The sequence below is a fragment of the Castor canadensis genome, chromosome 14 (assembly GCF_047511655.1).
Source record: "Castor canadensis chromosome 14, mCasCan1.hap1v2, whole genome shotgun sequence".
NCBI lineage: Eukaryota > Metazoa > Chordata > Mammalia > Rodentia > Castoridae > Castor > Castor canadensis.
Window position 1 is genome coordinate 55,166,748 of NC_133399.1, and position 107,545 is coordinate 55,274,292.

The 107,545-nt window shown below is 37.6% G+C and overlaps 1 protein-coding gene and 1 pseudogene across 3 annotated transcripts; both read left to right on the forward strand.

Annotated features, from left to right (window-relative positions):
• Positions 1–213: 213 nt before the first annotated feature.
• Positions 214–105,449, forward strand: Kat6a (lysine acetyltransferase 6A). Of its 3 annotated transcripts, none has more exons than XM_074054592.1 (18): positions 214–359; positions 2,267–2,353; positions 2,671–3,589; positions 51,812–51,920; positions 57,337–57,452; positions 58,045–58,126; positions 60,831–60,966; positions 62,143–62,462; positions 65,159–65,277; positions 78,064–78,179; positions 85,129–85,270; positions 86,864–87,025; positions 88,081–88,174; positions 90,260–90,491; positions 91,334–91,541; positions 92,806–93,411; positions 96,526–96,838; positions 100,074–105,449. In XM_074054592.1, the coding sequence occupies exons 3-18, from the start codon at positions 2,990–2,992 to the stop codon at positions 102,746–102,748; spliced, it is 6,030 nt and encodes a 2,009-aa protein (XP_073910693.1). In that variant the 5' UTR covers positions 214–359; positions 2,267–2,353; positions 2,671–2,989; the 3' UTR covers positions 102,749–105,449. The 3 variants fall into 3 exon arrangements, with proteins under 3 accessions (XP_073910693.1, XP_073910694.1, XP_020009445.2); XM_074054593.1 differs by having other exon boundaries at positions 60,831–60,945; XM_020153856.2 differs by lacking the exon at positions 2,267–2,353 and having other exon boundaries at positions 232–359.
• LOC109678225 (uncharacterized) lies at positions 65,284–78,057 on the forward strand (annotated as a pseudogene).
• Positions 105,450–107,545: the final 2,096 nt, after the last annotated feature.

Here is a 107,545-nt window from a genome sequence, read left to right on the forward strand (position 1 = left end):
CTCCCAGTTTGGCTTTGGCCTTTTGTACCCACCCCACGTGACCCACACAGCCGGCTCTTCCCTCCTGCCCCGCCCCGCCCTCCGGCCTTTCCCGGCGCTCGGCCCCGCTCTTCCTGCTCTCGACCGCCACCCTCCCGCACTCCTCCTTCTCCTGGCGTCGCCTCCTGCCCTGGCTGTTCCTGCTTCCTCCCCCAGCAGCCGTTCCCTCGCGACGTTCCCCTCCCCCCGCGGCTGTTCCGCCGCCTCGCCTCCCCTCCCCCCGGCCGGAGCTCACTGTCTCCAAGATGGCGGCCGTGTCAGTTTGGGGCATCTCCGCGGTCCGACCGGGGGCCCCGGGATCCCGGCTGTCTCCCCACCCGGTAAGTGCCCTAGGGGCCACCCCCGGCCATCCCCAGCCGCCGAGCCCGAGGCTGAGCCGCTCCTGGGCCCACTCTGCCGCCTCGCGGGGTCGGCGGGCCGCTGCAGGCCCCGCCGCGGCCTGCGCCGCCTCCTGCTGCTCTGCGCCAGGCCTCGGGCTGGGCGCCGCGGCCGCCCCCTCGCGCCCGGCCGGCGCCCGGTTCTCCCGCCCCGGGCCCGCGCCGCCGCCCGCCCGCGCTCGCCGCCCGCCGCCATCGCCCCTGCCGGCCGGCCGGCTGGCTCCACTCCGGGAGCCGGCGGTGGCGGGCGGCGAGCGCCAGGCCGCGGAGCCTCGGGCTGGCTGTGTGGCGAGCCCGCTCTCCCTCGGGGGCGCGCCCACCGCCGGCCCCACCTGCGCCCGCCGCCCGGCCCGCTCCCCGCGCGCACTCTCGGGCTCCAGTCGAGGGCGCCGAGCCCCTAGCCGGGCTGCGCGGCAAGTGGGTGACAGGCTGGCGGGTGTTGTGGTGCGGAGGAGGCAGCACGTGTGGTGTGGTGTCTGTCGGGCTGTCAGCCCCGGCGCTGCGCTGCCTGTCACCGGGCCGCCGCGGACCCGGCGGCCGGTGCTGTCAGGCTCCCCGCCGCCGGCCTGCCGCTCGCGCCTCGGGGGAGCCGGCCCCTTGGAGGGAAGCGGGGACCCCCAGCTCTGACTCCACGTGATTTCATTGTTAACTTACTCTTCGGGAAGCAGCGAAGCAACCTCGATTGTGCCGTTTCAAGTTTGTAAAGTTTCTAGCTCTTTAAAAAGAGAGCGCGAAGACGCGTTTGGGGGTGGGGAACGGGGACGGGGAAGCCTGTCGCGAGCCAGTCGCGCCTTCTCGCCGCTGCTGTACTTTCTGAGAGTTAGGGTTCAAGTCCGCAGACCTGCGGAGTGATGGAAAGCCCAGCGGACGGACCAGGAGCGGCTGTCATTCATTCTTGTACCTGAGAACTTAGCCGAGCAGGATGTTCTTAGCTCCGTAAACTCGGGTCGTAGCTTCTCATTTAGTTTACCCATCTGTCCTGTCTGTGTAATGAACTTTGTTGGAGTAATACTACTCTGATTTCTATCCTCTTGTGACCCTCATCAAAATGCAGCATAGCTCTCTCAGGGGGCTTCATTTTAATCAGCTAATAAAAATAAATATGGGCTCAGGTTTTTGCTGAGTGTTTTGCTTCAGTCTTTGCTTTTCTGACAAAGTTAATAACATTATTTCTTTTCTAATACCTATTGGTTTTCTTTTTGCTTTTAATGTCACTAGTAAGAATAGTTGCTCCTTACGGAATAGAGCAGAAGTTCTAAAAAACACCTCAGTAAAGTTAAACTTAGTTTTGGAGGCAAAGGAGTTACTGAGGTTCCACACCCATTGTTTTAGTGATTGAAAATGTGCATCTGCCAGATTAATTGCATGAAAGAACATTGACCCGGGGCAATGTATTTGTATGCTTTTGTTTTACTCATTAATGTTCAACTTTGAGACAGCAGTCTTGAACTTCATTTCTCTTTAGATCCATAAGTTTGACATGTACATTTGACATGTACATTTATTTGATCCCAAGGATTCTAGGCCTTCTCATTTTTACTTCAGGGCATTGCTTGTAATCAGTTTTGGTAGTTCATCCAATGTATGGATATTAGTAAAAATTTGAATGAAATTGGAACATTTTAAAACTCTTAAGTGCTTTCACGCGAGGCTGTTTTCAATGTTTTTGTTTCCATTAAGGTAATATTGTATTTAAATTATGAATTTGGTCTGTGAAACTTGTATTTCTTCTTTATTATATGAAGTAGCTTAAATATTCTCAATGATTTTCTCCCTATCTTACTGTTTTTATCCACTCCGAACATCTGGAGCTTTGAAAGATGAAAGATTCACTCTAACTTTCATTACAGGATTCTTTCCACTAATCCAGATGCTTGGTGAAGTGCTGAATAGTTTCTTGGGGAAAGATGTGGAGAAGAGTTGAAAGTCATAGACTGGTGAGCAAAGAATTCAAAGTACAGAATAGCAAGCACTCCTTTGGTTAGTCTAAGCTTAAGGCCATTCATAGAATGTCTCAGTTTGTTTCCTCTTTGTATCCTAATTACTCTTCTCTTTTTTTTTCCCCTTTTCTTTTTATTCTATGATATACATACATGATTATTTTGAAATGTTAATAGAAGTGTTTTAAAACTCAGGAGTGCTCAATAAATACTTTGTTATTTGATTGCTTTGAAAGCTTAGGATGTTTCAGTTTATAGCTTATTTGAAGAATGGGCCTTAATAGAAAACTGACATTGTTTTAATTGTTTTTCAGGCATAAGATGTACATTTTCTGCTTCTGGAGTTGGGAATGAGATGTATGGATGTATGGAGTTCTTACAACTTCAAGAAGAGACTTATGCAGTGCTGTTGACAAGTTTGAAGACATTTCAAATAACCACTTGTTTCTTGTTTCAAAAGTAAAAGTAGGAAGGCAGTCTATTTTGTGAAAGGAGAAAGGACTCAGGCCAGAAAACTTGTATGCTATGGTTAACTGGTTCCCAGCCTCCGAGAATCTTGTTTTCTATGGTGTAAAATTTACTCAGCATCAGGATAAGGGATAACGACTCTATGGATATACAGAATTCTTCACCATGGTAAAACTCGCTAACCCGCTGTATACGGAGTGGATTTTGGAGGCCATCAAAAAAGTGAAGAAGCAGAAACAACGTCCTTCAGAAGAAAGGATTTGCAATGCAGTGTCTTCATCTCATGGCTTGGATCGTAAAACTGTTTTAGAACAATTGGAGTTGAGTGTTAAAGATGGAACAATTTTAAAAGTCTCAAACAAAGGACTCAATTCCTATAAAGATCCTGATAATCCTGGGCGAATAGCACTTCCTAAACCTCGAAACCATGGAAAATTGGATAATAAACAAAATGTGGATTGGAGTAAACTGATTAAACGGGCATTTGATGGCTTGGCAGAGTCTGGTGGCTCAACTTTGAAAAGTATTGAACGCTTTTTGAAGGGTCAGAAGGATGTGTCAGCATTATTTGGGGGCAGTGCTGCCTCTGGCTTTCACCAGCAGTTACGATTGGCTATCAAACGTGCCGTTGGCCATGGCAGACTCCTTAAAGATGGACCTCTTTATAGGCTCAACACTAAAGCAACCAATGCTGATGGGAAAGAGAGTTGTGAGTCTCTTTCCTGTTTACCTCCAGTGTCACTGCTTCCACACGAAAAGGATAAGGTAAGGAAGGTATAGGCATCAGTGTTCACAGCTGGTGAGAGTAGAATGCTACAAAATCATGTTTTGGGAAGTTATGTAGAAGTTATTCAAGTTTGTGCAAGTTTGTGTTTGGGTGCTTTTGTGAAATGATCCCTTTGGGTTTTTTATTGGTGAGGACTTAATAGATGCTAATTGTTCTGGTAATTTAAAATATTTGAAGGCTGAGCTTCAAGGTATAGAACATTGATCTATCCACAAGAACATGTTTAGATTAAGAACCTTTTGATTAAACTTCCTAGATTACCTTACTGCTGGAAGTTGGTGAGCTTCCAAATGCTGGGACTTGAATTTGAAAAAAGCAGATGACTCTAAGAACCTTTTTTTTTTTTTTTTTTCATTTTGTTTCAGGTTATCATTAGACAGGAATTGTGACAGTCTCAGGACTCTTAAGAAGAAATTCTTATTTCTGCTGTTTATATTATATCATGGACTAAGGCTTTGAGTATGATGAAATTCAAAATAGTATTTATGACAGCTATAGTTACATGGGCCAGGAATACAATATTATAAACGTTCCGGACAGTTTGGAGTTCTGATGCACAGACCTGGGTACCTTAACTCTGTTATATGTTATGCTGCTTTCTTGTGCAGCTGAAGGTATGCCTTCTTAACAGTAATTTTGACCTTTAAGTAAATATTTGAGATTGAGGAGAATTTTGTTAGTAGCTATTTTTTACATTAACATAGTATCTTACCTATAAATTTATTTCAAGTGCTTTGAATTATTCTTTGCATGGTAGTAATATTGCTTTAAGTTGTACTCTTTAGTACATAATAGCAAAATCGTCTTTATTTTGTCTCAGATCATGGAGGCTACTTCTGGGATCAGAGGATTGTAAAGTTAACATTTAATTTATTTAAAAATACTTTGAAATTTATGAAAATTTATTGTAGTAATTAATGTCCCACTGAATAAGTACCTGTTGATTTTTATAAGTAATAATTTGTTTAAGTAACAGTATTTTTCATTGGTGAAATTTTTAGAGATCTATTTCAGAGTTCAGTTTTCCCTGTGATCTTTGAGGCATAGTCTTACAGGTTGAGTGTCCCTAACCCGAAAATCCAAAATGCTTCCAAATCAGACTCTGAGCCCCAGGTCAGTTCTCTGAAGCATAATGAATGGCTCAGAATGCTCTGTAGTTTTGGATTTTGGAGAATTTTGGATTTTCAGATTAGGGATGCTAAACTACTAAAGTGTATGCAAAAATCTCCCAAATCTGAAAAACTCTGAAATACTTCTAATCCTAGAAGTATTGGATAAGGAATACGCAGCCTGTATTATATACTCTCTAAATTGATTTCTCATGAAGTCATAATGATAGAGAATCCTATTCATAAAATAGTTCTGTACCATTTGGGCATTTTAAAAGAGTATATGTTAAATAAGGTAGACAAGGACTAAAATGATAAAAGAACACTGTAATAGTCTTGATCACATGGCTGAAGTTAACTAAAGTATAATGATTAGATTCTTATGAGTACTATCAAGTGATCTAATATGTTAGCTGCATGGGAACAGGAAAGAGTTTATAGTTAGATGAATTCATCCAACTGTGAGTTGTTCATTTTAAATTCTTGTTAGAACACCTGGGTATTTGCCTTTGCAAATTCCCTTGCTTAAATTAGATGATGATGATGATGGCGGTGATTCTGTTTGGTGCCAAGAAGTGAATCCAGGGTCCTGCACACACTGAGCATAAGGTCTATCACTGAGCTACACCCCCAGAGCCCCAGATATTTTAATTAAAAAAATTAGTTATATATAAAATGTCAGTTGTACGTATTTTAAAAACTGTAATCAGTTATCCCATAAGTTCAAGGCATAGAACCCTGGACTTTACTTTGGTAAGGGCCTTGAAGACCGTTTAACAATCCTTATTTTGCAGCTGAGCTGAGGACTTTTGCTGAGGCCATTGCATATAACCTTTGCATTAAAAAAGTTTAATTCAGCTGGGCATCATTGGCTCCTGCCTGTAATCCTACCTACTCAGGAGGCTGAGATCTGAAGGGTCGAGGTTTCAAGCCAGCCCTAGCAAATAGTTCTCAGGACCCTATTTCCAAAACACCTAATACAGAACAGGGCTGGTAGAGTGGCTCAAGTCATAGCGTGCCTGCTTTGCAAGCGGGAGGCTGAGTTGGAACCCCAGCACCACCAAAAAAAAAAAAAAGTAGAGTTGGAGTGTACATTGGGAAGATTGAGTTTGGGTAGACTTCTGTTTGTACTGATTTTGTTGGAAAACTGATTTCATAATAATGTATATGAAATTAGAGCTCTGTTCAGTATTTTTAAATAGAGTCTTAATGTCAATAGTAAATTTCCTGAGTCTTTCCCCACCTATGTAAGATGCCTACATTCAGAATCATAATATAGTGAACTGTAAAGTTCAGACTGTGTGTCTACTCCTTTTATTGTATTTTAACTACTTTCCTCCTTCTCCTTGAAACTACCCAGTCAATCCCTATACAAAAATGATTGTCTTGCTGTTACAAACCTAGATGTTCTTTTAAAAATTTTTTTAAAATTATGGTATATTTGATGGTGATGAAAAAAGAAGGTGTAGGTCAGAAGTAGTTCTACTTTTAAGCATAATCAATTCGGCAAATAGTTACTGAGCACCTACTGTGGGCCAGGAACTTTTTGACTTGGAACTGGATAGGGCTTTATTTTCTTTACAGTGCTAATGTGTCTGTGGCCTGGTCAGCTGTGGGATAGGGATGAAATTCTAGGACTATCTGGAGTGACCTGAACAACTTCCTCTTTACTTTTTCCTGAGTCAGTTCTGTTTATTTTGTGTACTAACTTTCGGAAGCAACTGTAGAATTATATGTTAGATTTTAAGTAGCCAAATTTTTTTTGTTCTTTGGGGGAGATTAACTGTGTAGAAATATTCTTAAGAGATGTTATGAAGTCACTTGAAGTTTAGTGTGTTAGTTATTGTCACAAATTAAAATAGTGAGTATCCATGGGATGCTGTGATTTGAAAGTTTTATCTATGTCATAAGGGAAATTTCTGAACTAGTTTTAGGGTAGGTAGTTTATGATGAGTTTATTTAACTTATTAACAAGTGTTTACAAGTGCAAAGCATTACTTTTTTTTTTTTTTATATTGAGTTTGAATTCAGGTGCTATACCACTTGAGCCCTTTTTGCTTTGGTTATTTTAGAGATAGGGTCTTACTTTTTGCCCAGGCCAACCTGGACTGTGATCCTACTTTTTATACTTTCCAGTGTTGCTGGGATGATAGGTGCTCATCACCATGTTGAAATGGGGTCTCACAAACTTTTTTTGCCAGGGCTGGCCTAGAACCATGGCTCTCTTAATCTCAATCTCCCTTGTACCTTGGGATGACAGGTGCACACTACTACACACAACTCTTGGTTGAAATAGGGTCTGGCAAACTTTTTGCCTGGGCTGGCCTCAAACAATAATCCTCTAGTGCCTGGCTTGTGAGGCATTTCTTCAGTGCTATACAACAGTTTCTCCTTATCCAGGGGCCATATATGTGGAGGATGATACTGAGCCCTATACAGATGGTCCCTTACCATAGTTTGACTTGAAAGATTTTTTTTTTCTACTTCTACAATGTCATCAAAACAATGCACATTCAGTAGAGAGTGTACTTTGAATTTTGATCTTTTCTTGGGCTCTTGTGATACTGGGTAGTGGCAGTGAGCTCCAGCTTCCATTTAGTCAAGTGCTCACGCAGGGAATAACAATGCAGTGTTGCTAAGCTATGATTTTTGATAGGTTGCGTATTAAGTGCTCTTTCAATTTATGGTATTTAGATTTACCATGGGCTTATTGGGAAGTTATCCATTGTGAGTGGAGGAGCATCTGTATGTACTGTTTTTGCCTATAATACCTGTGATAATGTTTGATTTATGAATTAGGCATAGTAAGATAATTAACAATAGTTAATAATAAACCAGAACAAATATAACAATATACTGTAGTAAAAGTTGTCTAAAACTTATGAATTATTTATTTCTGGAATTTTCCATTTAATATTTTTTGGATCCTGGTTGAAACTGCGTAAGTAAAACAGTGTATGGGGAGACTACTGTGCATATAGTAATCAACTTAATACTCATGTAACTAACATTGATATGTTCTAACAATGAAGTGGATACCATTGTCTTACAGATGAAATGGAGGTATAAAAGAGATTCAGTAACTCACCCACATCACACTAACATTGGAGCAGAGCTGGGATTTAAACCCAGACTCACTCTGGCTCCAGAGTCTTTGTAACAGCTACATGGACCACCTTTTGGTAGTTGTAATGTAATGTGTGCTTATCACCACACCTAATTCAGAGTTGTAAATGTCCTTGGTACTCGATTCATAATATATTCCCTGATTTTATATAAAAGGATGACATTTTCCCCTTTCTTTTGCTGTTTGTGTCCCTTACTTTCTTTTTCTATAGTGAATCAAATTTCAGAGCTGACTTTGCACCATTAATAAGAATGTATCTGAAACCAAAGGTAACAAATAAGATAGTTTTGTATATTTTGGGATCCATTAAAAAATAGTTTCATCTATACACCTTTTTTTTTTTTTTTTTTTTTGGTGATACTGGGGATCTATCTCAAGACCTCATGCTTGCTAAGCAGGTATTCTACCACTTAAGCCATGCCCCAGTTCTGTCTTTATTTTTTAAGATAATTTCTGTATTTATTAATTTTCATCTTAGATGTTGTCATTAAAGTTTTCCCATTTTCATTCTGGGAACTGGTTGCATGGCTATAATAGAGTACTTTAATTTGGGGCAAAATGTTACTTTCCTTGAATTGTGGGATATAGGTGAAGAAGATACTGTGTAACTGGTTTAATAGCAGTTTGTTCCTTATGATTTTCCTTCTTTTTAAAATTTATTTTTTATTATATTATTGTTGTACTGGGGGTACATTATGATGTTTACAAAAGTGCTTACAATATGTCTTAGTTAAATTCATCCCCTCCATCATTCTCTTTTATCTCCTTCCCTCATACTTAGAATAGTTTCAGCGGGTCTCATTTTTTCATTTTTTCCTTTGGTTTTTTAATTTTGTTTTATTTTTTTTCTTTGCTTTTTGAAACAGGTTTTACTGTAAGATATTTGCTCATTTACTTCACTTATTATTTATTCAGCAAATACTTGAATGCTTACCATAAATAGTGCATTTAGGAACTAGGTCCTGTGGGGAATAAGGCTGACAAAATAGAAATAGGAAATGCATTTTTTTGGGAACCCCATTTTTAGATTATGAAATATAATAAGGAATTCACATTTTTCAAACAATTAGTCATAATTAGTCTTTGGGAAGTAATTATCTATTTCTTGGGCAAAGCTTAATATTAATTGAGATTGTGATAGGCCCCTTAAAAATTATCTTTAAATACTGGCCTTGGAAGTATTTGTGTTTCAGGAATAATTTTCACCTTGCTTTCAAACTTCTGGGTTTATTTTACACGCTCAGAATATTTTACTTGAATACATATAATTTATGTTCCATGTCACTAGATCAGAAAAATACAATCTTTATGGTAACTATCCAAATCATTAAAATATTTGCAGCATCAGACTATATTTGAATGATTTTTTTCATAATAAAGAAATACCAGAAAAAAAATATTTGGAGTTGTATTTTAGAACAGAATTATAACTTGCTGAAACATTTTGTTGGAAAAAGAAGAGGAGGTATCGTCAGCTAATGTTATTGATCAGGTTATTACCCAGCTAGGTAACCTGGAGCAGAGAGATTAACTGATAATCTCTGTCATCTACTGTAGGTTATATCTCAGTACAGTAAACTATATGTAAAGTTGAGATTATTTAGTTTAACTGGAATTTATGTTTTAAGTTCCTAGAGTTAAATGGGGTTTTGACAGGAACTTAGATTTTTTTAAGGTGGAGATATTGATCAGAATGGAATATGTTTTCAAGTTACTGAAAGTAAAGAATGATTATGTTTTGATTTAGCTATTCGGAAATGGCTCTATAGCAAAATTGCTTCACATGTTAGAACAGTGGCATTGTGTAAGTTGATAATTTCAATTTCAGGTTTCTTTTTATACTTTATTAGAAAGGCAGTGAATAGTAATTGTCTATGCTATTCAGATATGTGTGGACTGCTGACAGAATGATTGTTTACTTAAAAAATTTTTCTGAAAGCAAAAGGTATTACAAAAAAGGTGAGGATACAGGGACATGGATAATGTAGATTTTGCATTGTTACCAAGTTTGAAATGGATTTATCTCAGTTTTTTTATATGCAGCATGGTAAATCATTGTTGACACTTTTTTGAGATTCCATAACAGTGCTTCACAGTCATTGAAATAGATTAATTGTAATTGTGGTTAGGAATTGACTTTGTTGCACCAAACTTGTTCTTTTAAAAATCTCAGAAATTTGGGCTGGCAGAGTGGCTCAGGTGGTAGAGTGCCTGCCTAGCAGGTGTGAGGCCCTGAGTTCAAACCTCAGTACGACCACCAAAAAACAAAACAAAACAACCTCAGAAATTTGAAGCCTGGCATGGTGGTGCATATCCATAATCCAAGCATATAGAAGGTTGAGGCATGAGGACTGCAACCTCAAGACCAGTCTGGACTACATATCAAGATCCTGTCTGAAAAACAAACACAACAACAAAAAACCCTTAGATGTCTGAAAATAACTCAGGTGGAGATATGTTTGTAATACAGTATTTGTCTAAATATTTGTCATATTGAAACAAACTATATTTAAATGTAATCAAGTGTATGGAATTTGTTGGTCTTCTAGTTAGCCTATGAGTGTAATCATTTTGGTTAATTTTTAGCTCATGACACCCTGAACGAAAACTTGAGATAGTAAAGCTTAGGTTATTAATCATTATTAATCAAAATTTCTATACCCCACAAAAGTGCTTAACATAGCCACTTTTCTTATGTTTACAGTAACTAGTACTTACTCTTCCTTGGCTACCTTTTTATAACTTGATGAAATAAAGGGAAGAAATTAGGGGAGACATGAAATCCCACAAATTGCTTCAGAATAGAGATGTAAGGGATGTAACCATCTTGGCTTCTTTTGATTTGTTTTTCTTTGCTCTTATCTGTAGACTGAGGGAATGTAAACAGTTGCTTATAGAAACCTGTTACTAACTAACATTTGTTAAGGACTAATGATGTGTTGGGTAAATGCTTTAACATGTACTTTCTTATTAAAGTCACAAAGTAACTCTACATGGTCAAATTTTATAGGTATAATATATAATAGCTATTTAATGGTGTTTAATAATACAAGTTTTCATTTATGGCTTCTCACTAAAACCAAATGAAAGTGAATGTAAAGAAATGCAATATTCATTCAATTTCCTCTTATCCTTGCTTCCTTGCTGCCTGTTTTTTTAATTGAGTTTATCTTGGACCTATGGGCTAGTACTTTTTTTTTTTTTCCATTATCCTTACCTTGAATACTATGAGAGTAAACATGTAACAGGAGCTGTTTGAGGAATTTTGGGGAAAAATTAAGTTAGTCCTGGCCAACTGAGGTTGCAAGAATTTCCTTCACGTCTTTTAGATATTTTTCCCTTTACAATTTGGAGAAAATATATTTTTCTACACTGACATGGTTCTTAGTGAACCATGAAAAGACTGAATCTGAGTGTCAAGTTTGCTGGTTAAAGTAGGATTAAAAATTTTTTTTTCTACTGAACTGGAAAATAGTTCTTAAAATTACAATAATAAATACTTTTCATGCTCTGATGTAAACCCTTTAAAATATATGTTCTTTACAGAAATTATTAAGAGCTTTACTTGTTTACCAGTTGGGTACTCAGGGGTGGAGTCATTTCACAAAAGATCTAAGCAGATGAATTAGACCAGTAGCAACTTCACCCTTCTGCTAGTCCCAGCTGGAGCAGGATTAGGATTCATTCAGCTGCAGCTGGTTTCCGGGAAAATGAAGGCTGTTCCTTCTGATTTTTTCCTTTGACAGAAAAGTCATAGTTCCAACAGATGGCTTTCATCAGTCTTGTACATAACTCTGTAAATTCATGGCCAAAGAATTATATTCACCTTCATTAGGGAACAATTTGTAATGTGGTACAATTTTGTTAAGGGTCGAAATTAAGCATAAAGATCATAGTAATGTAGCACTTAGATCTATAAAATAATGTTGGGGGATAGAGAACTGCAAAGAAAAAACTGTTTAAGGTATTAATTGAAGCATATTTCATAGTTGAATTATACTAAGCTTTCAAAGATTATAGCTAAATCTTTGGGGGGTGTTTGGGGGGAGGTTTTTTGTCTTTGGTGGGGCTGGGGTTTGAACTCAGGGCTTCATGAGTATAAAGCTGGCATTCCACCACTTGAGCCACACCTCCAGTCCATTTTGCTCTAGTTATTTTAGAACTGGGGGTCTTGCAAATTGTTTGTTCTGGCTGGCCTCAACTGAACTGTGAACCTCCCTGTATCAGCTTTTCAAGTAGATAGGATTATAGGTGTGAGCTGGCGCCAGTCTTGTAGAAGTTTTGAGCCACTAGTAATATTGGATCGGGGTTTCTAATCTTATTTCACAAATAGGGAAACTGAGAGCCAAGGAGATCTAAGTGTCTTTTTCAGTCTCATGCAGCAAGTTGATAAGATTTGGAAGTATTGGTCATGCCTTTCTCAGTTCTATGCTTTTTTCATTGTGCTGTAGTATTGTTGTATAGTATTAGAGAGCAATGGGTATAAAACAATGTAGGTAGATCTCTCCTTTAATGGAAAACATAGAATAAATCTGGACTAGGGAATCTGGTGGTTTTGTAAACCACAGTTAAAAAAATCTGCTTATTTCAGTGTTTCAAAATATCTATACACGATTGTTAGAGAGCTGAAACAACTTTTTCTGGAAGAATTGCTCTCTTAGGTTCAAAGTAGAATTAGAAAGGTTTCTTATGTTTTTAGCTAAATGTTAGAGCATTTGTATTCTTCACCCATTTCTTACTGTTTCTGCTTTCCTGAGTTCTCTGTAGATTGCTCTTCTCTGTACCGATGACTAATTTTGTATCTTAATTCCAGACCTCTCTTCTGAGCTCTGGACTTGTATATCCCACTGGGATTTACAGGGTTTTATCTCTGTCACATCAACTTCATAATGACCCAGATGGAATTTGTCACTTTTCGCTCGCTTCTTCTGACTTACTGTAGTAAGAAGTATTGCCACTGACTAATGCTTAAAACAGAAACCTTGGCATCATTTTCCAAACCTTACCTGTATGTCTTTTGGATTCAGTTCTAGTCTATCCCCAGTCTTCTCTTATTCTTTTTAAATGTCTTTGTTAACATCATGTTCATTCCAGCTAGTATTCTCTTGGAATAGGTCCTCAGCATTTTTCTACTTACTTACTTCAGCAGCTTCCTCATTGGTTTTCCTGCTTTCAGTATCATCTCCCTCCAATCCACACTATTGTCTAGAATTGTCTTTTTAGAAGTGATTCAACAGTAGAGTGCTTGCTTGGTAAGCATGAAGCTCTGAGTTCAAACCCCAGTTCCACCAAAAAAGAAAGTGATTCAGAACATAGGCTCACCATTGGGTGGGGCTCATCTGTAATTCCAGCACATGGGAGGCTGAGGCAGGAGGATTGTGAGTTTGAGACCAGCTTGGGCTAGATAGTGAATTCCAGAATAGCCTTAGCTACATGCAAAGTTCAAGGCCAGCCTGAGATAGTTCCTGAGCTCTGTCTCAAGAAAAAAAGAAAAAAACATAGGCTCAAGGACCAGACCATCTAGATGTGCATCTCATATTAGCACTAAGACTTCAGGTAATTAACTTCATCTTTCTTTGTCACATTGTCTTCTATGATATGGGGATAATGTGTTTATCTTGTAGTGAAATTGTGAGGATTTAATGAGTTAATACACATCTAATACAACTGTGTAGTGATAGAAATATTTTGTATCTCTATGCCTTTCTCAGGGGTAGCCATAGTCAGAATGTAGCTATTGAGCTTTTGAAAGTATGACTAGTTGACTGAAGAACTGAAGATTTAGTTTTATTTAATTGTAATTCAATTGAAAATAGCCATGTATATTGGCTAATAGCTACTGTACTGGACAGTGCAGAGTGTACTTAGAATAGTGAAAAAAGTAGTCTATAAATGTTTATTATTATTACCAGCTTTCTAAAATTAAAGTTACTCCTGCTTAAACTCTTTTACTGCAGTATTCTGTGGTATAGTTGTGTATGACTTGTAACCCTCTCCTCTGAGCTGCTCCAAACCATCTACTGCTACTTCTTAATGTGCTATCTATGTTCCAATATAGGAGAGATTCTCCAAGTATGGTTCTTGGACCAGCACCAGAAGTAGTGCCCCCTGAAAACTTGTTTGAAATGTAAATTCTTGAGCCATGTTCCAGGCCTACCAAATGAGAATGGGGGTTGGGACCTTGCAGCCTGTATATAAGTAAGCCTTCAGATGATTTTGATGCAATCTGAAGTTGAGAATTGCTGCACTATCCTTTCTCTCTTTGTCCATTAGTTCTTATTTAATCTTGTAGAGTTAGTTTGGGCACGTCTCCCCCACCCCACCCTTTTCACCTTTTTTTTTTTTTTTTTGGCAGTTTGAATTCAGGGCCTCACACTTGCTAGTTGGGCAGTCTATTACTTGAGCTCCTCCCTCTACCAGCCTTTTTTGCTTTAGCTATTTTTTCAGGTAGGGGCTCATGTTTTTGCCCTGGGCCAGCCTCAGACTTCGAGCCTTCTACCTTTGGTCTTCTGCACAGATGGAATTACAGTATATGCCACCACACCTGGCTGATTGATTAATAATGGGGGTCTTTAGCCTCAAACTGTGATTCTCCTGGTCTCCACCTCCTTAATAGATGGGATTATAGGTATGTTTCTTTCTCTTTCTTTCCTCCTTACTCACTGTGTCAGGCTGACTTAGTGCTCTTTCTGCCTCTAATATCCTGTACACACCTCTGTCATAGACCTTTTTAAATTGTATTGTTTTAGCTTATGTCCTATTTGTGAACTTAGGACCTTGCTTTTTATCTTGGTATTCCTGTCTGTCTAGCATAATGTCTGGTTGCTCAAGTGAGTATTTATTGGGCATCTTTCAGGTTCCAGCATGAGGATTAGTTCCTGGGTGAAGGAGATAAAGTCTATTATTTTTACCAGTGATAAATAGCTGGGATTTAACAGAATGCTATGGAAGCAGAGGTGGGGTGGGGAAGGCTAGGGAGGTCTCCTCAGAGGAGGTTGCATATGAGAAGTTAGTGAATGGGAAACTGGAGGGTAGGGTGGGAAGGAGTGGTCTGCAGAGGCCTAGAAGCACAACTCTGTGGGCACTGCATAAATGTTTAATGGGGTATGAATTTTTAAAAATGCCATGTCTGACTTTTAAGTCCTGATTGAGTGTTACCATCCTTCCCAGCAAACATTGCATTTTATATGCTTATTTATGTAGGTATGTAAGTATGAATGTTTTGCTTGTTTTCTGAGATAAGATCTTGCCATGTGGATCAAGCTGGTCTTGAACTCTTGATATTCCTGCCTGGGATTACCTTGATGTGTGCCATCACACCAGCTCTATGCTTTGTATTTTTAAAGCAGCTTTTATACATGATATTGCACTTTCTTTGAGCTGATGGTTATGATGTGATAGGCTAACCTCCAAGCTAGCAGAATATTTACTGCTTGTCTGTCTATCTATCTATCTGTCTTTTAAAACAGAAGAAAAGATTAGTTTTATCTGAAAATTGTTTCTGTGGGGTGAAGAACACATCAGTGGTAGCAAAGGTAAACACATTCCTCTCACTGTATAAGAATAGACCAAGATTTTAAACAAACAACTTTAAATTTAGAACACTGAGAAAGCATATCATTTAAGAAGGCTGAAAGACAGCCAGCTTGCCAACCACAACTGTTGTCACTTTTGTAGTTCCACTCTGTATTTGGTTCTTTTGGCCCTTGTTGCTGCCACCTAGGCTTCCTGTGGCTCTCATTAACCCTCCATTGTAAGAGGGTTAATGCATTGGTTAATGTGCTGTGTGAGTGCTAATTATTAGTTTGCTATTAAATACCTGCTTTTGGTGTTTGGGACTCTCTCTATATATCTATATCTATGTCTATATATCTATATATATATAATTTTTAGTAAAAGTTTGCAGTTTTAATATTTCTAAGTTTCTCTTTACAGAGATTCATCAGCAGTATGTGAGAGTAACTCCCTACAACCTTACCCACACAGTATAAACCTTTTGATCTTTCGCAGTCTGATAAGTGAAAAATCATTACTCAGTTTTGACTGCCTGTTTCTTTCTCTCTTCCTTCTCCCTCTCTTTCTTCTTGGGCCAAGCCCCAGTTTTTGACTTTTTCTTTTTGGTGGTACTGGGGCTTGAACTCAGGGCCTACACCTTGAGCCACTCCACCAGCCCTTTTTTCTTCTGTGATGAGTTTTTTTGGGATAGGGTATCATGGACTATTTGCCTGGGCTGGCTTCAAACCATGATCTTCCTGATCTCTGCCTCCTGAGGATTACAGCCATGAGTCACCAACACCTGTCCTTCCTTTATTTTTTTGTTCTCGTTGGACTTTGTTCTTCCATCATAGTTACTAGAAGCAACATTTGATCTGTATTTCTACTACTGGGCTGTTTTAAATCTGATTAATTAAAAATGTACAGTTCTTACATGTAATCAGAAATTTGTTGTTTTTTTTTTTTTAAAGTAGTCATGTTGCTATAGAAATATCTAAGTCTGTTTGGCTTAGTTTTGTGTAAGCATTGATCTATACTGACAGAGTTTTTTTCTATTGACTGAGCCCCTGCTTTGTCTAAAAGTCTTGGCCTGCTTTTTTACTGATGGCAGGAAACTCCTTTAGTATGTTGTGGCTGTTCACTCTTTTTTTTGAGTGCACATTATATAGTATTTGTGTTTGAAAACCTTTATAATTTTCAGTAGATACTATTTTAGTTCACAATAGCCCTTAAGGAAGGTTGTCTATTTTTGAGAAGTCAAGTATGTAGAATGTAGGACTAGTGGTTCCTTTTGACCACTGGTTGTAGTCAGAAGGGAAAAAATGACAACTTCCGTTTTGATAAACCGAAATTCTGTTACTGTAGTGCAGTGGTATAAAGAACTTCAGGAATGATAGCACTGATTTTTAGTTGAGGCATTTATATAAGAGTATTAAAGAGCACAGATCACAGTCTCACCATTTAGTCAGTATTTGATCTTCAAGTAAACTTTACTGTCCACGAGTTTCGGTTAACTTTTTTGTAAAGGAGGAATAGTAATACAACTGAATTACCAAATTCATAAAGCAGCTACCTTCTTTTTACAATCGTTATTTTTTGTTAGTTCATGTTAATTGTACAAAGGAGTTTCATTGAGCTATTTCTATACATGCATATATTTTCATCAAATTTACCTTCCCTATCCCCCCCACCTTAAAATTTTTTTAATGGTTTTCATTATTCCATTTCCATACATGTGTATGGAAAGTACTTTGACCATATTCAGTCCCCGTTTACCCTGTCCTTTCACCTTACACCCTCTCGGTTGTCCCAACCCAAAACACTGCCCGTTATACTCATGTCATTCTTTTTTTTTTTTTTTTTTTTTTAAGTCCAAAGGAGAGCATGAGATATTTGTCTTTCTTAGCTGGGCTTGTTTCACTTAACTTGAAGGTTTCCAGTTCCATCCATTTTCCTGCCAACAACATAATTTCTTTATGCCTGAATAATACTCCATGTGCATGCATGCGTGCAGGTACCTTTTTAAAGGTTGTTTTTAGCCTGAGCAGGTCATATCCCTCATGACTAAATAGCAGAAATAGTATTGACTTCCTTCTCCTTTTCTCTAATAAAATAAAACAAAAATCAGGTTATGAACTCACGAAATATTGTGATCATATTTTGAAATATTTATGAGCATATATAAATTTTAGCAAGGTATAGATATAATTCTTTAAGCATTTGTCACATGTTTTGTAGTTACTTAAGTTGGGATGGATGTACTTTGGTCATATTCCTGTGGAGCTTGTGACAATGCACTTTCAGGTCTCTGGTGAGGTCTTAGATCTTGCAATTCTAACTAGCTCTCGAGTATTCTACCACTGCACAAAACACACTGAGTAGTAAGTTTCTAATGGACTTAATCTCTTTCCTCTTTTTTTAAATTACTGTCTTATTGGGGGTACATTGTAACATTTATAAAATTTCTTAATTATATCATAGTTGAATTCACCCCCTCCATCTTTATTCTTGACCGATTATCTTAAATCATATGCTCATTTTTCAGGCATTCATAAAATCATATATGTATTTTCAGATATTTATTCAACAGATCTATTGAATGTCTGTGTCCCAAGCACTATGCTTATGTACTAGGGGTTAACTTTCAGTTAAGTGTTATCCCTTGAAACTTACATAAACCAAGGAATAAAAGTAAAATGTATATAAGTATGGTAGGGAAGTCCAGGGAACTCTTTTTTCAGGTTTGTAGAGATATCTTAGTTTGTCTGATATTGTCATTTAAATTTCTAATAAGCTTGTAGAATGAAGCTTTGTGGTTTTTTGTTTTCTTTTTTTGGTAAATAAAGGATCAATAGTACATATTTTAGGCTTGTCAGGCCATACAGTCTCTGACCTAACTATGTTTTGCAGAGCAGCCAAAGGCAATATGTAAATGATTGTTATTTTCCAGTGAGATTTACAAAACAGGTAGTGAGCTGAATTTATCCTGTATGCTGTAGTTTGCAGACCTCTGCTCCAGTGTATTATGTTCAGTTATGCAATATGTTCGCTGTAATTTAAAATCAAGTAAGGAATGTTTTACTTTAAAAGTTAAGGTGGTTACCTCCATAATAATATCACTGATTTCATTTACATTCAAATATGCTATCATGGAACTTGAATTTTTATTTATTTGAGACCCCTGAGAATATGTCATGCATGTGATTATCATTTTTCTTACATATCACCAGGATTTAAAGGATTAAGGCTTACTGCTTTAGAATTTCAGTTAGCACACCTAAAAGCTGTGCTAATGTACTGTTTTCCCCTGTTACTGTATGGGAGTAAGAAGCCACAATAGGTTGGCATGAAAGAATCTCAAATAAGTATGCAATGAAGCATTTCTGCAAATATGCTTTTTCTAGACAATAGTAAAAAGTATGTACTTCCGCGGCCAGAGGAGGACACATAATTACCATCAGTAGGTTGGGAGTAGAATTTGGACTTAGTTTATCTTCTGTTTTCACCTCTTAATTCATTATGTGAATTTTGGCAAAGTATTTTACCTTTGTGCCCTCAGTTTCTTCATAGTTTTGGAGATGAGAAGAAGCATTATATTGGATAATACCTATCATATTTATTATTTACCACAAATAAATATTAAGCCCTGTGTAGATTGCATTTTTCTCTTCAGATCTGCCTGCAGCAGTTTATTAATATACTGGAGAAAACTTAGGAAACAAACATTTCTGGCACATAGAATCTTAAAATTTTCTTGGAGATACAAAAAAAAGTAAAAGAGGAACACTATCAAAATAACATACAAACAAAGGTAAGGCTTCTCAACAGAGAAGTTATCACAAATTAAAAAATCACGTAATTGTAGAACTAAAAGTCTTAGGACTTCTTAGAATTCATGTCCTTATTTTTGCAAACAAGAAGGAATTAAATACCTTCTGAATATTTGCATATTGTCTTTATTTGTAGAGAAGGGGATGTTACCTCCTATTTTGGTGGTACTGGGGTTTGAATTCAGAGCCTTGGGCTTGCCAGGCATATGCTCTACTGCTTGAGCCGTACTTCCAGCTCTGTAATTACCTTTCAAGATGGTTTCCCTTCATTCAAAAAATACTAATGATAACCTGCCCTTGTTAGAGCCATTCTAAGGGTTAAAGGTTTTGGCAGTAAGCCAAATGATTAAATACTGTCCTCTGTTTTTAGAGCTTATCCTGTGCTTTTGTTTTAGTGCTTGCTAAAATATCATGTCCTCTCCTTGTTTATAATCTTCAGATCCAGTAGATTTCAATTGCCTTCTGGACAAAGTTCAGGCTTCTTACTAAGGCTTTTTTTTTTTTGGTGCTGGGATCAAACCCAGGGCCTCGCACATGCTAGGCAAGCACTGTGCCACCGAGCTACATCCCAACCCCTTTACTAAGCCTTATTGCAAGTTCATCTCTTGCCATGGTCTTCTTAACGCATATTTATATGGGTTCTCTTTCAGCTCTGTACACTTAACTTTGTGTTGTTAAACATATATCTGCCTGAGATCTTATTCTTTAGTCCCTACCAGTACAAACAAAAAGAGGTAATATAAGTCATCCTTCCACATCCTCAGTATCCACATCTGTAGATTCAATCTGCATATTAAAATATTTTGAAAATTATATCTGTACTGAACACAGATTTTTTTTTGTCATTATTATCCAAATAATACAGTGTAACTATTTATATTGCATTTGTTTTAGGTATTATAAATATGTAGAGCTTATTTAGAGTATATTGGGAGGATGTGCACAGGTTAATGGCAATACTGTGCCATTTTTCTGTGAGACTTTTTTGAGCATCTTTGGAGTTTGACTATCTGTAAGGGGTCTGGAATCAATCTCTTATGGATACTAAGGGACTGCTGTACTCATCTTTTAAGCTTTCTCAATTTACCTACTATCTTTTCTCTGTATTGGTAAGAAGATGGCGTGTGTGTGTGTGTGTGTGTGTGTGTGTCAGGAGTGCTGGGAGTATGGCATGCACCGCTGTGCCTAACTCTTCTTTTATAAAGAAATAAACATATTTTCATGGTACATTAGGCATGCTAATGCTATAACATTTTTTCCCTGTATTATGATAGTTTGTTTTTATATTATTTTAAAAGAGACAAGATTCTCACTACATTGCTCAGCCTGGCCTCTACCTCATGATCCTCCTGCCTCATCTCCCTTTTTTTAAACAGTACTGGGATTGGATTCAGGGCCTTGCTCTTGGCAAGCACTCCACCATTTGAGCCACGCACCCAGTCATTTTGCTTTCAGTTTGTTTTTTTGATATGGTCTCCTGATATTGTTCAGGCTGGGTTTGGACTGTGATCTTCCTGTCTCTGCCTCCTGAGTAACTGGGATTACAGGCATGAGCCCCACTTCACCTGGACCTTCTCTTTTTTCTTTGGTTGAACTGGAGTTTGAACTCAGGGCTTCATGCTTGCAAAGCAGGCCTCTACTGCTTGAGCTACACCTCCAGTCCTCCTCTTTTTTTTTTTTTTTTTTTGGGCGGGGTGGGGTGGGGTAAGTAGGGTCTCACTATGTAGCTCAGGTTGGCCTGGAACTGCTGTGTAGCCCAGGCTGGTCTCAATCTTGTGATCCTCTTGCCCCAGCCTCCTAAATGCAGAGATTATAGGTGCACCACCATGCCCAGCTTTATTAACCTTTGAGTTTAATTTTTGCTTTTAATTTTTATATTATCCACCTTTAATACTAATTTTAAGAAAGTAGAGGAGAGGTGTGTTCTCAAATTGCTTCCTTAGCCTAGTTCTTGAATATGTGTTCAGAGAACAGAGAATTTTAAGGCACAATAAGCTTAGCAAACAGTATCTATTCAGAGTTCACATAAATACTATGTTGAAGGTGTGTGCAATTCCTACCTCTGTCTCCTTGACTTTTGCTAACTGAGCTTTTTTTGTATGCAGGGGAAGACAACCTCTCTTTTCCCCATCTTTTACTGCCATTAAGACTTGCTTAGGAAGCACTGCTCTGATTTTTCTAGGGCTCTTAAGTCTTTTTGGAACTTGACCTTTTTGAAGTTTAAAGGGAGTTAGAGTCTTTGCACTTGTCTGAATTTGCAGCACAGTATTTGTGGGAGTTACTTCAAGAGGAAAAAAAAGCCAGTCTATTTCAATTGGATATGCCTGTCTAGGGTCTTTGTATATCCTTGAAGAAACTTCTTTGCTATTTTCAAGTTCCTATGTGAGCATCAGACTTGGCTGTTTTAGATATTATAGAAGAGAGAGTACCACTCTTCACTGACATGAGAAAAATGTGCCTTGTAATAGGTAAATTGATGTTCAGCTCAATTGTTTGTGCATTGGGAGGGACAAAAAAGGTGGTCAATAAAATCTCTGGTTTATTTTGCTGTGATTATTTTAGAGATGGGGTCTTACAAACTATTTACCTGGGCTTGGCTCAAACCACAATCTTCTTGATCTCAGCTACCCAAGCAAAGTGCTTTAAAAAAACTTTCAAATGTATAGAAAATACCGTAGAAAACATTTATTAGGCTTGACCTTTAAAAATTAGCTGTCTCTGGCCAGGAACCAGTGGCTCACACCTGTCCTGTTACTTGGGAGGCAGAGATCAGGAGGACAGTGGTCTGAGGCCAGCCCAGGCAAATAGTTTGAGAGACCCCATCTTGAAAATACCCAATAGAAAAACAGGATGGGGATGTGGCTCAAGTGGTTGAGTGCCTGCCTAGCAAGTGTGAGGCCCTGAGTTCAAGCCTCAGGGCCCCCAAAAAATATAACCTGTTTTTCTGTAGAAAAAGCAGAATATTACATATACCAACAGTTGAAATGTACCTCTGAATCTGTAGAGAGATTGTGATTTGGCAGTGAAACCTACGCATTTGTAAGCTCCTTAAAAGGAGAAGTGTTCTGTGTCTTTTACATATTTTTATTGCTCACAGGCATTTTTTTTTCATAGTACTGGAGTTTGAACTCAGGGTCTACACTTTGAGTCACTTTGCCACTCTTTTTTGTGTAGGGTTTTTTCAAGATAGGGTCTCGGGAATTATTTGCCCCAGTTGGATTCGAACCAAGATCCTCCTGATCTCTGCCTCTTGGGTAGCTAGGATTATAGGTGTGAGCCACTGGTGCCCAGCAAGGCACATTGTTTTATAGTAATTTGTGTTCTGAATTTATTCATTTACAGAATTCTTCCTCTATGTGTCTGACATGTAATCATCTTGGATCTATTATTAAATGCTGCTTGTAAGATCAGGAAAGTTGTTTGTTTAGTTACCTCTGATTTATCTGCTGTCTTGGCTTTATATTTTTGCTTTCTCCCAGTTTATATATGCTGAAAAAGTCTGGCTGTAGATTGCAGTCCTATTTACTGTAGCATAGTCAGTTTGGGAGTCGGAATTCTTTTTAGTGCAGAAGGGATGAGGCCCTGGCCCTGGCCGTTTTGGATAGCTAATAATGATTACTGGCTTTTAATGTCTTTGTGGATAGCATTGGTAGAGCACTCTCACTCTTTTTTCTTCACTGCCTTAGTCTCTCCCTTTTTGTGCATGGTTATCCCATTTATAGTTTCTGGAGGTTTAAGGATGAAGACCAGTTGAAGAATTAACAGTGATTTCTCAGCTGATCAGACCTGAATTTATAATCTCACTTAAACCTGAACCTGTAAGTAAATAACTGCATGTACCAAAGTATTTTATTGGATCACACACTACGCCAGATCCTGCTTCAGTCCCTATTTCCCTTTTATATGAGGTTGCTCTTTGTAACTCTGTAACACCTCTAGATTTTTTTCTTTTAAAAAAACCTGGTGGTCTCTTGTCCTCCCTGCCCTATTTTATCCTTTTTCTGTTTTCTTACATCTTTTGCTTTTCTTTTGCTTCCCCAATCTGGCCTTGTCTTATTGTGATTATTTCCTACCCCTAATTGATTATGTAATATATTAAAGGTGTGTTTGCTGTTTAATTATTATATACACCCATACATATATTTAAAAACTGGTAGCTTGAGACATTTCTCTTTGTGTGTTTTAAGAAAGAGCATAGTCCCTAATCTTAAGCCAAAAATGTGATTCATTTCATTGATATTTTGTCTTTATTTTTTTGTGTAATTGTGAATGCCTGACAATAGCTGTTTACAGAATTATGGTACAGAAATTCTGTTTTGTATATGGGACAATTCTAGAAAATTAAGCGTAGGAAAGAGAATGTAGTAGTACATCTGACATTTCTTTTTTTCTACACATCACATCTACTGTAGTAGAAAATCCTTTTGATTCTGCTGCTAGCTCAGGGTTTATAGCCTCTGACCAAATCTGGCTTCCACCTCTTTTTGTACAGTCCATGAACTAAAATTGTTTTTTACATGGTTGGAAAAAAATCAAAATATTTCATACACATGAAAGTCATAGGTAATTCACATTTCACTGTTCATTAAAGTTTTATTGTGGGACTGCCGTATTTGTTTATTTCTATATTGTCCATAGCTGCTTTCATGCTACAACAGCAGAATTGAGCAAGCAGAGACACTATGACCTGCAGAATTTAAAGTATTTACTCTCTGGTCCCTTACAGAAAATGTTTGCCAAACCCTGCTCTAGAGTATATCCCAACTCCCTCTACTTTTTGCATCATTCAAACTTCTTGACTAAGCCATTGCTATTGCTTCCTAATTGAGCTCCTTGCTTTTGCCCTTATCCCCTTACATCTTTGTAAAAGTCCCCGCCCCCATCTTGTCACTGCTTTGCTTTCAACCATTTAAAACCATTGCCTATCTTGCTCAGAGTTAAGTGTAGAAAGTAAAGTCTGAGGTCTCTTAAATGGTCTACAGGCATTAGCAGTTTTTTTTCCATTACATTTCTCTATTGTAACTATTCATTTTTGTTGTTGTAGAGTGAAAGCAAATGGATGTGGCTATGTTCCAATAAAACTTGATTTATACATCAGGTGACAGGCTAGATTAGGTCTTCAGGTTGTAGTTTGCTAACTCTTGCTGTCTACGATGAAATTCTCCCTAGCCCTTCCCCTCATAGTACACACAGTTCTTGGTTTTATCTCTTGCTATTCTTCCCTTCCTCTACTGTCCCTACTAGGCATATAGACCTCTTTGTTTTTCTTAGGCACATTTTTGCCTCTGCATTATGTGTTTAGTTTTTTTCCTGTAGTGGGAACACTTTTCCCTCATTCAGTCACTATTTCTCTCCCTCTTTTTTTTGTTTTGGTGGTACTGGGGTTTGAACTCAGGGCCTCACACTTACTAGGCAGGGGCTCTACCACTTGAGCTACCTCTCTCCTCCAACATGAATTTTATTTATTTTTGTTTGTCTCCTCACTGCTCTGTAATCTCCAAGAAGGCTCTTTTTCCTTTGGATATAGTGTCTCTCTATGTAGGCCAGGGTAGCCTGGAACTTGCAGTCTTCCAGAATGTTACAGGTGTACACCATCACACCTGGCTAAGAGGACTTTTTTTTAGATTCCTTGTTTTTTCCTCAGTGTTGAGCACATAGTAGGTGTTGAGTATTTGAGATAAGATCAATCTAGGTGAGTTGCTATTCCCCAGGCTTATTCTTTACCAGTGGTATTTATATCATACTTATCCCTGTATATATTTAGTGCTTCTTAACAAGAAATACGTTAGCTTATTGGGTGATAAATTTAGAAGCAAAAGAGGAAGCTCAGTATCACTTATCACTAAGTACTCTTGAAGATGATTTGTTTCTGTTTAGACCAGATGGTACTTATCTATAGTTAGGAAGGAGTCATGAAGAAAACATGGAAGTGATTGAATTGGAAAGAGAATAGAAGAACCTTAGGCCATACTCAGTGAACATCCTGAAGGAGTAGTCAGGCACAGGGGTGTTCAACTTCTAAATTTAATGGCCATAAGGAAGCTCACCCCAGAATTCCTCAGCTGGCACCTGCTCTTTCCTTTCCTTTTTCTTAAATGTATTTTGTTTATTTAAGAATGTTACCCAAGCAAAAACAAAAAACAATGGAAAACCTGAATAAAGTTTTGTTACGCTTCATGGTTGATCACTTTTACAAGAAAAAACCTTGCTAAATGCAACTAACATGTTTATTGCATGAGATGGATTTTTAAATTTGTGTATCAAAGTGTCAGAAACACTTGATTCTGGCCACTTGGTACCATGTTCCCCAGGCTGAAGGTAACAGTGCAGCATCATGAGAACAGTGAGTACCCTTCATGCAGACAGACACTTCTGAACAGAGCAGCAATATAACTAGGGAGACTGAAGAAGAAAATAAAAGCAGTCCAAGCGTTCACATCCATCTTTGTTTCAAATGATCTTTGGATTCCATCACATGTTATCTCAGGATGCACCATGTCACATTATCTATGCCTACATATAAAATATCCTTTGCTCAAGGAGGTAGAACCTGTCAAAAGTTTATTGCAGAGAAAACAGCATATTCCTTTCCTACATCTCAAGGATGATGGTAAATACAAGTGGTTATTGAAAAGTATTATCCATAGTTTGCAAAATCAGTATAAATCATGAGTCACCTGCTCTTTCCTAATTAAAAATATCCCTAGAATGATTAAGAGCATGGTTTGGTAAACTAGACTCAGCCTTTGGGCAAAATCCTGTCAAATATCTGGTTTTATATGGCTGTGAAGCTTGTTTCATGTGTTTAAAAGGTTACAAAAAAATACAAAGAATGCTGTGAGTGATATGAATCCTGTGTGGTCTGCAAATTGTAAAACATTTAATTTCTGTCCCTCTACAAAACAAAAGTTTGCCAAACTCTGACTGAGAGATGCTTTTCTTGCTTCATGGTGGAAAATGTCCCCCCTCTTTCACTGTCTGTGATGGTCTTCATAAATAATAGAACTTTAGAAATAAACGTGCCAGCCATCCACTTATTTTATAGGTCGAATTAAGAACTAGAGAGATGTATTAATTTTTTATGGTCACGTGGCTTTTTAGGTATAGATTCTGAGTTTCTTGTTCTTTTTTACTAGTCTTCAACTTACAGACTCAAGTGATTTCCTACCACAGTCTCCTAAAGTAGGCAGAACTATAGGCGTGCATCACCATGGCTAGCTGCTTATTGTTTTTTTTTTTATTACTTCTTTTTTTTTCCATGTCAGTAAAGAGTGATGTTCTCTTTTGTGATATCTTAGGTAAGTTCTCTTCTCCAAGTTGTTTTCTCATGTGTAATACTGAGAAATTGATAGTACAGAGGTTTTATAATCATTAAATGAAATTATGCCTCCAAGCTACTAACATAGTTTAATGCTCTACAGATCACACACATTTAATCTGTCACTGAACAGATCTCTGGTGCTTTGGAGTTTCTCCTCTCACGTTTTTTAGGGGGTGAGGTTTGTAAGGGAATGTGTCTCTGCTATCTACAGCTGTATGTAATTCAGACTTCTTTTGTGTCTTACAAAGGATCTCTTAGCAATTAGAGATCTCACTATTTCAATAACATTGCACTTCATTATGTTTTTGGGCTTAGTCAACTTTTAGAACATTTTACAGTGGGCTACGTTGTTTTAAGTTGTGAACAACTGGTTTACAAACAGACTTTTGAACAAAATTGGGTTGTAACTTGAGAATCACTTCTGTAAAAAGATTTTTGGTCATTTTGTTCTGTACATTTTTAGTAACTTTAAGAATTTGTGGAGGATGTGAAAGAAAAAGATTGAGAGATGAGAAAGAAGGAGATGGAGAATTTATGTGTGCAGTATTACAAGTCTTTTTTTTTTTTGTGGTGTTAGGGTTTGAACTCAAGGCCTTGTGCTTGCTAGGCAGGTGCTTTACCACTTGAGCCAGGCCACTAGTCCTTTTTTGCCTTGTTTTTTTGATAGGGTCTTCCTGTGGGGGATGGCTGGCCTTGAATCACAATGCTCCTAATCTTTACTTCCCACATAGCCAGGATTATAGAGCTGAGGCACTGCACCTGGCTCATTTTTTAGTGCTTATTGACAAAATGCTGGAAGGTTACTGAATTGCTCAGAATGTCATTTATGCATGGATTAATATTAATTCAGAGTTTACCTAGTCTGTGGCAGATAGGAAGCATATTAAGAGTTTGGGGCTAGGAGTGGAGGCTGACACAGAAGCAAGAAGATTGAAAGTTCTAGGCCATCCTGAATAAGCAAGATCATGTCTCCTAGAGAGAGGAAAGGAGGGAGAGGGAAGGAGATACTGGAAACGCCATCATACTTTTCAAAAACTCCCCTCCCACCTACTGTTTAGATAAAGTAGGGCTATTAAATAAATATCATGGGTAGTTTTGGATGAAAGAAAGTTATAAAAGGACGAATAACTTTGGTGAAAATAGAAGCAAAGAATTACATATCTGGTGTATTAAAGGAGTGATTATATATGTGTACATGAATAATTTTTTAAATATTGTTAAGTGGCAGAGCCAATTCCCTCTGTAATGTGATATATATTAGTTTATTTATTTCCTTATTAGTTTATAAGTATACATATAGTAACACTGTATTCTGTGTATACGTTTATGAGGCTCGACAAGTGCATAGGTTTGGATCACTACCAAACCATTACTACCATAATCAAGAGAAAAGTTCCATATGCACTCCGAAAAACTTCCCACACCCTCTTCTTTTGTAATGGAACCTCTCTTTCCATTCCACCACTGGGAAACCACTGAGCTGTTATCCTCCCTATGCATTCTCCATACTGTCTTAGGAATGGCATCATATATAGTCTTTTTCAAAATATATAACCTTTTGAGTCTAGTTTCTTTCATTTAACATAATGAATTTGCGGTTCATTCATGTTGTTCTATGTGTCAATAGATGGTTCTTTTCTGTTGCTGAGTAGTAGTTCTTTGTAAGAATGTACCACAGTTTATTTTCTCATTGAGCAATATTTTGTATCAGTTTTGGCTTTTCCAAATAAGGCTGCTATAAACATGCATATGCAGGTTTTTGTATGAACATAGGTATATTAGTTTCCTCTGACTGCTGTAACAAATTGCCAAACTGGATGGCAATTTTGTTCTCTCACTGTTCAGGAAGTAGAACTCTACAATCAGTAATACTGGATTGAAATCAAGGTGTTCGTAGAGGCACACTCTTTCCACAGACTTTTCCAGCTTCTCCTGGCTCCTGACATTCCTTGCATGACTGTGACCAGCATCACTCTTTTTTCTATGGGGAGAGGGTAGTATTGGGGTTGGAACTCAGGACCTCATGCTTGCTAGGCAGGTGTTCTACCACTTGATATAGCCTCAGTGTCTCTCTAATCACTGCCTGTGTCTTCACATAACTTTGTGTATATGGTATATCTTTGCCTAAGGACACTTCAGTGGCATTTAAGACCCACCTAGATAGCCTGGGATAATCTCTCAATCCCAAACCCTTTTCCAAATAAACTTAACATTTATAGGTTCCAAAGACTAGAACCTGATGTCCTCGGGGGAGGGGCACTATTCAGCCTACCACAATATGCTTTCATTTCACTCAAGTAAATACCTAGGGGAGGGTATTGCAGAATGGTAAGGTTAAAAGTATGTTTGACTTGTATGAGAAACCACCAAATTGTTTGCAATAGTAACTACTGTTTTTCATTCTCACAGCAAGAGATTAATGTGCTCTGTTTCCCAGTACACTTAGTATAGGCTAAAATCTCTAATCTGGAAATCCAAAATCTGAAATCTGAAACATTTTGTATACTAACATGACACCATGAGTAGAAAGTTTCACACCAGACCCACCTCCTGTGAGAGGTAGCATTTAAAATGCAGGTACTAAAGATACTGTATCACATTATCTTTAGGTTATGTGTATAGGGTGTATATGACACATGAATTAACTTTCTGTTTATACTTCAGGCTTCTCTCCATGATATCTGATAATGTATAGACAAATAGCCCCAAATCCCAAAAATCTGAAATTGGAAAACACTTCTGTTCCTAAGCATTTTGTTTTCTCTCTTCTTATTTTTTGGGTGGCACTGGAATTCAAACTCAGGACCTTAGGCTTGCTAGGCAGGCTTTGTTCCTAAGTATTTTGGATAAGTATTTAAAAAGCTGTTCTAAGGGGCCAAGCATAGTAGTATATGCTTGTAATCTCTGTTATTCTGGAGGGTAAAGATTCCAAGGCTCATGATTAGAGGCCATCCTCAGGCAAAAAGTTAACCAAGACCCCATTTCAACAAACTGGGTACTGTGGTGCACACTGTAATCTTCAGCTTCGTGGGAGGCATAGGTAAAAGGATCTCAGTCCAACCTGGGCAAAAACCATGATAACCAATCTGAAAAATAAGGCAAAAGAGTCCCTGCCTAACAAGTGCCAAGTCCTGAGTTCAAAACAAAAACCCAGGACCAGTCTAATAAGAATGTAATAATATTTCATTGTGATTTTTTTCCCCTGATGATTAATTGTATGGAACATCTTTCCATATGCTTATTTGTTTTTTGTTTTCTTTTTGTGAAGTATCTGTTCCAATACGTTGCCAATTTTTAAAAATTGAGTTATTTTGTCTTTGTTTAGTTTGTTCATTTTATATTTTTCTTTCACACCTCTGTTCTGCCCAAAGTTTCCTCTGGGCCCTAAAGAAGATGTTTGTTTTTGTAATATTTGCTAGTTCTCACATTTCCTTGCTACAAACTTGTTTCCTTTTTCTGTTTTAAAATGAGAAATATCAGACCTCAGATCTTTCTGGCTCCTCATATATTTCCTCAGTGAAGGAAATTAAAATCTGAATTACCATGTAGTAAGTTGTGTTAGTCAGGTCTACAGTTGCAAGTGACTGAAAGCTTTGAGTAAAAAGGGTTATCTGGCATTGTTTTTGACCAACCTGTAAGGAGTGGTAGGGATAGAACTGGCTTTCGGGGACAGCTGATCTGGGGATTAAATTACAACAGTCCCTTCTACTCACCTTTTTCCAAGCCCCTGGTGGATTCCTGAAACCTTGGATAGTACATGTATATACATATATACTTGTGATAAAGTTTAATTTATAAACTAGATGCAATAAGAGATCAATAGCAATAATAACAAAATAAAGCAGTTAAAACAATAGACTGTAATAAAAGTTATTTAAAACATGTAGTTTATTTCTGTAATTTCCCATGTAGTATTTGTAGGCAGCAGTTGTCTGTGGGAAACAGGAGAACCTCAGGTAAGAGGGAGGACTACTGTATTACCTGTATTCTCTTATTTCTCTCTTTGAGTTGGTTACATTGTCTCCATCTCAGATAGATTTGCTCCAAATGATTGGGATCACAGCTGGAGGTGTCATTCTGCCTTCTCTTTGCAAACATTTCAGAAAACTCCTGGGAAATGAGTTTTTTTGGCTTAAGATGCAGTTACATGCAGATCCCTAGAGTAGTTGCTCTGGCCTATTAGAACATCTCAACTCTTAAGTTAACATCCTAACTTAGTGTGGATAAAACAAGCTCTGTCTCTTACAGTTTTCTTCATTTCAGTAAATCAGAAACCCTCTTGGATTTCCTGTAAGACATAGACATTTTTTTCCATGCCCTATTACCCTTCCTTACTATTTTGTAACCACACAAACTGTTTTTCTTGAGACTTTTGCAACTGCTGTTCCTAGTGCATTTCAGTATTTACTGCTCTAGACTTTGCAAGACCAGCCTCATCCATCCATTAGGTCTCTGCTTAAATGTCACCCCTCTTTTTAAAACGTAGCTCCTAACCCCAGCAGCACAGCAACTAAGAGATAGCATAGATAAATGGGACTTCATAAAACTAAAAGGCTTCTGCTCAACAAAAGAAATAGTTTCTAAACTGAAGAGAACACCCACAGAGTGGGAGAAAATATTTGCCAGCTACACATCAGACAAAGGACTGATAACCAGAATATATAGGGAACTTAAAAAACTAAATTCTCCCAAAACTAATGAACCAATAAAGAAATGGGCAAGTGAACTAAACAGAACTTTCTCAAAAGAAGAAATTCAAATGGCCAAAAAAACACATGAAAAAATGCTCACCATCTTTAGCAATAAAGGAAATGCAAATTAAAACCACACTAAGATTCCACCTCACCCCTGTTAGAATAGCCAGCATTAGCAACACCACCACCAACAGGTGTTGGCGAGGATGCGGAGGGGAAAAAGGAACCCTCTTACACTGCTGGTAGGAATGTAAACTAGTACAACCACTCTGGAAAAAAATTTGGAGGCTATTTAAAAAGCTAAACATTGATCTACCATATGATCCAGCAATACCACTCTTGGGGATATACCCAAAAGACTGTGACACAGGTTACTCCAGAGGCACCTGCACACCCATGTTTATTGCAGCACTATTCACAATGGCCAAGTTATGGAAACAGCCAAGATGCCCCACTACTGACGAATGGCTCAAGAAAATGTATTTATACACAATGGAATTTTATGCAGCCACGAAGAAGAACGAAATGTTATCATTTGCTGGTAAATGGATGGAATTGGAGAACATCATTCTGAGTGAGGTTAGCCTGGCCCAAAAGACCAAAAATAGTATGTTCTCCCTCATATGCGGACATTAGATCAAGGGCAAACACAACAAGGGGACTGGACTTTGATCACATGATAAAGCAAGAGCACACAGGGAGTTATGAGGATAGGTAAGACACCTAAAAAACTAGATAGCATTTGTTGCCCTCAACACAGAGAAACTAATGCAGATACTTTAAAGTGACAGAGGCCAGTAGGAGAAGGGGACCAGGAACTACAGAAAACGTTAGATCAAGAAGAATTAACCTAGAAGGTAACACACATGCACAGGAAATCAATGCATGTCAACTCCCTGTATAGCTATCCTTATCTCAACTAGCAGAAACCCTTAGTCCTTCCTATTATTGCGTATACTCTCTCTTCAACAAAATTAGAGATAAGGGCAAAATAGTTTCTGCCGGGTGGCGAGGGGGTAAGGGGGAGAGGGAGCGGGTGGGGGGGAGGGAGGGGGGTGGAGGAAGGTGGGAGAAACGACCCAAATATCGTATGCACATGTGAATAAAAATAAAAAAAAAAATGTAGCTCCTATTTAACTCTTTGTTTAACATCTTTTTTTACCTCACAGTACTACTTACTACAACTGAATATCATTTTATCTGTTTTTGTTATTTTTCATCTTTTTCTTTATAGACTGTAAACTATATGAATTTAGGGTCACTGTCTGGTTTACTGCTGTATACTTGTTCTTCAAACAGTATGGGGCATAGGGTTGGTGCATAAGTGGTTTTGAATGAATGAATTGTGAGAATGCATTTTTATCACTGGCCCCCAGCCTGGCTTAAGTACCAGGTTGTGGTTGTGGGATACAGGTTGGTGGATAGACAAAAACACAATAGCCACTCTAATAGCCTCCAAGTGAGCATACATGAAGATGCTACATGTAATGCTTTTTTAGTTTTTTTAAAATAATAGTGATTAATTCTAGTGTTAATTACTATACTTCTTTATATATATATATATATATATTTTGTGGTAGTGGGGCTTGAACTGAGGGCCTTCACCCTGAGCCACTTCACCAGCCCTATTTTTGTGAAGGGTTTTTCGAAATAGGGTTTCACGGACTACTTGCCCTGGCTGGCTTCGAACTGCAATCTTCCTAAGTAGCTAGGATTACAGGTGTGAGCCACCGACACCCAGCTATTTTTGTTTGAATAGCAATAATCTCCAAGAGATATCCGTAGGCATGGATCTGAATTAATAATTTAAAATCCTTAGTTAAAACAATAGCAAGTAGAGTCTGATTAGTGCACTTTTCTCTAGCTTTTTAGTGAGATAGAGTGAGTGACATGTTAGTATGCCAACCAGCTGTTTTAAAGCATTAATAGTGACATTATTTTCATATTGCTCTATTATGTTTACCTTTAGGGATTTGTTTAGCTTCTTCTGTTATTCCTTTCTAACACTTTCCTTTTGACCTTTTCATTTATTTGTCTCTCTCTTAACCAGCCATGAGAAATTTAAGGTAAAGAGAAACCTGGTGTCAAGAATGGTTGGGCACTTTGTTGAGCACAAATGGTGTATAAACCTGGCTGGTATGACTGTGGAGTTAGTGAAAGTTAGGGTTATTACATAATTTGTCATACAAAAATAAAAAAATAAATAAAATCATAAAAAATGATTATAAATTCTGTGAAGGACAGAAACATACAGACACATGTTATTCCTCTTAGAATTTCTCCCTCATAGGTCACCTTTTCCTTGATGACACTGTTGTTCTGGCTTTTCAGATGTTGCTACTCCCCTACTTCCTGCCTGTACCTAGCATAGCATGTATGTAGCTGTTCAGCTGGAATCCAGTTACTGTGAAGTGTCCTTAAATAGCTGTATTAAAAATACTTAAAAGCTTTATTCTTATATAAAGTAATAGCAATGCCTTTTTATATTTTAGTTCAAATTACCTTATCGTTTCCATTTTATTTCATTTAAATCCAGTCAAACAGACCTAGCTCCTGTTATCTCTATTTTATGGACAAGGAAAGAGACTCAGTGTAGCTAACTGGCTAATTTTCTCAGTTTTGTAGCTATTTATATTCAGTGCTCTCATTAATATATTTTCAGTAATTGATTTAACTAAAATCAAAGACCATTATATATAATAAAGGATGAAGGATTAAATGTATCGTGAGGCTCTTGGTTTAAAAGAAGTCAGCTTTATGTGGGTGCTGTGCATATACTATAGAGTTTAGATTAAAAATTCACTGTCAGCTGGGTGTGGTGGTATACTTAGGCAGGAGGATCTTGAATTCAAGTCAGCCTGGGCTGTATTGAAGGATCCTGTTTCAAAAACACTAAAGATAAATAAAATTTCACTGTTAACGTAAAAAATATGTAAGCATTGTATACATTTTTTGTATTGCTTTATTCTTCAACTTTAAAATTTCAGTTCTTAGATGTCTTCCATCCATGCAGACTTTCTAGACCTGTGCCAATCAGTTGCCATTAGCTACATACATCCATGTGGCTATTTATTTTTAAATAATTAAGGATGAAATAAGTTAACATACCCACTAGCAACATTTCAAGTAGCCACTAACGGGCATGTGGTGGGTTACTATATTGGATGTGTGCTACATTTCATTATTTCAGAAAGTTCTATTAGACAGCACTGTCTTAAAACAGTATTAAAGAAAATACTACTTGAGGACAGGGTTTTGTTTTTTATTTAGGCTTTAGGATTTTATTCATTTACTTATTTTGATGGTACTCAGGTTTGAACTTAGGGCCTTGGTCTTGCTAGGCAAGTACTCTACCATTTGAGCTATTCCCCTAGCCCTTTTTGTTTAGTTATTTTTCAAATAGGGTCTCCAGTGTACGCCCAGACTGGCCTGGACTGTAAACCTATTTTTTGCATTTCCTGTGTAGCAGGGATGATAGGCATGGTTGCTGCCCAGCTTTTGTTGCTTGAGATGGGTCTTGTGAGGTTTTTGCCCAGACTACCCTCAAACTGCAATCCTCTCAATCTTCACTGAGTAGCTAGAATTACAGGCATGAGCTTCTGCTCCTGAGACTAGCTGTTTTGAGTTGAAAATACTGTCTTTAGATGATCCTAAATAAGGGGAGCTTTGTAATTTACTGTCTTTGGATCAAGCCTGCATGCTCACACTCTTGCCTAATCTATTAGTCTCTCTGGCTCTGTATAAATCTTACCAGGCTGAGGGGGTTTTGTACTAAACAGTACAGAATTTGCAAATGTGTATTTCATGTAAAGCTTTAAAGCTTAATATCTTTTTCCTTGTGTATATGAGATACTGACTACATGGAATTTAAATTAATTGATTGGGGTAATGAAGTTAACAGTTTAAATCCGTATGAGTCTGCTGGTCTCAAGAGTTTTCTGTTTTGAAGATATTTCAACTTCAGCTCTCCTCCAGGTTATAAACTCTGAAAACACAATTTAGTATCTCATATAATCTGGTCCACACACTTATTAAGTAACTACTCTACACCAGTCACTGGCTTTCATTATTTTGTAATTCTTTATGATGACTCTTTTTGATTATCCATTATGATTACCTTTAACTAGTTTTATAAGTCCTTGAAAGTAGGAAACCTTATATATTTTAAATGTTTACAATTTTAGAAATTCATTTTATAAGTGAAAAGCCCCAACAGATTAAGTTATTATAATAACTAGGATTAGAGCATTTACTCAGGCCCATTGTTAGTTAAATTCATCCAAAGGAAGTGTTGAGGCTACTATGACATACACATAAACTATGCCAGTATAAAGTAAAAGTTATTTTAACTCTTGATTTTAACACGCAGTATTTCTGTCTTATTTCATATACACATTCTTAGGGGCAGATTGTAAGCTACTTTTGGAAATAACAGTATTATCATCATAAAGCATTTTTAGTTTTAGAGTAGAATAAATTGGTTTCTTAGTAAAATAAATACTGTAGGTTTACTTTTCATATGAGGTTTTTGGTAGTAGTAACTTTTATGTGTTATGGGGTTGGAATATTCATTTATAGAAACTAATAAACTTGACTTTTTATGAGCTGTGAATTCTGATCTCTAATTTTATTTTTCAGTTACACTTTTGGTTTCAGTAGTATCATAGATACACACAGGAATGCTATAGCAGCAGACATTCCTAGATAAAAGAAAATACTATGGCTTATACCTGTAACTCTCCCTACTCTGGAAACAGAGGTAGGGAGGATCAGGATCTGGAGGATCAAGGTTCCAGGCCAGCTCAGGCAAAGTTAGCAAGACCCGGTTTCAACCAATAAAAAGCTGGGTGTGGTGGTGTATGCCTGTCATCACAGCTATGTGGGAAGTGTAAATAGGAGGATCCCGGTTCAGACCTGCCTGAACATAACTGTGAGACCTTATCTCAAAAATAACCAAAGCAAAAAGGGCAGGTTGTATGGCTCAGGTGGTTGAGTGCCTACCTAGCAAAAGCAAGGTTCAGTAATAGTTTATTTCTGTAGTAGCAACATGCTTATAGTTGGCATGACAGACTAGGCCAGACATTTTTGCAGAAGTTAAGATATTGTTCCTTAGGGGTTAGAATTCTCCCTCCCTCCAAGAACTGAAAACAATTTTGAAAGGAGTCTTTGCTTGTGAATCAAGGTTTTAACTATAGGCTTTTCTTTCTGCAGTTGTTCTTTGGTGGAGCATGTGATTGCACACACACTTGTGCTTGTAGCATTTGAATCTGTGTGGCACATTGGCTTTCTAAACATCTTTGTATAGTGACAGCATGTGCAGAGGGGCTGGCAGCCTGTGAAACAGTTTTTTTTCCTCCTTTCAACCTCATTCCCTCCCTAGATCGGTGACATTACATAGATAAACATTCTGGTTAGGAAAACAGCAGAAAGAATTGAACATCTGCCAGAAATTTGCAACATGAAACCAAGCTGACTGCTTGTGCTTCACTTCCCTGATCTCTTGTGTGTGTGTGTGCAGCTTGCACTTGTCAGGCGTTCCTTGTTGAGCATTACGTCACTCTGTTTTCCATCCTTATCTCACTGGCTTTTCTCTTGAAAGCTACTGTCCTCAGACTTCAAACTCATTAATCACTTCAGGCTTTATTTGTAGTTATGGAGGGAGTGTAGAAAACAAAATATATTTAAGTCTGAAAGCGAAATTTTAATTTGATTCAATATTGACAAGGGTTTGCGTGTGTGTGTGTTGGAAGATAAAGTACTAGTAACTACCTGAGATTATTAGATTTTTTTCCTAATCTTTCTGATCTTTAGGAAGAGAGATATCGTCTCAAAGGACTTTGAATACAGTCTGGAAAAGTAGATTTTAGTGTGAGTGTTTATAGTGGCTTGATTTATAAGAATAAAAATCTGGAAGCAGCTCAGACATTCCTCAGCTAGGGAATGGATAAGTGGATGTTGCTCATCCATACAACAGAATGTTACTAGCAGCAAAAAGGAACAGCCTGATATAGCCATCACCATGAATGAACTTCAGCTATATTATGCTGAGTGGAAGAAGCTAGACTTAAAAAGGTTGCCTATTGTAAGATTCCATTTATATGTAGAAGTACCAAGATACTCTGTGTGTGTGTGTGTGTGTGTGTGTGTGTGTGTGGTACTGAGCACAAGCACTACTGAGCTATACCCCCAGCCCTGGAGTACTGATTTTTTTTTTTTTTTTTTGGTGGGACTGGGGTTTGAACTAAGGGCTTTGTGCTTGCAAAGAGCTCTACAGTTTCAGCCACACCTCCAGCCAAAGTACTGATTTTTTTTTATCTGTTGATCAGATTGTGAATAGTCACTTCTAGAACAGAATTCTAGAACAGAAGTGACTTCATTTATTTACTGTCTGTTGCATTAAAGAAGGCAATGTGGGATTTTGAACTTTGGAACTCTGATTTTCAAGATTGTTAATAAGGGTGAGTATCTAGACTGCAGAATACCAGTGATAGCAGAGAAAATGAGCTTCTTATTTTTGTGAAGTTTGGTGACACAACTTGAATCTTAAGTCTAACGAAGAGTTTGTCTATTAGTGAAAGCTTTACATAGTCCTTTAAAAAATGAGATACTATCTTTTTTTTTTTTTTTCTTTTCCTTATGAATCCTTTGGGCTTACTGCATTTTAGGAAAGCATTATTTTGAATAGCTTCACTTGGGCGTCTTTAACTATACTAAGTTTTTGCTCCTTAGCATGTTTTATAATACAGTTAGCACATGTCCTATTTTTACAACTAGATCCCAGCAGCAGAGATCGAATTTTATTATATCTTTATTTCTCAGCACTTTAACTGCGTGTCCTTGTACATAATAAGTAGTATTGATAATGGTATTGAGACTGGTATGAGATGAGTTCACAGCTTATTGTGGTTAATCTTTTAGGGCTACATAACAGAGTACCATGGACTAGGTGACTTAAGCAACAGAGATTTGTTTTCTCTCAGCTCTGGAAGCTGGAATTCCAAACGAGGGTACCTAGAAGATTTGTTTCTGGTGAGGCCGCTCATCTTGCAGATGGCTTCTTTCTTGCTATGACTTCTCTCTGCCTGTACACTTCTGGTTTTCCTTCCTCTTCTTATAAGGATACCAGGTCTGATGGGTTAGGACCATACTCTTCTGACTTTAACTTTAATTACCTTCTTGAAGGCCCCATCCCTAAATACAGTGATATTGGGGGATAGGGCTTCAGCATGTGCACATGTAGGGGAAGGCGCAATTAAGTTCATAACGCTGATCTTCTGCCAAGTTACTAAGATGCTGGACAGAGTACCAGTCAAGATCCAGCCAGGTAAAGAGACGCCACTCTAGGTATTGTTTCAATAGAGACAATGTGGTATAGGGAGTTGATAAAGCCAGTGCTGGAGATCTGAAATGCAAAGTAGGAACACTGAAATAGCACAAACACAGTAACTTCCTTAAGCAGCTACTACCACTTTGGCGAGGGAAGAAAGAAAGAAGTTTGGGGTTTTTTCAAGGTTGGAGAAAGTACCCTACAGAGCTGTGTTTCAGCCCTATGAGGAGGATCCACTGCCTGGTTGTTTTCAAAGGCTTGGACAAGGAGCCCCACAGAGCTGGGACTCAGACTCCTCAAGAGAATACATTGCCCTGCTGCTAGCAGTATTTCTGAGGGAGCATGATGAGTCTAGTCCTAAGAGAGGACTCTGTCCTGATAGAAGCTGAGACTGTAAACAACTGTTTCTGATAGGAAAAGGGCCAATGCTAGGATGACACTAGTAGGAACAGGAGACAGACTAGAAGGAGTAAATTTCTTCTTATTCATCTTTACTTTCTCTAGTCTTCTCTCATGCTCCCTGTTGGTGGAGCCTAATGGAAAGCCGACCAACAGAGGAGAAATACTGTGCACAGAGTCTGAGTCACGCATCATAAAGCAGCATTTAGAAGCTTGGAACTGAGGAGCTTAGTAACCCGCACAGATATTACTGGCCTGAGTAGCCTCTCTTAAAGACTGTTTGGTGGTATATACTAAACATCTTAGAATTGCACACATCTTTTGACCCAGTAATTGCTAAGCTGGATGCAGTGGTTCACACCTCTAATCTTAGCTACTTGGGGAGTCTGAGATGGGGAGGTTCCTTGGTTCAAGGGCAACCTGGACAAATAGTTCATGAGACCTCGTCTCCAAATAATAACCAGAGCAAAATGGACTGGAGGTGTGGCTTAAGTGATAGAGCACTTGCTTTGTGTGAAACCCTGAGTTCATATCCCTGTCCCTCCCCCACAAAAGGCTGTTTGATTATAATAGTGTATGTAATTAAAAATAGAAATAATTTAAATGGTCATCAATATAGTACTATCTACATAATCTTACAGTACACATGAAATAGATAGGCTCTAGAAAGATGATGTTGATTTGGATTTATTATGTAAATTTTTTTTTGGTAGTGCTGAAGATTTAACCCAGGGTCTCACACATGCTAGATAAGCATGCTACCACTGAGCCGTTCCCTCAGCCCTGTATGGACTTTTTTATGTTTCTTGTTTTTTTCTTAAATCTGAGAATCTTAAAGCTGAGAACAGTATACAAGAAAAGAAACAGTACAATGTCATGTTGAAGAGTGAAAGCTCCAGAGCAGACTGCCTGGGTTTTTATCTGGGCTTTGCCACTTATTCTCTTCAGGACTTGAGAAATATTAATTTTTCCCATCTGGAAAGTACTCATCCACAGGATGGTTGTGGGGCCTAAAGGTGTTAGTATCTGTAAAGCATTTAGAACAGGGCTTGTATTAAGTGCTCAGTAAATGTTAGCTACTCAAGAGGAAGAGAAAGATTGGGGGAGAATCTTCCTTTCTTTCTTTATTATCTAAAAATTTTAATACTTCTAAAACTAAAAACAATGAAGCAGACAAAGATGTAGCAAGTGTTCTTTGCTTACTTCAAGCAGACCTAGAATTCCAGGACTCTCTTTTTGAGGTAGAAAAATATAACCACCACAGCTAAATGCAGCTGAAAACTGACCACAGCTCTTTTTTGCTGTTTTTTTTTTTTTTAATTTTTTTTTTGGTGGGACTGTGGTTTGAACTCAGGGCTTCAAGCTTGCAAAGCAGTTGCTTTGCCTCTTAAACCACACCTCCAGTCCATTTTGCTCTGGTTATTTTGGACATGGGCGTCTAGTGAACTATCTGGCCTCAAACTGCTATCCTCCTGATCTCAGCCTCCCAAGTAGCTAGGATTACAAGTGTGAGCCACCAGTGCCTAACTGAGGCAGCTCTCTTGACAAGCCTCCATTCTTTGTAAGGCAATTTCAGTCTTCTCAAGACCTGCATGGGTGTTCAGGGACTTGCATTATTGTGGTTGCTTCTGGCAAGGTTCCCAGTGCCTCCATCTTTTGCCTTAGCATCTTGGGCGGTTAGAGAGCCATCCTCTGCTATGCACAGAACCAAACATAGGTCCACTTGCCTTTTTTTTTTTTAAGCTGCTATATTTTTCATGTAAACTGCATGTTTCAAGATTTTTATTGTAACATAAAAAATTTAGAAGTTGAGTTACAGTTTTTAAAAGTCTTTGGACTCTTAGAATCTGTATCTAACCATCTCTTTTTCCGTGTTCCAACTCTTCCACATTTCTTGACCCTCTCAAAAATCCTTACTCTTAGTTTCTTGAGGCAGAACAGTTTTCTCATTATTCCCTTACACAGATGCTAATGTGCAATGAAAAATAATAGGTCTTGTTACTTTTTTAAATTACACTTAGGAACGAACCTGTTATAGCTTCCATTTTTGTCTTTTTCTTCCCCCTTTTTTAATACTTCTGAGGGTAGAAAAAAAGGGGGTAAAAGATTAATTTGTTATTGCTATAACTAATATTACTCTTTAAAGAAGGCAGGAGAATGAGTGGTCAGTTTTAGCTTTAAACATCTAAGCTTAAATCCTTCCACACCATATTATTTTAGTACCAATATTGCAGTGGAAACCTAACATTTCCCACCTGTAAGTCCTTTCTTTTATTTTTTTATTTTGGTGGGATTGGGGTTTGAACTCAGGGTTTTGCTCTTGCAAAGCAGGAATACTACCACTTGAGCCACACCTTCAGTACATTTTGCTCTGGTTATTTTGGAGATGGAGTGTTTGCAAACTATTTGCCCAGGCTGGCCCTGAAACAAAATCCTCCTGATCTCAGCTACCCAAGTAGCTAGAATTATAGGTGTAAGCCACTGGTGCCTAGCCACCTATAAGTCCTTCCTACCTTTCTCTCTCTCTCTCTCTCTCTCTCTCTCTCTCTCTCTCTCTCTCTCTCTCTCTCTCTCTCTCCCCCCTCTCCCTCCCTCCCTCCCTCCCTCCCTCCCTCCCTCTCCCTTCCTCCTCCTCTCCCTCCCTATAAGTCCTTCCTACCTTTCTTCCCCCCCACCCCCAATCTTGAAAAGAATTATTTTAGGGCAAGAGGTCATGGGTCAAGTGGTAGCTCACTTTCCTAGCAAGTTCAAGGCCCTGAGTTCAAACCAGTTACATATCCTCCCTGCCACACCCCCCCCAAATTATTTTATTTTAGCTATAGATTGTATGCCCTGGTGACCCTGCATAAAATGGGTTTATGAACTTGGAGTCAGTATGGACTGGCATTGAATACTACCTTACTAATCATATATAGCCTTTGACAATGATTTCATCTCTGTCTCCAAATGGCTAGAATTATAGGCGTGAGCCAGTGAGCCCAGCCTCAAGTATTATTCTTGATAGGCCTTGAAGAAAAATGATGCCACTTGCCAGTGTGTTCAAGTATTACTTATTTTAAACCTCTGGCAGGAGTAAATGCACAGTCACAAATTTAAAAATGTAATGAACATGAAAGTATTGTTTAACTTTCCCTCCTTTTAAATCATTTTATGTATATTTCAGCATAGAAAATATCCTTTTGTTAATGCTCTTATACTCAAGTACCACTACAGATTTTTTAAGTGGGTAATATGTAGCGTGGTAAATGAGTATGTGCATAATGACTTTAAAAATCTTAATGTGGGACTGGCAGAGTAAGCTTAAGTGGTAGAGTGCCAGCCTAGCAAGCGCAAAGGACTGAATTGAATACCCAGTACCACTATCACCAAAAAAAAAAAAAAAAAATCCTTACTGCAGTTGTTTAAGTATATGCCACTTATAGAAATGTATTAGTCCACAGGAAATTTTAAATCACCATTACGTGTTTTGGGTGGTTAAAATAGAACAGAAACTTGCCCTGAGTTACGAAGTAGCAATCATTTAACAAAAATAAACTTAAGAGGATAGACCCAGTTTTGAAAAAGGCAGAGGAAACCAGTATTTTTAGGTGTTTATTAGGCTACAGTTATATCGCTGCAACTGTATCTTATTTAATCTTTAAGATAACTTAAAAGGTAGGTACCTATGTTATTGTACCTTTTTTCCACTAAAGAGGTTAAGTAATTCATCCAGAAATGGCTAACCCCAGTCTAAGTCCTCCCTCAGCTGTTTTTTTCCCTTTTTTTGGTGGAATTGGGGTTTGAACTCAGGGCTTTTCTCTTGCAAAGCAGTTATTCTACCACTTGAGCCATACCTGCAGTCCATTTTGCTCTGGTTATTTCAGAGATGAGGTCTTGTGAACTGTTTGCCTTTGCTGGCCTTGAACTGTGATCCTCCTGCTCTGAGCCTCCCCAAGTAGCTAAGATTATAGGTGTGAGCCATCAGTACATGGTTCCAGATAATTCCTAGGATATGGATGTAGGACTTTGAGGAAAGGGCTAAAATAACCTGGAGAAAGGGCATAAAGTAAGATCTCTTAAGATAAGTGAATAGATTGGAAGAGGGGATAAGGAGTGAGAAAAGGTAGTTGCTGTATGAAGAAGGGCATTAAATACCAACATGTAGGAGTTGACATTTGAGATATGTTGTATAGCTTTTGAGCCAGGAGAGTGACTGGATAAAAAGAATATTTCAGGAGGATTAATCTGGTACCAACGTGCATAAAAAAGAAAAAAACAAAACAAACAAAAAAACCACACAGAAAAGAAAGTCTAGAGGAGTCAGTCCATGTAGGAGAGTGCATGTAATTAGGTGAGAGCTACAGGCATATAAAAGGAAACTGAAATTGAAAGAAAAGACCACAAAGGAAGGGAGAAGCAGTCATAATTTGGGAACATTATATTTGGAAGAATGAGGAAAATGAAGTATCATGACAAACAGAAAGGAGTCACTTAAACATATGAAAGGAAGATAACCCTTTACAGTTTCTTAGGATCAAATTTAAATTCAGCAAAGACATATATTGTTACTTTTGATATCACTTCTGATAAGAAGTAGACAGTTATAGTTTATTGTTACAGTATCTTAACAGATGATTGCTTTCTCATCTAAACTTACAATAATCTATATACATAGTAAAACTGTAAATTGAAATTGACTATTGCTGATCTAATTAATTCATTAACTTTTTCCAATAACCTTATTTTGTATCCAATTGTAGAAGTCATTGAACGAACTTATAATAAAATCAATTCAATTTATTATCACTATGAAAGCTTTGTAATCGCTACTATGTTATGTTGGAACTGATTAAAGTTATAGAGTTATCTTATTATAGACTATAAAAATGGAAAATGGATTCTTTCCTAGGCCATTTATGTTGCTTTATTATTATGTATCTTTTACAGAAGTATACTTTTAAGGAAAAGATTATTCTTAAAATGTTTAGTTAGCAGCAATAGGTGCTTGATAGCCAGTATATGAGATGCTGAAGAATTTAGAGATTAAATTGCACCCAAGTACAGTTCCCCAGATTATAGAATCTAGGAAGTCTTTGAGTAAGTAACTGAGAAATATACTCAGAGTTAAGCATGGTTTTGTGGCACTGTATTTTAATTTCAGCAAATGCTCACTTAGTACATATTTCAAGGCACAGTTTCTGTTTACGTAGGACTGTCTTTCTGCAAAATATGAAAAATGGAATTCTAAACTGTCAGAAAGGATTTGGGAGCAGATGAAGTTATCAGAGGCCATTAGTAGTGAAGGCATGGAGAATTTGATAAAACTGAGATGGAAAAGAACCATATGCTTTAGAATGTTCAGATTTCTCAACAAGGTATTTCTTACAGTGAACTATATGTGCCAGGTTGTTTCCCTTATCAAATTGGAATTAAAGAATCATGCAGAGATTCTGTCTATAGGCTCATGTACTTTTGCATTTTTTGGTATGTAGGTGAATCATACGAATAGTGCTCAATTGGTTTCTAATTATTTTGTGTGGGTTTTGTTTTGATTTTACTGACATTTATAAATGCTTAGAAAATGTAAATACTGCCTCTTTGGTCTTCTTAGATTCTTGTTATGTTATGGTGCTTACCAGACTTCTTATGGATCGCATAATTGAAAATCTCACAATACTTGTTTTCCTAGTGTTCAACTATTGAATATTATTTTGGTTTCATTCACAATACAGGTCCTAAGAATAGTCCAGTTTCCACTTTTATAAGCTAAGACTTATTCTTTGTTTTTTGGGTATTTTTTAAATGTATAGTAGAGTGGTTCAGCAGTAGATATTAGCAAGTATATATAGTGTCTCTGCTGAAAACTAAGTTCTGTGAAATAAATGTCTTTTGAAAATTAATTTAGGGTTAAATTTACTTGATTATAATTGTGGGAAAAGTAAGGGACAGGATAAACAAACGTTTGGGAACCAGTAGATCAGAGAGGTAATAATTAATGTAGGCTGTAGCTTTAGAGGGTAGGTTTGAGAGAGAGGCATATCGTGGGTCACACAGAGTAATCTGATTGAATGAGTGGTCATCAGAAAGAGTTCTTAGTTTGTGACTAAGCAGTGTTTGATGTGTAGTTTTAATTCTTTTTGGGGGGTGGTGGTAGTGGTACTGGGGTTTGAACTCAGGGTCTCACACTTGCTAGGCAGACGCTCTACCACTTGAACCACTCTACCAGCCCTTTTTTGTGTTGGATATTTTTAAGATAGGGTCCCCTGAACTATTTGTGGAGGCTGGCTTCCAACTGTGATCCTATTGATCTCTGCCTTCTGAGTAGCTAGGATTGCAGGAGTGAGCCACCAGCACCAGGCATAGGTTTTAGTTCTTAGATTTGTCTTATAAGAAACTTGTTAAGGTTTATGAGGTGAGTTATTTTTATGTAACTTAATTAAAATACAGCCAACTTACATATAGGTAAAGTAAGAACAAAATGGCTAACATTTAAATTCAGTAACCAAATATTAATTATAAATAATTGACTTTTTTGTACTTTTATCTAGTTAATGCACACAAGATTAATATACCGACAGAGTTCTCCAATAACAATTTAAAACAGAAGCTTCAAGGCTTCATTTTTATAACTATAAATTATAACAGTTGCTTCTTACTGCAATGAGTTCTGACCTATTACTTAAATTGTCTGATTTGTGAGAATATGAAAAATATACTAGTTAATTTTGCTTAGTTTTTTAGTGTGGTAAAATTTACATAAAATAAAATTGCCATTGTGGTCATTTTTTGGATACAATTTAGTGGCATTGAGTGCACTCACGTGTGAATCATCACCATCCATCTCCAAAACCTTTTGAGTCTGATTCAAACACTACCATTGTTGTTATGTATCCACACCTTCACACCCAGGATCCATTGAACCTCCATTCTCCTTTCTGTCTCTATGAATTTGCCTGTTCTAATTATTTCATAGCTATGGAGTCACACAGTGTGTCCTTTGTGGTGTACCATTTGATAAAAAAAGAAAGGAATTACATAATGAAGTGCTGGTGGCACACACCTGTAATCCTAACTACTCAGGAGGCAGAGATCAGGAGGATCGAGCTTTTGGGCAAATAGTTTGCCAGACCCCATCTTGAAAAAGTCCTTCACATAAAAGGGTTGGTGGAGTGGCTCAAGGTGTAAGCCTGAGTTCAAGCCCCAGTACCTCAATAAAAAAAAAAAAAAAAGAATTGCAGTAATTATAGTTGAACATAAATTTTGTATAGTCTTAGAGAGATATTTTGTATTTAGGTCTGTAGAAGAATGATGCACCCATTCTTTACTGCTTAGTGTATGAGTGTCATGGGCATCTTATATGAATTATGTACATCCTACATATTTATGTATATATGTGTGTATATATCTATTTATTTAGAGACATTGTCTCACTGTGTAGTTCAGGCTGGCTGTAACTTGATGTGTATCCCAGACTAGCCTTGAACTTGATCCTTCTGCCTTAGCCTGCTGAGTGCTACGATTACAGGTCTGTACCACTATGCTACTTTTCCATACTCTTAACTTGTCTCAGTAATTTCCAGTGGTTTCAAAACTTGGGGAATTTTGTAGCCTTTAAGACATCACATTACAAGTTGTTTCCCTTGTCTGAAATGTTTAGGATCAGAAGATTTGTTTGTTTGTTTTGTTTTTATGGCGGCACTAGGGTTTGAACCCAGAGCCTCACACTTGGTAGGCAGGTGCTCTACCTCTTGAGCAGATGTTCTACCAGCTCTTTTTTGTGATGGGTTTTTTTGAGATAGGGTCTCGAAAACTATTTGCCTGGGCTAACTTCGAACTGTGATTACAGGTGTGAGCCTCTGGCACCTGGCAGAAGTGTTTTGGATTTCAAGATTTTTTTTTTTTTTTGAATTTTGGAACATTTGGACATACACAGTGAAATATTTGGGGATGGGACCCAAGTCTAAGTCTAAACAACTGGAATGTACTGTGGTTTGAATATAAGGCCTTGTGCTTGCTAGGAAAGTGCTCTATCACTTGAGTCATACCTTCAGTTCTTTTTGCTTTAGTTATTTTAAAGATGGGATCTTGGTTTTTTTTTTTTTTTTTTTGGTCCAGACCAGCCTACACTGCCATCCTCCTACTTATACCTCCTGCATAGCTGAGATCATAGACATATACCACCAAATCCAGCTTGTTGGTTGAGATGGATTCTCACTAATCTTTTGCCCAGGCTGGCTTCAAATCACTGTCCTCCCACTCTCCACCTTCCAAATACCCGGGATTACAGGTGTGAACTTATATCTGGTCCTCATTTATGCTTCATAATACACCTTACACACATAGCACGAAGGTAATTTTATACAGTATTTTTAGTGCACCTGCATTTTGATTGTAACCCACCATAGAACGTCAGGTATAGAATTTTCTACTTGTGTCATGTCACACAAAAAGGTTTTGGATTTGGAATTGTTTCAATTTTTTGTATTAGACATGCTCAACATGTATTTCTGTTTCCTGATGGCTTATGAAACAGTGATCTGGAAATTTTTGAAGTCATAAGTCTTAGTTTACAAGTACAGTGTCTTTTCCTTGAAATTTCTGGTGAGGAGAAGTTCTAGAATTTATCCTTCAGTTCTGTCTTGAAAGAACTACAGATAATTACATCTAATACAGTAGTCTTTTTTTTTTTTTTTTAAATGGTACTAGGGGTTGAACTCAGGGCCTGATGTTTGGTAGGCAGGTATTCTACTACATAAGCCATTTGTCCAGCTCTTTTTCCTTTGGTTATTTTTCAGATAGGGTTTTGAGTTTTTGCCCAGGGCCAGCTTTGGGCCATAGTCATCCTATTTATGCCTCCTGCATAACTGTGATTACAGAGTTTGGCACTGTACCTGTTTTGTTTGTTGAGATGGTGTCTCATTAACTTTTTGCCCCAGCTGGTCTTGAACCATGATCCTCCCAGTCTCTGCCTCCTGAGTAGCAGGCATTATAGATGTATACCATCATGCCTGGCTAGATAAGTTCTTGACTCTCTTTATGTCAGTGTTTAAGAACAAAAACAACATAAAGATGAATTTGAGGTCCTCAATAGACATTGAAAATGGAGAAAATGACAAGTTTTTAATGAGCTTAAAAAAATTACAACTAAGTCTTAGGGTGAAAGAAATGAAAATTAGACTTTAAAATGACAAATCAAATGATGGATTTGGATATCTAGAAAATGTCCTTATTTAAGATAGTTCAAGTTATTTTGTCTGAAAATTCTTTTACTCCATGATACAAGCTTCAAGTAACAGAAGTCATTGAATAAAATTTTACTGTTCTGTTTTTCAAAGTTATTTCCAAAAGCTCAAGTCAAAATATTCTGCGTGTTACCAGACCATCTCCCACATGTTTGCCTCAATGCTGCCATCTGGTGATGACCGTGGGGATCTCAACAAGGTGCTTTAAGGTTACAGAGCAACAGGTGACCTCCAGCCACAAGTGTCCCTCTACTTTTGAGAAGTTGTATGGAGGCAGGTTGCTGTGGCAGAAGTCTTACTTAATTATCAAGACTGTAAATCACTGTGGGATTGCTTTGTAAACAGTTATTTTTGAGTTGTACATAACTTTATCAGGCTCATACCCAACTCATCTTTCTTTCCATATAGTACACTATTTTTCTTACTATTTCCAATTCTACAGACAGTTTAGTCAGTTACTTTACAGTGTGTGCTGAATGCCTACTATGTGCTAGGCACTGTTGTCAGTACTAGTAATAAAGTCCTAATTAGACAGATAAAAATTGGAACCATTATAGAATCTATATTTAGTTGAGGACAAATAGTCACACAATAAGTAGTGAAAAAGGAAGAGGGAACACTAAAGCAGAATGGGCTGTGGATTATTGTGGCAGGCATAATGTTTTGAAATGTTAGCTGGGTGTGCAGAGGAAGCCCTACTTGTGAGGGTGAATTTTGAGTAGAGATCCAAAGGATCTAGGGAAAAACATCCTACCCAGAAAAGAGGCACATGCAGAGCCCTGTTCTTGAAACATCTGATGTGAGGAAGAAAACAAAAGAAAAGATGCCAGAGTGGAACTTAGGAGGGTGAGTTCAAAAAGAGATGAAGTCGGAGAGGTGATTGAGTTTGTTGGGGCCTGCAGATCACATATGACTTGTAGATCCTGTAGCATTTAATCTTAGATGGAAGCTGTAGGACTGGAGGGTTTGGGGGAAGCTGAATGGTGTGCTTTTGATCTACTTTTCAACAGGTCATGCTGGCTGCTGTGTTTAATGGTGTAAAGTCATTTGCTACAACCTGTCTTGTTTTATTAGCTGTTGGAATCATTTACTTTATATAGAACGTGGGAACAATAAGACATAAGGACTAAGTTTGGACAAGTCTGGGGACAGTAATTAGATGGGTTATTGTCTGTCTTTACACAGATTTTAAAGCTAGTCTCTTCTCTCATGCTTAGAATCCATCCTCTTTTCTAGTGCAGTATTATTCAATAGAGTTTTCTGTATGAAATTGTTTTGTATTGGTATAGCCCAGGACTGTTAGTAGCTAGCTGCATGCAACCATTGGAAACTTAAAAATGAAGCTACTGTGGCTGAGGAATTAAATTTATTTTAATTAATTTAAATTTAATTACCATGTTGTGGTGGCTGCCACTGCTTTAGCTATTTTCAGAGTCAGCTGGATCCCATCCTTCTACTTATACCTCCCATATGGCTATGACACATCCCACCATGCCCAGCTTGTTTACTGAGATGGGGTCTTGCTAAGACTTTTCCCAGGCTGGTCTCAGCCATGATCCTCCCCAATTCTACCTCCCAAGTAGCTAGGATTACAGGAATGAGCCACCACATCCAGCCACCACTGGTTTTTAAGCAAAAAGCCAGTGCCACCCAGATTTTAAGCAAAAGAATGGTATGACCATGGTTTAAATTCTACAGAAGTCATTCTGTAAGCAGTTAAAAATGGACTAGAGGAATATGAGTTACGAGTAATGAAGGCCTTCATTGACTAAAGCAAAAACGGTCTTGGGGGTGTGACTCAAGTAGTGCAGTGCTGAATTTAAACCCAGTACTGCTACCCCTTTCCCCAGTGGTACCTTAGAGGTAACAGCATAAAGCTTAAATCTTAGGACCTGGCTTATACCTTCTTTCTAGTTCTTCCTTAGGGCTTACTTCAAGTTTTTGCTCCTGCATGAAGTCTTTCCTGCTTTTCTTCTCCAGTTCTTTTATATTCTTTTTCAAGGAGAAGAAGTAGAAGTTCTTACCACAGCCAGAATCATTAATTGAGAGTTTTCATTTACTCTCTTGGCCGAACACTATTTGCTTGTTTGTGTTGGACACTTTATTTTGTGTTGGACAGTCTTATGTTGATATTTCACTCAGCTCTCACTAGCATGTTTACTTTTTAGGCTTTTTTCCCAACCATTTAAACATTAGTGTTCTAACCTTAGCTGTCTTCATTCCACCTGTTTTTCATGAAAAACATGGAAAACCATGATGGCTCTAATGCTATGCTGTATGTATGTGACTTCTAGGTTTTGATCTCCGGACATCTCTGTATCATAATGTCCATAGGCATTGGTGCATGGATGTTCCTGAGGCACTTTAATGAGCTTAGTAAGTCCCAAATCCAGTTCTGCATTTTCTACCTTTTTGGAACACCCTCATCTGGTGGGTCTGCTTGCCAAATACACGTGAAAGAGCTGAAGTGAAGTCAGTGATACTTTGTGAAATTTTCTGACACCCTCTCCCTGCTACTTGATCATTCCTTCCTTTGTTCCCATAGTTAGAGTTTTATTATGGTTTCTACAACCTTTTTATGGTACATCATCTGTTCTCTGCAGTAGACTAAGCATATCTCAAGGGCTTTCTGTTGCCATCCTGCTAAAGGCCTAGCAAAAATAATTGAGTATAGAGTGCTTACCTAGCAGGAATGAGATGATCCTGGGTTCCATCCCCAGCAGCTCCTCTTCCCCCAAAAAATCCAACTAAATGCATTTAAAATTTAGCTAATCATCTCTTTCCTTTTCTCCTAATCTTCTTACACAGTCAACTGCGTGTTTTCACTTGACCTTAGTCATGTTTAACTCATTTTCTCTTTGATAGCTCCTGCAATAAACAGTTTATAAATCCACTCCTTAGCTTTGGTCCAGGACCTCATCTTGTCTTTATAAGACTGCTGCCATCACTGTTTCAGTGTTTTACCTAAGACATCCAGTGTCATTTTTCACAAAGTGATCTAGCTTACTCATTTATTTTTTTCCTTCCCCTTTTCTTTCCATCCACAGAAGCTACATAGTTAAGTACACTGGCCTTAGCAGACTGCACACCTAAATTCATTGTACTTATACTACCTACATTTCCTTTCTTTCCATCACTCATAGGGGGAAGCAGTGCTGTAGAAGAACACAGACATATAGGTTTAAATTTGCTTCTAACACTATAGTCCTTGAATTAGTGCACTAAGATTCCATAATAGAGGATTGTCTTCCTTTCCCCAGACCATAAAGGGAGTTTATCTCCCACTGCTACAGAGAACTGCTGTTTCTTTCTTTAGTACTTAATATTTTCTACCTTACATCATGTTCATCTGGATACATTTTATTGCTTTCTACTATGTCTTCTTGTACTTAATTCAGTTGAAACTTTCAATTTTAGGTGAAGGATTTGCTGCGTCATTTAGTTTCTAAGTGACAAATATGATTATGATAGGATTTTGTGTCCTAATGATAAAGGCTCAGTCAAAGCAGGCTTTGTAAAAATTCACCTATTTAGTTGAAATTTTAGGAGAGTGATAGATTTGTCCCAAAGTTTTGTAAATTTTGTTACCAATATAAAACTGAATTTTAATATTTTTTACATTCATACTAAAAAAGAAAAAAATACTAGTACTGGAATGAATTGTGTTTCTTTTTACAGCCGGTTGCTGAACCAATCCCCATCTGTAGTTTCTGTCTTGGTACAAAAGAACAAAACCGGGAAAAGAAGCCAGAAGAACTCATCTCCTGTGCAGACTGTGGCAACAGCGGTACGTGACTCCTGTTTCCCTTCAGCACGTCTGGCAGGCAGGAGAACAGTTGCCTGAGTTGGTATCCTCAATTCTTATGAAATTAATATTAAAATTGGACTTAGGTTTTAGGTTACTGAGATGAGCTTCTACAGTAGGGAGAGATTTAAATAGTTGAAATGTTTAGTCTAGTTAATTTGAATAAACTTTCTGTGAACTTAATTTTTCCTGTTGATCTTTATATGTTATTGTTGAACAACTGCTTAAATCATACCAATCAGATGGAAGTTATTCCTGGTTTCTTTAATAACCACTACTTGTCTTTCTCGATTTATGCTTCAGGCTTGATGCAAAGAACCAGGACGATAACAGATTTGTTTTTCTTGATGGAAACTTACTTGTATCACATCAAGACACAGAGTATTGACTTGCAGTTTAGTGAATGTATGAAATTCTGAGCCTTAAGAAAGATTTTGCACTCTCCTTATTTGTCAGTTCCAGAGATACTCTTGGTCTATATTTTAGGAACTCAGAAGATCTTACAGGAAGACTTCAGTAAACCAGCATTCTCTTTGATCATTGGCTTATTTTTCAGTGTTTTATAACAGAACAATCAGGATTTGATTCAGGAAATAGAAGCTACACTAGGTACTTCAAGAGGAAGAGAATTTAATACTGGAAGTAGTTACTTGTGAAATTGTTGTAAGGGCTAAAGAGACAAGGGTGGGCTTTGAGGACTAATACTCCTGCAAAACCGAGCAACCAGGGTAGTCACTGTATCTGCCTCCACCTGGAAGAAATGGAGGCATAGGACACCACTGAGCTGTTGAGTTCTGTAGCTGGGTACTGAGGTGCTAATTTTGTATGACATCACTGCCTGGTGGATAGCTATGAAGGAGAAGAGTAGATCCTGTGGCTTCCATGACTTTGCTTAGCATTAGAAAACAGTACTAGCAGGAAGATGATCTTTGTTTCATTTCTTCGTTTCACCTGTCTCTTGACCACATCCAGTTGTTAGAACTCAGTTCATATCTAGAGCCTAGCTTCAAAGTAGCCTAGCAAGTACAGTTTTAGGCTATTTAACTTTTATGTATAGAAGCATTGGAAGAAGGTGAGAATAGATCTTGAGTCCAGGTAACCATATCCGGTATGTCACAAGTCAAAATGAACTCTGGGTGGATTTCACAGTTAAATTGAAAACAGCAAGCCAGTTGCCTGTGGCTCATGCCTGTAATACTAGGTACTTGGGAGGATTGTGGTTCCAGGCCAGCCCTGGCAAATAGTTCAGGAGACCCCATCTTGAAAGTCACCAGAGCAAAATGGACTGGAGGTGTGGCTCAAGTGGTGTGTGCCTGCTTTGTTTGCAAGTGTGTAAGCCCTGAGTTCAAACCCCAAAATAAATAAATAAATAAACAAACAAATAAATAAGTAAATAAGCACATAAATAAATGCAAAAAAAAAAAGATTAGCTTAAAAATACAGTGGTATGCCACACAATGCAGTGATTTCTAGTTATTTTAGTGATTTCCATTACTTTAGTAGTGGAACCATTCTCACTAATGAAATTTATGGGAACTCAAATATGTAAATCATAAAAAAGAATCTGTTCTTGTTGAGGTGGGAATGAAATGGGGATGGAAGAGTGTTGTATGAGCTCTGCCTTCTAAGAACAAGCACATTTAAGGTCTCTGAGTCTTTAAGCAAGGGAAGAGCACAATTTGAGTACTATTACTATAAAGGTAACTTTTAAAGAAATTATAAATATACTTGGAAAGTAGAAATAGGAGGGTCAAGGTTGTAGGCCAGCCTAAGCAAAAATAGTGAATCCTATTTCAGAGATGAACTGGTGTGGTGGTGCACAACTGTGATCCCAGCTATGTGGGAGGTGGAGGTAGGAAGATTGAGGTCCAAGGCTGGCCTAGGCAAAAAGGAGACCTTGTTGGAAAAAATATATAAAGCAAAAAGGGCTGGGGGTGTGGCTCAAGTGGTAGAGTGCTTGCTTGCACAAGGCCATGAATTCAAACTCCAGGGCTTCAAAAAAAGAAAAAAAGTATAATAAATATTTGTCTATTGCTACAGAAGTAAATTACTCTAAAACCCAGCAGCTTATGATGATGGCAAGCTTTTTAAGTATTTAGTCTGTTTCTGTGGTCAGGAGTTTGAAAGTGGCTTATCTGTGCAATTATGACTTGGTATCTTGTAAAGATGTAGTTAAGATTTTAATGGTGCTGCAATCACCTGAAGCTTCCATGATGATGCACTTACCTGATTGGCAGATCAGTGTTGACAAGAAGCCTCAGTTCTTTGCCATATCAACTTCTCCATAGGTTGTATGTGTGTCCATGCCATACATGCCAGCTGGCTTCCTCTGAGCAAGTATCCAAGATGGAGCAAGGTCAAGTTTGCAGTATCTTTTATAACCTTAGTCTTAGAAGTCACACAGAGTCATTTCAGCAATATTCCAGATGAACTCTATTTGGTGTGGGAAAGAATCTATACAAGGAGGCAAGAATGATTGGAGGATGGCCTGGAGATTGGCCACCACAGTCCTCCTGTGGAAGTAAAGCATGGATGTTATATGAAAATTAGTATTTTCTAAATCAAAAACTTACCCAAAATACAAAGAGCAAGAATAATTTGGGGGAAAATAATAGCATTAAATATGGCAAAGAGCCAAATGCCATGCAGGTAATAAATAGCATGCTTACATTTTTAAGCATAAAGTCTACCATGAACAGGCAGTTTGTACAAAAAAATCACTGGGCATATAAAAATGTTTTAATACATAGTAACAGCAATGTCCACCAAAGCAGCCCTGAAATATCATAGCTTTTAAAGTGATACAAACTGAAAGATGACAGAGTTCAAACCTTCTACCTTGCTGGTAGCAGTAGATACTGTACTGTCACTTTTGGAAAATGCATCTGAGCCTGTCATACTGAAAACTTTCATTGCAATCATCAGTCTTACTTTTGGGAATTTTTTTCTAAGAAATTAAAAGAAGGAAAGAATCTATAACCAAGAAATAATTTATTTTAGTGTTTTGTCTCTAGTCAAAGTATTGAACAATAGGGAAATGTATTAAATCAATGGAATATAAAATATAATGAGTTGAAGGAACATAAGTATAACATTTACTCAAAATAACACAAGCAAAACAAAAACTACATATTTTATAATTATATCCATGCAAGGGCTTTCAGCTAGTTTAAAAAGGAATAGTAGAACATGAAAATAGTTGTTCTTCTAGGATAACGCACAGGAAATCAATGTGAGTCAATGCCCTGTATAGCTATCCTTATCTCAACCAGCAAAACCCCTTGTTCCTTCCTATTATTGCTTATACTCTCTCTACAACAAAATTAGAGATAAGGGCAAAATAGTTTCTGCTGGGTATTGGGGGGGGGAACCGGAGGGGGCGGAGTGGGTGGTAAGGGAGGGGGCGGGGGCAGGGGGGAGAAATGAACCAAGCCTTGTATGCACATATGAATAATAAAAGAAAAATGAAAAAAAAAAAACATGGAACAACAACAAAAAAAATAAAAATAAAAAGGAATAGTAGAACATGAAAATAGTTGTTCTTCTAGGATAAGATTATAGATGAAGGGTTCCTACTTCCTCTCCTATTTCCCTTCAGTGTTAATGATATGTTGATGATGAACTTACTACCTCATAAAAGAGAATTACTTATTTATTAATTTTTTTTGGGGGGTGGCACTGTGGTTTGAACTCAGGACCTTACTCTTATTGCTTGAGCCAGTCCACCAGCCCAAAAGAGAATTCTTTTTTTTTTTTTTCATTTTTCTTTTATTATTCATATGTGCATACAAGGCTTGGTTCATTTCTCCCCCCTGCCCCCACCCCCTCTCTTACCACCCACTCCGCCCCCTCCCTCTCCCCCCCCCTCAATACCCAGCAGAAACTATTTTGCCCTTATTTCTAATTTTGTTGTAGCTATAATAGGAAGGAACAAGGGTTTTTGCTGGTTGAGATAAGGATAGCTATACAGGGCATTGACTCACATTGATTTCCTGTGCGTGGGTGTTACCTTCTAGGTTAATTCTTTTTGATCTAACCTTTTCTCTAGTTCCTGGTCCCCTTTTCCTATTGGCCTCAGTTGCTTTAAGGTATCTGCTTTAGTTTCTCTGCGTTAAGGGCAACAAATGCTAGCTAGTTTTTTAGATGTCTTACCTATCCTCACCCCTCCCTTGTGTGCTTTCGCTTTTATCATGTGCTCATAGTCCAATCCCCTTGTTGTGTTTGCCCTTGATCTAATGTCCACATATGAGGGAGAACATACGATTTTTGGTTTTTTGAGCCAGGCTAACCTCACTCAGAATGATGTTCTCCAATTCCATCCATTTACCAGCGAATGATAACATTTCATTCTTCTTCATGGCTGCATAAAATTCCATTGTGTATAGATACCACATTTTCTTAATCCATTCGTCAGTGGTAGGGCATCTTGGCTGTTTCCATAACTTGGCTATTGTGAATAGTGCCGCAATAAACATGGATGTGCAGGTGCCTCTGGAGTAACAGTCTTTTGGGTATATCCCCAAGAGTGGTATTGCTGGATCAAATGGTAGATCGATGTCCAGCTTTTTAAGTAGCCTCCAAATTTTTTTCCAGAGTGGTTGTACTAGTCTATATTCCCACCAACAGTGTAAGAGGGTTCCCAAAAAAGAATTCTTTAGAAATGAAAAGAGAAGAGAAAAAATGATTTCACTAAAGGGAAATCATCTCACTAAAGGGAAAAAAAAATAATACAACCAACTATTTACTTAGACAGGTGAATACATCTTTTCTGAGTAAGAGCAAATTAATTGCCCTAAATTTTTGAGCACATGGAAGAGGAATATTTTTTTTTTGCTGTTAATTCTGATCCCAATAGAAATACTGCTTTTGGTTTTGGTTTTAGCATAAGTGCCTTAAATTATGAACAAATAACTCACAATAAATTAATGGGATTTTTAATATATATTTTCAAATTAGGAAAGTGACCTGTTCCCATTAAAAAGTGAGAGCACAGAGAGGGCATAAAATCCTTCAAAATGCTAGTAACTCCATTTGCTAGGATATTACCAATGTAAATACCCATTTGTGTGTTCTTCCATAAGTAGATTGGGCATATTTGTATTTATATACCTACCAACATGTATACAAACATAATGCATTGATATGGTCTTAATAGAAGCGTTGTCAGGTTTTTTAATAACCAAATTGGATAAAGTGTTCTAAATCCAATATAGAAGTAAAACTGAATGAGGATGCCAAATCCTGATGAGACATTGTATGGCAAGATTTTGGGAGCATCTTCTTGTATCTGATATATAGTTTGTATTTAAGAGTTGCCATTTCCTACATCATTTCTTTAATACCATTGCAAAGTAATTCTTGATTGTTTTACTCATGAATTTTTTCCCCCTCTTATTAGGTCATCCATCCTGCTTAAAGTTTTCCCCAGAACTAACGGTTAGAGTGAAGGCCTTACGGTGGCAGTGCATTGAGTGTAAAACATGCAGCTCCTGTCGTGATCAAGGCAAAAATGCAGTGAGTATTTTGCCTTCCCATGTGGGTATTTCATTCAGAAGAAGGTGCAACTGGCATTTCCATCCAGTATGGCTGGCTGTTTTTCAATTTCTTGGCCCAGTAGAATTAAGAACAGCCATTTCAAATTATACGCCATTAGTTTGGAATACTTGCTCATTTATATTTACACTATTTCTAGGTAATTTATGAAGCACCTTCATTTTATATTTGCAGAGATTAAGCTACTTTAATGAAAGATTCCAAAATTTCTTTGGACAATATGGAGGCATTCATTTAGGAATGTTCATTTCCTAAATAAAAATCATCTTTTTCTTCCTTTCTCTTTCCATTAAAACAGACCAGGGATAGCTTTTTCTTGGCTGTGAATATATTAGAAAGTAATGAAACTATAGCTCTTCATCAAAGATTGGATGAAGCAAAACTTTTTGCCAAGTCAAACTGTTTATATACTTAGTTAAGGAAACTTTTAGTATGCTAACTCATCTCATTTGAGATCTTTGAAGCTTCCCACATTTTATGAAGTTATGACCCTGATGTGTTTCTGTTTCATAAGGTTAAGCAGAACTATCTCTTTCTTTCTTCTTATTTTAAGGATAACATGCTCTTTTGTGATTCATGTGACCGAGGTTTTCACATGGAGTGTTGTGATCCACCACTCACACGAATGCCAAAAGGTGAGAAATACTTTCTGAAATCAAACTGATAAATAAACAGATGTGTTAGTGAAAGTACATTTTATTTACTGTTAAAACTAATTGGCGCTGTTTGGAGTTGTATAAGTAGGAAGAGAGCTGTCACTTTAAAGGTAGGGATAGTTCTTCAGGCATGCTAACATTTTTGGGTGGTGTGGGTTATTACTATTTTCCTCTGCTTCTGACATTGAAGCATCCATGGGTGAAGTGGGTGAAGTGGTTCATTTATAAATATTTGCCAGTCTCTAGCTAGAGGCCAGAATACTTGCCATATGTAATATCTTGAAAGTAATCTCTTTTTTAAAAGGAGGAAATGAAATTATATTATCATGTTGATTATATCGTTGCTCAGCACTTTTGAGGTTCCTGCAGTGAGATCTGCTTTTTTCAAAACTTAAAAAAAAACTTAATAAAATAAGTTGTGAAGAAGTAAATATCTAAATCGTAGGGGTTCCATTTAATGTTATTCTGTTGTTGACTCTTGTTTCTTGAAAAGTGTTATCTGTGATAGACTTTAGGTAGTTGGGATAAGTTAGTTTTAGTTGGACTTCCCTGGAGTATCATCATAAGTTTTTAGTTTCCTTAAAAGAAAATTTCAGTTGGTGTCTCTGTTTTGACTTATCACAAATTCCATTTCAACTCTGATTTTATGTTATTTACGTTTCTTAAGGAAATGCCTATAAGGTATTTGATAATATTTCTGACGAAAGTTTTCTTGGTGATGGAAAAGTACCCAATCTTGGGTTATAGCCAAGTTACCACTTGAAGGTCTTACTTGAATTACTCTTAGGCCATTCTATTGATTATTACCTTTTGAAAAGTCTTAAATTTGTATACATTAGAGGAATAACCCCTTTGGGGGTACTCAAGTGATAGCAGTACCTGACAAAGCCCTAAGTTCAAACCCCAGTACTGCCAAAACAAAAAGAAGACGCTTTAAAGAAATAACCATGGAATGGATTGGCTTACCTAAAGAAGAATGACTCCATTTATTTGAAGTCTAGGCAAGAGGCCTCTTGAGAATCCTTTATGATAAGGAAGATTATTCTTAGGACTTCTTTCCAGTGTATGTAACTTATACACAAGAGGTTTTGTAACACCTTAAAGCAGGAAACATTTTATTTGAATTTATTTCAGACCTCCAGAGAAGTGGTAAAAATAGTACAGAGTACTCTCATTGTATCCTCTACCTAGCTTTCCCTAGTGTTATCATCTTATAAAACCATAGTATAATTATTGAAACTAGGAAATTAATGTAGATATGATATGGTTATCTCTAGACTTTATTTGAACTTGTGATCCAGCATCTAATCTAGGATTTCACATTACATTTAGTTGTCATATTACCTTAGTGTTCTTCAGTCTGTGACTTCAGGCTTTGTTTTTCCTGACCTTGACACTTTTAAAGAGTACCAGTCAGTTATTTTACAGAAAGCTCCTCAATTTCTGTTTGTATGTTGCTTTCCCATGATTATTGAGATTATGAATTTTGACAGTGCCACAAAAGTGATGTGGTATCCTTCTCAGTATATTAACAGGTAGATAGTAGGGATCTGTCTTAATACCAATATTGTTAATTTTGATCACTTGATTACAGTAAAGAAACAGATTTACCCTTTGTCCACTAACTAACATCCGTGAATCATTCTTACTCGTACTAATTATTACCATGATATCTGCATAATGGTGACTTTGTATTTCCATCATTCATTTTACATTTATTAGTTAGAATTCTTCTGTAAAGATAAGTTATCTCTTATATTTATTTATTCAGTCATTTAAATCATTATGAACTCATGAATTTATTTTATTCTGTGGATTATCATCCACCACTCCAATTACTATTATTTTTTTGCTCCAATTATCCCAGATTTGCCCACTGGGGAATCCTTCAAGTTAGCTCCTGTGTCTTTTTGACATGCCTCTATCATTTAATGTGCACTGCTTTATTTTCTGGCACCATAAGGACTTCCAGATTACTTTACATTTTCGCTTCCCTGATCTGGAATCAATCATTACCTTAAGAAACCTGCTTCTTTTTATTAAAGGCTAGTAATTAGGCACCCAACCTGGATCCTGGTTGTAGAATAGAGATTTTTTTTTTTTTTTGACAGTACTGGGGTTTGAACTCAGGGCCTCATGCTTGCTAGGCAAGCACTCTATTACTTGAGCCACTAACCAGTGGATTCCATCATTTGCAAGCTTTAAGTATGTTTGTGAATCCTTTGCAGCTCTTTGTAGAATTTTATGTGAATATGTTTTCATGGCTGTCCTGTTCCCCCTCCCTTCCCCCCAACCCTGGGGATTTTTCATCTGATTTTCAAATGTTAGTCCTTGACCTTAAGGAATTTAAGATTTTGAGTTAGAATATCTGAAATTTTTGTGTGTATTTATGTATGTCATACATTTCTGCGGAATTACATTTCTTTTTTTTTTTTTAATTAATATGTGCATACAATGTTTGGGTCTTTTGTCCCCCCTTCCCCTACCCCCTCCCTATCCTCCACCTCCCTCACTACCTGGCAAAACTATTTTGCCCTTATCTCTAATTTTGTTGAAGAGAGAGTATAAGCAATAATAGGAAGGACCAAGGGTTTTTGCTAGTTGAGATAAGGATAGCTATAGAGGGAGTTTACTCCCATTGATTTCCTGTGCATGTGTGTTATGGAATTATATTTCTTTATAGGCATGTGGATATGTCAAATATGTCGACCTAGGAAAAAAGGACGAAAGCTTCTACAAAAGAAGGCAGCACAGATAAAACGGCGCTATGCTAATCCAATAGGACGTCCCAAAAACAGGTTAAAGAAACAAAACACGGTGTAAGTTGTACTTGTGGCAAGGTGAGGGGAGAAAAGGATAGGGCTTTCTCTATAGTGTAGGATGTACTTATGAAAAAAAAGTTTCATTGTTATAACCGGCACTTTTATATAATAATAATGGCTAACACTTACTGAGGCCTTACTAAAGTGCCAGGCACTGTTCTTGTGCTTTATGTGTGTTAAATCATTTAATTTTCCCAACAACCCAATAAAATGTAGGTGGTGGTATTTCTGTTTTTCAAAAGAAGAAACTAAAGCATAGGGAAATTAACTTGCACAAGTTATACAATAAGTACTTAGATTAAAACCTAAGTAGTCTGGCACCAAAGTATGACTCTTAGCCATTGCCTCAGGTTGTTTCTTATATAAATACCACAAAGAAAAATTTGTAAATATAGCATTTTTCAGGTTTCTCATATGTACTTATCAGTCTACAAATCATTGGGGAGTAAGCTTTTCCTATTGAAGTGGTAGCTCTATCCCATTTTTTATTCTCCTGATATAAAGTGAGTGTGTTTTCATGTATAACAGAAATCAGATTGTAGACTAGGAAATGAGGTTATGTCTAGGGGAGGTGGGACAATTCAGTAATTAATTTTGTCTTTTTGAAAAATCTCTCTAGTAATTTATCTTGGATAATGTGTGAAATGTCTCAAAGCCTGTAAACCTCTCGATTCTCAAAAATTTTACCTATCTTTTCTATACTTTCACTAAGTCAAGCTTTAATCTTCCTATAAAATCTCTTGATTTCGGACTTCCAGAGTTACCTGTCTTTGTGTTTAGAGGTCAGAGTATAACTCTGAGTTGATGCAAAGATTATATATTATATAGGGCTTCATAGCTGGAAGGATGTTAATTGTTCCCTGGTACAACTCTCATTATAGATGAAGACAGTGATGTTTAGAAAGAATGTGATTTGCCTAAGATGTACGGCTAGCAAGTAATTGAACTGTGGCTCAAATGCATCTTCTAACTTCTGTTTTAAGGCTCTTTTCACCATAAACTAGGCTTCCTGGAAATAGATGTTTTTAATAAAAATATTACTTCTCATTTGTGTACTATTTATAGCAAATAAAGCTTTGGGTTATTTCCTAAGTATGTATAATATGTTTGATAGAAACCTTATCGTGATTTCTTTTTAATAGTTATATTTTTTTTCCCTGCTTGATTCTTTAGATCAAAAGGTCCTTTCAGCAAAGTTCGAACTGGCCCTGGAAGGGGTCGGAAACGTAAAATCACTCTCTCCAGCCAGTCAGCATCATCATCATCAGAAGAAGGATATTTAGAGCGAATAGATGGCTTGGACTTCAGCAGAGATAGCAGTGTCCCCTTGAAGTTCAACAAGAAAACCAAAGGGCTCATAGATGGCCTTACCAAATTCTTCACCCCTTCCCCTGATGGGCGGAAAGCTCGAGGGGAAGTGGTAGACTACTCTGAGCAATACAGAGTCAGGAAAAAGGGCAACAGAAAATCAAGCACTTCAGATTGGCCCACAGGTAAAAGTTCAAAACAAGCTTAGAAACAAAAAGTACTCTAAAAGTATATTATTTGAAGTAACATTAGTTATCTAGAACAGATTTATATTTGATTATAAAAAATTGATTAGGGACAGTCAATTTTTGGCACAATTAGGGCACAAGACCATAATTCCAGCACTCGGGAGGCTGAGGCAGGAGGATCACAAATTCCAGGCCAATGTGGGCTACATATTGACACCCTGTCACAAGATGAAACAAAATTTGGTTATGAAATATAAGAATGTATTAAAGTCCATAGTTACATGATACTATGGCGGGAATTAGAGCTAGAGATGAAATTGCAGAATGGACCAGTTGGAACTCCTAGGCAAAAAAAAATCCTGTTTTATTGGTTGAAGCACAAAAACACTACAGACATTTGGGATGTAACCTTGAATCAAGGATAACTTTATGTTTCATAGATCACTACATAAGTCATATAATGAGCAGCATCAAGACACTTGCTTTATTCCTTAAATGAACTTGGAAAGAGCAGAGGTGGCTAAGCTCCTTTTGATGTAAGCACACAGAAAAGACCGCAGTGTATGCATATATGATGAGGCCACTGATTTCCTACTTCAGATGTTGGAAACAAATAGTTGTAGGTTTTTCATGTATTAAACTTAGAGGACTATATTTGTCTTTGTATCAGACTGAGTTCCCTAATTTTTGAAGTAGAAAACATTTGTGGAAATGACTTAACAGTGAAGCAAATAATTCAAATCAGGAATATTGATTAGCTGTTCTGGTAATTAAAGCTTAAAATAGCCTCATTACTGAGCCCTGAGTTTAGAGGAAAAGGTTCTAAGGAAAGTAGATTGAGAACCAAGTGTTTAAATCACAAGGAGCAAAGTTGTAGTTTCCCACCTACTGCAGGAGAATTTCTTAACTTTGATTCCCTCTCTTGATTGCTCCATTAGTAAGTGATTATAGTCACTGCTTCTTCATTCCTGTTTATATAAATGGTTAATTGGTCCACTGCAGAAAATAAAATCTTCATCATTATCAGGTTTCCCTGTTTCTGCTTTCCTGGTTGGTTTTCACTAGAGTGGCAATCAACTAGTTATTTTTTAAGCATTCAAGAATTTTCATATCTTCAGTTGAGTATAGACTGTAGATAAGCTTCAGTCTGAGCATGTTTATCTAAGAAAATAGGTAATCCATTTAGGTTGGATTTAGAAGACTCAAAGCAAATCCTAATGTACAACAGATGCACTGGAGATGGATTATCGGAAGAGCCTACTGGAGCTGGGTGCTGGTGGCTCACATCTGTAATCCTTGCTACCTAGGAGGCTAAGATCAGGAGGATTGCAGTTTTAGGCATAGCCGAAAAGCTCACGAGACTCCATCTCAACCAATAGCTTGATGCAGTGGTGCATGCCTGTCATCCCAGCTGTATGGGGGGGCTGGTTCTAGGCCAGCTTGGACAAAAAAATGTTTTTGACACTCTGTCTTAGCCAGGGAAAAAACGACATGGTGATGCACACCTGTCATCCCAGCTCTGGCAGGAAGCATAAAATAGAAGGATCGAAGTCCAGGCCAGCCTGGGAAAAATGCAAGATCCTATCTCTAAACTAACTAGAACAAAAAGGACTGAAAGCATCAGTCTAAGCAATAGAGCTCCTGCCTAACAAGTGCAAAGCCCGGAATTCAAAGTGCAAAAGAATCTACTGGAAAGTTTTAGAAGTAGAAATTGCTATGGCAAATGTCTAAAGTACATGGAGAACTTTTAACATTGAACTTGGGTTATTGGTGTGTTTACCCTGTCCTTTTCTCTATGACTTGTAGATTTTGAGGAAAAATTTGTACATCATCTTAATATGATGCTACCAAATGCTGTTCTAGATCTGGGCCTGCTTTCGTCTGTGTCATGCACTCGGGGGCATTAAGCTTACATGGTACCTTTAGAATGTACTTCATCCCATCCCCCCCTCCTCCCCCCCCCTTGGGAATTTTGTCAACAATGAGTCTTTATCCTTTTTCTTCTTGTACTGAATAACTTAACAGATAGCCTGTATGTACAGTTGATTTGAAAAGAACTGTCACTGATTGGTCTTTTCAGCCATACTCATACAAAGAGGAAATGAGGCCATCAGCAGTGTCATCTTCAAATGCAAAGGATAATGACCTACATAATTCCCAAATACTCCTTTCACTAATTTTTTTGCCCAGTTGAGGAAGAGCCATCATTTAGACTTACCTGGCCAGAGGATTATCACCTGTGGTCCTCAGGTTTGTGGAGTTTGTGCTTTAACAGGGCACCCAGAATATGAAGGGAGTTAGTACTTCCTGTATCAATTAAAGTAGCAACTTTGAAGATTATCTGGTAAATGTTGACATACTAAACTCATATTAAAAGTATCAAATTCATACTATTTCAAAATAAATGTTATACTTTGACCTTTTTTGTGTTCTGCCTATTAAAATGTGATCTTTTAATGATGTTTAAATTTGGTTTTGTCATATTTTTTGGAAGCTTTAAGATAACTCAAGATTTCACTAAAAGGCAGATATATTATATAAAGGTTTTTTGTTGAGTAGTGTATTTCTTTGAGTTAGTTTAATGTTATCCTCTTTCTCACTAATAGAAATAATATTACAGGCTTTAAATTGAAAGTTCATGTATATAGTTAAAGATGGTACAAATAACATGTGAGCCCTTCCTTTATGCACAGACAATCAGGATGGCTGGGATGGTAAACAAGAAAGTGAAGAGCGACTTTTTGGGAGTCAGGAAATCATGACTGAGAAAGATATGGAATTATTTCGTGATATCCAAGAACAAGCACTGCAGGTAAAGTTGAATATCAAGTTGGGCAGTCAAGCAACTTTTCATGGATGGGAAACAGAATTAATTATATTATGAGTAAAACAGTAGTAGCTGCCTATCTATTTTGATTTGTATGTACTGTATATGTAGTTCTGCTGGTTACATTTTTCCTTTCAAACCCCTAACTGCTTTGCTTTGCAGATAAACACAGTCCTTTGATTGTTAATATTAAATGAGCTTAGTTTATTTTCTGTCTGAAGTAGAGTTTGGGATGTGACCAAGAAACAAGTTTTTTTCTAAGTAATGAAACACATTCATTAATTCAAGAAATACTTCTTAAATGCTTCTGTCTTAATTGTTTGTAACACAAACAATAGCAAGATATAAATATAAAAACAAAGGATCTTCTTATGTGCCAGATGCTGGAGATGCCAAAGTGAATGACAGAATTCTTCCCTTAAAAATAGTATAGGAGAGGCTTGTATATAAAAATTTCATTAATGTGAAAAGTTCACTTATGGAATAGTGTTGAGAGAATAGGAAAGCAAGCATCTATCTGGAGGATTCAGAGGAGGATTCATTGAGTGGTCTTAAAGGATATAGAATAGTTCTTTGGGATGGTAGGAAATGGGGTCCCATATGATCAAAAGGAACAGATGTGAAAATGAACAGACTTGGGGGTAGGGGAAAGTGTAATGAATTGTGGGAATTAAAGTGGTTTAAGATAAAGAAAATATGGTATAGAGAATAGCAAGAGAAGAGGTTTAGAAAGTACAGAGACTAGATCATACAGGCTCTCCTAGATTATGTTCATTTATCTTTTGTCTTTACCTTCTTTGCCACCAACCAATTCACTATGTAAGCCAAGGTGACTTGTCTATCTCCCATCTTGAAAGTAAGAATTTATAAGGCTAATGTTAGGGACTATGGTTGTATAAATTGCATTAAGCAACCCATTGGTGAATAGACTTTATGTTTGTCATTAAACATAGTATTGGGTATGAGTCATATGGACATGGTTTAAAGTCTTAGTCTGTCATTTACCACCTTCTACTTTAGGCAGTTGCTTAACCTTTTAAAGCCTGTTTCTCCTTTACCAGTAAGGAAAGTGAAATCTTCATCATCAGTGGGAACTCAAAGTGTGAAATAAGTACTTTGTTCCTGACAGGAAGAACTCTTTTTTAATTTTTCTTTTACTCTTGAGTATGTTGCAGACATAGTGCTGATATACCTCGTTACTAATTACTTGTGTGTATTTCCTAAAAACGGGCATTCTCATATGTGACTGTGGTATGATCATCAAATCAGGAATTTAGCACAGAGTACTGTTGATTAACATAAAGACTATTCAAATTAGGTTCTTTGCAGCAGAAGGGAAAAAAATCGTCTGCTGCCATGTTTAGGGCCAGGGTTTTGTACTTCATTTTGTTGTCATGTCTCTTTAGTCTCCTTCTAGTCTGGATCCATTCTATAGTCTTTATCTTTCATGGAATTGACAGTTTTAAAGGTTCAGGTCATTTATTCCATAGAATGTCCATCACTTTGAGCTTGTTTCCTGTTTCATTATGACCTAAAATACCATACAGGTGATGTGTTCGCCTCAGTGCATTGTATCAGAAAGGATAGCATATCTCTTTTGTCTTAGTACAAGTGATGTAAACTTTGATTCCTTGGTTAAGGTGGTATTCTACCATGTTTCTTCTCTGTAAATTTACTGTTTTATAACCTGCAATTAAGTATCTTGTGGTAGTATACTTCGAGAACATGCAGATGTCTTGTTTCTTAAACTTTTACCTGTTAGCTTTAACATTCAGTGATGATTTCTGCCTGAAACATATTTTGTTGGTTCCCAAACATGGCCTTCTAATTCCATTATTTCTTTTACACTTATTAATTGATATTTTACTATAAGAAATAACTTTTTGCTTCCTATTTTTTTATTCAGTCATTTTGTGTAGGTTCATAGATTATTTTACTTTATGGGTTACATAATTTGTTGATATGAGGTTTTTGGTTTTTTTTTTCTCTTCTCTTCTCGATACTGGAGCTTGAACTCAGGGCTTTCACCTTGAGCCACTCTGCCAACCCTCTTTGTGATGGGTATTTTCAAGATAGGGTCTTGAAACCCAGCTTCGAATTATGATCCTCTTGATCTCTGCCTCCTGAGTAACTAGGATTACAGCCGTGAGTCACTGGTGCCTGGCTTGAATATTGATTTTGATGCTTAAATTATTCTAAGTTTAGGTAAGGGTTGGCTCCTGTATCCTTTTGACATGGCTCATCATTTTTATTTACTTCTGGTCATAGCAAGATGTTCTAGGGTTACTGTCTAGCCTAGATCCCTGGTTACTTTTAGTGGACAATGATAGGTAATCGTATTGGTCATCTCTCTGTCACTGTGACAAAATACCTGAGATAGTAGCTTAAAAGGAGAAGAGATTTACTTTGGCTGATGGGTTCAGAGTTTCAGTCATGGGGGCTTGGCCATGTGAAATTGTGTGGATTAAGAGACCACAGCACGGCACATCTTGGTGGGGGCATGTGACAGAGGGGGCTGCTCACTGCATGGCAGCAGGAGCTGAGAAGACAGGAAGGCAGGTGTTAGGGTTACCTCTTAAAGGTAACTGGAGGCACCAGTGACCTAACATCCTTCTATTAGGCGCCACCTCCCAGTAGTGTTCGCTGACCAAGCCATTAACACATGGTGTGGGGTGGGGACAGGAAGAGGGTATTTAAGAACTGCCCTAAAACAGTAATTTTATCTTTCTTTTCTTTCTTTCTTACACTTCAAATTCAGTCCATCAGCGAATCCTGATTCAACTGCTTTTATCTCTGGCTTGGGTAATGAACATAATCTCCAGACTAATCTCTTGGCTTCTATTCTCCCTAATCTAGGCTCTAGTATGTTCTTTACCCAGGGCGCAGTGTAATTCTTTTCAAACTGAGGTTGTATCATACCACTTCTCTGCTAAGAAAACCTCCATTGTCTTTCAGTGGTTTTTGTCGTTGTTTTGTTTTTTTGGTAGGACTGGAGTTTAAACTCTGGGCCATGCACTTGCTAGGCAGGTGCCCTACCACTTGGGTCGCACCTCCAGTCCTTTTATGCTCTTAGCTATTTTTTAGGTAGGGTCTTGCATTTTTGTCTGGGGTTGGCCTCTGACTACAGTCCTCCTACTTACAGTCTCCTGCATAGCTGAGATCATAGGCACGTGCCACCACACCCTCTTAATGATTGAGATGGGGGTCTTCCTCACCTTGAACTATGATCCTTCCAATGTCTTCCTTTTGAGTAGATGAGATTAAAGGGGTGAGCCACTAAATCTAGCCTTTTGCTTGGAATTTTTAAAAGGCAAAATCTTTAGTCTCATCTTTTAGGTCCTGTTTGGTGTTGTACCTGCTCCCTTGTTTGGTTGCTTTCCTTTTACTCTTGCCCTTGTGCACATCAGTCACAGGCCTTTTCTTCTTCAGAAAAATGAGTAGACTCTTACTGTAGCACTTGTTATTTCCTCTGTCTGGATTGCCCTTCCTGCACTCTAGGTGCCTAGTTGGCTCCCTGCTCACTTCCTTTAGGTCTCCACTCAATACATCATGTTCCAGAGAGGCCTTTCCAGACTCACATTAAGATAGCACACTGTCACCTCCATTTTGTCACTCTTATCCCCTTATCTGCTTGCTTTTCCTGCATAGTACTCATTACTTCTTGAATTTAAATATTTATTTGTAGAATGTAAATGCCTTAAAAACAGAGACTTTTTCTTTGGTCTCTGCTGTGTACTGAGTACTTGGACTGTAGTAAAGGCTCAGTAAATATTTGTTTAGTGAATAAGTATTTGCAACTTTCTGCTGGGAGAAATGGAACAGGAGTTGGAAACTAAGAGTGTGGAGAAAAAAAATAACTAGATAGTTAAAAGAGGGTGGTGAGCCTTGCAGAGGCCAATGGAGACAATGTAAATTTATATTGATGATAATCTGGCTAATTATATGTCTCTCCTGGCATTTTATAAAAATCTGATGGTGGTCCGTGTATATATCTGGCATTAAGGAATTAAACATCTATTGGAAGACTAATTCATGCTTTAAAACTGATAACACACTAAAATTCTGATGATGGTGATATTTCTCTACAGGGTTCATTCATTTAGTATTCATGTGCCTGGCTTGGTCCTAGAGCTGTGTAGGTGAAGACATGAGTTCATGAAGCTCTCAATCTCATAAGTGAGACAAGACAGTAAACAATTATAAAGATTATGGAAAGAATGCTATAAATACAAACTGATAGCAGCAGGAAGAAAATAAGAATGTAGTGAGAGATTTTAACTGGGCCCTCCTGATCTGGACTGCTGAGGCCTGAGTTTGGAGGATGTGTGAGAAAGGAAGACTTTTTTGAGGAAGAATTGTACAGAGATCTACAAGGTGAATAGGAAGTTGGCAAGGCAAAGAGCTAGGGAGAAGAGTGACACAAGGGGATTGCCTTGGTAAATGTCTTGAGGCATGAAAGAACTTGGTAAGTTTGAAGACTTGAACTCTTCAAACTACAGTACAAGAGTCACATGTCATGAAGCTGGATGACAGACAGGTAAGAAGTTAGGATAGGGGTTTTTATCATATTGTAATGGGAAGTCATGAAATGGATTATAATAGGATAAGCTTTGCATTAAGACCTGATTTTTCTTGGCCACTGTATAAAGAATGGGTTAGAATTGGGCAAGAGTGGAAGCAGGGAACACTCTGGCTTTTGCAGGAATCTGCATAAAAGAAAATTGATCATCAGATTGTAACATGAACATGTTTATAAGAAACAGTTTCCATGATTGGGGTAAGTGAGTGTTTAAAGATAATTGATGTGGGCTCAAGAAAACAAGCATGACAGCAGACGGTGCTCCTGTTCCAAACCAAATCACCTAAAAGAGAGGAAAAGGCTGAACTCTACCCCTAAACCCACCATATTGGGAGGCTTGCTAGGAATGTGACCACAGATCCACATCATGGAGATATTCTCCACCTGTGGGAAAATTAAAATGAGAGAAATTGGCCATAATAGTTAATCTTTTGAGGTATTTAACAGTGAAGGATGGCAGAGAAAGAAATAGTACATAGTGGGGTAAAGATGTGAGGGAAAAAAAAGTATGCTTTTTTTTTTTTTTCAATGTAGAAGGAATAGCAGCTATTTCTCTGGCAACGAGAATGACCTACTAAGGAAATCTAATGATTACAAAAAGGGAGGGGGAAATTATTAGAATGATGTCTTTGAGTAGGTACAAGAAGTTATAAACTAATGCACAAGTGGAGGCATCGGCCTTAGATAAGGGTACAGACAAATTTATCCAAAGTGTTAGGGAAAGACGGGATGATATATGGGCACAAAGGTTTAGATGTAGAGATGTGGCCAAAGAAAGATATAGAAGTTTACTTCAAGTTTTTTAGTGCAGTAGGAATCACATGCATTGGCTGAAAATGAAGTTGGAGTAAGAGCTGTCCTGAGGAAACAGGAGAGGGTATGAAATTGTGTCTTAGGAGAACTGGAGAGTGAAGAGTGCAAAAGCATAAAGGACCCTTTTAGTGATTGTTAACTATAAATTGAGATGAGTTAGCATGATCCTGTTTTTCTTCAACCATGTCCAAAATTTGAGTCTGATAAATTAGATTATGTAGAGAATAGAATTTAACATGGTTTGAGATTTTGTTGTTGAATATAGAGAAGCAAGAAAGGGTGTATACAAAGATAGGTGTTAAAATGAAAGACGTTAGAATCTAAATTAAGAGAAAGGAGGACATGAGGAGAGTGAAAGCTGGTAAGGTCACACTGGATTAGAGGTCCTATAGAGAGAACAGAGGACAGAATTCTAGATTTTATTAATATGGCTTTAAATTTAAAAAAAAAAAAGGTAGTAAAGGAGATGGCTGAGTGTAGGCCAGAAAGACTTAGAAGAAATAGACAGTAAGTACTTTATACTCTAATGAGCTTTTGTGGCTTAGTTGGGTATCACTCTTTAGACAGGCCACAACTCTTTATGCATAGCTCTGAAATGCAGAGTCCTGAATGCTTTCTATAAAAAATCATTGTTAAAATATACATACCAAAATTCATCCTTTTGTCCATTAAGTGTATAGTTCATAAATACATTCACATTGTTGAATACCTATTCTCCAGAACTTTTTTATCTTTACCTTTAAAACTGAAACTGGGAGGAGCTATGTATGGCAGGAAGATCCTGCTCTTTGGTGTAAATTGCAGTCAACTAGGGTTTTAGTTTCTCCGACTAAAGTTAGAAGTGAGAGTTTAGATAGTGAGGCTGCCATTCCTGCCTTTGAACATCTCAGAAGAGGAGAATGGATTTATCAGGAGTGAAAAAGAGGAGCTTGCTAGGAAGACAATAAAAAGAAAATAATAAAAGGTTAAGCACTAGGGTTCCTTCTACCAAATGCAAGACCACTCTGATGAGAAGCCCAAGGATGACTGAAAGAGCCACCAAGGTGTCAAGTGAGGACTGTAACAGGAATAAGACTCAAAAGAGGTGCAGTGCTTCCAGTGGAGGCAGCAGCACCAGGGACTGTTCCAACTGGAGATCTAGCACCAGCACAGGCTCGAGCAATGGCTATAGTGCCTCCTCTGCATCCAGCTGCTTGGGAAACTCCAGCCTGTTTCTAGCTCCAGTTCCATCAGCTCCTCCGGCTCCTCTGGCCCTTCTCAGTAGAGGCATGACAACAGGCAGTGCTCCTGTTCCAATCTAAACCATCTGAAAGACAGGAAAACCCACCAAAGTGCACATTGGGAGGCTCACTGGGAATGTGACTGAGGATACCATCATGGAGATATTCTCCACCTGTGGGAAAATTAAAATGGTTCACATGCCTGAGAGGATGTATCCTAACATATCTAAAGACTATGCATATGTAGAATTTGAGAATCCAGATAAAGCTGAGAAGGCACTGAAGCACATGGACAAAGGACAACCAGTGACCAGCCAGTATATCACTGCTACTGCTATGTTTCCCCCTGCCTAGCCCACTCCCTCTGCAATTTAGCCCTCCCTGGAGAATGCTGCCACGACCACCTGTGGGGCTCATCCCATGGATGACAAGGTCCCCCTCTCCCAGGTGCAGGTCCCTAGGGTAGTCCTAATCTCCCAGCCACCACCACCACCACAGGAGCCATTTTGGCTCCAACTCCTCCCAATAAGCAGGGCCACTGAAGCTCACCCCTGTGTGTCCCACCCAGCTCAGTTTTGTCAGTTCTTTAGACAAAGGACGTTCAGTAGGAAAGGATCCCTCACCCAGGCAGGCTCCAAAGGCAGCCGTTGAGACATTTCCTCTGCAAGTCAATTCTGGCTGCCTAAGTGCTGTGGGTTAGGGCTGTGCCCATAAAGGTGCCCTATAGTTTTCTGGCTAGAAGGCTCATAGATTCCTGGTTCCTGAGAGTGTTTAGAGGCAGGGCCAGCAGGCACAAGCAAGTGGCAATGTGCTCAGCCTTTGCACAGATGACATGGGTCTAGTCTGGCAACCAGATCATGCCCTTACTGTTGCTGTAAGCATCTTGCAGGAAAGAGGAACAAGCTGCTCGTAGGCCTGGCCCTTAGTCTCCTGCTTTAGTCCTTTTCCAGTCTAAGATCAAATGCCCTGAGAGTTCCCCATACCCCACGTTAGTTGCCATAAATGGGTCTATCTTTCCATGTCTCCACATACACTCCACACCATGTCTCCTTTACTCTCTGAAACTGGTGAGTAAATTGAGCCAGCTCTACAGGGTCATCACGGAGCCTACCCCCACTCCCACCCCATTTCTCTTGCCATTCATGTTAATCTTGCAGATTACCTTGGCATTGTGTATATTGATAGGTTGTTTACTGCTTGAGCCACACCTCCAGTCCATTTTTCTCTGGTTATTTTTGGAGATATAACAAGATATAATAGGTCTCGTGACCTGTTTGCATTACCTGGCCTCAAATCTCAGTCCTCCTGATCTCAGCCTCCCAAGTAGCTAGGATTACAACTGTGAATCACTGGTGCCTGGCTATATTGTTTTGTTTGTTTGTTATCTTTTATTGTACAAGCAGTACTATGAAATTTTGAGTTTTGTAACTTTGTAGCATTTTAGATAAGGTTGTGTTTGTACTTTGTTGGTAACAAAATTATATTGAATAAACCTAGAGTTGAAATTTAAAAAAAAAAAACCTAGATGGGTGCTAGTAACATCTATAATCCTAGCTACTTGTGAGGCTGAGATTGAGAGGATCTCAGTTCCAGACCAGCCCAGGGGAAAAAGCTAGCTAGACCCCATCTCACTTGTAAAAAACTCAGCATGGTGGCATGTGCAACCATGCAGGAAGGTTAAAATGGATCGAAGTCCAGGGCTAACCTGGACAAAAAGTGAGATCCTCCTGCAAAGTAATGAGAGCAGAAAGGACTGGAGATATGGCTCAAGAGGTAGCTGCATCTGGCTAGGAGGTAGAAAGCCCTGAGTTCAAACGCCAGTACTGCAAAAGACAAAACCCTGAAATTCTGTATCCAACAAGAACCACCCCCTCCCAACACACATACACATCGGCAGCCACCATTCCAGTTCTCTGTAGTTTATACCTTGAAGTGGATTTGCTGGATGATGTGATAATTTTCTGCATGTAATTTTTTGAGTAACTGACCTTTTGCTTTTCACTGTCAGTCTGTTTTCCACATCATTTTATATTCCCACCAGCAATGGGACTAGGGTTTCAATTTCTCCATATCCTTACCAATACTTGTTATTTTCTGGTCTTTTTTTTTTTTTTAAATAATAACCATCCTAATAAGTATAAAGTAGTATTTTATTGTGATTTGATTTGCATTTCCCTAATTAGTAATGTTGAGTGTCTTTTCATGTGCTTATATGTATCTGTATATCTGAAACCAGAGGTTTAAGGCCCAGGACCAAATTGCAGGGGTTTCACATGCCAGATCTGACCGCTTGCCTGACAAGTAACAGTGAAGGGCAAAGAAAGGAGGTTTATTGTGCTACACAAATGGGCAGGCAGCCATGAGAAGAGGCAAGAGTTAGCATTTCTACCCACATTCAGCCATCTTCTGGAGTACAACTGTGAGCTTTAGGTTTAAATAGAGAATGTAGGCAGGACTGAAAGCTATACATAGTTAAATAGTCCTAGTCACAGGCGTGTCCTGGTTGGTCATTATCTCAGTCCTAAGTTGAGAGGGGTTCCGGAGAAATGGTTATTGTTATCATTGCTTAAGGGAAACAATCTGTCAGGATAAGCAAGTCATTATTGCCTGGCTGTTAGTCTGTCCTGAGAAGGCTCCTTTCCTTAGGGGCAGTTTTCTTCATCTCCTTGTAAATTCGTTCTGTTACTCCTATCCTTCCTGGTTTCCAAGGTGGCTGCCAGGTGTGGATGGCTCAGAACAAAGACATACAAAAATGGAGATAGAGAGGCTGAGCTTTTCTTGAGTTTTTACTTAATTTGTAGGCCCAAGTAAGGTCACTGCTTTTCAGCAAAGGCAGTTACATATCTTCTTTGGAGAGTGAGGAAAAAAAAACTCATTTTACAGTGAATCTCAATTCACCTAAACTCAGTTGTTGGTAATCATGATTTGAATTGATAGGAGACTGTTTAGTTCTTTATTTATACTAGTTAATGTGACTGTTCATATATTTCACTAAAGAAATGTTAATATGCCTGATTATGGAGTGTTATCCCAAATTCTACTGAGCTATGTATATACTGTAATCCTTTTCTAAAATCAGAAAACATTGTAATTCTAAAACATACTCTAAAAGTCTTTGGATAAGAGGTTATAGAATGTAGCTTCATTTCTTTGGGAAAAACATACACATAAGCTTTTGGAATCCACATTAATTAGTTGAGGGTTACTTCCTATCTCACCTCTAGCAGTGAGAGAATGTTTATGCTTCACTCTTACTATTTCTAGCCTGGTGTTTTGCCTCCTATCCCCTCTGAGTCTTGTTTTTTTCATCTGTAAAGTGGGTGTATTTTCCTAACTTTGTGGGATTGATTGTGGGAATTAAATGAGACAACCATGGAAAAGGTTCTCAGAGTCTAGCACAGGATGTGCTCCGTGACTGCTGGTTCTCTCTTGTCCTTCCACTTGTGGATGGAGGAAGAGAACACATGAACTCATTCTTACATCCCTCTTTTATCAGATGACTTTTAATCCCTAATGGATGGAATTACTTACTATGATCTTTCTATGGGAAAATGTTCAAATGCCAGAAAAACATCTCTTCTTCCCATATTTCCTTCTATTACTGGTAAGGGCACATCCCACTCTCATACTCTCGCCTCAAAATGTCATTTCCCCCTGGGAGTGGAAAGAGAAGGTGGGTCCAGGGAGAACTGTGAGTGGAGAGACAGGGAAAGGAAGCAGGGCAACATTTGCATAAGTTATAATTTGGATATTTGTACTAGGTCTGGAGTTGGGGACTATAGGACTGACCTCTGTGTATTAGAAATTGGCATCAGGTCATTTAATGAAGCTGAGTTTTTGTAAAAGAATAATAATCTTGTGAAGTGCTAGTGATAAAAAAGTTTCATTACCTAGAAATAAGCATATTTAAGATTTTCTTTTAGTTTAGAGCATTTAATACCCTCCTACCTTAGTGATTTTAGACTAAGAGGTTAATTCTGTCCTGAAATAAATTATATTATCTTTTAAAGAATTGGGTGTATTTATGTGAGAAGATGATCATGAAATGGCAGAACTTGCTTTAAAAGTTTAAAAAAATGTATCTTGTGCTCTTCATTATATTAGATACCTGCCACTTTGGAAAGTTGTGGGTTTAATGAGTGAGTGTTTTGGCTGAAATTTTTAAATAGCCTCACAAAGGTAGACTTGTAGTAATTCAAAGTGACAGTTTCATTTTGGTAGGGACTGGGTCAGTGAGTAGTTTAGGTATGCAGTTGTGTCTACTTCCTTAGTAGAGCCTGTTAACTTCTAAACCTCAGTGAATGGAAACACGTTTGCTCTGGAGGCTGCACAGGGGAGGGAGTTGGGAGTGGTGGAGGACATGCATGAGCGCATGTGCTGGAGCATTGTACAGCACAGGTGTGGCAGAGGTAATCTGCCACAAATCTAATTCTGTACAGACTCAGTTGCGGTGATGTGCAAGCAATTATACTGGAACTGGATGTCCACTTTTACGTCAGGCATCCGCCTAGAAGAGCAGCGGACAGCTGATGGGAAGGTTCTCACACAGCAGGCAGTCCCACGGCAGGTGCATGGTTCAGGTTTCATATCTCCCCTTTGATCTGTGCCTTAGGAAATAGATTTGATTTCTGGTATTTGGTTATTCCAGTATTTTCTTGTATTACTGTTGTTATTTTGAGTTGTGATGATAGATGGGAAGATCCTATTTTATGATTTAGAATACTTGATTTTGTAATGTAATTTGTAGTCTTAAAGAATAATCTTTTAAACCTCTTCCCCCCACCCTGCTTTTTTTTTTTTTTTTTTACAAAGTTGTGTTTGGTTCTTGAGAAATTAAGGGTATCTAATTTTAACCTCTGCTTGTGTATTTATATGTTTTTTGCATTTGGAGGAGTCATAGTACTTGCTGGTGATGTAACACAAATTATCCAAATAGTAGGTGGTGATCTTTTGTTTTGAGGTGTGTGAGAAAGAGCTCAAGGTCTCACTTGGCTATATTCCAACATGAAACCTGAGATAAATCCCTTGGCCTTTTGTGAAAGGGAACAGTTAGGAGGACCAGGGAGAGTTCTTCAGTGAGTTGTGATGAAGAGGCTTCTTTGTTATAAATGAATTCATATGGAATCAGCAAACAAAAATCTTTAATCTTTTTAGTTTGTTTATGTATGTATATCTGTGGGCTCCAGCAATGGATTTTTAATAATCTTTGCTCTTTAAAACATAATGTTGAAGGATAATTTTGATTGCTGTATAATCAAGTTTTTTGTCCTTATATTTAATGAGACTAAATTCTGTAGCTCTTTTTTTTTTAGGTCAGTTTATTTATAAAGCATCTGTGATAAATACACACACATGCATGCATATGTGTGGGTGTAGAGCAAATCAAATTGCCTTTGAATTTAAGGTTTTAAAATCTGACCTTTCTCGACTTTAGCAATGGCTTATATTTGACTTACTGGTATAGAAATTAAGCAAGTAATAAAGGCTTTAGAAGTCACTTTTTCTGGATAGTGTACTTAGATTATTGCATAGATGAAGAGGGGCATACTGAAAGTAGACAAAAAATTTGTTGTTTTTTTTTTTTTTGTCAAATCTTTGCAGATCTACTAATAAGTGAATTTTAGGTGTAGTGTGAAGTGAACTGAAGAAGACTTTCTTGATACTTCTTTTGTCATTTTCATTTTACATTGTTCTTAAATATTTACTTTCCCAAATCAGAAAAGCATTCTTTTCTGTATGCACTTACACATGCAGTAAGCCACTTCTGTTGTCAGCTGAGGCAAGTGTGCAGCATCCTCCTCTTTAAAATGTATTTTGTAAAATTTATTTTATATCCTTAAGTGCTAGCAGTTTTCTTTTAATACTTCTGTGATTAATGGACTAAGCTTGAGAAAAGTATTCTCAGTGTTACTAAACATAGAAAGTACAGTGACACCGACTGCATTTGGTTCTTAGAGATTCATTACCATTTTATTCTTTCTTTGAATGCTCTATTTAAAGAATAATACAGCTTATTTCAGAACTTGTTACCTTGTTCCTGACTTTTTGTTCTCATGAAATCCTAAGGAGAAAAGATAACATTTAGATTCAGATTCCCCCCAACCCACGTCAGTGTATTTAATTTAGCTAACTTTTGTAATGTATTTCTTGATTACACAGAAAGTTGGAGTGACTGGCCCCCCTGACCCACAAGTCCGCTGTCCCTCTGTCATTGAGTTTGGGAAGTATGAAATTCACACCTGGTACTCCTCCCCATATCCTCAAGAATACTCAAGGTATGTTTTGAGAGACTCTTTCCTTTTCTGCTTTTAGCTTCTTAGGACTCTAGAACTAGAAGAGCTCTGAATTGGGGGCTTTTAAATGTCCATGATAGCAGCAGCATGCTTTGTCAGTCACTTAATTCCACATGGCTTTAGATTTTCTTTACTGTAATCTGTTCAAAGCTGTTGTTTAAAATTAAAAATGTTACACATGGTCAGAATGAAAGAGAACTTTCTTTCACAGAAGTATTTCTTTACTCTTCACATTAATTTTTTAAAAGAAAAACCAATCATACGTAACTATAATAAAGTTTCACATGCATAGCCTTTGATCTAAATTTTTATAATTTAACAAACTTATTAGGTGCTGTATTTTTTCAGAAATAACTAAACAAATGAAGTAGCACAGTATTATGTCTAAATAGCTTGAGTGTCCGGATATGAAAATTAGTCACTCTCTAGGTTTTTGGGATGAGACAGCATGTATAGCGGAGCCAAATTGGTTTCATGACTCTGATCTAACATTTATAAGTGGTATACCTTAGAAGTCGCTCAACTATCCCATGCCTCAGTTTCTTCATCTATAAAGTGGAGATACTCAGCATTTGCTTCAGAGGGTTATTGTGAACATTAAATGAGATAAAGCATGGAAATCACTTAGAAAATGTTAAGTGCTCAATACATTAGTTGTATTTTTTCCTTTAGGGTTGAAATTAAAAGAAGTGAAACAAGATGTAATAAAAATGTTATACTTCAATTTATTATTTGTAGTATAGCGATCACATTGTTCTGTGAAGTAACAGTTTTCTAAGAAAATTTATTATAAGAAATAATAAATTAATATCTAGTAACATTGTCCAAAATACTAGTAAAATTAATTAATTTAGACATACAATATGTATAGTGGAAAGAAACCAGGAATAAGACAATATAGCTGTTTAAAGGCCTTCCACTGAAAGTCAGCATCTTTTAATTTTTCTTTTCATGTAACTTCCCAACATGGTTCCCAAGTGTATAGCAGAAGTAGAAAAATAGGAGCACGGATGCTATTATAGACCCTGACCCCAGTTAAGAAATGATAGCTAATAAAAAAGAGGCAAAATTAAAACTCTAAGAAACATACAGGCTCATGAAACACAGCAATTGAGAACTGTCCACTGTAGGATCAGTTAGCCCTGAACTGACAGTAAACTGTGGTATTACTTCTAAGCAGTACTCTGTAACATGGAATAGCAACAATTAAGCTGAGTTTGTTAAGATACTAAATTATATATACTCTTACACAGTTATATATAACTCTGTGTGTGTGTGTGTGTGTGTGTGTGTGTGTTATATAAGGCAGGAATTCCTCTACCTACAAAACTCGGTGCTCAAGGTAACTCGTTCCTCAGGGATTTTGTATAGCCATGATCTTGAATGAGCAAAAAAAATATGCTGATTGGGTGTGGTGGCACACATCTGGAATGCCAGCTAAATGGAATAACTAAAAAGCAAAAAAGGAGTGGGGATATGGTTCAAATTCCAGTATTACATTAAAAAAAAGAAGAAGAAATATGCTGAGGAATTAATTTTTTCATGAGGCACAGTAAATTATTATTAAGCAAATTGTTTACTAGCTGTTCAGATTCCAGTATTACAGTTAAAAAAAGAATAAGAAATATGCTGAGGGATTAATTTTTTTCAGGAGGCACAGTAAATTATTTTTAAGCAAGTTGTTTACTAGCTGTCCACATTACAAGACTGCTCAGCATAGAGAAGAAAGAAGAAAGCTTGTTTAACAAGCTATCTATTGTTCCAAGGATTGTATTGTGGTACAAATAGATTGAAATCACACGCACCTTATGTCTTCTACTCAAGGGAAGAAAGGAAGTAGAGAGCCAGCGTCAGCACTTGCTTTTCAAGAGATGATGAGACTAGAATCATGAACTGTTTTTTGTTTGTTTTTAAAAAAAAAACAAAACAAAATACTGAAAAGATCCATTGAAATTGCTGCTTTGTGTTCTGGTGAGATTGTCACTAGAACCAGGCACAACGGAACTGGTTGTAAGTGATGGAGTAAACATTGCTAGCAGAAAATAACAAAAAAACTATAATGGGAATCATAATAGAAGGCAGAGGAGGACAAAAACTGTAATGTCAACTTCCTTCAGGCAAAGTTTTAACATTTCTTCTACGTTTCTTTATCTGTTGCGGTTCCTTAAGGTTTTCACTAGAAAGTACTCAATAATTTAATATAGTATCTTTACTAATTACGAACTTTTTTCCTATATAGGCATTCTCTTACATTTTTTTTAAAACTACATGTATCTTTAATGAGTGTGGTAGTTTTAATTATGAGTTCTTTTAAACTTTAGTTTAGTAAAATGTTAGACATCTTTTATTTTCCAAATAATAAACCTCTATCCTTGACACCTTCTTACTGTTCTGTACCAGTTTATTTTCTTATTATTAATGGTTTTAAACACTTAAAAAGTATTCTAAATCTGAAAGCAAGCAAAAACAAGGCAATTGGAATAAATAAAAAAGAAAAGATCACAAGGGGGAAAATCTTTTGGGGAATAAGATTATGCTTTAAGGATTGTTCCATTATATACAAATATTTGTATGCACATTATATGTCAGGTAATCTTGTATCCCTGTTTTTAAAAAAGCAGCAATGAAACAATATTCATACTCAATATTTCATTTGTAGCAATCTTTGATTAAGTCTTAGACATTGAAAACTGCAAAGAATTTTTAACCATGAATTTCTCCACAGGGCTATGGCAGAGAAAAGTTCATATAGACCCCCACCATTTAAAACATGACATACATGGGCTAAAGGGAAGAGAAATTGTTATCATGGGATACCCATCCACTCCTGAGCTGCTTAGAGTTTAGTTTGATAATCTCTTTACTGTGAGATCATTTGCAGGTCTTGGCAAAGTAGATCCCACAGAATAGAGTAGTTTAAGATGTTTCCTTTGCCTTTTGATTCTCTTTCTGTCTTGATTCAATGCATAGATTAGAACCAGATTTGATTTTGCATAATCTCAGTTATTGAAGGAAATAAACAGAATCCTTTGTATAGTAGTTATTAATTACCATTCATTGAGCTTGGAACTGGGCTAAGCATCTCTGGAATAATTCTGTGAGGTGAACAAATTTTTTTTTTTTTCATTTTACAGACCAGGATGCAGCAAGCATATTGAAGGTAATATAGACTATACATGTTAGAACTAGCATTTAAGCCCACTTCTTTCTTACCACAGTCATAACCTTTGACCACTGAGCTTACACTATTCCATGTAGTATGTGTAACCTGGCTGATACCTTAATCTTTGATGTAAGTTAGTATTTGTGTAATTTTTGTTGAAATTGTACTATAAGTTGATCTAGTATAAACGTCACACAGACTGCTGCTATCTTGGGCTTTATTCAAAAGCCAGTGGTACTATAGGAACTCCTGGGAAAAAAATACTTGCACTACTCTTAGAAGTAAGGGGATTACACAGAGCTGCAGCCAGCCCTGATTTTGCAGGCTGGAGTGTCAGCACATTAGCAGACTTTAGAATAAACTTCAGGTATGGAGGCTGCACCCCACAGTACAGCTGAGCAAAGCCCACACACACCTAGGTTGATTCTATTAGGAAGAAGAGTATGAAGCCTAGGCTACTTAGCAAGTTTGAGGCGAATCTGGGATATGCAGCCAAGACTGTGTCTCACAAAATCCAGCACCAAAAGCAGTCCCAGCAGAATTCTTTAGGGCTAGCAGTATATGTAACCTCCACAAGTGCATTTCATTTTGTGGTGTCTAGTGTTCTTTCTATTTAGTACATTTTTTCAATGAGAGAACTGCAGACATTTGTACATTACTAAAGGAAGTACTCTGTTTTTTTAGGTGATTCCCTTTATATTGACAATGTCATCCCAGTGGGCTTGATTATAACAGTCTGGGACCTTGAAAATCTTTTCAGCAAAAAATCTATTGCAATAAAGTTGATCATAATGCTTGCTTTTACTTTATTATTTTCATATAATAACATTCACTAAAGTTTTTTTTTTTAATTGCCAATAAAAGTATTCAACATCTTGCTATTCTGAGGTAATGGCATGAACTCATAATTTACCAGATAAGATTTGGAGGTAATTTTTTCAAGAGATTTCATTTCTTCTAATATTTTATCTAGTAAGTTGGTTACTGTTAGACTTTTTTAATAAAAAAATGGCTTTCTTTCACACATGATAAAAGTCAAAGAGTTCTTTCTTTTTCAAGAACTTTTCTTTTTAAAAAATGTTTCCTGAAAAGTAACATTTGTTGACTATGTATTTTTTAATTGGCAGGTAAAATTATATGTATTTATCATATACAACATGCTGTTTTGAGGTAGACATTATGAAATGACTCAGTGTAGCTAATTAGCATAAATTATACTTTATCTTCATGTCTATGCCCTGAGACCTAAAGCAGTTGGATTAGATGCTCTTAAAGTTAATATTTATCTTTGCTGTAATTTGTAAAGCTTAAGCTTAGGTGGTCTGTCACCTTTTTTTTTTTTTTTCTTTTTTTTCTTTTGGTGTGACTGGGGTTTGAATTTGGCTTTGGGATTGCAAAGCAGACACTTTACCGGTTGATCCATGCCTCCAGTCCATTTTTACTCTGGTGGTTTTGAAGAAAGGATCTCTCTGTTTTCACCAGGCTGGCCTTGAACCACCATCTTCCTGGTCTCAGCCTCCCAAGTAGCTAGGATTACAGGTGTGAGGCCACTGATGCCCAGCTACTGTTTTTCTTTTTAAATATTCTTAAAAGCACAGAATTAATTGTGCCTACGTATCTCATACTCTCATTTTAGGAAATATATTAGTTTGTGACATTTAGCCCTCAAAATGAAACTGTACTCAAATAGTAGTATTTCCGTATCTTCTTATTGTGACAATTTAAAGTTGTTTGTTGAGAATTTAGCACAGGTAAGTAGTAGAAAGTTAGGGAGAGGCTGCCATTCTTCCACCTTCCTTTTAAGAAGAAATCAAAGTCCAGATATTCAAGATGATAGCCCGGTCATTGTGGGTCACTTCTTTAACTTAGACTTAGTTAATACATTTAGTGCCCATATTAGTTGATGATGGTCATAGTGGTGGCTGTTTTTGAGGTTTGTAGCTCTGGAGGTAAAAGAAGGAAAAGATGTTTGTCTCATGGCCATCCCTTTTCTGAAGAGCAGGGCTTGAGACAGCAAAGGAAACACTAGTCACCCAGGACTCAGCTCTTTTCCATGCTCTGGTTCCCATATCTTGACTTCATACTGTCTGTTCTGTCACTTGTTGTTTTACTCATTGCTTTATTTTGGAATAACTTTTATACAATGATAGGACTTCAGGTTATGTTGGTATAGCTAATACTAGAAATTTTGGAAAATAATACTGCATACTATAGACACTTCAAAGTATACCATAGCAGTTTCTCAGAAGCCTTCAGTGTACAGAATGACAGTTTTGAAAATAAGATGTGAGATTATATGGGAAGAATTAGTGCACATTGTGAATCCCCAAAGGAGAAGGAAAAATAATCACATGGACTTTTTTACCCTTACTTGAGCATGAAATCTGAGAGTATGCAAGATTGGTGCTCCATAAACACACCTCAGGAAAGGCCTTAGAAGAATGTTAGCTGTTTTCAGATAAATTGTAATTATACTTCAAAAGCTGCTTCCAAAATAGGAACTGGTGTATGTTAGTGTACTTAGCAAATATTCTTTATTCTAGGGTAATTTTTAAGCGTAACTATCTAAATTGGTAGCAACTAAATTAGCAAGATTTAAATTTTTTCTTCCATCTCAATACTTAAATATAAGACAAGACAGTAATTTATTTGAATTATGTTTTGTCATTTTGCCATCCAGGATTTTTGCACATATAGTTTGAATGATGATATCAGAGCTCAGCTTATCAAGGCATGGCAGTTCTGGATACAGGTCAGGACATGGAAGTCAACTTTGTGCTGAGGGTATATGGGGTGTATTTTATAACAGAAGAGCTTTGTGGTCTTATGGATTCAGACTAAAATGTATGTAAAAGCCACAGATATTGTTATCTTATGAGCCGATCTAATTACTTTATTGCCAAGCTTCTCATAAAAGGAAGAAGTTGTGTTAAAGTACTAGCATAGTTGTAAGGCTATGAATAAATACAATGAAGCAACTGACATTAGAACATCTAAAAAATACTTTGAGCCTTTATTTCACTTGTGGAGTAATAGACACATTTTGGCATACAGTATTTCTTATGGTGATTTTTAACCAGGGATAGAACCAGAACTTTAGGAGCAGAAGGGACATAATGTAGAGTGTCGTAACTTGCAAAATATCCTCAGTGTTATAATTTCATACTTAAAAACCACAGAGTCTGTTTTTGTAATATACATTGCATGTCCATTTAACTATGCACTACATACATACCTCATGTACCTATCATAGATGGGCCTGACTCTTGTATACTTCAGGAAATACTTCCTGAAATTGAGAGGTAAATGGAGAAATGAATGCAAACAAAGCACAAGGGAAGAAAGAACCTGTAGCTCAGCAAAATCAACTTGACTTACTTGTGTTCAGAAGAAGACTTTATTCTACTTATTGGAAATTCTCTAGAGGGAAAGAATGTTAGGTTATTATGTCTGTCAATGGAGTAACATCAGAAGACTGGGACTTTTTAGTCTCACAGGAAGAGCACTGAACTGGGTGTCTTGATTTCTTACCTCTGCCCTCCTGTGAGCAAAGTCGTTGGCTACTGTCCAAATTGGTTTAAGTTTTCCTCCCTTCCTTCCTCTTACCCTACCGCCATCTCCCTTTCCTTCCCTTTTTTGACTAATAGAGATGATACGTTCTCTTACCTTTTTATCATGAGTAGCAATGACAGACAAAAAAAAGTAAGAGTTAAGAAATTTTGAAGATCTGTAAAATGTAAAACCCTATTTTAATTATTATTTACACAGGCTGCCTAAATTATATCTTTGTGAGTTCTGTCTAAAATATATGAAAAGTAGAACTATTCTACAGCAGCACATGAAGAAATGTGGTTGGTTCCATCCTCCTGCCAATGAGATTTACCGAAAGAATAATATTTCTGTCTTTGAGGTAAGATACATGTTTAGTACTTGTCTTCTGATTAGTTCAACATCAGTGTCATCTGCATCTAATTTCCCAACTTGATTTTTTTGGGAAATGTTGTTTTATTGTTCACTCACTACCAAGTCAAATAATTGAGCTTATATAAAAAGTAGAATTAGGCCAACCCAAATGGTACCAAGTTCATAAGCTTGACTTCACAATAAATTATATGTTAGTAAAGACATCAATTGCAATATATCTTACTATTTAATGCACCACTAAAAAAGACAAAAATACTGCTAATTATAATATTTAAAGCTCCACTTGATAAAATGCCAGCCAGTTTTGCATGTTAGGATGTGAAAAAAGTACATCTTAGAATGTATGAAATAGGACATTTAAAAAATATTTCTATTAGTTAAAAAAATGAATCTTTTATAGAGATAGATTCAATAGTATTAGTAAATCTTAAATATGACCTATGCTGTCTGTGATTCTGTGTTGCTATTAATAGTGGTCTTTGATTTCTCAATCCTCAGTATTTGCCCGCTAGGTAGGCACTCTGCCACTTGCTCCATTCCACCAACCCTTCAGTTCTGTCGTTTTGAGTGCTAAGTATTAGTTGCATACTTTATATGCATTCAGTTCTGTGAATCAATACAACTCTAGAATTTCAGATTGTCTGCATCCACTCAGTCTCTTACTTGGTCTCCCCTAAGACTGTTTTAGCTCACTAGTAAAAGACCCATAAGAGTTAGGGGCATTGGGTCCGTGTTATACAATAGTGTTTCAGAATTCTCAAAAGCAAATTGCTTGTCAATTTAAGCATATATTAGGGTGTATTTTAAAAGCAGCCATATTAAGTTATTTAGATCATTGAGGAGTTCACTTAGTATGTCACACAGACTCTTGGGAGCTAATGTGGTCATCCATCAGCAAAGAGCAAGCTCCACGGGAGTGTTAGGAGCAACAGCATGTGGTGATCCTGATCTTGACCTGGTTCTTACCTAGGAAGCTGCTTGTTGCTTTTGAGTCACAGTAGTTAATGCTCCCTCATGTAATTTTATCTGGAGGTGTGCCTGATAACAGTGGGCTAGCGGTATTACTTCAGGCTGCTGGTAGAGATGTCAGTTACATTATGTTTTACCTAATAATGTTTTGTGTGTTTTTTGTGGTTCGGGGGTTTGAGCTGAGAGTGTTGTGGCTGCTAGGCAGACACTCTGCTTCAGCCACACCTCTAACCCTAACAAAGTATTTCAGAAAAGGTTACATTTAGATATTTTGTCGAATTACTTTTGAAAATGAAGATCAATTAACCTTTTTACTAAAGCCAAAAAAAAGGTGTCATTTTAAAACCAGATTGCTAACCTCCCCATTGATCTGTTTCTGCCTTGTTAAAGTACAGTATTTTATATATTTGGTTGTTTTAAAATAGCAAGTAACATCATACTGCCATTTCAAAGGATAGTTTCCAGGTTCCAGTGTGTTTTGATCACTGACAACTTCTCTTAGGCTAAACTGGTGATACCTAGAGATACTTGTAATAGATGACATATATAATCTAGAACTAAAGGGACATTCTTCTGACCACTTTTTTTCTTGTTTTTCTTCCTTCTCTAGGTTGATGGGAATGTGAGTACCATTTATTGTCAAAACCTGTGTCTCTTGGCAAAGTTGTTTCTTGACCACAAAACACTTTATTATGACGTGGAGCCATTTCTTTTTTATGTACTAACACAGAATGATGTCAAGGGCTGCCACCTTGTTGGCTACTTTTCTAAAGTAAGTATGTCGGCTTAAAATGTTTAAATTCATAAGAAATCTGGAAAAGACTTTGCTGGTTCTCAGTAAGAGACACTGCAGGCAGGATGCATTGCCTTCTCAGTGTCATGTAGCTTTTTGGAAAAGGAAATTGAAGGAGCATTCAGAAACTTACCAACTGCTAGAATGTGCTTAGTAACATTCAACAGACCATATTCTCCTAGGAATATGCACTGCTAGTAATACTCAAGAGGAAAAGTTTTTAAATGACTTCTATTCCCATGGTGATGATAGACAGAACTTGTGAAATAAACACAATCATTACCTCCCTGAGCTGTTTCTCAGCTTACTTCTTCTCTTCCTAATTTGGATTTTTAGGCATAGAAATAAGGGTAAGAAGCATTTTTATTAAAGAATATTTTTTTTCCTGCATGTTCCATTCTCTGAAGGGAAAAATAGTTTCTAGTACAACAACATAAAAGATGTATTTTTATTTAAGCAACCCCAACATAAAGTCTTAAGTGTATAAAATGGGTCAGTGGAAAGAACTAACTATATAAAAGTTTTTTGTGGACTAAAAATGATTTAAAATAGATTGAGTAATTTGTATCTGTACCCCATATTCAGGACTATTTTGGGTAAAGGAACTGCTCTGTGTTAACCATAGCAGAAAGTAAAGAAAACTTTGAAATAGTTGGTGAATGTTCTGACTTCTAGAGTGCTGCATTGATCCACCATTTGTGGCCTTGTAGATTTTTGAGGTTTAGATTCCTCCGCTGATTTTAGGATCTTAGGCATTAGCATAATGGTTTCAGTTGCAGGTGGTGTTGGGTGGCATCATTCTATTTTGTTTTTACTCTCCTGGGGTGGTTGCTTTGTGGTTAGAGGCAGTGACTTAACATTGTTCTGTTTTCTTCCACTGGGCTATTTTTTTTTCCCATTTCCTTGATGTACATTCCTGTTCCCAAAGGACCAGGGCTGTGGTTTTAGCTAGTAGTCTTTGTTTTTTAATAATTAGTATTACTATTCACTTTTACCAGCCCGTTTTAAAAGTTGGCTTTTGTTTTCTCCACCAGGAAAAGCACTGCCAACAGAAATACAACGTTTCCTGTATAATGATTCTTCCCCAGTACCAGCGTAAGGGCTATGGCAGGTTTCTCATCGATTTCAGTAAGGATTTTATTAACATACTTTCTCATTAGCGCTTCCTTCAGACCTTTGGGATATGTATATTTATACATTTTGTGGATGATGTTTTGGCTCCTGGTATCTCTTGTCATATTGTTGGACAGGCCTTTTAAAACTTAAAGCTGTAAGTCCTTTTTCTTTTGGTTGGGCACAAAATATTTTTAAATAGTAATATTAATGATAATTTTTTGTGTGATCTGTAGTAAATGCCTTTTATTTGCTACAGTTAATTTACATTGCAACTTGGTTTTATGCAGTAATACTAATTCACAGCAATACTGAAAATGTATAGCTACTTAAATTAGTGCTGATAAAAAGAATAGCACCTGCCCTTTTATGTGCATTTTTTAGTTACAGCCTTTACCTAGTGGTTAAAAATATGCAACACAACTTTATTCTAAAAAGTAGGTGACATAGGAAATAATTTGAGTTAAAAAAGATGAAAGTTCTAAAGAGGTCATTGTGGAAGTTGCATTCTATTTCACATACTGATTATCTTGCTTGAAAGTTAAGTGCATGTTTGAAGTAAATTTTATGATTGTAAAATAGTAATTTGAAGGACTATTTCCCCCCCAGCTATCCCTACATGCTATTTAAAGGTATATGTGCAAAAATAGTGAGAAATTCATTCTCATCTGAACAACTTGATTTTCCATTATACTCCTGACCAGTCTTGCTGGACATATGTGCTACTGGTTGTTTTGTACATTTTCTTGGCCTTTTTGAACAGCAATAAGGGGATAGAACTCAGATTATTTCCTTTAATCTAATATATTTCAAAATAGGCCTCATGAATGGTATATATCAAATACCATTTAATGACAAAGTTAGAGAAATTTTTTATAGTATATTTTATACTATATTTTTTATACTATATTTTTATACTATATTTATATACTATATTTATATTTTATATAGAGGTATATAGTAAAAACTATATGATTACAGTATTTATTTTAATTTACTTTTCATAATGTTTTTATCTGGTTACCATTCTTAGGCTGGTTTTAAATATATTTATTTTTTTATTTTTTTTAGTGGTACTGGGAGTTGAACTCAGGATCTTGTTCTTTTGTGCGTGTTAGGCAGTTGTGCTACCACTTCAGCCACATCCCCAGCCCTTTTTGCTTTGGTTATTTTTGAGATAGGGCCTTTTTTTATGCCGAGGTCAGCCTGGACCAAAGCTTCCTGTTGGTGCTTCCCTGCTTAGCTAGAATGACAGGTATATGCCACCTGGCCCAGCCATTGGTTAATGGGGTCTCAGACTTTTTGCCTAGACTGGCCTTGAACTCTGATTATCTTGATCATATCTCCGGTGTCTAGGGTTACAAGATTGAGTCACCGCACACATCTTAAATACTCATTAATGACAGCCTACAGCTTTCCTGCTGTCTCCATTTTTTATTCTTTTCTCTTAGAATTTATGCGTTTCTTTCTCCCCACTAGTTTGTAAAAGTTATGTAATGACCAGAGGCCAGGGTAATTCCACTATCCACTCACTGACATTCAGGCTCATGTTGACGGTCTTGGTTGACAGGAATTAGAATGATAGGCATTTGTAAGGAGCATCTTGGTTATAGTAAGAAATTCACATCAGTTTGCTCTCAGAAAGAACCGCAGTCTTACTAGGATTACACAAAAACTAAGGCATTCTTTTGTATTTCTCAATACAGAAGATCATAGTGGAGATAGTAGTCTCCCTCTAGTGGTCCAAATAAAACATGCAAGGTTTTTTTTCTCTATCCATACTATGTGGAAATAAAAAACATTGTTGCTTTAGTCTTACTAACACAACTTGTTGAAGGAAGTCCTGATTTTTAGCAACTTGAATGTTTTAACAAATTTTTATTGGCTAAGACAAAATAATATTAACCTAAAATACAATATATAAAATTGTGTAATCTCCATTGTTTTAAAGTGGTTTGTAAATTCTCCATTTTTTTGAAGGAATTTACCTTTGAAATTACTATTGCCTGTAATACTTAGATTGGTGTACAAAAGAACATCGTTTTTGTGAATCAGACTTTTTTAGGGTCTCTGACATTTGTAATATGGGGGTTTCTTTAGGTTATTTGTTATCAAAGCGCGAAGGCCAAGCAGGATCTCCCGAGAAACCATTATCAGATCTAGGTCGTCTTTCCTACATGGCCTATTGGAAAAGTGTAATATTGGAGTGCCTTTATCACCAAAATGACAAACAAATCAGTATTAAGAAGTTAAGCAAATTGACTGGAATCTGCCCTCAAGACATTACTTCCACACTCCACCATCTACGAATGCTGGACTTTCGTAGTGACCAGTGAGTATCACATCCCTTTGCACACCTTTTTAAAGGTAACTTAGGTGCACCTTTTGGGATCAGGCAGCCAGATTATTGATGAACGAGAAGTGACTAATATGAGTGGTATACTTGGTAGTGCTGAGGTAACAATTTTCTTTCTATAGTATTTGAGTTTAATGGTCTTCTTTCTAACTTTTGGACCTAAGCCACTGAATCTTCAGTTTTATTCAGTGGTAGAAATTTCACGAAGACTGAGTCTCATTTACTTACCAGTGTGTTTTTTAAGCCTTAGACCATTAGAAGACCATCATATTTCTTACAGTGTATTTATTAATTATAACTAAATATTTACCAGAATGTAAATAGGCAGCTAAATTTTAAGCTGTGTAGTAATTGAATCTTCTGTCTCCTAGTATTGGGAGCTCTTCCTCTAGAAACAATTGTCATTAAGTAAAATATGTTCATATAAATGGTACCAAGTAAAATTTATACTAAAAGGAAGGACAGAGTTCACCCTTAGATAAAGTGGTCAGGAAAAGGCTACAAAGAAACGCATCTGAGCTAAATAAATAGAGAATAGGAAAGAGCTTAGGAGAGCAGGGAAATTGCACACATGGCAAACATGAGTCGGTAAGTGGTTAGAATAACGTAATCCAGTGGTTATAGTGGAGTGAGAAGTGTGTGTCCAGCTCACATTTTTCAGCTGTCTCACATGGTAGCCAATTTCCATATTTCACCTTTCTAACAGGCTATTGTTTTAAGCATTTATCATTGTCATCTCCAGGTTTTTTCATGAATTAGATCTCTGTATTCATTTTTATGTACTTTGTTGATTGCTATAAACTTTCCTTTGGTTGTAGATTTGTGATTATCCGCCGGGAAAAACTTATCCAGGATCACATGGCAAAGCTTCAGCTGAATTTGCGAGCTGTGGATGTAGATCCAGAATGTTTACGCTGGACTCCTGTTATAGTCTCCAACTCTGTTGTCTCAGAGGAGGAAGACGAGGAGGCAGATGGAGGAGAAAGCGAAGAGCCACAGTGCCAGGAAAGAGAGTCAGAGATCAGTGTAAGGGAATGAGTAGTCTCTTTTTTTATGAAAGATGCTGTGTTTTTGGTTTTCATAAGTATTCGTCATATGTATTATATTTTACCAACAAAATAAATTCACTCTAAAATTTCAGTGGTAAAAATTTCAGGAAGACTGAGTCTCACTTACTTACCAGTGAGTATTTTAAGCCTTAGACCATTAGAAGACCGTCAGATTTCTTACAGTGCATTTATTAATTATGACTAAATATTTACCAGAATGTAAATAGGCAGCTAAATTTTAAGCTGTGTAGTAATTGAGGAATTTGAATCGAATCTAAATGATTGTTGTTGGAATGAAGATACATTTTCCTTAGAATATTAAGGAAATGCATATGATTTCAGTAGAGTACTGAAAATTTCAGTGAACTTAATGGTCTTTAAACATTGAAGGGTTGATATGGACTATATTGTTTAGTTTTCAGTATTTCTTTTTGTGTGATGCATACCTTTCTTGGGTTTTTCTTTTTTTCTTTTGAAGCATTGCTTTCATCCTTTATGCCCTCCTTTGTAAAAAAAAAAAAAAAAAACTCATGCTCCTTTTTAGTGCAGTTTAAACTAAATATTTGGAATGAGAATAATTTTAGAAATTTTCTGTCATGTTTTTTGAATGCCTCCTGTCGCCATGCTCCAGGAGCCTGTGCTTTCTTGTTTATAAATTTTTTATTTCTGAAAAATTTTGCAAACAATTTCATTTAACGTTCATAAGAGTGATTATTTTCTATTATATCAAAGGTGATATTTCATAGCATAAAGAACACAAGATCTGGAGTCTGACTGCCTAGATTTGTGCTCCCGCTTTGTCATTTATTGTTACGTGATTTGGCGTTAGTTATCTAAGGTTTTTGTGTGTGCGCCTCAGTTACCTCATTTGCAAAATGAGGGTTAATAATACTTCATACAGTTGTGAGGATTAAATAAATAATACTTATAAGGTATTTAAAACAGTGCCTGCCAACTAGGTCATATTCATGATCGCTATTAAATGATAATTTTCTTTTTAAAGCTCTGTTTCCTTTTTTGTTTTTGTTTTTGTTATTTTTCCAAGGCAGGGTCTAACTATTTAGCTTAGGCTGACCTTGAACTCCTTGTTGGCCTCCTGAGTGCTGGGATTACAGGCATTGTTACCATGTTCTGGCTTCTGTTTCCTTTTGTTATCTCAGTATTTAAAAAGGGCAGAGTAGGTAGATGTAAACAAACAGGACTAAAACTTTAACCTCTTTTTTTTTATTTTCTAAAATCAGGTAGGAAAATCTGTGTCTCGGGAGGACAAAGAACAGGATTCTTATTCTTCAATAGAAAGTGAAAAGAAACCAGAAGTTATGACTCCAGCCACTTCTACACGCTTGAACAAGCAGGTCCTTCCCCGTGATAGTCTTCCTGCAAACAGTCAGCCATCTCGGAGGGGCCGCTGGGGAAGGAAGAGCAGAAAGACCCAGGAACGTTTTGGTGATAAAGACTCTAAACTGCTCTTGGAAGAGACATCCTCAACTCCTCAGGAACAATATGGAGAATGTGAGGAAAAATCAGAAACCTCCCATGAACAATACACCGAAAGTGAAGAACAGTTGTCTGCTTCTCAGGAGCAGCCAAGCCTGGATGGGAAGCCAGACATCCCCAAGAGAAGATTAAGTGAGGGCACCGAGCTATGGCGGGGACAGCTGAAGAAAAGCCCAGAGGCTCTGAGGTGCAGATTGTCAGAAGGAAATGATAGACTACCTCTTTGTTACAGTGATGGTGACAGGACTGTCCTTAGGGGCTTCAGCGAGAGTAGTGAGGAGGAGGAAGAGCCAGAAAGTCCTCGGTCAAACTCACCACCAATACTTACCAAACCTACTTTGAAGCGAAAGGTAATACATTTCTTTATGTGTCTTTTCTTCTACAGCTTTAAAAGTAAAGTTAGAAATTCTTAGTATGTTATTCTTTTAAACTTTAAACATGAATATATTATAGCTTATCTTCTCAGGTAACATTGAAATGTGTATGACATTTTGGTTCATGCAAATTAACTTAGAAGTCGTAAGGTTATTTAAGGGCAGACATACTTTTGAGCTTGCTGGTTTGATGTTCAAATCAGGCCCAGTAAGAGATTATCAATGATAAGTAACAGCAAAACAGAGCAGTTCTAACAATGCACTACAACAGAAGTTATGTGGACGTGGTGCCTCTCTAAAAATCTCACTGTACTTTCACCCTTTTGCTTAAAGGAAGCACTTGTCCCCTCTCTTTGGCATATCTGAATGCCAGCATCACTACTCTTGTACTTTGGGGCCATTATCAAGTTTACGTGAACACAAGCTGTAGTACTGTAACAATCTTACCTGGTAGCCAGAGGGCTACTAAGCGACTAATGGGTGAATGGTATACATAGCGTGAATATACTGGACAAATGTATAACTCATGTCCAGGGCAGGAAGGAGGAAGGAGCAGGATAGCGTGAAATTTCATCACACTATTCAGAAAAGCAGTATCATTTAGAGCTTATAAATTGCATATTTCTGGACTTTTCCATTTAATATTTCCATTCAATACCACAGTGGTTAACCGTGATCACTGATACAAAAAAAAAAAAGTGAAACCACTGATAAGTGGGGAGTACTGTATGCCAGAAATCTTCCAACCTATAGTGTAAACCTTAGCCATTGGCACCAGACAGCCCAGACTAAAGTATGTCAGCTTCCTCAATGAGCTCCACTCTATAGTTACAGGTGATAGCTTTCATTCAGAGCAACAAAATTACTTTTTTCCTTAGCAGGGCCTTTAAAAAGTTTTTAAAATAAGCATTTGTCTGGTTATAGTGGTGCATGCCTATAATCCCAGCTACTTAGGAGGCAGAGATCAGGAGAATTTTGGTTTGGGACCAGTTTGGGCAAAATGTTAGTGAGCCAGGTGTGCTGGTACACTCTTGTGATCCCAGCCATGAGGGAGAATCATGGTCCAAAGCTGGCTCTGGGTAAAATCACAAGACCCTATCTGAAAAATAACTAAAGCTGGGGATGTGGCTTCACCTGCCTAGCAAGTGTGAGACCCTGAGACCAAACCCTAGTACCACCAATAAATAAAAAATAAATAAGCTTCTAAGAACACTTATCAATTTACACATTACAAATAACGTACAGAGAATTCCCATATACCACATCCAGTCCCCTATTAATAACCTTTTATATTGGTGTGGCACATTTATCATAATTAGTGATCTGTTATAGGTGCATTTATCACTAGAGTCCATACTGTATTCCGATTTCCAGTTTTCCCTAATGTCCTCCTTCTGTTCAGGATCCCACTTGGCATGCCAGTTGTCATTTAGTAGTCATGTGTCTTTAGGCTTTTTGTGTGTGTGTGTGTGTGTGACAATTTCTCAGACTTTTCCTTTCTTTTGATTGGTATGACTAATGTGTTTTTGAGAGGAAGACTGTAGAAGCAAAGTGCCATTCTGATCACATCATTTTTAAGAGTACCAGTCAACTAATTACAAGGACATTTACCATCAGTATGATTTTTCATCGTTGATGTTAACCCAGGTAGTGCTTGTCAAATGTCTCTGCTATCAACTTAGTCCTTTTTTTCCTTTTCCATGCTGCAATGGAAGAAAGTCACTGTGCAGAGCCCATGCTCAAGATATGTATGGATGGTTATCCTAAGAGCAAAGCATCTGCATAATTACTGGTTTGGGAGATTTGTCTGTTCTTCCTGCCTGTTGATTTGTTTGTATCAGTATGGACCTGATACTTCAGTTTACAATGCAACTTTTTACATTGTTGCTCAGAGTGTTCCAGCATTGGATACCTAGAGCTTTTTCAGCTTCATTCCTACGTCATACGTTAACCTCATCATTTGGGGGTTCTGTTTGTTTTGAGCACTTCAAGATGCTTCAGGTTTATCTTATATATTTCCTACCTCAGTCCTAGAATCAGCCATTTCTCTAAGGAGCAGGGCCATTTTTAATTTGAAAATTGTATTCTCAGGACTAGTAGATTTGAAGTAACTTCTATTCATTGCATTATCATGAAAAATTTGTATGTTTGTCATCCTAGGGCTTATGTTGTGTTCTTTTTGTTGTTTTTTGTTTCCTTTTTTTTTTTGGCAGCACTGGAGTTGAAACTCAGGGCCTCACACTTGCTAGGCAGGCACTTATACCACTTGAGCCACTCTGCTGGCCCCAATGTTGTATATATATATAGTGTAAAACAAATATGCTGTTTCCTTTTATAAAAAAAGAATATTGTAACAGCCAATGAGATCATGTGCAAAGTACTTTGACATTCTTGAAGAAATTCACTGTGACTCAAAAGACTATTTGACAGTGATTTATACAAGTCTTACAACCTTTCTAGCCTCTATAAAATGAAAGGATTAGATTAAATCATCTCTGTTACTGGTGATATCATTCCATTAATTTAAGATACTAAGTCAACTCAGTCCACAGATGTGCCAAATGTACCACATTTCACTAACACCAAGTAAATACATCTCGGTTCTCTATCTCTATACTCCACTGTAACTTTTTATAGATAGTTCATGAAAATGGTGTACAACCTTTTTGAGCTGCGAACTTTTATGGTAGTGTATGACAAATGTTTTTATTTCTCTTTGCTCTTAAGGAGAAGGGAAGTTAAGGGACTAGCATCTAGGTCATTTCAGTATTGAAGTAGGTAACTCTTTAGGGTGTTAAATTTAACCAACTTGTAATAAGGTATTTATATAGCTGCCCTTTGCATGTGCCTGCCTATTCTTTCACAAAATTGTATTAAAAAAAAAAAAAAAACAAAGCCAGTGTCTTTCTATCCTTAATACTTTGTGTGTAGTATCTTGTAGTATTTTGAAATAATATTCAAAATATCTTTGGTAAACAGCATCCCATTTTAGATGTGCTAACAATTAAGTTTTAAATCTTTTTCATGTTATTAGTAGAAAAGATAGGATTCACTACTATAAATAAAATACTTGCATTCTTTATTAAATAGAAACCAATTCTTCACCGAAGAAGAAGAGTCCGCAAGCGCAAACATCACAATAGCAGTGTAGTTACAGAAACTATTTCTGAGACCACAGAGGTGTTGGATGAACCCTTTGAAGACTCAGACTCTGAGAGACCAATGCCAAGATTAGAACCCACATTTGAGCTTGATGAAGAAGAAGAGGAAGAAGATGAAAATGAACTCTTCCATGGAGGATACTTCCATCGCTTGTCCTCACAGGATGTTCTCAGGTGTCGATCCTCTTCTAAGAGGAAGTCTAAAGCTGAAGAGGAAGATGATGAGTCAGATGATGCTGATGGTATGTTTTACAAAACTGTTAATTATTGTACTTCTATTATCTTTAAATACAGAACAGCAATAGCTACATAGCTTCAACAAAAGGTTGAAAATGAACACGACCCACTAAGCCAGAAAAGGAAGGTTTGGCAATCTCTAAAAGTTATATCAAGTATATCTGTGTTTCTTTTTGCACTTAGTTTTCTTCTTTAATTCAAGTCCTATTTTTTGCCTCTGCAGAAAATACCTTACAGTTAGGAAACTTCTTTTTTACCTAATCTGCCTAATCATTTTTTTTTTTTTTTTAGAGCAGCACTGGGGCTTGAATTCAGGGCCTCACACTTGCTAGGCAGGCACGCTTACACTTGAGCCACTCCATCACCCCCTACTCCTTTTTTGGCATTTATCTGAATCCTTAGTTAATGGGTGAACTGGACTTGGCATTGGATGGAAAGATAGACTAACCATTTACCAGAATGTGTATTCTCTGGACTTAGTTTGTTTTGCTCATTGCTGTTTGCTGAGTCCTTAAGATAGGTACTCAGTAAATATTTTTAAAAGAATGAACACTAAGAAGACACCTCTTTATTAAGACAACATTCATGTGGGTTGGAATTTGCTTCACACTTCCTGACTAGCAGTACATTTCTTTTTGTTGTTTTGTCTTTTGAGATAGAATCTCACTGTGTAACCCAGGCTGGTCTTGAACTCTAAATTCTCCTGCTTCAGCCTCCCCAGTGCCAGGATTAGAGGTAGTACAACTGGTAATACATTTGTAATAAGTGGTAACAATAACTCAAAATAAGTTAAATTTTATGATATAGCTAAAAATCCAATTACTTTCTTTCAAAAATAGCCTTGTTTTCATTTCTTTACAAAGACACTAGGGCTTAGAATGTAAGCTACTCAGAAAGTAGGCTTTTGCATCCTAGCCTACACTTTTTGCCATTGTCATGCTATCTACATCTCCATTGTCTGCTGCCTGCCTTGCACAGGCTCAAACTGAGCTTATTTACTTATTTTTTTTTACTTTGCCTGGGTGACATTGAAAAAATCCAGTTGTCCACCCTTGCTACATAAATCTTTGCCTTAATTAATTGAACTTTTACGCTACTTTTTTTTTTTTCAATACTAGAGTTTGAACTCAGGACCTCACTTGAGCCACAAACCCTTTTTGTTTTAGATTTTTTTTTTTAAGATAGCTTTTTGTGCCCAAGATCTTACTATCTGTTGCCTCCCAAATAGCTGAGGGTTATGCATGCACCACTATACCTGACTTTTTTTTTTGGTGGGACTGGGGTTTGAACTCAGGGCTTCACACTTGCAAAACTGGTACTCTACCACTTTAGCCACACCTCCAGTCCATTTTGCTCTGGTTATTTTGGAGATGGGGTCTTCTGAACTGTTTGCCTGGGCTGACCTCAAACTGTGATCCTCCTTATCTCAGCCTTCCAAGTAGTTAAGATTACAGGTGTGTGAACCACCAACTGTCTGATCTTTATTCTACCTTTTTTTTTCCCCTTTACTTTTAAAATCTTTTTTTTTTTTTTTTTTTTTTTTTTGGAGGGGGGTGCACAGTACTAGGGATTGAACTCAGGGCTTCACATTTGCTAGGCAGGTACTCTACAGCTTGAGTCACTCCCCCAGCCCTTTTTGCATTGGTTAATTTTGAGAGATAGGATATTTCTTTATGCACAGACCACAGTCCTCCTAGTTGTGCTTCCCCACATAGTTGGGATGACAGGCAGATTCACCATGCCCCATCATTGGTTGAGATGGGTCTCAAGAACTTTTTGCTCAAGCTGGCCTCGTACCACAATCCTGTGGATATCTGACTACCAAGTAGCTAGGATTATAGACTAGAGCCACTGCAATCTGTCACTTTTAAAACCTTGATTTCAAATCTAGTAGATAAGACTTGCATTTTTTTCCTCTTTTTGTTTTTAAGACAGCATTGCAACCCAGGTTGATCTTGAACTTGTGATCTTCCTGCCTTAGCCTCCTGTGTGCTGAGATTACAGAGACATGCCTCCATTCTTAGCTGTTTTCTTCATTCTTATTTAACGAGTACTTTTCATGCGGTAATGAGATAACTGAATTCTTTACTTTATTGTGAATGATTGACCAGAGTTTTACTCATGATATATTTTGAGATGTATAACTAGGAACCTAAAAATGCAAATTTGGTGATTTGGATCACTGCATTCAACAGTAGTGTCCCATGTTTCAGTTCCTGTCAGCTGGTACAATTTTTTCTGATATAGCCATTGCCTTTGTGTACTCTGAAGTTACTACCACTAACTCTGCCTTTGTAATTCCCCTCCCAAACCCCTGTTTTGTTCTTGGTGTTTTTAACCTGTAAAAACTAACAGGGACTGAAGATGTCCTTAGTGCTACTGAACTGGGCACTAAAGAATGGTTAAGATAAGTTTTATGTTAGGTATATATCACCACAATTTAGAAAAAATAATGCTTATATCAAATTAATTTCTACTATACGATTACTGGTGCTTCAACTTTTTCTTATTTGCTTCAGACTAAACATCCACTTGTCTAAGACTGAATAACTTGCAGCTATTTCCATGTAAACACAACTTTAATTGAATCATTGTGGGCTGGGGGGGCATGGCTCAAGTGATAGAGCACCTGCCTAGTAAACACAAGGCCCTGAGTTCAAACCCTAGTACTCCCCCTCCAAAAAAAGTTATGAACAATTAATTGTTTATATAGGACAGATCAGTCATGGTCTGCAGGAATTAGCTATGATACTACCTGAAGTAATGATTTTCTGCAAGCTAAGAAACTAGAGATAACATAAGTTGCAAACAGGAAAAAAAAAGGCTGATGGGTGACTTACATGGTTATGCTATAAATATAAGGACAACTTGATAAGAGTACTACTTACAACTTGTTATTTGTATGTTTTAATGTTTATTTCCATTTTGTAGACAATGAAGTGGAAACTCAAGGTAACTTCCCAAAGCTATACAGTTTGGATACACTTGAACTGGTTTTAACTAGTGTATAGTGTTTGCCAGGGTGCTTTCATTATTCTTCCAATTCACTGTGTGGCTTTAGAAGATGTCGTTAATTAGCTTTATCCTTTAGATTATGAAAATAATCAAGAAGCACTTAATAAAGTGATAGTTAATAAAATCATTTCTATTGTACATGCTGGTCTCAAAAAAAAAAAAAACCTACTAGAATTGTAAGATCTTGTAACCTATCTTTATTTTTTTTTAATCCCTTCTGTATAGACACTCCTATCCTAAAGCCAGTGTCACTGTTACGAAAATGTGATATGAACAGTTCTTCACTGGAGCCAGATACATCAACACCTATGAAAAAGAAAAAGGGATGGCCCAAAGGCAAAAGCCGCAAACCAATTCACTGGAAGAAGAGACCTGGACGAAAACCAGGATTTAAGTTAAATCAGGAAATCACAGCCGTTTCTACTCAAGAATGCATTGTTGAGCCCATTGTCCCCATTCCTAAACCTGGACGTAAACCCAGATCCCAAGAGAATGAAGAAACCATCGACTCAAAAGAGGACTTCCTCTCATCAGAGGAAAGGAAGGAGGAAGAGATGCATGTGGAAGCAGACGAAGTTGAAGAGGGAGAGGACGAGGACACAACTGGCAGTGAAGTTAGAGCCACTTCTCCAGTGGGCAGCAGCAACAGCCCTGAGGCTGAAACAAAAGAACCAGAGGCAGAGGAGGAGGAAGAAAAGCCTCATGGCGTCTTAGAAGAGCAGAGGCAGTCAGAAGAAGAGCCACAAGAGCTGGAAGAGCAGGAGCAAGAGGAAGAAGATGACGTGACTGTAGAGACAAACCAGAATGAAGACCATGATGCAGATGATGAAGATGATGGCCACCTGGAATCTGCAAAGAAAAAGGAGCCAGAAGAGCAACCCATTGGAGAAGATGTCAAGGAGGAGCCTGGCAGTCAGGAGTCTTTTTTAGATACTAACATGCAGAACAGTATGGAGAATATAAAGGATAAAGATGAAACAGAACCAGATTCTGAAGAGGAGCAGCCTTCCCATGAGACATCTGTGGTATCAGAGCATATGCCAGGGTCTGAGGATGATCACGAAGAAGATTCAAACACTAAGGAAGAATTAATTGAATTAAAAGAGGAAGAAGAGATTCCTCACAGTGAACTTGATCTGGAAACTGTACAAGCAGTGCAGTCTTTGACTCAAGAAGAAAGCAATGAGCATGAGGGAGCCTACCAGGACTGTGAAGAAACTCTTGCGGCTTGTCAGACCCTGCAGAGTTACACTCAGGCCGATGATGACCCTCCGATGTCAATGGTTGAAGACTGCCATGCTTCAGAACACAATAGCCCAATATCTTCAGTTCAGTCCCATCCCAGCCAGTCTGTCCGTTCGGTTAGCAGTCCCACCGTGCCTGCCCTGGAGAATGGCTATACACAGATCAGCCCAGAACAAGGATCCCTGTCCGCACCCTCTATGCAGAACATGGAGACCAGCCCCATGATGGATGTGCCTTCCGTATCAGACCACTCTCAGCAGGTGGTAGACAGTGGCTTCAGTGATCTGGGCAGCATCGAGAGCACCACAGAGAACTACGAGAACCCAAGCAGCTATGATTCCACAATGGGCAGCAGCATCTGTGGGAATAACTCCTCTCAGAGCAGCTGCTCTTACGGTGGGTTGTCGTCCTCCAGCAGTCTCACCCAGAACAGTTGTGTTGTCACTCAGCAAATGGCGAACATGGGCAGCAGCTGCAGTATGATGCAGCAGAGCACTGTCCAGTCTGCTACCAACTGCAATATCAAGTCACCTCAGAGCTGTGTGGTGGAGAGGCCTCCCAGTAACCAGCAGCCACCACCGCCACCACCACAACAGCCGCAGCCCCAGCCCCAGCAGCAGCAGCAGCAGCCAGCACCACAGCCTCCCCCACCCCAGCCGCAGCCACCACCACAGCAGCCGCCACAGCCACAGCCACAGCCACAGCAGCCTCAGCCCCCACCCCCGCCCCAGCAGCAGCCCCCACTGTCACAGTGTAGCATGAATAACACCTTCACTCCAGCGCCTATGATTATGGAGATCCCAGAATCTGGGAGCACGGGGAACATAAGTATCTATGAGAGGATTCCAGGGGACTTTGGCGCTGGCAGTTACTCTCAACCATCAGCCACCTTCAGTTTAGCCAAGTTGCAGCAGCTGACCAACACCATTATGGAGCCTCATGCCATGCCTTATAGCCATTCTCCTGCTGTGACTTCCTATGCAACCAGTGTGTCTTTGTCTAATACAGGACTGGCTCAGCTAGCTTCATCTCATCCCTTAGCTGGGACCCCTCAAGCACAAGCCACCATGACACCGCCCCCCAACTTGGCATCCACCACCATGAACCTCACATCACCTCTGCTACAGTGCAACATGTCTGCCACCAACATCGGTATTCCTCACACTCAGAGGTTGCAAGGGCAGATGCCAGTCAAGGGGCACATCTCCATCCGCTCCAAGTCTGCACCACTGCCCTCTGCAGCTGCGCACCAGCAGCAGCTGTATGGCCGTAGCCCGCCAGCAGTTGCCATGCAGGCTGGTCCTCGCGCATTGGCTGTTCAGCGCGGCATGAACATGGGGGTTAATTTAATGCCAACTCCTGCCTATAATGTCAATTCCATGAATATGAACACCTTGAATGCCATGAACAGCTATCGAATGACACAGCCCATGATGAACAGCAGTTACCACAGTAACCCTGCCTACATGAACCAGACAGCACAGTATCCTATGCAGATGCAGATGGGAATGATGGGGAGCCAGGCCTATACCCAGCAGCCTATGCAGCCAAACCCTCATGGAAACATGATGTACACTGGCCCCTCCCATCACAGCTACATGAATGCTGCTGGTGTGCCCAAGCAGTCACTCAATGGACCTTACATGAGAAGATGAGCAAGATGAACTTGCAGTTAAAAACTTAAATATATATAATAAAGGAACCTTTTATACTGACAAACCAGAGAAAAATGGACCTTTTTTCCAGTTAAAATATTGCTGTAGACTTAGAGGAATTTTTCTTTGGTTTATTTTATCTTTTAGAAAACCTGATCTCTTCTTTTGGGTTCAGTTTTGTTCTGGGCTTTGGTTTTCTTCACAATCTTGAACATTTTACAGTAGAACTCATCTAAAAATGGATTTGGGGATAGGGGAAACATGCACAAAATCTTTTCATAATTAAAAAGAGCCTTACTTTCTTTACATACCACGTGGACAGAATTTATGTAAAGTGAATTTATTTTATTTTAAAATGTATGTTTCCCCTCCACTGTTTGCAGCTCCCAATGTTGTCATTTTTAAATGTTTTATATACATCTCGAGGGTCAACCAGACCCTTTCCTCCAAACCCAGCCTTTCATTTCCTACTTCATTCCAGCAGGAGGCACTTAGGGGAGACTCGGACGGGGACATGGAGAACAACCCAAGCTCCTTAAACTTATTCTTATTGTTAATATTATTATTATAATTATTATTATTATTATTAATAAAGTGAGGCAGGAAGTGCTTCTCCTTTTAAAATCTCCTCCACTCCCTATATACACACAGACACACACACACAGACACACACACATACACCTCTTAAAACCTTTCCCCAAGAATATTTCTTTATGGGCAGACTTCATTGAAATCTTTGATTTTCTTGAATCAAGTGTGATATAATCCTTTTTTTTTTTTTAATATTCCCACTCAGCACTCAGAGACACAAAAATACTGTAAGTCTCACTTAACAGCAGAATCTCAGAGGAAAGCTATTTGCAATCCTAATCTAGCCTTTGGAGGGATAGAGATGGTCAATTTACAATCAAGAAGAGGAAGTGAACCTCTTGTTTTTTTACCACCTGGTGAATCAGCCATAACATGCATATTCCACCTGGCCTCTTGTTTTTAGTATGTACTTTGAAATGCTAACTAAGGGTCTTGATTTTTGAGCCTTTAACTCTGATAAATCTAAAAAGAGCAGTCCCCAGTGATTTTGCCTCTCACATTCTTTCATATAGTGTTGGTGGATGACTGTGTTTCAGTGGTTTGGAAAATGCCTGACAAAGCTTTGACCTGTTGATCTTACACTGGAGAGGTGACACAGAATGTTTCCGGAGGGAGACTGTGGTGTGAGTTTTATAGCTACTTAAATGACCCATACCTCTAGTTTTCGTTTGTCTTGAGATCCTGAGTTCACCCCTGTGAATCAGAGTGCACCAGCCCCTCTCCTGCAAGTGGCTAATGAGGAGGGAGAGATCCACCACCAGCAGAATAGGGCAATCTGGACAGCACGACTTGAGCAGGTCCATATATTACTCCCAATCCAGTCTCTTTTTTTCTCTTGTGCAACCAGTTCGCCCATTCTCTTCCTATTACTTGCTCCAGGGATAGGTAAAAAAATTATATATATATATATATATTCCATCATTAGAAGATGGAAACTATTATACCACTTGGTATGTGCAGTCAAATATCCAAAAGGGGGAAGTACTGCTTAAAGAAATAACCTGTAAGCATAAATTCTCCTTTATTTGTACATTTTATATAAATAAATTTTTAAAGTACTAATTAGGCATTAAATTTTCAAATGCACAGGTTTGTTGGTTTTTTTATACACTTTAATTGACTTTTTCAATTAAGTGTGTTAGATAGAAAAAGACAATTCCACACCTTACCACTATCAACTCTGAGCGTGTTGCAAGGCTGTGTAGGACCCGGTTTCTCTGTATATACTATTCCAGTTCCCAGTCATCTCTGTAGAAAGTGCACTGTGCTGCCCTCTCCCTACATCTTCAGCTGTGTCATTGCTTCCTGGATGGGATGGGGCAGGGATGGGTGGGGAGGGGGAGGGAGGTCTCTTGGGAGGAGGGTGGGTCAAGGCAGAAGAAGCTGTTGAAATGAGGGCCGTGAATTCACTTTCTGTTTGTTTGCGGTTGTGTTTGGTTTGTTTGTTTCTTTTAAAAAAAAAAAATCAATCGGGCAGCTCCCTTTTCCACAGCCTCTTTGTGACTGTAGAACTATTGTAGAAAAATACGTTCTTTTCTATATTATAAAAGAAATTATCCAACACAGTAATATTGGTACCTGTCATTTTTTCACTTCTGTTTTAAATAAAATGTATTTTTAGCAAGATAACTTGGGTAATCTTCTAAAAAAGAAATTTAAAAACTCACTGTTAGTGACTTTGATGCCTTTTAAAATAAGAGCTTTTTCATTTCATTCCATCTTTAAAATTTTTTATCTTTGTTGTAGAATATTAAAAACTATTTTAAGAAAAATAAAAATTCTCTTTAAAGAGATCTCTAGAGTGTGTGAATAGAGCTCCAGATGCCTCTAAAAGCCGCATGTACAAATGAAGCTAAGTCTATTCCTGTGTTTATATTTGCTTTTCCTGTTTTGTAACCTCTTTGTACTTTGTTCCTGGTGACTTGTAAGCTAAGGGGAAGGGGTGCCTAGATGCCTTTGTATTTCTCCATGTCATGCGCTCCTGGCCAGTTGGCCTCCCTTCCTCTCCTTGTATGTAATATCTTTTTTTTCCCCTTTCTAGCAAGTACTTTCAAAAGAACTCTCTGTACATTTTAACATAAAAAAATAAATTATGTTGAGCCATTTTGGATGTCTGTCTTGCTTGTGGAATTTTTCTCCCTTCCAAATACCTCAGACTCCAGTTCTTTTATCACACACAAAATCCTGTAAATATTAGCCTTTTTTATATTCCTTTTTATTATAGCAAGTACAAGTTCATGACCCTTGCTTTGAAATTTCAGTTTTCATATGTATGTTTAAGGGCCCAACAAAAAGGATGGTTTTTTTCTTTTTCTTAAGAAAATATAATAACTTGACTTTGGATTCTGTAGGGAAATCCACATTGGAAAACCTAAAGGGATTATAATTCATCCTCCCAAAGAAAATAAGCAAAGTTACAATAACAAGTAGCTCTTAAGTTTTGAATAAATAAGAATAATTTTATTAATCTTTTTAATAATATAACAACATTTTCTTTTGTGTGGTACTAGGGCTTGAACTCAGGGCCTCATGTTTGCTAGGCAGGCACTTTACCTAAAGTTAAGCCACTCCACCAGCCCTTTTTTGTGTTGGGTATTTTTGAGGTGGGATCTTGCAAGCTGTTTGGCCTGGCTGGCCTCAAACTATGTCAGTCACTAGCACTCAGCCTTAACTCAGTATTTTTAAAGGAAAGAATTGAGTGTTTTTCACTTAGTTTAAAGAAATCCAGGTCCTAAACATTGATGACAGTTTTTGGGGAAGTAGGGGTTCTCTCAGTTATTGTGCTTGCCTCTCATAGTTTAGAATTTTGGATGAGGCAGATTCCAGAAAATTAGACTTCACTTTGGGAAATTGGCCTTGGTTTCCAGTGGTAGAAGGATGAAGCAAATATAAGTGTTAGTGGCTACCACACTTTACCTGCTCTTTCATACCAAGGTTAGCAGTTTAGGAAGTATACATGACATTATCCATAGCAGATATTTGTTCTAAAACTCATGCCATTACGGTTTAGATAGCACAGTCATCCCATCTCTAGAAAATAAATGACTTGTTCCCCCTTGGTTTCTTCATTGGCTTAAATAGCCATGATTTGCAATTATTTGTTGGTTGTCTCAAAAACATACTTCTTGCCTTTGCTGCTGCAAAGTACCTGCTTTAAGTGAATTCATCATAAAACAATTCTGATTTTTCTACAAAAGAGATAATGTAACCAAAGACTTTTTTTAGCACACCCCTCACTATATATTATCTTTAAATGCCATCTGAACTATCCTGTTTCTACCCAACTTACAAGTTATCTCTGAGTTGGGAAGGTGTTTCCCATTTCTTCACTATTCAGAAGGTAGACATAGGAAAATATCACACTTGATTACTATGTGAATTGCTGAGGGTCCTGGTTTACCAATATTGCTGTCATGTGTTCAGCAACTGGAATACTAGGAATCATTCTTCCAAAGTCTGGGCATCTCGGCTGATGCCTGCTCCCTTTGTCGCATGGTGACAACTGTATTTATTGACTGAGTGCCAGGGCTTTGCCAGGCTGACAGTGCTAGCTCATTAGGTGAGAATTATTTCAGATTCTCCAAATTATAGTTTGGACAGTGTGTGGTGACTTTGTCATACTCTTTCTTCTAGTCTTTTCGTAATATAAAAGGTGTGGATTGATGAGGCCTGTAATTTCAAGAATAGTGAAAGGAGAAACAAGAACAAAATAGCAAATGGGAATAAAAGAGCTCTACTTTATATCCTTGGTTTGACTTTCAAGAAATCTAAAAACTCATGTGAAACATTTCTGAAAACAAAAGACCATCTAGAACATTTTTAATATCAGCAAATGTTCAGAGCATGGTTATCCAAGCTGACGAGTCCCAGAGCTAACCCTAACTGGTTTGTTGGTGTCTCTTAAGGGACAGGATGGGTTTGTTATGTAAGGTGGTGTGGTTACATAATGCAGACAATACCTTGATGGAAATTCCTTGCTGTCTTAATAAGGAGCCGAAACACTGGTACACAGAGAACATAACACACAAAAAAAGGTGACAGCTGTAATTTTTACCTGACAGAGGGAAAGCCCATGGTACCATAGGCTCTTTGAGATCTTTTAAAACACTACTGAGGTCATGGTGACCTCTTTTCCTGTGGCCAATAGGAATACACTTTCTGAGTGAAATACACCAATGGAAAAAGCTCCTCTAACATTTACCTCTT

Bases quoted from the DNA above. Each gene is read 5' to 3' on its own strand.
- Kat6a (XM_074054592.1), top strand. From the start codon at position 2,990: ATGGTAAAACTCGCTAACCCGCTGTATACGGAGTGGATTTTGGAGGCC. The intron at 65,278-78,063 runs GTAAAGTTGAAT...TTGATTACACAG, and splicing joins TCCAAGAACAAGCACTGCAG to AAAGTTGGAGTGACTGGCCC. The intron at 93,412-96,525 runs GTAATACATTTC...TTTATTAAATAG, and splicing joins AACCTACTTTGAAGCGAAAG to AAACCAATTCTTCACCGAAG.